Genomic DNA, 141,925 nt, shown 5'->3' on the forward strand with positions numbered 1-141,925 from the left:
ACGTGATTTCAGAGTCCATGTTAAATACACATTGGGGATGGCATTCCAGTAGACAGAGGCTGAAGCAACAGTAACAGGTCTAGGTTATGATGAATGGTAGATAGATAGATAGATAAATACTTTATTAATCCCGTGGGGAAATTCTGGGATCTTGCAGCTCTCACATAGTTACAATAATTACAAACAATAAATACAGACATTACAAACAATACAATTCAGCTATGTACATGGTGTAAAGTGCATAATAATTAAAGTTTCATGGCAGCTTGGACGAATGACCTCCTATGTCGCTCAGTCCTTGATCTTATCGTGTTGAGCCGCCCGCTACGGAGGCTGCTTGACTGTCCTGCCAGGACATGGTGGAGGGGGTGATTAACATTGCCCATGATGGCCAAGAGCTTGCCCCGCATCCGTCTCTCTACCACAGTCCCCAGTGAGTCCAGGTTCTGCCCCACCACTGAGCTCGCCTTTCTGATTAGTTTGTCCAGCCGCCCAGTGTCCCTCTTAGATGTGTTGCCTCCCCAGCAGACTGACGCAAAAAAGAGCACGCTCGCCATAACAGATTGATAAAACATGCACAGCATCTCTTTACATATATCAAAGGTAGGGTGACCAGATTTGAGTTGGTGAAAAAGAGGACACTTCAGCGGTGACGGTCGGGGGGGGGGGGGGGGGGGGGGCATGCTATTATCAAGGGCCCTAGTGCGCGCTATTTACTAGTTAAGAGGCGCGCGCACACACACACCATTAGGCGTATATATATATATATATATATATATAAAAGTTAAACTTTCCTAATTATGTATAATGTTGTTGTAATTATGTATAATCCATTGTGTCATCTCTCCTTTTGCTAAAGATAAAGCAACAACAAACTCTAATAGCTGGCCTCCCTCTCATTAATATTAATGTCTTAATATTAATGTATCTACCAATACATAGGCCTATTACCAGAAATGTGTTGGATTCTACAGTCGAATTAGTTACTAAGGCTATTGTATTGGGAAAGTAGACATGTGAAAAAGAAAGCTATCAACAATAGCACTCTGACACACTAACGTAAACAAACGGTCAAAGTGCTGAAAGGTTCTTTAAAAACACTTAAGAAAGGCACGATTTGTTGCGGCGGCACAGCAGCTTTACCAACATCTGAAAAACACATATACAATGAAACAGGTGCTCGGCGGCGACCTATCATTCAGGGCCTGTTTTGGAGCAGATTGCCTAGCAGTCCGTAGTCTCCCAATTTGCCAAGATGCAGGTTGTGAATATCATTCCCTAAAATCCACCTTCGGTAAGGTGTGCAGTGCACTGCTCTGCTATTGTTTCTGACATATGTGACAGTGGTAACAGCCGAGTGATCTTTTTCCAAATTGAAACTCAATAAGACCTACCTACCTGGCCGCATGGAGCAGGAGAGGCTGGCTATCCTTTCCATTGAAAAAGCATATCATGCCTCACCACCTTTATGTTTGAAAGGTGCTTGCCTGTGTACTTTGCCTCTAGGTCTTGACGTTTAGATTTTGCATCATTAGATCGTCTAGTCACATGATCAAATAGAGACTTGACATTGGACATCAAAATATTACCCACAAATCATTGCATATCTGTATATGACAACAATACCAATGAAAATAAGAAATTATTCATTTAATTGAATCGTTTTTTTTAAATAGTTTCCATAGTTTATGTAGGATAAGCATATAATTGTGTTATAGATTGCTACTGACTATTTCCTTTCTACAAAATAATGGCCACCATGACCGAGATAGGTTGGCCATTCCGAGGGTATATATAGCATATGGTAATTAGCCATTGCAGAGCTATTACCAGTCATTGGCCGCTGGTGTGTTTCCTCATTTCCTCAACTATCGGTCGCCTCGGTAACTATAATACACAGACTCATTCGACGAGGCAAAATCCCGGACAATTTAGGAATCCCTGCCGGACGCTTTTTATAGGTCTCAAAAAGAGGACATGTCCGGGAAAAAGAGGACGTCTGGTCACCCTATCAAAGGACCTGAGTTTCCTCAGGAAGAACGATCTGCTCTGTCCCTTTTTATATGTAGCGCCTGCATTAGCTGACCAGTTCAGCTTGTCGTCGAGATGCACCCCGAGGAACTTGTAGGTCTGCACCACCGCAATGTCCTTGCCCTGAATATTAATAGGCTGCAAATGTGGCTTAGACCTACGAAAGTCAATGACCAACTCCTTGGTCTTGCTGGTGTTTAGGAGTAGGCCATTCCTGTCACTCCAGTCGCCGAAGGCTCTCGCCAGTTCCCTGTACTCCCCCTCCTGCTCCTCCCTCACACACGCCACTATAGCCGTGTCGTCAGAGTATTTTTGGACGTGACAGATCTCAGAATTGTAGATGAAGTCAGATGTGTAGAGGGTGAACAGGAACGGAGCCAGCACAGTCCCCTGCGGAGCCCCAGTGCTACTCACAACTATGTCAGATGCACAGCTCCCCAGTCTGACAAACTGCGGCCGTCCTGTTAAATAGTCCGTGATCCAGGAAGTAAAGAAGGGATCCACCCCCATCCTTTCGAGCTTTTCTCCAAGTAGGAGAGGCTGGATGGTGTTAAAAGCGCTCGAAAAGTCAAAGAACAAAATCCTCACTTGACTTCCCGGCTCGTCCAGGTAGGAGTAGGCCCGGTGAAGCAAGTAGAGGACAGCATCATCCACTCCTACTCCCTCCCTGTACCCGAACTGCAGGGGGTCAAGTGCATGTTCAGTCAGAGGTCTCAGGTGACGAAGAACCAGCCGCTCAAGTGTCTTCATGACGTGAGATGTGAGGGCCACCGGTCTGTAGTCGTTGAGCACGGCCGGACGTCCAGTCTTGGGTACAGGCACGAGACATGACGTTTTCCACAGAACTTGGACCCTCCCTGACTGTAGGCTCAGGTTGAAGAGCTCTTGAAGGGGCTCGGCCAGTTGATCAGCACAGACCTTTAGCAGCCTCGGGCACACTTCATCCGGGCCAGCCGCCTTTCCTGCGTTCAATTTCTTCAGCTCCACCTTAACCTCGTCAGCTGTGAGGCACAGGGGGAGGATTGAAGGGAGAGGGGGCTCATCCGTGATGTTAGGGCTGTACCTGTAAGGAGGAGCTGGTGAAGGGAGAGGGCAGGCTGCTGCTCGAGGAGAAGTGGGGGGGGAGGACAGGAGAGCTGATGATGATGAGGCCGCTGAGTCAAACCTGTTGTAGAAGTGATTGAACTCATTGGCCTTGGCCACATCAGGGGCTGTAGCCAGACTGCCCTTCTGCTTGTAGCCCGTGATGGTCTTCATTCCCTTCCACACCTCTCTGGTGTTGTTGTGCTGCAGCTTCCTTTCCACCTTCATTTTATAATCCCTCTTGGCCTGCTTCAGGCTCCTCTTCAGTTCTCGTTGTACGAGCCTGCGCTTCTCCCTGTCACCCTCTGTGTATGCTGCCTTTTTCTGATTCAGGAGCTTCTTGATGTCACAAGTGATCCAGGGTTTGTTGTTTGGAAAACAGCGCACAGTCCTCGCTGGTACAATCATGTCCCTGCAGAATGTCATGTAGCCAGTGTAGCAATCAACCCTCCTGTCAACTTCCATGACTCCCCTATTTCCCTCTGTGTCTTGCAGTACATCCCAGTCTGTGCATTCATAGCAGGCCCGCAGAGCTTCTTTGGCCTCTGGTGTCCACTTCCTGAATGTACGGGTGGTGACAGGCTGCCTCACAACACAGGGTTTATAGGAGGTATTGACAATTTCAATTTATTCTGAGGGCACATACCATTTTTTTCTGTTTCACCCTCTCTGTCTCATTTATCTCCATTGATTTTAACATCCACACAGATAATAACATGGACCATATTGCCAAAGAACCTGACACTTTTGATCTCTCACAGCACATGAAAGAGCTTGTGCACATGCCTATGCATCGAGGCCGCACTTTGGATATGGTTATTTCTAAAGGTCTTGAAATCCCAAGGACTTGGCCTATTCTGATCATCACTGTATCTTGTTTGACTTTCTGAATACTCTGTTCAAATAAGTTCTGTTTCTATTAAGAAAAGGTACATAAATGACAGTACTAGTGCATAAGTGGAGAAAAACTAAACTTCAAATCCATGTGACCTCTTTAAACAAAGCCTTTGTAGTTTTCATGTCAATGGCAAATCTTATTGAAAGCCTAGGGGCCTACATGTCCTCTCTACATCCAAATTAGTGAGTAGGATTACCCACCTTTTTTCAGATGTACAGTACTGTGCAAAAGTTTTAGGCAGGTGTGAAAAAATGCTATGAACTAAGAATGCTTTGAAAAATGTAAACAATAAATGTTTATTTTTTATCCATTTACATGGTAAGACTGAGCACAGCAACAAGACACAACGTAGTTATACTGCATCAGCAGGGTCTCTCCCAGACAAAGATTTCAAAGCAGACAGGGGTTTCAAAATGTGCAGTTCCAGCTCTTTTGAAGAAGACGTTGAGGATCGTAGACGCAGTGGTCAGCCAAGGAAACTTAATGCAGCTGATGAAAAACACATCAAGCTTATTTACCTTCGAAATCGGAAGATTTCAAGCAGTGGCATCAGCTCAGAACTGGCAGAAACCAGTGGTACCCAGGTACAGACATTTACTGTCCGGGGAAGTCTGGCCAGAAGTGGTCTTCATGGAAGAGTTGCAGCCAAAAAGCTCTACCCCGACAAGGAAACAAGGCCAAGTGACTGAACTAAGCACGTAAACATAGAAACTAGGGTGCAGAAACATGGCAGAAGGTGCTCTGGACTGATGAGTCAAAATTAGAAATATTTGGCTGTAGAAGAAGGCAGTTTGTTTGCTGGAGGCTGGAGAGAGGTACAATAATGAGAGTCTGCAGGCAACAGTGAAGCATGGTAGAGGTTCCTTTCCAGTTTGGGGCTGCATTTCTGCAAGTGGAGTTGGAGATTTGGTCAGGATGAATGGTGTCCTCAATGCTGAGAAATACAGGCAGATACTAATCCATCATGCAATACCATCAGGGAGGCGTATGATTGGCACCAAATGTATTCTGCAGCAGGAACATAACCCCAAACATACAGCCAATGTCATTAACAACTATCTTCAGCTTAAAGAAGAACAGAAAGTCCTGCAAGTGATGGTATGACCCCCACAGAGCCCTAATCTCTACATCATCGAGTCTGTCTGGGTTTACATGAAGAGACAGAAGAATTTTAGGAAGCCTACATCCACAGAAGATCTGTGGTTAGTTCTCCAAGATGTTTGGAACAATTTACCTGCCGAGTTCCTTCAAAAACTGCGCAAGTGTATCTGGAAGAATTTATGCTATTTTGAAGGCAAAGCATGGTCACACCAAATATTGATTTAATTAAGAATTTTCTTCTGTTCCTTCACTGCATTTTGTTAATTTATGAAGAATTGAGGAAAATAAACTGTTAACACTTCCATTTTTGAAAGCATTCTTAGTTTACAGCATTTTTTCACACCTGCCTAAAACTTTTGCACAGTACTGTATATGGGCCATTCTACCGAATTGGTGCAAAGTCAGGTCGGAAATATTTGGATTTTTTTTATGTTTTATTCCCAAAACTTTGTCCGTATGTATATTGTACCATATCTAAAGTACACTTATCTAGTAAAAGAACAGTCAATTTTTATATTGTATTTTCAGAATGTGTTGGAATGTTTTTCCTCTTCCAAAAATTGTCACTACCGAAACATCACATTTACTATAGTAAAAAAGTATTATTATTGACCTGTTCAGATTGTGTTTCCTTCCCTTCTCTGAAGAGTATTTTTACAAATATTTCTTGAAGGTTTTCACAATGAAATCCATAAAAATGAATTTTTTACCAAATTTTCAAGTTCAATTTATACAATTCATCAAAATCTAAGTGCAATATTTCTTTGTAAAATGCTAAATACTGATCATATTGATTCCAGAGTTGTTCATTGATGAAATTGAACATACATTAATCCAATCAGTATCATAACATTTTAGTTGATTACTCAATATACTTAATTTTTTACAAAACATCCTGTGTTTCGGTAGTGCTGCACTGTTTCGGTAGTGACATCCAGTGTTTCGGTAGTGACTGCACTGTTGGATGGATGTTCATTTCTCTCCCAAAATCTTCCAAAAGGTGCTCTGGGCCGCCCTTTAGTCCACACAACACATTTATTTAAAAATTATGGGATTGAACTACTTACCAATTCATTTTGTCACTACCGAAATCATCTGGTCACTACCATATGTTTCGGTAGTGACTGTTTCGGTAGTGACAAATCTAGCTAACTTTAAGCATAAATAAAGAATTCTAACAAGCACACGGCATGCAAACACATCTTTGAAGAGGTGAACACACATACAAACATAAGATTTTCCATGAAACCCCAAAAGGTTTACTTAATTGAAGAAAACATGCGTTTCGGTAGTGACAATTCTTAAGGTTACACGTCGATTTTCAGACTTTGGAACACATTTATATAAAAACTATGGGATTTAGCTACTTACCATTCAACCATGAGGGTCAGAGATGCAGTGTCACTGCATGGTCAAAAATGCAGAGTCGTGGCTAAAACACAGGCTCAGCCAACGGACTAAAACTCTTGTGTTTCGGTAGTGACATGAAAACTAGGGACATGATTTTTTGAGTATAGAAAATTGATTTAAAAATTAAACCCACAATAAATCTAAATATTCCAAGTTCTGTTTCAACCCAATCATACAGATCTTTGAAATTAAATCATTGGAAAAAATCTAAAAAAATTGAAAAGTGTTATTTAAAGGCATTGAAATTTAGATGTCAGGGTTGGGGACAGCTACTTCCCAATAGAAAGTACCCTATAAATGATGATTTTGTATATATTTAGCTTATCACTATCTCATGTAATGCATTGGGTTTATATAGACCATAACATTTTCTAATTAAATATCTATGCCTAAATACCTAATTGTTTTGTAAATAGTTTTTATTGTTGAGGGACTGCATATTACACGAATTCGGTAGAATGGCCCATATACTTTCCATTTTAGTCAAAGATTATTTACCAAAAGCACATTCTAAATGCCCTGAAATTTTGAGAATCGAGGATTTTAGGGTGTTTTATCAATGGTAATCAAAATGCCCCAAAATGGGCTGCACTTGTTCCTATTCATATCCATTATAAAACGGACTACCCAGACATGCGTAGCCTACTTGTCGCACCCTCACATGAACAAGGGATATGGAATCAGATCAATGCCATAAATATTTTGTAATCTGTAATATAGATTTTGTATCTGTGACCATCTACACTTTCAAAACCTATCTACAGATACGGATTTCAAATACGAAATGTATCTACACTTTCAAAAACTATCTTCACTTTCAAAATCTATTTACAGATACGGATTTCAAATACGAAATGTATCTACACTTTCAAAAACTATCTACACTTTCAAAAACTATCTTCACTTTCAAAATCTATCTGCAGATATGGATTTCAGTTACGGATTTCAGTTACGCATTACGGATACGGATTTCAAGTATGAGTTACGGATTTCTGTTACGAATTACAAAATCTTTTTGGCACTGTCTTTACTTCCTTTCTAAAGAGCCAATCAGCACATTGTATCCTCTACTGATCAGCGCTAGCTTGCTGGGAAAGTTGAGTGAAACGGTGTATGCATCAGTCATGGATCAGAGACCGAGAAATTGCACAAGTAAGAAGTCCTATATTTGGAGTTGTTAATAAAGTCATTGTAAAACGCACAATCATAGTCAGTGGTTTTCACTCCACACTTCGTTCCACCTGTTTCAAAGATCCTTGTCGTTGTATGGAAGATATTAGGATCTGCTTTGGTAGCCAACGAAAGCTAACGTTAGCATTTTCGTGACCGATATCCTATTCACATTTAATTAAGTTAACCATGAACAGTATTCATATGACCCATTATCTCAATGAGAACATTTGGCAGACAGACTGCTATTGTCTTGTTTTCCAGACACATGCAAAGTGATGATGGGGGTATACCGTTAGTGCATATGCATCCTCAACAACTGGATAATGACCAGGGCCTAGTTTCCCGAACGCTAAAAAGGACTTGAAATCGGTCGTAAGAGGGATATTGCAGAGCGGTTTCCCGACGCCGCACTTACGGCAATGATGAGTCTATGATGTCGCCAAAATCCACGTAGGCCGTTAAGATAAGTCGTTATCGGGAAACGAGGCCCAGCCTGATTTCAAAACCACCTTGCAATGTCATTTTCGTTTCTTTTCATGGCACTTTGGGGTAGGCTATTTGTAACCATTTTCTGAAGTCCTTGAAAACGCTTTATAATTGTGTATTTTTTGTGGAAGCGAGTTTTCTAGCGTCTCAGTGGAAGAGATATATGAGGCAGCAAGCTGGAGTCTTAGTTACAATGCGTTCTGCAGCCAAGCGATCTCTGAATCGCCAGAGCCTAAGATTAACTTAATAGTACAGGTGTTCATCAGCTCTTTGGGCCAGACATTTAAGGCATGCTTGTTTAACTTCCCCCACGGCGTTCGTACACCGAATTGTATTCAAACCGTGAGGGGGAGACCCCAGATCTCTCCCTAGGCAGAGCGGATGCAGATTTAGGTTATAACTATTGAATAATGAGCGGGCCAGCAGTTGCCAGCAAGCTAGCGCTGATTGGCTAGTCAGTACAGGATATAATGTGTTGATTGGTGCTTTAGAAAATCTGACAAAAGCGCTGATTGGCTCTTTTGAAAGGCTGTAAAAACAGTGCCAAAAAGATTTTGTAATTCGTAACAGAAATCCGTAATGCGTAACTGAAATCCGTATCTGCAGATAGATTTTGAAAGTGAAGATAGTTTTTGAAAGTGTAGATACATTTCGTATTTGAAATCTGTATCTGTAAATACATTTTGAAAGTGAAGATAGTTTTTGAAAGTGTAGATACATTTCGTATTTGAAATCCGTATCTGTAGATAGGTTTTGAAAGTGTAGATGGTTTCACTGATACTAAATCTATATTACAGATACAAAATCTATATTACAGATTACAAAATATTTATGGCATTGATCTGATTCCATAAAGGGAAGGGCTAAAAATGTACGCCGAACCGATGCAAGGGTACTTCTTGAAGGTACTTTTAGCCCCAGTGTTAATCCACTCTGCGCAAAACTGATATTAGTAGTCATTTTACGTAAGTACTATATACTTTGTTGGTGTAACATTATAAAGTCGTCAAAAATGACATGTTCTCCAGTGAAAAGGTTTATGTCATCTTTTTGTGCGCTGTAAAACCACCCACTCAACACTGCAATTTTGCTGTGGCATCACTTTTGAAAACATGCTCAATCCAGTTTTCAAATAAATAAACTCTAAAACAAAAAAAACTGCAGACATTTTTTTAAAAGTTTACTTTTTGTTTTTCAGATGAAGGATTCCTAGATGACAGGCGCCCATGTCAGATAGGTGGAGGGTTGACTATAATTACTCAGATCATTAACTAACAGGCATTAAGCTTAACCCATTACTCCTGTGCTCTATGGTGTGGCAGCAGTCCAATAAATGGTGAGGTTTAAAATGTGTTATGAAAAATATTTTTTTAAATGTTCAAGGATTTGGCTCTGGGCTCTGTAAAGCGCCTTGAGACAATTGCAGTTATTTTTGGCACTATGTACTCACATTGAATTTAATTGAAATCAAGGCCTTCATTTAATTGAATTCAAGGCCTTCAGAATTTAATTCTGTCGTTTCAGTTCTTGTATGTTTCAGTTCTTGCGTGAGGGATTTTACACTCAGTCTTGAAAAGTTATTTGTCCTTTGAAAGATATTTAAGGTCCTTTACAGCCAATGCCATGTAAGTCTCAACACCGCAATTAGCATTTGATGAGCAGATGAAAAGATTTCATAACAATACTAGCGCCAAACTGTCTGAAGTCTGTCCACTTCCTTTTGGGTGGGTGGATGCCTTGTTCATCCCACTGACCCCTCTTTCTCATCCCAGATCCATGACCTTTGAACCCTGACAAAGGGAAGAGTAGTGTCCCACTGTGGCAACTCTGGCTAAAGGTGGAAGGTGGGACCTGTCTCTATATTTGACTGTGCAATGATTTTAAGTGCATAACGAGATCAGGCTTGAAGCCTCCTGCGGCAGAATGTGCATTGCCGATTTGCCCGCCTACCAAAGCAGACCGTATAATCACCTTAGAGGAATCTTATTCTGTACATGATCTTATGGGTCAATGTGTACAACACCCAGAGATGGGCAAAAATACATCAAAATGTATTTTGATACAAAATACAAAATACCCTTCAAATAAATGTATCAAAATAAAATACAGAATACTGTTGCCAGAAAACGTAACAAAATTCAATACATGTATTTTGTATTTTTAAAATACAGGAAATACTTCTTCTGAATTTTCAGTTTTCTCTCAATTTGGTATAGCAGAACATTCAGGTTTGGGCTATTCAGTAGCGTAACGTAGTTATCACGGGCCCAGGTGCAGGCTATTATGACGGGCCCTTGTCAGTGTTGTAAGGCAGTGGTTCCCAAACATTTGATTCCCGTATCCTTTTTTTCATGTTTGTAACCGCCGCCACCACGCCCCTGCCCCAGCACACATATTCCGCGTATTTTTTTGCTGATCAGATGGTCTAGTGGTAGAATCCAACAGAAAAAAAATCTCCTTCTGCCTAAACACTGAAGAAAGTATTTTGAGTATTTTAAATACAAAATTACTCCACTCTAAAGTATTTTGTTACAAATTACATTCGATTTTTTATCGGCCCTATCAAATACAAATTACAAAATACTCAAAAGTAAATTAAATAGTATTTCAAATACAAGTAATTGAAATACTGCCCATCTCTGACAACACCTACGTATAAACAGCAACCCTATAGTTATAGCGGATAGGCAGGGTGAAAGTCCAACATCATTTGAATAAAACCCCATTTGAAACCCAAGTTTGTAATTTGACAATGAGCCACTTGCTTGATCTAACATAGCTAGAGAAATTTACAAAGCAGAGACACTCCCATCTCCCTGTTGACAAAAAGTGCTCATTTGTTTAAAGCTACTTGCGCTTACAGACACCTCCCCTAAATAGACAGTTCGAATAAACAGATTGACTTAGACCTGCACCACCTGTGTCCTCAAACCTGAACCCTGGGAATGAAACCCCTAAGCAGATAAGAGGTAGTAGTACATGCTCACATCAGATCAGTTCAAAGCCTGTTGCCCTCCTCGCACACGTAATCCAGTGTTGACAGCATTGAACACGTTCATTTTTATGAGAACGATGAACTGAATGCAACTTCATGAGAAATAATGAATTTAAACGGTGAACACATTCATATTATCTGGGTCAGGTGCCACTGAGGTCTAGCTAAAACGTTACGGAATGTTTTCCTTCAACTGAGGAAAGACGCAAATGCTTGCACCATGACATTGCTCAGTACCTTAAAAAGGCCATAGCAATTATTTGTTAAGTTGCAATGTTTTGGTTAATTGCCATATTTGGTAATTGCGTTGGTCATGTGACATTGTTTTGATTTCTCTTTACGGCGTATTTAGATGGAGTGGCTGTTGGGGGTAACGAGTTACAAAGTAACGGACGTAAGTAACAACGTTACTATTATTGGTAACGGAGTACAATAACGCATTACTCTCAAAATATTGGTAACGTCACTACTTTACTAGACCTCAGTAACGAGCTTTCCTGCGTTACCCAAGCCATTTTTTGCCAGTCCGAAAAGTTCTGTTTTAGTGGCGCGTGCATGCTTCCTTCCTGTGTGCTTGTTTTGGCACCGTTGCCACAGAGACCGATTTGAGTTATTTGAGTGACGTGGCTGCTGGTGGTTCGGAGAAGGAGAGAAGCGGGGAAATGGATGAGACGGAGACAGGAGGGTTCAGCCAGTAGCGATATTCTCATTACTTTAACTTTGTTGCTCGAAAGGACAAAAATCTGCGTGTTAAATGCACTACTGTATGTGTCCAATTGAACATAAACAGTCATACAGATACATTAACAAGGATAGCAAAACCGATGTATAAGCATAGAATCAGAACAGCAGAAAGGCAGGACGTCAGATCACAGTGACAGGCTGTTTTTTCTCATTAAATGTGAAGGTTGAGATATTTATAACATTTAATTCAGTCTTACTGGTTGTCCTTTTGTAATACCAACAGACACTTCGTGGAGTAAAGCCTATGTACTGTTCTCACTACGTGTTTAGCATTACATCGCAATGATCGCATACGTTTCTGGATAACAGCTGTTGCCATTTCCACGAGACGAACATTTGAATGATGTCAAAGTAAAAGTCCAATACTATACTGTGTTCGTTTCTATAACAACAATACAAGCAATATACATTTGCAGACCTGAATAAGCAGAGGGCAGAACAGCCAAGGGTGCAAATAATTGTGGAGGGCACTGTATTGGGAAATTCACAGTTTATGTTGAGTGACTTTGAGTATGAGCTTTTATTTATGATGTTTGTCGAGCTTTGCGGTAAATTTGGACATTTGCTTAAAAAAATGGAAAGTAAAGTAACTAGTAGTGAAGTTACTTTTCAAATGCAGTAACTAGTAAAGTAATCTAGTTACAATTTTCAGAAGTAACTAGTAACTTGTAACTAGTTACTTTTTCTGAGTAACTACCCCAACACAGTAACTTCGGGGATATTTTCACATTATTGAACGTTGCATTTTGTTGAAGTTGTGTGCGTCAATGTATACGTGAGTTTGACTTTAGACTACCTTGTCATTATGTGTTTGTTATAGTTGAGCTTACTCATAATTGTTCCGAGCACTGTCACTTAATTAATCTAGCATGATTAATTAATCTAGCACCGTACGTGAACTCGCTCAGCATAAACTGCTAATGTACAAATACAAGTGTTACAGATTTACCTTTACAGGTTTACATTTGCTAACTTTTGAGGGGTCTTTCGTTTAGTGTACATGCCCTTGTTGATCTTTGATTTAGCCAGTGCATGGCATTGCTTAAAGGCACCCAGTGCAACTTTCGAGGCTTGAAAATAAACATTCAATTTCTAGTCTTTTTTACACGTAGTAAGTTTCAATAACTCCATACCATTACATATCGACACCAGCGATTGTTGTTGTTTACGATTTTCTATCAGTTCTCACCACACAACGACGTCTCATCTTTGCTCCTTGAATGTCGATATGTAATGGTATGGAGTTATTGAAACTTACTACGTGTAAAAAAGACTAGAAATTGAACGTTTATTTTTCGAGTCTCAAGCCTATAAAGTTGCACTGGGTGCCTTTAAGAGGTTGAATTCTTACCGTTAGTTCACTGTATAATGAAAATGAACTGAACTATCAACAAGTTCAGAATTCAAGTGGTGAACCATGAACGTGAACGATTCATATTTACTTGTATGAACTGAACTTTGAACTAGTTTACGAGAGGTGTGAACATGCACAACACTGCCGTAGTCGCACCCGCCCCCAACATTGTCAAAGTCAAAGTCAAAGTGTTTATTGTTGCATGCACCAAATTGCTTCAGCACAGCAAAATTCTTAAGACTTGGCCAGCATCATCATCTACGCAGTAGACGTCATACAGATAACAAGTAACATTTACCAAAAAACAACATATAACTCTATAACACTATAACAAGAAAACATATAACATTAACATACAACAATTAAAAGTAGAAGAAGGGCTAGCAGCAGTTTAAAGTGTGAAGAAGTGAGGGATATTAAAATTAAGTAAAATAAAAATGTAATTGTGCAAATATACTATGTAGGAAGTGTATTTAGAGTGTTTTAGAAGACATGCCAAACTTCTTGAGTCTCCTCAAGAAGTATAGCCGCTTCTGTGCAGTTTTGACTGCTGAGCCTGCCTGCGTGGACCAGGTTAGGTCGACCTTGATGTACACACTGAGGAATTTGAAGTTGGAGACTCTCCACTTCAGCTCCCTCGATGTTTAGCCTCCTGAAATCCATGATCATCTCCTTTGTTTTGCAGACGTTGAGAGACAGGTTGTTATCTTGGCACCAAGCTACCAGGCCCATTACCTCATCTCTATAGGCGGTTTCATCGTTGTTAGAGATGAGACCCAGGATGGTAGTGTCGTCTGCAAACTTCAGAATGATGTTACAACTGTGTGTTGCCACACAGTCCTGCGTGTACAGGGAGTACAGGAGGGGACTGAATACGCAGCCCTGGGGGACCCCGGTACTCAAGGTCAGTGAGGACGAGGTGTGGTTGCCCATTCTCACCACCTGGGGTCTGCTCGTCAGGAAGTCCAGGATCCAGTTGCACAGGGGTGTTTTAAGACCCAGGCTCCTGAGCTTCGGGATGAGCTTGGCAGGCACAATAGTGTTGAATGCTGAGCTGTAATCCACAAAGAGCATCCTCACATACTATGTGTTGCCCTTTTCCAGGTGGGAGAGGGTGGTGTGTGTTGTTAGGGCAATGGCATCATCTGTTGATGGGTTTGGGCGGTATGCAGACTAAAAGGGGTCCAGGGTGTTTGGAAGGGTAGAGCAGATGTGGGTTCTGACCAGCTGCTCGAAGCGCTTCATAATGGTGGAGGTCAGTGCTACAGGGCGGTAGACATTCAAGCAGGTGACTGATGTTTTCTTTGGTATGGGGATGTTTTCTTTGGTATGGGCCTGCTTGAAGCAGGTGGTGACTTCAGACAGAAGCAGTGAGAGGTTGAATATGGAGGTGGTCAGCGCACCCCCTGAGGACGCGGCCTGGGACTCCATCGGGCCCGGATGACTTCCGAGGGTTGACCCTTTGGAGCTCTCGCCTCACGTCAGCTCCGGTCAGGGACAGAGTGCAGTCGTCCTGGTCCTCGGCCAGTCTTGTGGAAGGAAGGGGGTTGGTTGCCTCAAACCTTCCGTAAAAGGTGTTGAGGTCATCAGGGAGAGAGGCGGCAGGCTGATCATCACTGCTATTTCTCTCTTTATAGCCAGTGATGTGTCGCAGGCCACCCCACAGGCGTCAGGGGTCAGAGCTGAGGTAGGTGGACTCCAGCTTGTCCCTGTATTCTCTCTGCCAATCTGTTGTATCAAAGCAGTCCTGTAGAGTGCTAATGGATTCAGCACTCCAGCGTTGAACTGCCCTAGAAACCGGTTATTCCTGTTACCTAGTACCTGAACAAAAGAAAACCAAATCCATGGGCACCAACACAACTATGGCACAGTAAGACATTAGTACTCTTAAGACCAATCACTTAGAAAAGTAATTGAAATCCTAGTTTTATAATACAACTCATAGGACACAGCCTAAAATGTAGATGTCCAACAGAACAATTGAATGACAAAGCTTTATTTCAATAAACAGATTAATTAAATTATGCCATTTCATCTGTGATCTATGCACAAACACAACTCAAAACCATCACACAAATGTGAGTGCAGCATGGATTGATCAAGAATAGTGAGAGCGACACGAATACATACATTTACATTTAGTCATTTAGCAGACGCTTTTGTCCAAAGCGATGTACTAGGGAGAGAACAGTCAAGCTAAGAGCAATAAAATCTGGTGTAATGGAAAGAAAAAGAAGTGTGGGACTGTCACTGCTTATTTTTTTTTATTTTGTTACTTTTTTCAGGAGATATCATGGAAAACGCATACTTTGATAATGGCGGAAAATAAAAAGGCCGCCGCGACCGACATGAGGGTTTTTTGCGCTGGCTAACGTTCTTAATTGGAAGAGCAGTACCCATAGAGTAATTGTGCCAATTTTGGTGCTTGTATCCACATTTGAATAATTCTTCATAAAAAAATGCTGTTATCTGCCCCACTAGCAAGTTAAGCCAAGGTGCCAGTTAGGAAGGGAGGTGCTCTCTGAAGAGTTGGGTCTTCAAGAGCTTCTTGAAGGTAGAGAGGGACGCCCCTGCTCTGGTAGTGCTAGGCCGTTCGTTCCACCAACGTGGAACTACAACTGAGAATAGTCTGGATTGCCAGAATAAAGATAGACAGAAGTGTTGATCCACATCTCTTCAAGAGTTCACAGTGAGCTAATGATGCCCGTACACCTCTCAAATAGCCTGTTAGGACACAGAGGACCATAACACTCAGATCTATTAGCTTTACACCTGGTTGCACTGCCCCCCACAGGGAGAAAAGGGATGCATTTCATCATGGTAGTCTTGTTTCCTCAGCATCTACAGTGTGCCAAGGGATGAGTGGCACACACCTGCCACCTTGTGGCAAACAGAAGCAAAAGTATACTAGAGTGATGCTCATTGTGCAGTAAAATATATACATATAGCTTAGTTTCCCTGATTGTATTGTTACTTGGACATGATGCACTACGATTTATATTCATTACTATGTCAGAATAATGGTTAGTGTAAGTAATACAATAAAGAAACATTGATGTTTTTATACTAAACCATGTTTGATTACAGAACAATAAACTAAGGTACCGGACATAGGTCAGTATCGGTCTCTAGGCAGTTTCTGCAGTGGACCACTGTATGTATTGTTTACCAAACTAGAATTTCTGCTAGTTTTAAACTCTTTGTCATTATGCTTTAATATCAACTTATTTTGTAGGACCAGAGAGTTTTCACATACTGTGCTCAAATGTACTCATGGCAAGGAGAGGATCTAAAGTCCCCGAATTCCCCCCATTCATTAATACTGGGAATCAAAACATTTAATTTGACCTGTGATATACTTGTTCAGTATTGGTGAAGAATAAAAACAGCAAACATCAGTAAACAAAAAACAAAAAGTCTGAACATGACAGGTCTACTCCCAGGTATTTTTCCCGATGTTCTTTGGTTGGGTTATATCATTCCATAAGAGACTGTTCAGGGCGCTTCTACTCCACACGGCTTCCTCAGATGAGTGGGGATGAGGATGAGTCTCCATGAATGTAAAAGCACTCAGCAGCACCAGTCATTTGAGTTCATGACCAGCCCAAAGGCACAGTGTGCTTTTAGACATGTCTGCATTGAGTCCACAGCCGTTTTATATAACTATCAATAAGATGTAACTCGATGTGACTCGTCTAGTTCTCGGTTCTTTTTCATCATAATAAGGAATCTCAGTGTCCCTTCATCTTGCAGTCACTCTCTTTCTCGCTCCCTTGCCCTGCCCTTCTCTTTCCTTATCTCCCTCTTTTAAAAACATGTAATTTCAGATATGACATGGCAACATCATTTTAAAGTATTTACATCTTCCACCATTTACATCTTATATCTTTCACTGCTCAGCTTAATTTCGTGTAACACTCAATGAGGCGAAGGCTAGCAAAAGCATCGTCCACATCTCACTTCACTGGATATTACACGCACTAAGCATTAAGTGTCATATGGATTCACATTATATAGTAGCAGTCTTAAGAGCGCTAAAAGGATGACATCATTCTCAATGTGGAGACCCCACACATAATGCTTCAGCCAATGAGGTGCAGGCATATTGAATGCTCGGGCCAATCAGAGGGCTTGCTGGGCTGAGCACTGAGTCCCTCTGTGTGCTGCCACTGTGCAGAGCGCCAGGCAGCTGTGTGTGTGGGGGGGCTGGGGGACTGATGGGAACTAAATAAAGGAGGAGCTTATGAGGCTGGGAGAGAGCTTGTGTGCCACAGAGAGATGCTGTTGCCAGGGAACAGGGAAAATGATGAATTGCCCATCATTCTCACTATATCTGTGAGCAAAACAGAGAGAGAGATAGACAGAAAGACAGACAGACCAACAGACCATTACAAATGTGACGGCTTATGTTGGCTGACGAAGGAAATAAAAACATAAGGTTAGGGGTTTAAATAATTTTAACCGTGAGGGAGAAAGAGAGAGGGAAAAGGGGTTGAGAAGGAGAGGGGTAAAAAGAGAGGGAGTGGGTAGGAAGTGAACCCCGCGTATACCTCAGGTGGGGATTGCATAATCACAGCTCAGCTCAGCACAGCGTAGTGTTCACCACACTAGTGTTCACCCAGCCTCTCTGGGATTACTGTCTCCTCCATCACCATAGCAGCTCAGAGGATCAACACGCACGACGGACTCCCCCCACCACCTCCACCCACTGCCCCTTCTTTAGAGATGGAAGACCGCAGGCGGACGGGTAAGCAGTCTAGGAAACATCAGATTGGGCAGCGCATCGTCGTGGCCACAGGCTGAGGATGGGCATCCGTGGTGAGGAGGGAGCTGAACCAGGCATACAGACCTGAGCAGACCTGGTCCTGTTTAAACTCCAGCCAGCCAGCCATTCACCAACCTACCGGTTCCAGCCAGCCACCCAGCGACCTACTGGTTCCAGCCAGAGGGCTGCCCTTTTTTTTCTCAGCTCAGGCGGGCAACCAGGCACAGAGGGTTCTTCCTGTTACCAGCTGCTCCAGAGACGCAGAAAGAGACGTAGAGCTTGAAGCTGAGGTTAGTATTGTCATTGTATTTAAGCGACTGGATGTATGGGCTATGCAGGAAAAGATCACACAAACTCAACATCACTGAATGAGAGAGTGAGAGAGAGAGAGAAGGAGGGAAGGACATGAAAAAGCAAGGGGACAAACGGAGGTAAGAAAGAGGGAAGTGGATGCTTGCTTCTCATTTTTTTTGGTGCGAGTTAATCCCACTAATTGGGTGTGATGTAATGTTTTTGTTTTTCTGTCAATAAATGACTGAAAAGTGCGGCGCAGATCCCAGGCTGATTAACATGGGGATGAAGCCCTAGCACACTAGAACTCTCTCTGTGCCCTGCGTGCCCTCTCTGTGCAGATTGCAATTTCACACCTCATTCAGGGTTAAATAGCACAGCCAGATGTCTGGTTCTATCCCATCAGATATGGATCTCCCATTTTCTCATGCCCACTGGCTTCCCTCTCTCTCTCTCTCTCTCTCTCTCTCTCTGTATCAATACTACATGGCTTCTTCAGTCTCTTCCCTTGCATGCCCACCAATGTTGCCAGTGAGGGTCACACCTCTGCGCTCAGTCTCGCAGTCGAAGAAAATACTATAATGTCCCTGCTGTTGTTCTTTTCATTCCTCACCAACTGGCTTGCTTTAAGGTTAGGGAGTATGTGTGTGTATGTGTTATAATGTCTGAGAGAGACAGAAAGGGTGTGTGTTTATGTATGTGGGGGGCAAGCCATCTGCATGGCGGTGAGCATGTGCCACTGCTTACTGCTACGCAGTGTGAGACTTAGATGAGCAGCTGCCCTGAAGACCTCTGACATCTGCGCAGGCAACCACAGCTCCACTAATCTACTGATGTCATGCTAACCTCACCATATATAGAACATAGCATTCATGCTTCACATACTGACATATGCGTGACTTGACTCAATACATCTCAGGGATTTTCTAGGCACTTGTATTATCAGAATGACCATAGAATATAACAGACAAGAAAAGTCCCATTTCATGATGTGCTGTTACTGTGCTACTTAAAGGTTGAATGCATTCATAATTTCTCTGTGTATTGTTCAGTGAGACTGGAATGTTATGACAGGAAACACAATCAAAACTATTGTCCCTGCTGTATTTTAAAATGATTGTCATTGTTGTTGTTGTTGTTGTTGTTAGGCACTATTTCTGGCTGTGACTTTTATCTCAGTTGAGGCACATGGCTTGTTTTTGTGTTTCCCCACTCCACGTGTCAGACAGGGAGCTCCCCAAGGCTGTGCATTTGGTTGCTTTTCCACATGGCCAAACTCACGCAGCAATCACACACGGCAGAGCCAGCCAAGCCTAGTGGCCACTCAGCCGCAGGGATTGATCCATTGTCTGAAGCACCCCTGCCAGCAAGGCCGGGTCTCACTGGAGCTGAGTGCTCACTGCTCTTCTCCTAATGCATTTAGTTTCACGTCTATGCAGAACATGAGAATAGGACTGTAGCTGTCAGATATACCACAGCAAATTAAGCATTGGTGCAAAGCACTGTTTTGAATTGACTTGAATTGAATTGAATTTGTGTCTGGTTGAATAAATCATTCTGTGCAGCGCTCACAGCAAATCTGATACCGCATTTTATATTGACTCTGTATTTTAGATACAAAATAGTCCATATTAGTTAACAACATCTCAGTCTGTGTCTTCAGATCCTTGCTTTGATGCCATTAGTGCTGTTAATGACCATCTCTCTCTTTCTCTCTCTCCCTCCCTCTCCCTCAGCCCTGGCCTCCTCTGGGGAGGATGGGCACTGCAGAGGCCACCCTACGCATGGAGAACATGGAGGTCAAGGATGAGTGGCAGGACGAGGACTTCCCCCGGTAGGCCAATGAGACGCCCCATCCCCGTACTGTGTGGAAATGTGTGTGTGTGTGTGTGTGGATATAAGGGAGGAAACTTATACAGCACTCTTATACTATATGCACTCTAGTGGGTGTGTAAGTTGTGCACAAAACTCTACGCTCACAATTATTCAGCCATGGTGCTTTGTTTCCAAGCCACCAATTAGAGACATGTTCTGTTTATATTATACTCCATGCTTGAGGCAGACGGGTTCTAGATGGTGCCACTGGTTTGTTGCTCCTGTGGCACGTGATGTGTTGTCTGTTTCAGTAGTAGCACATTTTACAACACCTCTGAGGAAGAGACTGATATGTAAAACCTTCACAGGATGGACTGAGATGAAAGAGAGGAGTGGGTCATAAAAAAGGTGGTGATAAAAAGGACCATGTGGGAGGCAAAGCAATCTCTTAGGAAATAGGAGAACAAGTCCTCAAAGTTTGTTTAAACCAGAAAACACCAACAAACAGTCAACTTTGATTCTTGGAGTAGGTGCCATTCGGCAATTGGCAAGGGTGATGATACACAGGCAGACGCAAGAACAAAAGAGACCCTACCACCATAAACACCATTAATGATAACAGATGGTGCGCCCAGTGGACTTAAGACATAAAATGAATTAGGATCATGTCTGAATGCAGTTGTATACTCAAAGTGATTATGAGGTGTTTGAACAGGGTGTGAACAGCGATTTGGGCTCTCTCCAGGTTGCATAGTACCAGGAGCCAAAACAGCATCAATAAAATGAATGCAGTCTGAGAGGAAGGTATTAAACTGTTTACATAATACTGAATTGGGAGTCAAATGAGTCTGTTTGTTCAGTGAACTTAGAGTTCCTGACACTGTCTGACCATCATTCAGAATGAAGGGAGTTCAAATAACACAGATTATTATGGCCAAAGGGAATCACAGGAGAATTACAATCCAATGAACTCACACCCATTTGTAATCAAGAATACCGTAGAGCCAAAAGAGGTGCCTTTAATTCAACGCCAGATAATTAAGCCAGGGACACCTGCCCATCGCACACAAGTGAGCTTTTCTCTGGTGCTCATTTCTGGCAGAGGCACATTTTGGAGCAAGGCGCACTGCAACTTAAGAAAACACATGCAAACAGATAAAACGTAAGCCAATTAAAAAAACATAATAAAACTGGCAACACATGCATGTGCAGAATTTAGAGAAACACATCTGGGTTAGGAAAAAGGCTATGCTATGTTATCTGCCTGTAGCAGTAATAGTTAGCCCACTTTTAGTTACTTTCATTTAGTTTTTAGTTTTTTTAATCAGTTAGCAAATTCTCCATAGGCAAAGTTATATAACCAGTGTTGATATCCTCCAATTGGGGATAAGTTACTTTAAGTTACTTAGGCTGACTGATTAAAAAATATTTCAAAATCAGAGGCTATGTTTTATTAGTCATGTGAAAAAAACCTTGCGATAGTTTAAATTGCGTGTCCCCTTTTTAATGTTTACAATTAAGGTTAAAGCCAGCATAGCGTGTTTCACAATCCAGATGTGTTCATCACTTTTAAACATTTCAGTCATAGTTTGTTGTAATTGCAGCACGTTTCTGAAATGTGTTGTATTATACTAAATTGTACAAAATGTTGCACATGTGTTGTTAAATCATTTAGATTTTTCTTAATTTGCTTGTTTTGTGTCTTTGCATGTATTTTCTTAAGTTGCAGTGCGTTGAGCTTTCAGGACCACCGTAAAAGCCCGTAAGAAGGTTTTCAAGAGCAGGAAGAAGAGAAATAAATGATTGTATATAGATGCAATATTTCATCTCACACGTGTAGCAGCATACATATTCAGTCCCCCCCACAGCAGTAATTTTCTGCTGTTCTTGTGAATTGCTTTGGTAATGCAGTGTAGGCTATACTCTGCCATGCCAATGAAGCGAAAGAGGCAGAAGCATGGGAGGATTAGAAAATTTGCCCTTCTCAATCCGTGCTGAATTGTAGCGTAATTGGGGACTGTGATAAGCTGCTCGTTAGAAGATCACTCTCCCGTGTCTGGACTCCTGCTTGGCATGCGTTCCTGCTGCGCCGCACAGCCAGCGCACATGTAGGTCAGGATTAATCAGCTATGCAGGTGATCTCTACAGACACACATGCACCCCTGAGGGAGCCACTTGAGGCTCCAACAACAGAAATAACAGGTCTGAACAGTGTCTGTCATTTGGGGGAGGCGGACTTATCACAAGGGTTTCTCTTGAAAAAGCTGGAGTTTAATGTTTTGAAACAGGTCCAGTTCAACTCCTTTAATCCTCCTCCTCAGATCCAACTGTCGGGTTATCACAGAATCCTTTCCACTCTTACTTCCCAGGCTGAGAGCCTGTAGTCAGTGGTGGATGTGATGTGTGTGTTTTGGAAGAAGGCTGATATTTAAAATGTCACTGTGCTTTACGCCCCTCTTGTCTCTCCTGAAACATGCTGACAGGCTCTGTTGTGAGAAAGGCCCTTGGGTGTATGCGTAATTACTGTTGTCTTCAGCATGCTCTAGACTAGCTATTGTTCCTTCAGTGGCAGAGAAGCATGAACCAGATTCAAACACTGTGCCCTCATCTCCTCAATAATAGTTTTCACATCTGCTTGCTCTCTCTCTTTCTCTCTATCTCTCTCTATTTCTCAAGCATGTATATCGTTTTCGATTATAACCAGTGTAAACTCCTTAGCTAACCAGAGCTCTCTCTCTGAGATGTTTGCTTTGTGGCTATGTTGACATTGAGCTTGCTCTTAGGGACCAGGCTGACATTGTCTGAGAACCATTGTGCTTTAAAAATAAAATGTACCTGTAATTAAATTAAACGTGTAATTTAGTTTGCTTATGGGTCCAGAAGAACTGTCTGACTTTAATCTACAGTACTGTGCAAAAGTTTTAGGCAGGTGTGAAAAAATGCTGTAAACTAAGAATGCTTTCAAGAATGGAGTTTGTTTTCATCAATTCTTCATAAATTAACAAAATGCAGTGAAGGAACAGAAGAAAATTCTAAATTAAATCAATATTTGGTGTAACCACCCTTTGCCTTCAAAATAGCATCAATTCTTCCAGATACACTGGCGCACAGTTTTTGAAGGAACTCGGCTGGCAAATTGTTCCAAACATCTTGGAGAACTAACCACAGATCTTCTGTGGATGTAGGCTTCCTAAAATTCTTCTGTCTCTTCATGTAAATCCAGACAGACTCGATGATGTAGAGATCAGGGCTCTGTGGGGGTCATACCATCACTTGCAGGACTTTCTGTTCTTCTTTAAGCTGAAGATAGTTGTTAATGACATTGGCTGTATGTTTGGGGTTATGTTCCTGCTGCAGAATACATTTGGTGCCAATCATACGCCTCCCTGATGGTATTGCATGATGGATTAGTATCTGCCTGTATTTCTCAGCATTGAAGACACCATTCATCCTGACCAAATCTCCAACTCCACTTGCAGAAATGCAGCCCCAAACTGGAAAGGAACCTCTACCATGCTTCACTGTTGCCTGCAGACTCTCATTATTGTACCTCTCTCCAGCCCTTCGGCGAACAAACTGCCTTCTTCTACAGCCAAATATTTCTAATTTTGACTCATCAGTCCAGAGCACCTTCTGCCATGTTTCTGCACCCCAGTTTCTATGTTTTCGTGTTTAGTTCAGTCACTTGGCCTAGTTTCCTTGTCGGAGTAGAGCTTTTTGGCTGCAACTCTTCCATGAAGACCACTTCTGGCCAGACTTCCCCAGACAGTAAATGTCTGTACCTGGGTACCACTGGTTTCTGCCAGTTCTGAGCTGATGCCCTGCTTGAAATCTTCCGATTTCGAAGGTAAATAAGCTTGATGTGTTTTTCATCAGCTGCATTAAGTTTCCTTGGCTGACCACTGCGTCTACGATCCTCAACATCTTCTTCAAAAGAGCTTGAACTGCACATTTTGAAACCCCTGTCTGCTTTGAAATCTTTGTCTGGGAGAGACCCTGCTGATGCAGTATAACTACGTTGTGTCTTGTTGCTGTGCTCAGTCTTACCATGTAAATGGATAAAAAATAAACATTTATTGTTTACATTTTTCAAAGCATTCTTAGTTCATAGCATTTCTTCACACCTGCCTAAAACTTTTGCACAGTACTGTATATTAAAAGGCAGGTCCAACTCAGAACACCACTGCACAGCCTCTCAGTATTGCAGTACAGTGTCATCCTCACAGGTCAGAGTGTGTGTCCTTGACCTTGTGCTATGGTTGCCAAGCTGATTGTTGTTGTGGTCTGTCTTCTTTCTAGCTGTAGATAAGATGGTGGTTGTTGTTGTAATATTCCTGTCCTTTGCAGTGGCTGCAGTGATTGTGGTTGTTTCTGCTATCTTCTCTCTACCCTCTCTGTGATGGTAGCAGGGTTTTTGTCATCTCTCTCTTCCCTTTGCCCTTCCCTATAGGCCTCTGCCTGAGGATGGAGAGTCATGTGGCCTGACGGACAACACAACCTGTAAGTATGACGTGGCCCTCAGACAGCCACGAGGCATGGTGACTCACAACTAAAACTTTGTTCAAATATGTATTTTTAATTTAGACATTGTGAGTGTAAACATCGATGGTCTCTGGTTTTGTTACCGGATGGTAAGTTGTGTAACAAAAGTTCTGTCATCACTGAAAAACATAATAATGTAGAAAAATACCTTGTGTACAGTGTATCCCTCGATTGTTGTTGCTTTTCAGCTCCTCCCGGCCCTCTACATGTAGGAGAAGAAATGGTGTCCTCCTCTCGCAGGAAACGACGGACTCTGGTCGCCCCAGACATGAATCTGTCTCTGGACCAGAGCGAAGGTTCCATCCTGTCCGACGACTTCCTGGAGACACCTGATGACCTGGACATCAACGTGGACGACCTTGACACTCCAGACGAGACCGACTCTTTGGAGTTCATCACCAACGGCACCGAGCTGGAATGGGAAGGTAAGCTCAGGGTGCCTCAGGGTATGGTTACTGGGACAAATTCCTGTTACTTGTGTTACCACACAAGGACATAAACAGGATTGTGTAAGTGTTTCATTGGTAAGTTTCATTACACTTCTATAAGGATATTTGATTAAATAAGCCGTGTAAATGGAAATGTAATTTTTACATTTGTGATACACAATGAAGAGGAATTAACAGTGTTTACATTTGATGTCCAAATTAAACCATATAGTGACTATATGGTGCGTGTATTTCATGGCATAATAACTGTAATAACAAATTCAATATTTAGGGTTAGCTAACTCTCCTCTGACAGATGACACCCCTGTTGCCTCGGCGAAGGGTCCCCCGGGCAATGGTGCGGGGCAGAGGGGAGAAGAGAGCGATGGGGCCAGCCGCCTGTGGAGGACGGTGATCATCGGAGAGCAGGAGCAACGCATCGACATGCAGGCTATCCGGCCATACCTGCGCGTTGTCACCCACGGAGGTCAGTCTGTGAGGGGAAGGCTGAGAAAGCCATGATGGATGAAGGGGCACATAGAATGCTGCATTATCGGTGTGGCAGTGGTGCAGTTTTTAGGGTGAGCTTTTCATAAGGCTCTCAGATCAGTGCTGAATTGCAGCTGCACCTCATGAATGATCAGCCTTCTGCATTCGCTATAGAGTGACTGCACTAAACATTTTTACCTGCACAAGGAGAACCCTCACCTGATTCACCACACACTGGCTTCAAATTGACCATCATCATCAGCATCCCATATGTCCACTTCACAGCAGACCTTGGCCCTTGGCTGGCCCCCGACCTGCCCGTGACCTGGTCCTAAACTAGGTCTGCCCTGGAATGGCCCTGGCCCTGGCCCTCCAAACTAAGCTTTCAGAAACATGTCACTCACATGTCAAGTAGTCCTATTTAGCTACTGCATCCATCTTAAGAGAACAGATGGCTATTCCTTTAACTTTTCCTGTCCAGTGTGGAACCCTAAGCTCTCAGTGTGTGCATCATCTTATTTGTCCTCCCACTCAGGTTACTATGGTGAAGGCCTGAATGCCATCGTCGTGTTCGCAGCCTGCCATCTCCCTGACAGCAGCTGTACGGATTATCACTACATCATGGAGAATCTCTTCCTGTAAGGCACCCTGTCAAAACCAGTACAGTATTCATACCTAGAGGTGTGCCTGAGGCCCGGCTGATAGAGTGAGATGTATTTACCATGCTGCAAATGCATTAGTTAGTATACAACATAGTTAAGCCTGTGTTTCCATCCTTTGCTGATGTGCAGCGAAGGGATAATTTATTGCATGGGTTTTGACCTTTAGTGGTGTACTTTTCAGGTATGTGATCAGCAGCCTGGAACTGCTGGTGGCGGAGGACTACATGATCATTTGCCTGAACGGAGCCACTCCCCGCAGGAAGATGCCTGGCATCAATTGGCTGAAGAGGTGTTATCAGATGATTGACAGGAGGTACAGTGGAGGCTGTCTGTGGAACAGCTGCTGTTCATGGACACATCACTGATGTCTTTGGCTAAGTTCATATTTTTTAAATGCTAGTTGTTGTATGTCAGTGACTGTTGTAGGCCTGCATGTCAGAGGGTATTTAATTAGCTCCTTGTGTGTTGCCCTCAGGTTACGGAAGAATCTGAAATGTCTGATTATTGCTCACCCTTCCTGGTTCATTCGGACAGTGCTGGCCATCTCAAGGCCTTTCCTCAGGTCTGCTTATCAATTTTACCTTCTTTCTTTCTTTGGTGGACACTGACAACAGAAAGATATATTGCCCCAAAAACATACAAGGAAATCCATTATTTTTTGCAGCATTGCATACAAATGTATTAATTGCTGATTGTTTCATTTATGTGATATTATTACTCATGTATCAGTAAAACCGCTTGGTACTCTCATGTCGTCTGCGTGTCTCTCATGAGCCACGGCCAACAGCTCATTGTTGTTGTCATCGTTTCTGCAGCGTGAAGTTCATGGAAAAGATCCGTTACGTCCAGAGCCTGGAGGAGCTTGCGCAGATAGTGCCCATGGACCACGTGCAGATCCCGGAGTGTGTGCTGCAGTGAGTACATACGGCCATCAGGGGGCACTGTATTGACAAACAAATCATAACCGTGTGTCTGTAAGCAGTGTTTGGTTGTAAGCCCACATCACATTCTGCTCCAAGTCTATGTTCCAGGTTGGCAGCGGGCCTCTCGTCTTGCAAAACCCAGACGCTTAAATCCATAATTAATCATTGTAATGACACACTGGTGGACACTGGGGCAGTTGTGGCCTAAAATATTCCCTGAACCAGCAGGAAAGAAATGTGTTCCCCACCCTCAACATCCACAGCTGAAGTGCCCTTGAGCAGAGCACTAACCTACAACTGTCCCCTGAGGGCTGTGGCTGCCTACTGCTCATAGTGTGTGTGTGTGTGTGTGTGTGTGTGTGTGTGTGTGTGTGTGTGTGTGTGTGTGTGTGTGTGTGTGTGTGTGTGTGTGTGTGTGTGTGTGTGTGTGTGTGTGTGTGTGTGTGTGTGTGTGTGTGTGTGTGTGTGTGTGTCTATGTGTCCATTCATTGTGCATTGCTCTTAGTGTGTCTGTTCCCTGCTCATGTTGGGTTAAATGCAAATTTCTTTGTGTGTGTTAAAATTCTTGGCCAAGTAATCTGATAATAATAATTTAGAGCATATATGTTTATCTATAGTAGTACTACAATACTCAGCAACATTATATTTATAATTATCTGTTTGATGGCCTCCGGCTAAGAAGGACATGTGAGGAGGGGGGCACTGGGTTGCCTTCAGCTGACTTATAGGGGAAATTGAGATAGAAAAGAGTTAGGCGAGGACAGTATGTCAGGAACATCGGGTTGAGTGTCGGGCAAGCCTTGGACACATGATAAGGTCAGACACTACATCTGGTTTTATGACTTTTTTAATTGCTTTCAGGTATGATGAGGAGAGAATGAAGGCCCAGAGAGAAAGGTAATAAGATGGTTTTACCAATAACACATTTTTAGTTGATATCCTTTAGTAGCAAAGGTTTTTTTTATTTCTTCTGCAACTACATGCAAGCAGCATTCAGTGTTCCAGCCTTGTCAACCCTTACGCCCTTATGGCACCTGATCCTGTACCAGATGTGGCCATGACCTGGCACAGACCTACTGACCAAATTCAGGCTAGATCATTTACTATACCCTGGACACTGAAAATATTCTCCAGTATTCTATTCTACTGTACGGTTTTGTGGTGGGCAAAAGTGTTATATGTTGTATCTAAGCATATTATAAAAGTAATGTCCAAAGCAAATCCATTAGGAGAGGAAACAGAAACATTACATTTAATGAAATGTTATACAGCAGTTATACAGTTATACATAACAATTTACCTCTTTTTTTTTTTTTTCCTAAGTTGCAGTCTAGAGCGGGAGCGTCAGCAGCCAGAGGCGTCCGCCTCTAAAGAGAGGTGAGCACACTGTGCTGTCCTGTTTGGTTGTACACACACATACGCTCTGTCGTGTTAGCTGAGAAGCCCATATGCATTGCACCTGCTGTGTTTGTTTATATTTATATATTTACTCTTTCCAGTCCACTCTCGATGGCAGAGGAGGCAGCGCCCTGACATCTCAGGGAAGGTGAGCAGAGGGATCAGTGTGGGGCAGGTGACGAGGTTGGCATCGCCATCCTGGTGGTGCGGTAACAGTAGATGCCCGATCGACAGTTTTACGGCCACCCCTGGAGCGGTTTGCCATATTGGGAATGTTCCTGCCTGAATTGAGCGAGGGCTGGGAAGCTCACCTCCCTCATGACCCGGAATATTTTATCTTTTTTTTAGAGCTCTCTCTCTCTCTCTCTCTCTCTCTCTCTCCCTCACCCCTCTCTTTCTCAGCCCTGTTACATAAACTTACATCTGCTGGGCTATTTAGCACTGAGAGGTTGTACCCCCCCCCCCCCCCCCACACACACACACAAACCCCACCATCAACACCACCTCCTGCTCCACTGCTGATCAATTCTATTTTTATGGGACCTGGTGATGCACTAGCACCCTCTCTGTCACACACACAGACGCACACACACACAGCAGGATGGGGAGATTTATTTTAGAATGCCATACCATGCTGTCACGCACTGTTCTGAGTAGGACGCTGGGTCATACATCACGGGGGTGTCACTTAGCCCTTGTGCTCATGGGACATGCACAACGTGTAGAATGTTCCCTTCCTGGGGGGGCCCATTCCCACTTTTCTTTTATCTCAAATCCACGTCAGAGATGGCCGAAATGACAGGTATTTCTCAGGTGGTGTCCATGTGCGCTTAGGAATAATCTGTTAAATTATAAGGTTAAGGAGGTTAAAAATGTCAGTCCATTTACATCCAGTAGCATGTATCTGCTTCTAAAAAAGTATCTTTAAAACTTGATGTACATACAAATTGTACGTAGTATATACATATGTATATATAGAATGAATAATGTGATGGTATAAAATTAACTCTATTGGGATGTTCAGTATGTCAGTTCTCAGCACTCTCCGCTCTTTCTTTTAAAGCTTGACTGGCTGCCCTGCTCAAATGTAAGTTTTGTACTGGGTAAAAGTTCAGCCTCTTTCTCAGCATATACTCAGCATGTCGTCCCTGGCTGGAAATAAACATTACGATATCTGAGAATTCAATAACCTGGTAACATTACATTTTAAATTATGCCACAATATTATAATACAATATGGGCATTTTGCTACTGAACACTCTTAGATACCCCCTTCCCTGTATAATTTACCCCTTGGCCCTTTGATATCACATTTAGCTAGAGTCATGGTAATAGTGGAGGTCCATGTTCCAGACATGTTCCTACCCAACAGAAATAGTCCTGCAAGTAAGGGCCACTTGGCCCTGGCTCTGGCCAATACAAGCTTCTTGACTAGCTTTACTGTATGGAGAGAGAAGGAAAGAAATGGAGAGCCATCTTGGATTGCACGTGTGGCTCGATATCAGTGCCAATGGAAATAAGAGCTCCTGTAATGAGTGGACAGCACCTCATGATTTGAATCATATTAATGAACACTACTGTTTTACTCATTGATAGAAACACACATTGAATGGTTGCTTTGTTAATCTGATCCTTTTTCTATGTCTTTTCTTGACAGAGGGGTACGTACAATGGAATGAAGAGGGACACATAAATCTATCATCATTCTTCTCTTCACTGCCAAAAGACCCACGTGGCCTCTCCCATACCAGCGCTTTCCTGTGTCACACTGACCTAGCAAGACACTGACACTGACTATGGCATTTTCCGTAGCACACGGTCTTCAGGAGCAGATCCAGATCAATCTCCAGTGGAGGACGATGACTTTCAAAATGTCCTTCTTCTTCTTCAAACTTCTCCTCTTCTCAATGTCTTCAAGTTCTCTGAGCAGCTCCCAGCAGTGAATGTGAAATGCACACACATCAAGAGCACAAGGAAGGCACACAACCACAGATTGCCAAGACACAACTTCCCAGACTGTAGAACTGAACATCCTGTTCCAAACCGAGTGGGAGACTCCAGAGTTCAGTTCATTTTTGTGCGTCTGTTTTAGATCTTGCCCGATTATGTTCCCAACGGGTTGGGTTAAGTCTTTTCTATGAGACAGCTGTGATCAATGTTAAAGTCGATGTAAAATAGAGTGTACAGTGCTTAACATGTCCATAACACAACATTCGTGGTGAAAACTGAAGGAATGAAAATCAATTCTGTTAATTGTCATGTTGCTGCATGACTCTGAGGCCAGTGATATCTTATACACTGCAGAATCCAATGACTGATCCATTTCATGAGGAGAGAGTGACCAGAGGGCCTGTGCAGGCAGCATCAAGGGAATTTTACATACCCAAACTGACAAGTGTCTGTAATGATGCGGTTCATTTATAAGCTAACTAAACTTGTTCTGTGGTTGAATAATGACAAAATATGTATTCTGGCTTAGGGAGGGTGTGGGGCGAGGTGAGTGCTCTGTGACATGCCGTTCTGTACAGTGTATGTAAACTTTAAGACCTTTGCCATGCTGTGAAAATTAACTTCTTAATTATTTTCTATTATTTTAACAAATGTTTAGACCACGTGAAGTGGCCTTTTAAATCCATTAAATGAAAATAAGAGACATAAAAATTGACGTTGTCTGGTCTATTACATTCTGTCTGCTTCTATGAGGATCATTACTGTAATTGATATTGAGAACTTGAGATTGAGAGGCATTTGGGTCAAAATAGAGCAAAAAAAACAACAGCAATATATAAATCAGCACTTACATACCCTCCAATAGTTCTAAGGAACAGTGTATACACAATTTCCCCGGGATTCTCTGAGTGTGGCTTCTTTTCCTGTCTTTGTAAACAGAGACCACCCCACCCACCCCCCCCCCCCCCCCCCCACACACACACACACACACACACATACACACACCACATATACAAACACATAGAGATACACACATCGCAAACAGAAACACACATACAGACACACACATAAAAAATTCTGCCCCAAAGGAAAGATATGTGATGATATTGTAACACATGCTGATCATACTTCTCTTGATTATAAGACAGAGGAAAATGGTCTTCCAAAAGATGGCAATGTAGAGGTGAAAGTGATATCCCCTTACCCCATAAGGAAATTAAATATATCAAGGTTAACAAGATTAAGTTGCAGTAGCCATAAAAGTAATTTAAACACATTTAATGTCACCTATCTTTTCCCCCTCCCTGGGCTGTGGGCCAAATCAGATCATATTGTGCTGGCTGCAGATGTCTACAACATGCAAAGGACATTTTTTTTAAGTCAATTCACAGGACACATGGGCACCTTCACTTACACAGACAGGTGAGAACCACAAGACTTGCTCTTCTTATCAGGTTCCAAAGTTTATCTCCTAAAATCTCACCATGACTGATTATAAATAGCGGGCGGATAAGGATATTGTGAAAAGCGGTGTGTATAAAGGCAAAATAATCTCTCTGAGTCAGAGCAACAAAGCTACCGAAAGAGCTTTGAATATAGTCATCTCGTGTGCATGGTCAACAGCCTAGGGCTTTGGAGGGAAAACACACACACATACATGTGCACAGACATACATAGGCACACATAGACAGACCCTCATATACACACTCACACAACGTTAACAATTATTCAGTTTTGCCTGGGGACATAATGTTGAAACTTATAATTTCAGCTTCTGACTGCCTGTTGACCTGACTGATATGGTCACAGGTTCCGGAAGGCAGGCTAGTATTCCTACCGGTTGCATCAGGCGGACGTGTGACGCTGTGAGGAGCCACGCTCACACACGCTCACTGTGCTAAATATAGCATTGTTCCTCTCATCTAGGGAGAAGCTTGACATATGGAAATTCTTGTTCAGCTTCTAGGAAAATGTTCACTTGCTGAGGCCACATCAACAGTGAGAGAAAGTTTAATGAAGGAGCCGAATCTCAGCCTGGGAAGTAGTCAAATTATTCAGGTTCTTTGGTCGGAATTCCTCCCTTGTTGCCAAAGTAATGGCTAACAAAAGTCCTTTGCTGAAATTCCAAGCTTTCACATGGCCAACTATGAGATGCAGTCAGCTGGTTATATACTGTCGTGCCTGTATCACAGAAACCAGATGCAAAACTGAATATTGGCTTCATGTGATAATTCCGAATTATCCCTGTGAAACATTATTATTGCGAACTAAATTGGTCCCTGCCAAATCTGAAGAAAACTTAGTAACATTGTACTGTGATCGTATAGCTTGAAACTGATCACATAATATATGTAATTAAATGTTAGTTATTTATGTATGTGTGTGTGTGTGTGTGTGTGTGTGTGTGTGTGTGTGTGTGTGTGTGTGTGTGTGTGTGTGTGTGTGTGTGTGTGTGTGTGTGTGTGTGTGTGTGTGTAATGGTGTATGTGTGCATTTATGTGTGTATAACCATTTACATTTGAATATTCCCACATATATGCATGGATTGTGCATGGACTGAAAAGGTATAGCATTTGCATATTATGTGTGCAGTCGTGCATTAGGCATCTAGACTTCCAAACCCAAGGGATAGCTTTCAACGCTTTCATAACTCTACTCATTACTGGAGGAGATAGGTATAATGATTACATTGTAATCAAACGTAGCAATGTGATATGATAATGATATAGCAGAATGTTGTAATAATGTATCTTTAAAGGAGAGCTTTAAATCTTTAAATGTATTGGTAGGTTTCATGTTAATAGCATACTCCTTCATGGTCAGTTCATGTTGTGATAATGAGCTGGCAACAATGTTTTCTAAAATTGTTTAAATTAAATAATAATTTAAACTTCTTAAGTTATAGCAAGCTCACAATAAATGTCAAAGATTCAGAGATTCTATGGAATGGTTATCTGTTACATAATTTGAGAACCTCAACCATGGTATTGGAGCTGTCTATGATTGACGGTCTAGTACCCATCTGTATTTGATGAAGGACAAAATGCAACAGGTGCAAAGTTTGAACGTGGTCGTCATGCAAATTCAGCACAGACTTTGCAATCGTTGATTGGCCTAGAGTAGTAGGCTGGATTTTCTGATTGGCTGCATGGCACCAGACCCATTGGAGTGCGAAGTTCGTGACTCGTTAGCTCTCCGTGACGCAAGGACACATAGGATATATATTGAAGAGGGAACCCTATTCTATCAATGAAGTAGTAAGGAAAGGGAGATTCTGGAGGAATAGAAAGGAAGGAGAAAAGCATTCCTAAGCCTTCTGAAGTGTTAGCGTGTGTTAGGCTCTCTAAGACCTCGTCGGCTTTATCCGCATATTTTATAGACCAAGACAAATCATAATTTCAAAATGAAATACATAATTGGGATCGGAGGGTAAGTACAACGTACTGCACTTTACAGTTATGACATTTAATCGTTATTTTGGTCTTTAAATAATTGTATTATTTCTTTAATTAACAAAGTGTTTACATTTTCTAGCGTGACCAACGGTGGCAAAACCACGTTGACGAATGGATTGCTGAAAACATTGCCTAATTGCTGTGTAATACATCAAGACGACTTTTTCAAGGTAAAGACTGTTTTTTTTTCCTCTGAAATGTATAGTTCCTGTATGAAGGTATATTAGTCAAAGGATTAAGTTCAAGGTTTGTTCATTAAATGTGGAAGACATTTTTTTATTATTCTGCTTCAGATCTTCACTTAGGCTTCTTTCATATGTTTTTCCTAATTGGTTGAAAAGAAAAGTATTTGAAGGGGGATACTTCATTAAAGAAACATCCTTACTTAACAACAACTTTGAGACATGTGAAGGACTCTATTCATGTTTATAGTGATTCTGTATTTGGCATGCAGTAACTAAACCAATATGCTGATTAATTCCTGGACAGCCAAACACAAATGTAAACATAAACTTTATTGGAAGTCCAGACTCAACATTGGACAAATCCAGAGTCAAGTTCCAACAGAAACCTTTTTTTTTGTACTCTCAATCCTCTCAATGATATGTTTTGTTATATTCTCTAATTATTTTATTGGTGTCAATGCTTCAAATAAATACCCTCAAGAGCTCAACAGTCACCTTGTGTTGACAATGTCAGCTATGACACCACTGATATCAACTCAAGCCAGTCAAGAATACAGCTCTATATAACAGCATACATGCTGTTAAGGAGGCCTTGGCTCCTTTTGAGCCAATGGCCTTGCCAGGTGTTTGGTGGTGATGGCTATCCATGTCCAGGTGTGATCAGCACTGTCTGATACACGATGCAGCAATGTTTTATTGGTCACTGTAATTTCAGACCCAAGATCATATAGAGGTCGGGGAAGACGGCTTTAGGCAATGGGATGGTAAGATTGGATTTCCCTGTAGAGAAAAAACAGTAACGTACAGCATTTTTCTCTTAAATTTGACATAACTATGTCATTACCTAATATTCTTTGAAAACAAAACAAGAGAAAAACAAACAAACAAAACCAAAAAAAGATGTATATTCCATCTCTTTGAGGTCCATGCATCTAAAGCATGCCTGTTTTCGCTCTCTTTTCTCTTCAGTCATCACATCCTTGGACATGGAGGCAATGGTTAACACAGTAAAGGGCTGGCTGGAGAACCCGGTGAAGTTTGCCCGCTCTCACGGTGTGACGGTGTCACCTTTTGCCGAGGACCCAGAGAGGGACACGCACATACTCATAGTCGAGGGATTCCTAATCTACAACTACATGTAGGTCCATTTTACAACTCTGGATTCCCAGTCACCACCTAGTCCACATTCATGGCACTCTAGTAACTCCCCATGTATACTTTTCTCTATATTATGATGGTAACTGTGTAATTGTACTCTATCACAGGCCTTTGGTTGAAATCTATGATAAGTCCTACTACATCACCATTCCATACGAGGAGTGCAAGAGGAGAAGAAGGTGAGGTGTCACTTTAGTTTACAGTAGACACATTTGTTAACATACAGTACATTTACACACAACAAGTCTTGTCCTGATCTGGTGCAAATCTGCATCTGGTCAGAGACGGAAATGTTCCATAGTCAGCCACTCTCTCAGCAAAGCAATGAGGTGGAACTTTGTGTGTACAGAGCATTTTCTGTTTGTATGTTTACAAACACATTTTATCTCTCATCTTGCTGTAGTTCAAGGACGTACACAGTCCCCGACCCACCTGGTCTGTTTGACGGCCATGTTTGGCCCATGTACTTGAGACACAGAAAAGAGATGGAGAACAACTGTAATGCTATTGGTAAGAAAGCAAATTACCATTTTTGTAGCTGTTCATTGATCATTGATATTAATTGTGAATACTATTACTACTGATAATAACAATAATATAATAATAATAAATCACATTCATTTGTTCCCTCTAGTATATATGGATGGCTTGAAATCAAAAGATGAGATCTACAGCTTGGTGTTTGGAGACATTCAAAATACCTTGTTGAATAGCTAATAGGTAAATGCCACATCTTGACATAACAATCTTACCTTTATCCACATTTTTACCTATCAAGATTTCTAAGTTCTTGTTGTCTTTCTTTCTGTTTGCAGTGGGACCAGTGGGTCGAAGACTTTGTGTATAGAATTGTAAATATCTTACTTCAATTAACAAAACAAAATGTCTACATCTAATTGAAACCTCTGTACTGTACATTATACAATGAAATCTAACTTATTCACTGTAAACAAAGACAGAAGCTAGGGATTTTGTATTGTTACATATTGTGAACCTTTTTTATTTGAATTACCTCAGGCTTTGCCAAGTGCTGTACTGCAGCTGGCACAAAGGCTGACTTTAGTTTTCACTCAAATGTTAACCTTTGCTTGAAGTATTACTGTCCTCATACAAAGAGACATTTGAATCGATTTGCTGTTCTGTTTTTATTTCAACAACACCACAACATGATAAGAAATCATACAGTTGAATCATGCAATGTTTAATCTTTAATTATTCACAACATGGGTGAAAAAGAGCAGTCATTTATCAAAAATAGAGAGACATCATCTAATTTAAACAGTCTAGCAAACTACTTCTGATAAAATATATTCCGTTCAATACTGGTATGCTGTGATGCAATGTATTGTCTTTCCTAAAATGAATAACTAGCCCCATAAATGAAATCGATTTCACTAGAATGTCAAGTGCTATAAAACATTTACCGAATGGACGGAAACACTCAAGTCATAAACTTTACCTCAATATAACTCTGTTTAACAAAGGCAGAAATTATTCACCAAAATGCTATTTATTCAACAGTCTCTTAGAAGTGTGCAACTACATTCAACTGACATATTGTTCATATTAAGACATTCTTGCTTGATTCAATAGTCCCTTAGTAGTATACACTTGTAAGTTATTAACATTAATACTCAAATGTTACTGTTTGACCTTTGTTTGCATTAGGCTGGTATTCTCAGCTTTGGTAAGAGGTTATAAAAGTTTGGGTTATTGTGTCAAGAGTCTCATAAGCTCTCTAGTAAGACATCAAAGCACAAGGTGTGTAAATGTGAAAAGCAAACTTTTCACAGTAATGTCATGCATACAGAAAGTAATGGTCACCACGGCTGTATCTTGTGATACATTGTTGGGAGGCACAGAATGCCCACTCTTGGCCGGCTGTTGGGTGTTGGGGAGTGGGTGGATTATATATAGGCCGGATGCCGACAGTGTCAAGAGGGTAAAGTGGGGGGTCTAAATAGAGGGGGATGTTTCTGATCTTGACGTGTCCTGACTAGTGCCCACTCTCACCATGGACTCGGAGGCCAATTGCCACCATTTACAAATGCCTCGCCAGGGGGAAAGGTGAGAGGCTGCCTGGCATGTGCCACGTCATAGCTGAGTGGCAGTGGAAAAGTCACCATATGTAATCATGTTTCTCCCATGTTGGGTCATAAGGAAGCCTGGATAGAGGAGACGTCTCTAACCATGTGCATTTTCTTAAAAATAGAGGTAATGTCCTAAGGGGTTGGTAAAGCTGGGATTGGCTACCTATAATAGTCTGGACCTCAGCATTCAGCTAATATCGCAATGCCAAATATACAGACCTTCAGTACATTATGGCAGTGTTCAAACTGCTATCAAATAAGTCATGCCAAACATATATAATACAAAAATGAAATGGATAAACACATCTTTATCATGCGTAATGAAGCAACATCTTCAAAGCCATTCTTCAAAAACGTTTGACCATTTTTAAGTGGCCAGTCATTCAACCACATGATCTCAGTAAATCACTGTACCTGAAAGGAATGTGACAGGGTCATCCACTGGGGCAGTTTATTTAATAATTGTGCTGTGTAGACGGCAGTGCTTACCCTCCTGAGTTCTATACAGCAAACCTCATGTGCAAAGCAACTTAATACAGATGCAGCTTGTCACTGACACTCATAACCCAGATAGTTTCACAGCCAGACAGTATGTTGCCATGGACAGGTGTAAATGTTTCAAATCTATTTAACATTTGTTGGATGGCAGCTGGGGTACTGGGGGCTTTCCATTCACAGTAGAGTTATGAAAGATCATGCTGCCAAATGAACTTATCTAAACTGATAAAATATAGTTTTTAATTATTATTCACCTTATTTTTGCCATATGCTATGTTGCATAGGTTTCATTTGTATTACACTTTTGATTAACAGATGCTGCTTTGACCAGTTGCAATGTGGCAGAATATGAAGACTCAGCATCAGCTCAATAGTCAGTCAATTGACTTTCTGGACCTTTCCAGACTTTTTCCCACACACAGCCGACAACCAACAAGTGTCTGTTGTCTACCATGATGATTAATTTGAGGTCATCTGAGGCTGTATCAATAGCTTTCTGTTTACTCTTTTAATAACGTGATAGGTGATTTGAAAGTGTCTTAAATTAAATGGGTGACAGATTCAGGCCATGCGTAATGCACCAATTAAACGCTCATTAAATATATAGGTCACATTTTAATGTTGGACACGTGGAAGGTCGACACGTGTGCTTCTGATATTAGCAAGGCAATCATACAATCTGACAATCTACTAAATGAATGTCAGAGCTGTGGTCGAAACTGCTGAATGACAGAGAGTTAATACAGAGCTAGTGACACATTAACAGGTTAGCCATTTTTTCGTGTTAGGGAAAATAGATTCGGCAACACCAAACTAAATTTGGTTAAAATTGTAGTCTGTCGCGGGTAGGCAAAAAGACATACGTCACAAATGGCAAATAGCCTACATTTTAGCCCAAGGCACTTCATGTAAAACATCTATGGTAACTTACAGCAGACGCGTGTCTTGTCAAACGTGTTTCCAAAAATCACGAGTGCAAGTCTCGGTGTGATCTCCATAGCCCCCTAAGGTTCTAATGGGCTATTCATTCACTGAAAGAAACCGACCCGTTCGTTCTTTTCCACCTGCTTGAGTTACATCTCCATACAGTTCCTTACGGCAGACTTTCAAAGAGTGTGGTGATCATTTTAACAGTGTTAATTTCTCACCTGGCAAATTGTTCCCCCATGATCAGTAGTTATGTGGTTGTAAGGTGACCTTCAGACCTCGGGACATATCATAAGGTTGGGTATTCCTTTGTAGGGCAAAGTGTACTTGGCTTCGGTAGTAACAAGAGAGAGGAAGGTATATTCCGGTTGTGGTTTCTTGTAGTAAAACCAATAAAGACGATCTTCGTTTTATCACACAAGAGGCAAAGATCAGTGCAGCCTGGGATACCTAGATTTATGAAATGAATATTCAGAGCGGTAGAAACATTAGTTTGATGTCGGGAGCAAAACAAGGGGAAGATTTTATTCATCAACCTTTTTCCGAAACATCCAGGAGTGTCAAGCAAATGTGATTTTTATTTCAAGCAATTTCCCAAAAAACCGACATAAAGCATTATACCTATTGTATGTTCAAACTTTGTGGCAACACTTTTGGTTGTGTTTTTACTGATGTATTTTTACTTCAGACACACAAGTAAATACTCATACTCAATGCAACATTCATACTTACTGTTGACTAAACTTTGTGTCTTAGTATCCTGCTCAGGGGTAATATCTTGTGCCAAACACGTCTCGGGGGTTTCTTCGTTTTTATAGAGACTAGTCAAAGGGGCGCGGCTATTGCTAATCTCCGAGAGACTCGAGTTTCTTGATAATAATAGTTGTCAGTGACTGTGGTCTTGCCCTATTTGGCTTGAATGTCCGTCCAGACATTTCTCAGACGCGACGCGCTGGACTTGACTGAGTGAGAAATGCTTAACCGAGCTCGCGGTCAGGTGCTCTGTATCCCGTGACACATTTGATCCACGTCGAAGCTGATTGCTGACCTCTTACATTCGCAAATAATCAATAAACTGTTGTATTAAAACAAGGAGCAGGCATTCGTTATTCTTGATTGGCTAAATTTGGCTCTGTTATGATGGCACAATGATTTTGGCTGGGGTGATAATTCTGATACATTAGTGTTAAATCAAGTGAGTGTGGGGGCTTGGGGTGGGACAGATAGAGATTTTGAATGAAAGCAGTTGTGTTGAACAGACAAAAAGATGAGGAAGTGAGGGTTGAGGGATTATGGATTGATCAAAATGCTGAATGTCTGACTGTGCTGAGAATCTAAACTCCTACACTGTAAATTGTTAAAATTCTGTCCAGGTCATGACTCAGCCTGAAAACATATCTCCCACCTGCAAACCACTAAGGTGCTTATTAAATCATACAGCACTGACATACAGTGGACAAACCCTCAGAGAGCCTTACGAAACTGAATCTATGGTTTGCAGAGGTATGAAAATGTACAGTTTCCTCCACATTTATCCACCATTTATTTCAATTATATATTTTACCCATTCCCAACATTTTGCTATTCATAATTAAATCAACGCATTGAAAAGTCTATATGTAAAAGCAAAATGGCTGGCCAGTGCCACCTTCTGGCTGAATAAAGGCATAATCCTAGTAGGCAGGAGGTACAGAATAAATCTTTTTAGGGGAAAGGAGCAGAGACAGGAGCAACATCAACATCAGTTTTTCGGTGTTCAAGTTTGAGACAGACATTAAGACTTACTTTTCCTAAATTTGGAAGGTCAGATGGCTGGGTTAAATAAGTTACTTTAACCTCGGGCAGTTCTGTTGTAGACAACAGAGGCAATGGCCAACGTGTATAGTGGCACAAAGTTTATAATATTTGCATGTCCATCCTCAGTCTGAGGTAACTAAAAACACACACGCGCGCGCACACACACACACACACACACACACACACACACACACACACACACACACACAAATGCTCGCCCACACATGCACACACGCACAAATACACATGTGCACACACACACACACACACACACACACACACACACACACACACACACACACACACACACACACACACACACACACACACACACACACACACACACACACACACACACACACACACACACAGAAAGCATTTGTTTACTGAAGGGATGCTGTAAACATGTTTGCCCATGACACCAACTAAGTGAGAAGCGCAACTGTATTTGTGGCAAATCTATGCTGACCTCTTGAACTTTGCTAAAGGTCAGTCACTACCTCTTAAAAACTATGCAAAGTATGTTACAACAGGAAACGGACTCTTTTAAAACTGTGTCTGGCGATCAGGCAAAGGGAAACCTCTCTCACTCAAAAGGAATTTTTCAAGAGTGAGAGAACAGGTCCCTCTACTGGATGCCCTGGCACAGCCTGCCTATATCAGTCTTCAGTCTAATTCAAAGCAAGCCCCCCCCCCCTGTTGCCAGCACAAGCAAACCTCTGCTTCCTTGAGGTTTGGCTCACGGCTCCCCCTCCAGGGTCAGGGTCCGAGCACCCAGTTGCTGGAGCATCTCAAAGGTTGTCAGACGAACCAGAAATGCTCGGTGGAAGACCGCAAAGGTAAACCTGAGGAGCTGTTCTCCTGTCATCTGGCTCTTCCATCAGCTCCACCTCTCGTGGCTCTTTAATGTTGGCCCACCACAAGATAGACAGTCAATCTGATGAACAAGAGGAACATTTTAGCATAGACAATAACAGTGTCCAATTGGAAGAGCATCCTCCACATTCCCCTTCAATAATGAAGGAAACATGCTGTACTCTGTCTGATCACACAAGGTGATGTGTCAGACGGTGAAACAGAGACTCTCTCAAGAGAATACTCCCCTCTTCCAGTCTGTTCCAGTTCACCCTGAGAGTCGCAGTGTGAGACATGCTTCTCATGTAACATCAATGTGTGCTTGGAAGAACCAGATCAGTTTGTGAGAGTTCTTGTTTTGATTGTTATCCCGACATCTCAGCAGACTGAGGGACCATCATTTCCATCGAGCTAAACAAACAGACACAGTTGACCAAATCCTCTTTTGAAAAACTAGACCAGCTGAGAAATAAACTCTTGGAAGCCTTACAGTCGGAGGGCTGGAAGAAGAAAGTAGTTCTTGTTTCCATTGTTAACACAAGGCATCTCATACATTTTAGGGAACTATTTATGAGTTACATTGAGGTCATACATTTTAGGGAACTATTTATGAGTTACATTAAGATCATATTTTATGTGTTTCACTACATAAATCTAAACTAAATCTGATCTGGGAATATCTGATTAAAGCATTTGACTTGAATAGCCCCATCAGCAGATCTGGCAAAATACCTGTCTGAACGCCTCCGATGACAATAATGGTTTAGCAGATAACTGCATGTGGTTGTTGTTTGTGGTGGTTTCTTCTTGATATCTTTTCATTCCTCTTTACATATTACAACCCACATCATCTCACAGCTGCAACAGCTTGTGTCCCCTCATGCAATTTTAGAATAGGCCTACTAAAAGTTGAAAAAACATCACAGACATTTTCCAAAACTGCAGGTAGTTTTCATCTTTATACTTCCTATAAGACAAAATGACATTCAGCAGTGTTTTACATTTCTGTACACAGCTTTGGATAACATTGTCTTCCTATTAAACAGTTAATCTGTTCAACACCCATGTTTGTGGTAGCTTTTACTGATCATTTAACCAATGCACGGTTTAAATGTAGTTGCTGAATAACTAAACCGTCAGGAAAACTTTTAAATGTCTTTCGTTTGGTAAGACTGCTCGGTAGTTTCTGTTATATAATTCAAAGAAAATGTTACGTTTTGTAACACCTTGTGTAAGGCTGAAATGACCAATGAGTTAAGCCTCGTTCTGTGCATGCGTAAGTAAACTGGCTCATTTTGATAAATTTACGCACGGAACGGCTCTCCCTCCTTTCACGTAGTCAGAGTACAGGGGGTTATGCTGCCTACGCAAGGAAGCAGACTGATAGAGTACGTCGCAATCTCTCCCTGACAGAAGGTTTTATTCTACAGAATGATCGTAATATAGTCTCATAGTTAATATTATTTTTCCTTTTATCAGTTCTCTCCAATATGGCAAAGTTCGCAACGTTGCTTTTGTACATTCTGCACGGTTTGGTTCATTGTATCGTTGCACAACAGCAGCAGCAGTCGCGGGATAGACCAGGTCAGTGGAGGCAGAGGATTCGGTGGCAGAACAATGGGCAGTTACATAGTTTATTTAGCACCGGTTCCGAGTACCAACCACCTGTGCAATCAAGGGCGCAGTCCAGGGTGTTCCTGAGCTCCCGAACCGATGCTTCGGCAGGGAGGGCACAGATAGCCACAGGAGCATCAAGCGCTGGGCGACAAACTAGAGAACAGGCGAACTATGAGTCCAGCCCAGGAGCTAATGTTCTGGGGAGAGAAAACAGGCAAAACATTGTTGCAGCGAACAGCCGTGTACCAGGAGCCAGAATTCAGACGGTGCCCTCTCAACGTCAGGCGCTCACGGGTCTTCCTGGAGCGCGCCGTTACCTGCCAGAATACACGTACAGGACCAATTTCAGCACCCATGGGGCACTGCCTGAATTTTCAGGCAGCGGGGTGCCCAGACGAGGAGGCAACCCCGCCATTGAAGACAACAGTGCGAGAGGGGCACCTCATTCAGCCGGTGTCCATAATCAGGACAATGCATTCCTGCCCGCAGAATCCGCGCCTGTTGCCTTGGAGGATCCAAACTCTTTCACAATCCCAGATTCTGGCCCCCAGAGATTACCAAATCAACCCACTGCTGTAGGCGGCCCGGGGACCAATGCGAACAGAGAGGATGTGCCCGTCGATGATACGGCTATCACCGATCAAATGGCTAATGATGACCCCCGGAACCCTCTGAAAAACCATAGAAATAATGTTTTCTACAATGCCTACCCTTCCAGATCAATCCCCCGAACGCGTCGTCCTCCTCCTGGGACGGGATACGGCACCAGATATTTCCACAACGGTAGGCCTGCGCTTGAACACCCAAACCCTTTCCAATATGATGTATATTGTATGCGTGATCAAGTCCAGAGACGATATGGTGTAACATATGGGAAGTTAATGTGTTATGTCCTTAGGTCTTCCGGACCTAGTTCCTGACCCGTACTCCATCCAGGCAGGTACATATATTCAACGTGTACAGATGTATGCGCTGCGCTGCGCCGCAGAGGAGAGCTGCTTGTCACGGTAAGAGTTATTCTTTAACTTTAAAGAACTTATTTTAAACCAACCACCTACATTTAACTAACGTTTTCTTTCTAACTAACGTTTACTTAGACTTCATCCAACATTTCCCGACACACTTCTAACCAAACGCGCTGACTTTTACGCATGAAAAGTCAAAATCATATATGTTTGTTCTTCTTTTTTGAGTCTCTGTACTCTCATGTATTAAATAGTTTGATGTGATGATTGTGGTGGTGGTGCTGATGATGACAATGGTGGTGCTGATGATGATGATTGTGATGTAAATGATGAAGATGGTGACCTTTAAGACTAAAAGTGTCTGTGATGCCCCTAACCAGGTCGGCATATAGACCGAGTGTAAGGGACATAGACTTCAGGGTGCTGCTGCGCTTCCCACAGCGAGTGAGAAACCAGGGAACAGCAGATTTCCTGCCAGTGAAGCCCAGACACCAGTGGGAATGGCACAGCTGCCATCAGTGAGTAATACCAGCTTCCTCTGTGGGTTTCCTCAAATCACCACTTTACCAACATTGAGGTAGTGCACACAGATGCTTAGCGGACGACATTAATACTGAGACTGATGTATGTAGTTGACCTTGAAAAGAGTGAGAATTAATAATAATAATAATAATGAAACAATCATATTTTCATCGTATAAAGTGAGCAATACTTGTGTTGACCTATGAGAAACAAACAAGTTAAAAAACTCACTTTGTCTTTCTATCTGAGTGTATGGGTGTCCGTTCTTTCTCTCTGTCTCTCTGAACCATTTCTCATTCGTTTTCTCCATCTCTCCCTCTCCCCACCCACCTTCCTCTCTCTCTCTCTCTCACACACACACACAAACACACACACACACACACACACACACACACACACACACACACACACACACACACACACACACACACACACATGCACACACACATGCACACACACACGCACACACACACACACACACACACACACACACACACACACACACACACACACACACACACACACACAATTGCACACTACCCAATTCAATCACTGTCTCTCTCTCACACACACACAATTGCACACTAACCCATTCTAAACACACACTCTCTCTCTCTCTCTCTCTCGCTCTCTCCAGACACTATCATAGCATGGATGCCTTCAGTAACTATGACCTATTGGACACGCAGGGCAGGAAAGTGGCGGAGGGACACAAAGCCAGCTTCTGTCTGGAAGATACGGGCTGTGAGACTGGCTTCCGCCGGCGGTTCGCCTGTACGACACACACACAGGTGACACACACACACACACACACACACAATCATACACAGATACAATAGCTGCTGTCTGAAAGATCTGTACACCCTCATCCAGGTAAAACGTAATGAGACAGAAGGAAAACGATCCTTTCATTCATCTTACAGTTTTTCATTTATCAGATGTGATCTGTGATCCAAAGCAACGTTCACAATGTATCTGTGTGCTCCCTGGAGATCAGAACCTCCTGGTGTGTTGCCACTTTGTTCTTCCGTTTGAGCTACAGGAAAATGAAACGCTGGAAAATGCTCTGAGAACCAAATGCCAAATGACTCAGGCTGTTTGTTCTGTCTGGCATAGGGCTTAAGTCCAGGCTGCTATGACACCTACGCTGCTAACATTGACTGCCAGTGGATTGATATCACTGACGTTCCACCAGGGAGCTACATTCTCAAGGTAACACAATCATCTGTGTTCTGTGTCCATTGTCAGAAAATGTAGAGGTTGATAGAGAAAATGTACACTTACATGATGGAACATTAGGCTTTGTATTTGTAGGGTGGTGAATGGCAGTGATATTTTTTTTAAAGAACATGAATGCTTTACATGTGCTCTGGGCATTTTTCCAATGTCTTTTTCTCCTGTATGTGGACTCAACTGTATATATCACACACATATTCTTTGTTTGTAGGTCACAGTCAACCCCAATTTTCTAGTGCAGGAGTTAGATTTTTCCAACAACGTGGTGAGGTGTGATATTATATATTCCGGCTCCCACGTACAGACACGGAACTGCCGAATCACCAGGTAAGACCAGCGCTGATATTACTGAACATGCTGACTATGAGGACAGCAGTCTCCTCCTCATCATGACTTATTTAACTTCTGTCCCTCTCGCAGGAACTAGACAGCCTGGAGAAGAAAGCTAATATCAGCTACTGGGAACCAAACAGTTCCTTAAGGCTTTGCTGGTGAGGTATATATATTGATTCAGTACCTGATTTGATTTTTTCCAAAGGACTTTGGAACTTGCTGCCAATTTTGAGGCACCACCATTTTTCTTAGTGTTTTCAATAGGAGTGCTCTCAACCTGAATTATAACTATGAACAAAACTTTTACCCTAAATATTTTTTTTTTACCATTGGTAACTGCAGTGCAGCATATATTCTGTCATTTTCCTGACAAAGAAAGAAATAAAATGATTGAATATGATTTGCTTTTGTAACAATGATGTCCTTAGATGAACGTGCAAATGTTATTTGTTAGCTTATAAGCTTGTTTGTTATTTGTTAATTGCCAGTAATTGCTTGAAAATGTATTTATTTCTCTTGATGCGTTTTTTGTAATACAGAACGAATACTTTTTTTAATTTATACACGAGATAATATAATGACAGTCTCAAATGTTTTTTTGCTATGAACAGAGTTAATATTAAGTCAGTTTAATATTTCCCTATTAACCACTTGCTGATAATAAACACATAAACACACACAATATGTTCCATTCATTACCATAGTCCCATATCAGGTAATTATATAAAACAAATGTAATAATGCATTTCGAGATTGTCTGTGTACTGTAATGTTCTGAGGCTCTGGATTCTCACTGGATAATTTGTTTCATGTTATATCTTGTTTTGCTTGCAGACAATAAACATTATATGAGGGTTACATCTCATTTTGTAACACTATATTTTTCCAGACTTTTCTACCGCTGTACCTCTCCAGTATCCACAGCTTTGCTGTGCTCTTAGAGGTGTCTGCTCAGTAGTGCTGAGTCGAGTGCGAATGGACACAGAGCAGGCGCAGTGCAGCCAAAGATGGGTCTTTCCTGGACTCTCTGATTTCCTGGGCACTCTGGGTTTGCAGTTGTCCTCGGATGTGGTGCTCACTTGTCTTGTAAAATCAGGGTCAGATCAGCTTGACTGCACCCAACTGCAACTGAGAGGAGAGATTGGAATCCTTTCATTGTTTAATAGCTCTGTTCTAATCATTACATAAGTGGGCACGTTAGAGAGTAATGTTAATCTGCCTTTTCTCAATTATCCAAGACAGGAGGCTCTAGAGGCTAGACAGTAATCTATCATTAGCTAGAAGACCTATACATTGCACCGGGCAACGAGAAAGCAATACAACTGACATTACAGAACAGTAAATGAGTGTTTAACAATATGATAAAGATATGGCAGTGAATTTGCAGCTAGTCATAAATACATCAGAAAAAAGCACTGAAGATTTGGAGCTGTAGTTGTGGTGAATTCGACACAAGCACACACACACACACGCACATGCAGATACAAACACATAAGCACAAACATACACATGCACACAGACTATACACACACATACAAACACACAAACACACACAGGAACAAACATACACAAACACACAGACATACACAAACACAAAGACTACAGAGAGAGAGAGAGAGACAAACACAATCATGGCTATAATCCCAAACATCCCATTCCATACATTCAGCATGTACTGAGCGTTTACGTCCTCTGGCCAGTGAGCTGGGCTAGGGGGAGGCTGTGAGGAGGAGCCACTGTCTGGGCTCCTGAAGCTTCCTTTCAGTCACGGCACATAAAGGCGCAGCGGCACAGCCGTCGTGTTTGCTGACACGGCCCTGTGAAGAGAAGAGCACTAGGGACTTTCAATGAGCCTCCCTGCACTGTGTGTGTGTATGTGTGTGTGTGTGTGTGAGTGTGTCTGCCTCGGAGCCGGCCAGCCGCGGGGGCACATGAATAAGCTCCTTCTCTTTCTCTTTCTCTCTCTCTCCCCCTCTCTCTTCTCTCTCTCTCTCTCTCTCTCTCTCTCACTCTGTCTTTCACAGTCCCTCTCCCTTTCTCTTTCCCTTTTTGGCCCTCTTTTCGCTCTTTCTCTCTCCCCTTCTCTCTCTCTCTCTCTCTGTCTCTCTCTGTGGTTCAGTTAGCAGGAAACACATCCGCCTGTTCAGGGACAGACAAACAGACAGAGAGAGATAGAATAAGAAAAAGAGAGGGCCTTTATGCACCTGTATAAATGGGCTACATTATTTCATTCACGGAATAAAAAACTGAAAAAAGGGGGACAATTCGTCATCTTCGCTAAATATTTGCCCGTACAACTTTACAGGTAGCTCATGAAGTTCTGACCCTGTATTTTTGGGCTTGACGTCAACCCAAACCCCCCTTTCAAAAACAGTGGATACAGAATAACATTATTGTTCCTCATGATTAACATGTTAAGTATTTGACTCTGCTGGCTGGCCAACCTACCCAAAGAGAAGAAAAGAAGTTGAAACTGAGACAGGCTTTCAAGGGGGTTGTGTGTGTGTGTGTGGCGAGGTAGGGGGTGGGGGTGGGGGGCGGGGTACAGCCAAGCAGTTGATGAGAGGTGAAAAGGAGTGTCAAATGTAAATCCAAACAGTTTGTACTGGACTCTGTAAAGGTGTGCCACTGCCAGAGTAGATTCAGCGTGTTGTTGAAAGTGTCTGGAAAATCCCCTTCCTCTCCTCTCCTCTCCACTCAGCTTCATTCTTGTCTGTCTCGGAATTTTGCTCTAATATTTACCCCGGGTGACGGTCCCAGCAGAAGGTCCTTCTCCCTCTGAGGTGTTTATGGGAAATTTGTCCCTCCGCAGCCAAAAGCTAATTCACTGTCTCCCCGGCAGGCAGGCAGGGTCAACAGACACAAAACTCCTACAAATGCCCAATGACATAACATGACTTTGGCCTGACCTGCCCAGGACAATTGTCTTAAAAGCAGAAAAGGGTGTGTGTGAGGGGGGGGATGCTTTTGGACTTTTTGGACAGTGCTGTCACACACACACACACACACACACACACACAGGCACGCACCAAACGTCACACGTTGGAGAGAGGTCACTGTTTGTTCAGCTGGGGAGAATGTAAATCAATCTGGCTTAGGGATCTGGCTTGTTACTGTCTTTGAAGAGTCACAAAGGGACAGAGAACACCCTACACCAGGCAGTGAATTACACTAATCCCTCTAGACAAATCATAACATCCATCACAGCCTCAGTCATTGTGATTACAGTAAGCCGCTAGCACACCAGTGTGATTGATGGAGACTGACCACAAGTGATGCATATGCTGTGGAAACTTAATCAGCATTTACATCATAACATCACTTACATTAACATTGGGTACATTGTCTAGTATTCAGGGAGTCTGAATCCTACTTTAGACTTCAGTCTATATGATTTATATGTCTGAATGCAGGACAAGAGTAACAGAGCTGTCATGTCTAGCCACAGTTGGACTGAGTCACTAAGGGTGATCGCTTTGACTCTTACAACTGGAGCTTTCACTTTCACGTGGCACGGGAGTCCTGGCAGCACAGAGCTCCAGTGCAAAGTGACCTGTTTGGACCATTCACCCAGTTTCTTTGGACTGTTTAGCTTCATGAGTCTGTGTGCGTGTGTGTGAGTGTGTGTATATGTGTATGCGTGTTTGTGCCATGAAGCAGTGAGGTTACAGGAGGCCTGTTGGAGAGAGCTTTCGTTTGCTTAAGAGACGCTCGCTGAGCGGCTAAAAACGCGCAGTGGAGCCAAGTGCTGCACTTGGCTGGTCGATTTAGGCAGCGACCGGAGAAATTCCACAGGCGTTGTGTCACAGAGCAGGAATTAAGAGAGGCACTGGGTTCAGCTATAGCCATAGACAGTAAAAGAGAACTAAAGCACACAGACAGTATGCCAGCCATCCCCTACCCCGACCCGACTGCAGACACATCTGCTAATATACAGTCCAGCTTAAACACTCACAGACACCCCATAGACTGTCATATAATGGCCAGCATAAACACTTTCAGACACCTCTGCTGGAAAATGGATTTGTAAAAAAAAACACCCCACAGACACCTCTGCTAACATACAGCACAGTATAAACAGTGCCCCCATGGGAGAAATCAAATCTACTGAATGTATATAAACAGCACAGTCTGTGTCTGTGCTCTTCCTGGAAATGGTCCATGCATTGCTTCATGGTTAGCGTTGCTGTGTAAGCTAACCTTGCTTACAGTAAAATGGGCATCAACTTTATGCCCTGAAATATGTAGGTCCGAGTGATTATAAACACAGTCACAGTGGCTATAAACCTTGAGAAACACATTACACTCTGAGCAGATAAAAAGTAATTACATGCAAGATTCTTTATTATCTTGCTATGTTTTGATCGCAATCTTCTTGCCTATTTCTCCCTGATTTCATATACTCCCTAGGAGAACACATTGTCCGCCTGTGGTGGGCTAGATGAAGAATCAACCACCTTATTTTAAATGTCCTCAGTGACAATGTACTCACGTTATCCATTGATTAAGGTTTTTGCTGTGTACGCCTAGTACACACGGTCACACATTGATAACTTAGTAATGTAACTGTATCTGCATAATGATTTACATATGCTTGATCAAGCTCTCTGTAGATTACTTGAAGTTCATTGTACAGATAACTGTCAGTCTTATTAAAGGATGCCTCATGCAAACGACCCTTTCTTCTAAATCTTAAACCCGTTTCCATTTTCCAATTGCATTGCCAGTGAAAGAACAAGAACTGACTTGTTATCAATTCAACTACTACATCTTGTAATGATTGCTTAAAGTTCTCTGTAGACTGCTTGAAGTTCATCATACAGATAAGTCTTCATGCAACCAGCCTTTTTTTCCCTCATCCTGAATTGCATTTGTTATGTCAGTGAAAGAACAAGAACTGACTGATCATCATTTCAGCTACTGACGTCCTATGCTTCCTCCAGTCCATAAACCCTGTGCCTTGCACAAGGCAGACAAATATGCGTGCCTCACTCTCACTCTCTTCCCAGTGTCGTAAATCGTGCCGTGCAGCACCCTGGATGGTATGCGTGGCCGCCCGCTCTGATGTGGCCACTGACGCGCTGTGGCCCTCTGTCGGGGGATGGCGAGGTTTGGCGGGGCGCTGGGCGGCCATCACAGACCCAGCCCGGGGAGGATGTTTACCTGCCTTCCCCTGTCACTCGCATGACAGAGTGAAAATATTTAGTGCAAGTGAGAATGACATCAGCTGGAGAAAACAAATATGCCATTGCCTTCTCCTTCTGTGGCACAAAGACACAACTGGATCACTGGGGCCATGGCTGTGTGTCATAGAAGCTATTTGTGTCAAGGGACCACAGCACATCCATCAGCTCAATTGGAGTTATGTGAGTGTGTGCAAGTGTTTGTGTGCATGCCCGCCCTTGTGGTTTGTGGGTGTTTATTTTGTTTATTTGGGGTAAATTCCTGGTGACAACACCGGGTGAATCCCAGTGAGTATTTTTCCGGCTAAAGTCAACGGCACATTAAAACACATAAACAACTTGTTCAGCCCTGTGCTTTGGTTTTATGGTGGTATGGGGAGGGGTGGGGGGGGGGGGGGGGAGGTGAGGGGGAGGGAAAAATAGGCTGTCTAGGTCTCTTTGTGGAATGATCCTTGAAGCCCCATGTTCAGGGAGGCTTCAGCATAGGCTGGCTGTGTAACTCTTAACACACCCTTGTCATTCAACAAGGGAGCGGTCAGGGGTGGGATGTTGGCAGGGCAGGGGGGTTTGGAGGGGCAGTCAATAATTGGAGCTCTGTACTTTTCCCCTCCACCCCTCCTTCATCCTTCATTCTCTCCCCTCCCTCCCTCCATCACAAACAGCACAGCAGTCTACCCACATCCTCTCTTCTAGGATTATAGACACGCACCTATTCTTAGCCAAAATGTGGAAAGGTAATGGCATGGAACAAGGGAGGGAAGAGAGGGAAGAGAGGGAGAGAGAGAGAGAGCGAGAAAGATAGTAGAAAAAGAGGTAGAATCCTGCTCTTTCTGTGCATTGGAAGGACGACACACACACTCACACACGCACAGAGAGCAGGGTAGGGTGGGAGGGACGTTGTACGTGTTAAAATAAAAGTGTCCTGTTGTTTTTGGTTCTGTTTCTGTCTGACATACCATTACCACCCGTTCTTGCCTTTACTAAGGGTGGGGCAGGCAAACGCAGAGCAATCTGTCGGTCTAGACTCAAGAAAACATATAGAGAGGGATGAGAGAGAGATGGACAAAAAGAGAGAAAGAAAGAGACAGAAAGAAAGTGTGAGTGAAAATGCCTTTGGAAATTCCGAAGCAAATAGCCACCATTCTATGAAATACATTTTCATATTACTTTATTTAATATTGTATTAACAGTTTGCACCTAATCATATTATTTTATATTATTTCGTGCAAAAAAAAATATCTGTCAAACCTGTATCCGGCACAGGCTCATTATCTTATTCCCCACAGTGCAGAGTCCCTTGAAACCAGATGCTTTCATCCAAGAGACGGTGCGATGTTGTACAGACATGTACATTTTGATCAATCTGTGTGCCCTCTGGCTCTAAACCCTACATCAGTTGAGCAGCAGAAACACCCATCCAGTGCCAACATTGACGTTTACATTTAGTCATTTGCAGTGGCGGTCCGTCAGGACCTTCAAGGCCTTCTCTGCTGGCCTAAACATCATCAGAAAATAAATGTAATAAAATAAATTTAATTTTAATATTTTCTTTTCATAAATATGTATTAAATGATTCCCCATAGTCCATTATCTTCATTTCATGCTTCCAGCGTTGTTCATTTATGTTAGAGCTTTCATCCAATCATATTTCCGCTATCATGTGTTGCCACGCTCCTTGAAATCTTCCCAGAGAACAGAAATCTTCCCTGAGGCCTTCAGAATTCACATTGAAGGCCCGTGTACATCTGATTGGCTATCACAACTTGCTGTTTCAGTTCATTTAAGTTGAATGAACTGAAACAGACAGTTGTGACAACCAATCAGATTTCGAGTTGGCGACACTGGGCCTTCTAGAAGGCCCGGAAAATGTCTTTCCTCGCGTTGAACGTGACACGTAAACGTCCTTTGATTGGATACTGAGGCAGACCGGTGCAGTGCTTCAGTGCTCAGTTTAGCTGGCTATGCGAAAACGACGTACATGCTTATGCTAGTTGTTTCAATTGGTAAGACTAAATATAATTACATTAACCAACTCATATAAACTAGTTTACACCAACTTGATAATTCCAGTTTTTGATACAATTACAACGCCATTTTCAAGACGGAACTTTCAAGAAAAACTGGATATCGTGAGGATGGGAAGTTTAATGAAACTGCTTTGCAGGTGGGACAATGCGATGTTACTTGTTAAACTTGTTAAACCTCACATTGAGTCACATAGGCTACTTTTGGTGGACTTAATAAAACTTTGTAGACTAATCCCTGAAAATCGCCTTTTATTTTTAAGTTGTGACAGTAATATCCAAGCGATCATATAACTTAGAGTTTACTACTCTTAATGTATTGTTAATACGGGTGTATTGATTTGAAATGCTCCGGAAATATTAATAAAGTCTGTTGTACTCGACTATGTTAAGGTGATGCAATGCTCACTTATACTGCCTTTCTGTATAAAATATACTGGTTCGAGATCCATGGCGTCATAATGATGGTATTAGGAGGTGGATTCACTCAGTTTAACATCGTGTAGGACATCGCTGAAGGCCTAGTCGTGAAATGCACGGACCGCCACTGGTCATTTGGGAGACAAGGCGACGTGTGTATACACAGTGTTCATGCATTTTAGCACACCTGACAGTTCAGACTGACTTACAGAACAGGTAGGGTGTGCTTTCTTATCGGTATGTGTGTTCCCTGGCTATCAAAACCTTTACCTTGGCATCATTAGCATCTTTGTCCTCCAGGAAGAAAGCTCGGAACACTACGGTTACAGAAGAGCCCTTAGTGTCTGTAACCACAACAGCACTGTGAACCATACCGTCTGCCATAACTAAATCCAGTGTTTTTTTTTCATCTGGCAGCTTACTGTAACATATGAGTCACTCTTTGGCTAATGCTTTTCAGACGTGCTCGACCGGAGGGCCAGCCAGAGTTCCAGTTCGGTGAAGTCATTAACCTGATAAATATAACTAAATAGAGTTCTGCTGTGCAGACACACCTGTCAATTAAAGTATTTGTTTAAGTTTAAATACCGACAGTAGACTTAAATCTGAAATCTTAAATCTAGACTGAGTGTGTTGGCTCATAACTTGGACATTACGTCTTCATAAAGGTCAGAGGTCGGCTTCAGTGCCCTGGACTGGACCTTGGCTAAGATGCTGAGCAGTTGCTTATAACCTGCTATAAACTGATCCCCACCTCGTTTTTCAGTCCCTGAACATGGCCTGGAGCAGTGTGACCAAGGTCTTCAGGCTACTGCCTATAGGCTAGCTGGTAATACTTAGTTGGAATTTGCAAGCTAAGTTTGCAAGTTTTATTAACTGTAAGGAGGAGGTTCTGCAACACAAGACTTCATCACTGTAGGGGCCTGTCCCTCTATCAAAGTGCTATGCACGTGTAGAACAGTTGGGAGACTTCATTCATCAGCCTACCATGACTATATCATAACTTGAGTTATAGTTTAGTCCCAGAGCCATGTATTTTTCTCAGAGCATGTAATTTCTCAAAAGCTCATAATTAACATCTTATACTGCCCCATCATCATAATCACCTGAAGGATATTTCCAAATGGGAAATACAAGTATCATGTGGTTAAGACAGCTTACCTTAGGTATTCCACTTACAGTGTAAAACCACCCCACAACCTGGATCAGCACCAGACCCTGAGTTCCCCCAGACCGTTATATGGCCACTGGAATCAAACTACTGCTGGGCCATGGAGAGAGACAGAGAGAGAGAGAGAGAGAGAGAGAGAGCGAGAGAGATAGAGAGAGAGAGAGAGAGAGAGAGGGCGACTGGGTGGAGAGGTGCATGATGGGACGTGATGGAATTTGTGTGTGTGTATGCAATTTGTGCATGTGTATGTGTGTGGGATTTGCATGTGTGTGTGTGGTGGGGGGAGCGGGCTAGGGGGCTGCTGAGAGAGCAGTGGGGAATATCTCAGACAAGACTTAAATAAACAGAGACGCAGACACTGCCAGAGGCATGATGGGTCACAGCAGGGCAGGGGGCGGGGGGGGGGGGGGTTCTGGGATACATATGAACAAACGTGACTGTATGGGAGGGAGAGAGACACATACCACCTTGACACCAAACTCTATCTGTGAACTCACTTGCCATTCAGTACAGTCAAGTGTTCTCATTTGACTGCATTAAATGACAAGTGAATGTATAGACAAATTAGACGGTTTAATAACAGCAATAATGCACTAATTTAGTGAATGTTATATTTATACATTTTTGCGAAGCTGACAAAGGAGTTTAATTGAAATCACGAAGAGCGGTTGATTTGATTTGATCTGTTGTGGTAGCTTCAGAAATGTATCAAGGCGGACTACATCCTGTCCTCATCTTGAAGCTATTAGGAGACTAGCTTCCAAGAAAACACCATCCTTTTTTCCCTTGAAAGAATTCTTTGTCTTTATACTTTATGATTTTTTAGTGTATACTGGATCTGAGAGTAACTGATTCAAAGTTGATTCATTTATTTGTTCTCAGCATCAAATGACTCTACTCAGACAACTTAATCTTATCCTAACTGTTCCACATTTCTTCTCTCGCTTTCTCCCCCAAAAACAATAAAAGTCTTCAGACAATCATTTGTCCAGGATTACTACATTTGGCTCTGGTGGATACAACACTGCCCTCTTGTGGTGGCTATGCAGAAATGAATGAGACATTGAAATAACAGGAAGACCAGTTACAACTCCTTTATCGCAGGATTAGGTGCTTTGGCCAGGGTTCCAACACATAATTTGTGCAATAGCTTTCATATGAAAACACTACTCCAAAAGTGGGAGGGGTAAAGCCAATCCTCACAGTTTACAAATTCCCTCAAAGTATGAGAATGAGGCGTGTACTCACACCAGATAGGGTGACAATAGCCAGGAAGACACTGGCCAAGCATAGCAGAGCTTATTTAAAAATATTAGAGCAGCAAAAATACAGACATTTTTTTACCATTTACCAAGGATTACTTTGTGCCTAACAGAGTTTTTTTTCTCAGTAAGATCTCAGATGTATCTTTGGTAATATTTGCATGTCCATCCTCAGTCTGAGGTAACTAAAAACACACACACACACACACACACACACACACACACATACACACACACACATACACACACACACACACATATGCTCGCCCACAAATGGACACACGAACAAATACAAATGTGCACACACACACACACACAAACACACACACACACTCACATACACGTACACGTACACGTACACGTACACGTACACGTACACGTACACGTACACGTACACGTACACGTACACGTACACGTACACGTACACGTACACGTACACGTACACGTACACACATACAAAACAGGACAAACGCCTGTGTTCAGTAAGTGTACCCTTGAGGAAGGTAGTTCAGCTTGACTGAATGAATGCTGGGGAGAGCTGGAGTTTGCCAGAGCGTGACAGGATGATCCGTAGCTTTCCTTTCCTTTGGAAATGCCTCCCCCTTCAGGCAGTTATTCTCCTCCCAGCAGCCAACACTCCCTCTGTCTCTGTCTCTCTTCACGTCTCCCACTCTCTGCCCCTCTTTGGCTTCAGTACCTGTTACAAAACAGACATTTTCCAGCAATGACTTTGTGAGCATTACTCTGCCTTTGAAGCAGCATTCACATTAGTAATTGTGATTACAGCTGTAATATATTCTTCAATAATATTCATTGATCCCTGTGTTACTAACACTAGTAATATATGCTTTTCAAGTGTAACAGGGTTAAAAGGAACATTGTGAAGATCACAAATAATCACAAATGCATGCATTTATGATATGACACTGATGACTTCCCCCTCCATCACTGGAATCACAGGAAACTCCCTGTTAATGAACAGGACAGGTCCTATGGTGCGCTGTTACAGTCAAACTTCATATTTCAGATCCAGAGAGGGAATTGGATATTCACTTACATTTACACTTACATACTCTTGTAAGTACATCTTTACTCTCCTGTCAAATGTTTTTACAAAAAATCTGTATAATCAGTGAAAAATAAACCAACACATCTGCATTTGGGTTGTATGAGGCTGTTTGTTCAGAGGGCAAAACTTAAATCTTGCAGATATCTCTCAGAGAGGGAGAGACTGGAGATTTTATTGGTGCACCTGGGTTGGCTACAGAGGACTCATCTTAAGTGAGGCTGACAAAAGGCTCAGCAGTCATATCCTGTGGTTCTTGGGCAGATAGCACTAGCTTTATCATGTGCGTTTAGACAGAAGATGTTCAGATTAGCTACAGCAGCTGAGTTGGAATGCATTCGGCCCTGACCTGAATCCTATCTGAAGCGCTATGCAGGGGAAGAATGGCACTCTTGGATGAACCCTTGACCCCACACACACCGCGGCACACACACACACACTGCCCTCTTACCCCTAATGCACTGCTAACCTTGCGGTAGGCTTCAGATTGCAAAAACAGAGACAGCATACTAGGGGGGATGGGGCATTATTTCCCAAAAGGGGACTTTTATGTTATGCACAGGGAGATGAAGAGCTTTTGGCAGTTTGGGGAAAGAATCCACAGACTAAGGGGGGAGGTCGAATGACCCCGTCCACCCCCTCACGTGGCTACGCCCCTTAATAACACACTATAAACACACTCAACCTTATATTCTGAGCACACTGACGAACAATAACATTCGGAATATATACGGAACAGCCCAAACTGCAAGGAGGCAACAATGTTCAAATATCTGAACAATGCTCATTCCAAAATCCAAAAATGTCACAGGCACCCTAACGCGCCCCTCTAAATTCTCTGAACGCCTTCCTCCGACTCCCTCCCTCCCTTCTTCCTTCCTTCCTTCCTTCCTTCCTTCCTTCTTTTCTTTCATCTGTCTCTAGCTTTGCCCAGCCCTGTGACAGACATGGGTGTCATTGTGTGGGAACTCTTAATGAATCTGGCTGGCGCCTGCCAAACGAGTGGACACATGCATAATAATTAAGGCGTCAACGTGGATGCCAGCCACCACACGAACAGACCTCGGCCGCCATCATGGCCATCTTTGCCATCTTTGCCATCACAGCAATCACAGCACCCTTCCCATCTCTAACACAGGAGATTAATGTGTAAACATGGCCAACATCCAAACACTCTTTGGCTGTAAGGCTGATAAAGGCTTTTTTTTTTGCACACTTGTTAGTGTAGTTAGAATCATTCTGGAATCACCCCTAATGGTTGTCCTTCCATCTCTATCGGTCTCTCTCTCACTGTGGTTTCTATTCTCGAAACAGGCTGATGCCGTTTGTCTTACTCTGCTCTTGAAATAATCAGCGCGAGTGCTTGTGTTTTTAAGCGACCATTACAAATACAATATGAGCTGGCCTTGTTCAGTCTGGCATTCCGCCTAGTAGTTTATAATTAAAACCATACTGAGCACTTGGCCCCGGGAAGAAAAATAGACCGCACTTTCAAATAGTCTCCACCAGAGGGCCATTCAGCCAACTCTCTCAATATGAACCTCCACTACAAAAGGAAGAGGTGGCTATTGTTACAACAGTTGTGCTGTGACGATGGTTCTTGCTGTTTGTTTTGTTTTTGTTCACAAATCAAGTTATCACGTCAGTTGTTGTCATTCAGCAAAACATATCTATAATGAGATAATAATCACAGATGGGCACAGTTAAAATATAAACACGCCAAGCTCCTAACATCTTGCGGGTGACTAAGAGAGTGAGTCATGGGACTTGTTCTTGAGAATGCTCCTATACAGGGCAAGTGCTGCTAAAGGAGGCCCTGTGTTAGAGCACAATACCTTTGGACGGAGCACAGTCTCACATTTTCTTATTTCCTGAAACATGATTCATCCCCACCCCTCTTCACAATTTCCCAGAATTAGCAGCGAGCAGCAATGTTGTGTTTTGGTGTTTCAAAACAGGACCTGTTATTGTAACATATGTGGTTGTTCCCTCCCTTTCAACCCAAACAAATACCCTAACACCCACACAAACCTCGATCAAATCTAACCACCCTGATCGGCCCTTACGCATACCACTGCCAAAACAACTCCATTACAGTGATACACACGTTTGTGAATTTGCCTTCAGGAGTTTTATAATCTAACCAGCGTTCTGTTATGCAAACCAAATGAGACTTTGGCATAGGGCGAATGGGTATTTACATGGGCGCCTGTCACTGAATGATAAGATACATAAACCCTGCTGCAAGTGTTTGCATCAGCACACAGACATTTAATTACACTTCACTAGTGCGGCCATAATGACACATTAGAGACAGAATCATGGTGTGATGCAAAGGCCAACTATAGAGTCAGACTCCACTCATGAGCAGGATAAAGGATCAGACCGGAGCATGACTCCAGGATCAAGTTCTGGTCAAGTTTAAGTCCATATCAAAGTCTCCTTCTATCAGGTGTGACACAACCTACAGCGCAGCTACTTCACGGTTAATTTATCTCATAAGATGCACAGGACACGTGTGATCACACTGAGGGCTTCCCATCCTCCCCTCCGGCAGGACTTCTCAATAGGAGGCATTGTAGAGGTATCCAGTCCCTCCTGCTAGATATCCAGTCTCCCACACGCTCTCATTCCAGCCCTAATCTGATTAGAGCTCATCAGAGGCTCCTGATCTCCGGCTTCAGCCAAATCTGCAGCTCTTCCCAGGGAGCAGACAAGCACTCTGGCAAGGGAGTGGGCCCAGGCCTGGTGCTGGTCCTGTGGATTCCCCGATCAGGGCCATATGTGTCCCAGAGGCAGGCTCTCTCTCTGGAGCTGGGGAGAGGGGAAACCCCAGGGTCTCTGCTCCACATGACTAACTAACTCACCACGAGTTGACTGGCACATCAATGCAGAGCACATCTGACAAATTAAGTGTGACTGAAAAAGTCCTGAAATAAAATGTTTTGAATATCTCCACTGAGAAGGTCCATACCAGGTTGGACAAAACAACTTTTTTGAACTTCTTTAAGGTAATGACTTGAGTGTTTTTTTCTCAACTGGAAAGTACAATTGTACAAGTGAAACCACTTCAAAGTCATTTCCATGTGTCACAACATGTATTTAAAAAGGTAATTAAAAGTAAGATTGCAACATTCCCCTTTTTTCAGTGTAGCGGTACGTAAGAGGATTTGAAGAGGCCTGAGAGTAATCTGAATACAATATCCTATTCTTCTAGCACAATAGCTTAATTTAAATTCTATTCTTTTAAAGTAAAAGTCTGTGATTCTTATCCAATACGCTTTTAGCCAAATTCAGCTCAGAGCACACAAAAGAACACTGATGTACTGTACATACATGGTCCTGTCTCTGTTAATAGGAAATAAACATCATGGCTCGCACTGAGCCATAGACAATTCCATCCAATTAACACATTGCCTTTAACAAGCCACTCTCCCTCCCCTCCACTTACCCTGAGTTACCCAGACAGGGGACCTTCAGGGTCGTTCCTCTCTAGGTAAGCCGCACGCAGCCATGTCCATGGCAACAAGGTGGGAGACTTGGTCTCCATTCGGAGTGTTCCATTCACCGAGCCCCACCCACCCCTCACCTCACACGACCGTAGAGAGCTGCCCACCCTTCCCCTGGTGGGCAGCTGTCCGCACGACACTCACGGACGCATCGAAGTCCTTATGGAGGAGCTCCAGCTGCCCGTTGTGGTTGGGGTAGGATTGAGGCTTGTGGTTCTTGACCGACGTAGTGCTGCCATTGGCGGGGAGTGAGCTGGGCAGAGACGCAAGCTCTAACCTTCGTCTCTGGGCGTCTTTGACCCGGTCCCGAGGCGGGCGAGGAGCCACGCAGTTGCCGTTCATTTTGCTCCTGTTCTTCGTGGCCTCATGGCCCGAGATTAGGGCCTTGACCCGGTGTGAGTCGACGGTGGGGTTATGCCCTCGCCATGTGATGGAGGGGTGACAGGTGGAGAGTTTGGGGGTGGGGCTACCATTGATGTCCTGTGGCTGTTGCTGTTGCTGTGGTTCCTCGAGGGGGGGAGTGTGGGCTGGCATGTGGACGAGTGCCTTCACCTCGTGGCAGAGAGCCTGTTGTTGAAGCAGAGGTTCATGGGAAGTCCGACTGCTCGACTCGTCTCCGCCAAGGTCAATGTTAGAGGTCATTACGTCAATCTGCTGCACAACCTGAAGAGAAAGGAAAAGAGAGATGCAAACATGTCTTTATGTTTTGTGTTTTTCAGAGTGTGTGTTCATTAACAAAGCGCTGTTTCTGTGTTTGGCATATTGTATAACACTTCTTTCCTGAAGATGAAAGTTGCAGTTTCAAGGGGATTACATCACTGCTCCCACTGAGAGCTGGCCAGGGGCGAAAATAAGCTTGCAGTCAATGCAAATCCAATCTCTGACTGTTGGTAGTTTTTCCTATTTCATCACGAAAACAATTGATGATGTGGGCCTTGGAAAAAAAACCCTGCTTGATCATCCTCTGGTTTAATGCCAAAACAGAGGATTAGGCTAATCCTGGGTCCATAATCACACTCATTTACCAGTATACAGTATTTACTGTGTTTAGAAGCTTAGCATGTGGATACAAAGGTACATAGGCATGTCATTACCAACAAGAATTGGAATCAAATTTCATGAAACAGCATTTACTTTTGTTAAGTTATGGCAATGCTGCAAGTTTTTGAATGGGAAAATCTATGTACTCAAACACTGTTACTTTTCATTCATGTATCAAGTCCACCACCTCCTTCTCACCTCCTTCATCTCCAGGTGAACCTGCTTCAGGCCTCCAAGAACCTCCTCCAGGTCACCCATCACCCTCCTGATCTGTTCTCTCACGGAACCCTGACTCTTCTGTTGATTCACTGCTCCAGACTTACTTTCCTTCTCCTCCTGTCCCACCGACTCAGGTTCCCTCTTCCGCAGTCCGTGCACACTCTTGGGCCGACAGAAACCGGACTTCTCAGAGCCTCGTAACTTTGCCAGGGGAACCTCTGTGGGGAAGAACGTTCTTTGGCCCATTGTTGGCCCATTACAAGGGCCATGCTCAGGGCTCGTCTGCCTGCTAAGTCTTTGGTGCACGTAAGTACGTTCATGGCCATATGAGAGCACAGGACTGAGCGCTTGTTGGTACTGGCCGTTGTATCCACAAACAGGGTCTACAGCTATGAGGTCGGGCCTATGTCTGTCCCTCCAATAGTGGGCTCGCACACACTCCCAGCAGGGTTCCTTCATGCCACTGTGGACGACCTCCCTGCGTCTTGGATGACCCATAAACTCTGGCGGATGATGGTGTGGCGCATGGCTGGCACTGAGAGGTCGTCTCTCCGGCGAGTAGCAGCACGGAGGTGATGGCAGCGGTGGCAGCGGAGGTGTCCTTTCCCGCTCTGACCGGGCATCCCTACTGCACGCACAGTGCTCCCAGCAGGGCTCCACTGCCGGCCAGTTCCATCTCGGAGGGGAGACGTAACATGGATTCCACTCTTGCGGAAAGCGTGGTGTGCATTCCTCCAACACAGCGCAGTGGTTCGGCCCTAGGTAAAAATCCACCCTCCTTTGCATGTTCCTGGGCATAACATGGCCGCTGCCACCACCGCCGCCGTTTCTCTCTATTTCTTCCTCCCCACTTCCCCTTCTCATCAGCGAGGGGAATGGCCGTCTGGCTCGGGGCCCCTCCAGCACTGCACCTCCCTCCTCATCCTCCGGAAAGGCCCGTGAGCGGGGCCCGTAGCGGCCCTCAGGCACAGGGGCACCATTGGTGGGTGAGGGCCCATCGTGAGCGCAGAGGTGACAGTAGTGCTGTGTAGCAGCAGCAGGGTGGTGGAGCACGCAGCCTGGTCCTGATCCCAGCACTGCGGTGTTGGCGTCGGAGGTGCAGGAGGAGTGCATGCCAGGGGGAGTCCACTTTGACTCACAAAACAAGCAGCAGTAAGAGCAGCAGCAGGAGGAAGGAGAAGGAATGGGGAGAGTGGGAGCGGGAGTAGCAGCAGCGGCAGCTTCCTCCTCTCTCCAGCTCCCCTCGCTCCTGGCCCATTCACACGGCCTGTTTTTCTCATCCGCCACTCTGCTTTTACTTCCCCCCTCTTTCTGCTTGTTTTCCCTCTCTCTCTCTCTCTCCCTCTTTCTCTTTCCCAATGTCTCCCTCCCGCTAACCTCCTGTTAACATTCACCTCCCCCCTCTTCCTTTCTTCTGTTTCCTTTTTCTATTCTTTCCTTTTGTTTTCTTTTTTCCACCCTTCTTTTCTCCCGCTCCCTGCTGCCTTCCTTGCAGGACTTTCCTGACTTCTCTCTCTCTCTCTCTCTCTCTCTCTCGCTCTCTCTGCCAGTTGCCTGCTCTCCTACTATGGACCTCCCTCCACCTCTTCTGCACTCCCCCCTCTCTTTTTCTCTCCCTCTCCCCACCTCTCACTCGTTCTTTTTCTGTCGTTCATTCTATGCCTAAGAGTTATTTTTCCTGTATCCTCCTTTTGCCTCTCTCCTCCCCCCTTCCTCTACCTCTCTCTCACCTTCTCTCTCTGCCTGTCGCTCTTTTCCTTCTTCTGTTGCTCTCACCCTTCTTTTCACAGCTTTCCTCCACACTCAACAGAGGAATTCTCTCTCTTTCTCACCGAGCTGTTTCCCTCTGAGAAAGTCGCTGTTCTTTTCCTCGGGAGAGTACGTCCAAGGAGTGTGTAGGATCGCGGTGAGTGGCTGCGTACCCATGTGAGTCCTGCTCTGTCTAGCTCTTTCTCCACTGGCTCACAGCTCTCGTTTCCCCTTCGCGAAAGCTCTGGCACTCTTCAATTAAACACTGCCCAGGAATCTACAGCCGAGACAGAGGACGAGGAGGTGGGGTTTCAGACAGGACCTAACATGAGCGAGGGGGCGAGCAAGGGAGTGAGCGAGTAGAGAGCCAGAGGAACTGGGAGAGAGGAGGAAGAGAAAGAGGGGCGGGAAGGGGGGCGAGGCAAACCCCTCATGGAAAGGAGGGGAAGGGTGGAGTGGGAGGGTTAGAGGAGTGGGTTTCAAAATAACTTCTCTCGCTTCAACTGCCCGTGAGTAAGTGTGCTTGAGAGACTTCAGAGTGTGTCTGGGTGATACTGCACTGTTTTGATGGGCAGTGCATGTGTGTGTGTAAGCCTAGGGTTAGAGTCTCTCCCTCTCTATGTATCTCACTGTCATACACACACAGACACTCTCACTCTTTCTTTCTCACTCCCTCTCTTCATCTCTGTTTTTCTCTCTCTACCTCTCTCTCCCTATTTCTTTTCACCTCCCTCTCTCTTGCTTCCTCTCCCCATCTTATCCTCCCTGGTATAGCTGATATATTACAGCCAGCTGAGTGCCAAAGCACAGAGCCAAAACCTGAACCAGAATGCATACAGTAAGTGCTCTGTCTATCGCGCTCAAGAACACTCCCATATAGCTCAAATGAAAAACGATGGCAATCTGTTGTTTTAAATCCTGCCCAAGCCTTGCTAAGGAACATAATAGCCACTTAGGAAATCAACGCGTATGTAATTTTTTTCCTCCCCACATTATAAACTTGAGGCGGAGGTATTTACACTCATTGGGAGTGCGTGTTGTGTGTGTGTGTGTGTGTGTGTGTGTGTGTGTGTGTGTGTGTGTGTGTGTGTGTGTGTGTGTGTGTGTGTGTGTCTGTGTGCGTGTGCGTGTGCGTGTGCGTGTGCGTGTGCGTGTGCGTGTGCGTGTGCGTGTGCGTGTGCGTGTGTGTGTGTGTGTGTGTGTGTGATGCTTACAGTCTTAGAGAATGAGCTGAAGCTGCTGTAGACTCCAAGAAACTCTTAAAATCAAGGAAGCTCAGTTCTTGAGAGCCTGTCGAATCTGCTCACGCATGACACTGAGTGAAAAGGACAGGGAGTAGGTATCTCTGAATGGGCATATAGCCAGAGCTACTGCCAAGCACTTTTTGGTTCCACACATACTTACTCACACACTCGTTCACTCTCTCTTATGAATGCATACACACACATTCACACACAGAGACCCACACACACACACACACACACACACACATACAAAGCAGCCCACACACATACTCATACTCATACACAGACCCACACACACAAAGACACAATCATAACCCACGCGCATACACAAACCTTCGCATACACACACACACCGAAGTAACCACAAAGGCCCACCCACACATATACATACATGCATGCTCACACACATACACAAAACCACAATTACACTCACGCATGCACACACAAGCGCACACAACTCATAGGAGAAACCTACTCATACACACACACACACACACACACACACACACACACACACACACACATACACACTATCTGTATATTCAGACCTTACATACAATAGCTGTTTAAATGTAAAGGGCAGGCACTGACAGACTGACTTGCTGAGTTTTCACAATTATACACAAGTTGCAATGAATGCACAAGTGTGTGTGTGTGTGTGTGTAGAGGTTTGCATGCATGTGTTGTACAGATGACAGTGTGTCTGCACTCTCCCAAAGAAATTCTGAAAAGATCTCCCTAGGGGCCCGTTTGCGTCAGTCCTCTCTCTCTCGCTCTCTCTCTCTCTCTCTCTCTCTCTCTCTCCTCCACTTTCCCTCTCTCTCTCTCTCTCTCTCTCTCTCTCTTCCTCTCTCTGTCCCTCTGTCCCTCTTTCTCCCTCTCCCTCTCTCTCCCTCTCTCTCTAGGTTTAGCATGGATGATCCGCAGTCAGTTCACTCTTTTTTTTGTATATTAATTGAATGTGAATCACATTTAAATTCAGGTACCGCCACAAACGGACACAGAGATGTGGATGCAGGTTCAGCCTCCTCATGCTGTCTTTCTTATTAGAGTAATTACTACCGACTGGACAACAGTCACACAGTCCAGTGTTTTTCTTGGACATTCCCTCAGTTGAACCCAGTGTCCTTCGTCTATGGCAAGACACAAAGAAGCCACTACCCCTAAAGGGAAGTCATAGGATCTTACACAGTCTTGGACTCTCTTTATGGACAAAATTAGCCTCTCTTGGTTCAGGCTATTTTCAGCTAATGGGGATCTCTCTCTCTCTCTTTCTCTCTTTTCCATCTAACTCTCTCGCTTTCTTATTCTCTCTCTCTCTTTTTCTCCTGCATAGATGACATGTTGTTTTAGGGTATGGACGGGGGGTTTAGAATCTTTGATTAGATCATGTTTCTATGGGGACGTTTATGTTTGTGCAAATAAAAGATTTGTGATAGTATTCACGCATTTGCCAGTGAAGGCCATGGTCTATCGAAGGATCATCCACTCTCTGGTCTGACTTCCTTTTAAAGCACAACCTGCAATCAGTCTCTTTTTGTGTGTATCCCAAACTATTATCATGAAATAAAAATATAACATGAATTTTAATATGAATATTTTTAATATTATTTAATATTTTAATATAATATTATTAATATTACCTAATATATATTCTATATCAGAATGATGTTTGCTCATCATGAAGTTGTTTTGATTTTGATTACCATTTTGTTCCTTACTGCAGTGGCCAATGCATAAATATTCTTTCATTAACATTTCATAGTTTCTGATTGCATGGGATTACATGGCCATTTCCCCCTGCATTAAGCTATTTCGGACCGGATGGTTGGCTGTGTGGACATAAGAGTAATGCGTTAAAAACCCACAGACACATATGTTGATGAGAATAGTCGTAATGACGGGGAGCATACGCTGACGTGTCGAGCTGCCATGGTGAGCAGAATTGGAAGGTTGTTGCCATGGCTGACAGTGAAAAAGGAAGAGAAAAAAAGAAAGAAAAAAATTAAGGAAAAACACTATTTTGCTCTCGCTTCACAGAGCCTCTATCATCCTGCCTCTCCTAAAGATAGAGAAGGCAAGAAATGAATAACGAGAGGGAAAGGGAGTGTGTGTGTGTGTGTGTGTGTGTGTGTGTGTGTGTCTGTGTGTGTGTGTGTGTGTGTGTCTGTGTGTGTGTGTGTGTGTGTGTGTGTGTGTGTGTGTGTGTATGAGAGAGCGAGAGAAAGAGAAAGAGAAAGAGAAAGAGAGAGAGAGAGAGAGAGAAAATAAGAGTGTGCGGGAGACAGAAGGAGAGATTCCACCTTCTACTTGATAAAAAGAGAGGGCTTTTTTCATTGCTGCCTTGTCATTATTGTGACATACGACAGGAGCATACAAGGACACTGCAGTGCAATAAGAAAAGATAATATTTCAGTTGTGTGGGGCATGGTCCCTTAGCTTCCTATTTTACATTGAAAGAGCCAACAGAATACAGTTAAATAGCAGCATACACATTAATAATGACAGATAATAGTATAATTTATTATTTCTTTGTTCACGTTCATGATTAACATGGCAAAGAGGACCCAAGTCCTCCAAATAATTAGATAATTGCAATAGTACTTATATGGAATAACACATTTATGAGGCTTTTATAATAATAGAATACAATGATATGGTCCAGTTTTAATCAAAAGTGTCATTTGCAAATTAGCATGCATCATGTTGTATTTATGGGGAACATTAAACAGCCATCGATATGGTTGGTCATTACCAGGCAAACACCCAATCTACACCTCATTGATAAAATGAATAAATTAAGTAATGGGAAAAAACTTCTTTCTCTCAGGGGAATTACTAGCCTCTGAAAATAGACCATATGGTTCTGACCTGGAAAAAAAGATTAAAAAAAAAAAAAGATTTAAAGGCACCCAGTGCAACTTTATGTAAACATTCATTGAAAAATAAACATTCAATTTCTAGTCTTTTTAACACGTAGTAAGTTTCAATAACTCCATACCATTACATATCGACATTCAAGGAGCAAAGATGAGACGTCGTTGTGTGGTGAGAACTGATAGAAAATCGTAAACAACAACAATCGCCGGTGGGGAGAAGCCATTTTTCCATTGACTGGAAGCCTGCTTTATTTATTGTAGGTTACAAAAAATAAAGAAAATGGCGGCGATTGTTGTTGTTATAGATTTTCTATCAGTTCTCACCACACAACGACGTCTCATCTTTACTGCTTGAATGTCGGTATGTAATGGTATGGAGTTATTGAAACTTACTACGTGTAAAAAAGACTAGAAATTGAATGTTTCTTTTTAAGCCTCGAAAGTTGCACTGGGTGCCTTTAAAAACCCACAGACAGTAAGCTTGTGACCTTCGTCACAGATTGTCAATGCAGCAAGAGGCTCTGGCACCACAGACAGGCCCGAGGAAGACTGTTCTGGTATTCACCCTGGGGTGGGTTTCTGTTTACATTGGGGTGGAATTTGATTTTCACTCATCACTTGATCTTGCATTGTAGTCATTCAGCTGAAAGAAGAAAGTAATTCTAGCACCAAATGGGTCTGTCATTCCCAAATACACCCCTTTCAATTTGACTGAGAGTTAATATTTTTCATCCACAATTTGTTTTATGTTAAATTAATAAAGCCGTGCAATTCAGAACACAGCCCTAAAGACTATCCTTCTTGATTGGCTATCAGGGAGAACATCTTTGTAAATATGGCAGCCCAAATTGTCGCCATGACTTGTTGAGTGCACTGCCCACACACACATCGAGATCTTTGAAGACTGTCCGCCGGGACCATCTCTTAGGAGTCTGAAAGAGTACTTAAGCCTACATCCCATCTGGCTGGTAACTGGAGTAAACATTTGCTTCCTTCCCATAATGACACGGTCTGGGTGATTCTCCGCGCCTCCGTGATTTACTGTAGCTGTTGTGTAGACAATCCATTGTAGCCAACCTCTGCAAACGCTAGCACTTGTGCTGGCCCTGCATCTGCCACGTTAACTTTATACAGTACTAATGGGGCAACTGGGGACTATTTTATTTACATTTGACGACATAAATCTCTACGGAATCTCTAGTAGCCTACACCATTAGCCTAAAATCAACTATGCGTATTGTTGTTGCATTTATACTTGACGATAGTAGCCTATCCATGCACATGTGCTCGCTGTTATAAAAGCCAGGTTGAAGTACTTCGAATAGCCCTGGCCTCTTCTGATATTTAAGCTACTGCATGTAAGAAGAGTCTAGGTATGAGTCATCATCAGACAGCAGTCGCCATGGATTCTTTAACTGGATGCAAATTATCCAGGTTAACAGCAGGCTATGTAAATTATGATAATAATGGCTGGAACTGTGTCAGCTCTGAGAGGCATAATGACAAACATGTTTTAATAGACTACATGCATTTTGATAAAGGCAGTAATGTGTTTTAGCTTTGAAGTAGAATTATTATTATTGTAGGAGATTTGGGGAGTGTGGCCATGAAAGACGGAATTGTTGTTCAGGGTTTTAAACAGAGGGTGACGCTCTACTCAACTTTAACATAGTCACCTTTTTACCTTTTGCAAAAAACAAAAACCTTCAGTGTGGTCTATGACTCCCTCTATTGGAGAGTTACATGTAAGACATGTGGCAGTATGCATACTTTAATTTGCCCAAATGTTGAATATACAGTGATTGGAAACAGCAATGCATCAACACAGATACTGGAATCTAACACCACTCCTCTGAAGCCAGTCCTTCACGGTAGAGGAAAATAGAGAGTCAGAAGTTACAAATATTATTAAAGCTTATTAATCAAGAAATTGTGTGCCAAATCTAATTTAGACCTTAAGTGAATTAAGTAGGCCCATGTAGTATGTAAAGCCTACACGCTGTTGATACTAGAATTTCTGCGAAAACCAAAACAATTAATCTGATGACAGCCAATCCTGGTCAATGTCACTTTGCCTTTTGCATTTCCAAAACTAGTAACTGTACTTAACTTTTCTACAACTCTGCAGGGCATCCCTATTTATATCCATATGATGCACTAAAATTGATATTCATTCTTATTCATATGACAATCGTGGGCATCTCCAGCGTGTAGAAGTCAATTGCCACGTTTGTCCAACCTAAAAGCTAATTTGACATGCGCTGCTACAGGACATCACAACACTTACAATATGAACATATACCACAACTAGGACAAATAATTACATAATTATATCAGATGACAATAATTACCTATGGTTACCTTAATAATAATAATAATAATAACTAGAAAATGCATTTCCTGAAGGAAATACCAGTGCATGAAATGCAAAGGTTAAGAAAGGAAGAAGAAAAGAAAGAAGAGTGAAAGAAGGAAAGAAGAAAGGAAAGAAGAGTGTAAGAAGGAAAGAAGAGTGAAGAAAGGAAAGAAAAGTGGAAGAAGGAAAGAAGAGTGGATGAAGGAAAAAAGAAAGGCAAGAAGAGTGGAAGAAGGAAAGACAAAAGGAAAGAAGAGTGAAGAAAGGAGAGAAGAGTGGAAGAGGGAAAGAAGAAAGGAAAGAAGAGTGAAAGAAGGAAAGAAGAAAAGAAAGAAGAGTGAAGAAAGGAAAGAAGAGTGGAAGAAGGAAAGAAGAAAAGAAAGAAGAGTGAAATAATGAAAGAAGAAAGGAAAGAAGAGTGAAGGAAGGAAAGAAGAGTGGAAGAAGGAAATAAGGAAAGAAAGAAGAGTGAAAGAAGGAAAGAAGAAAGGAAAGAAGAGTGTAAGAAGGAAAGAAGAGTGAAGAAAGGAAAGAAAAGTGGAAGAAGGAAAGAAGAGTGGATGAAGGAAAAAAGAAAGGCAAGAAGAGTGGAAGAAGGAAAGAAAAATGGAAGAAGAAAATAAGAAAGGAAAGAAGAGTGGAAGAAGGAAAGAAGAGTGAACAAGAGTGGCTCTGGATGAAGAGATAAAGAGAGAGTGAAAATATTGAAAAAAGGAGATAAAAATGGAGTGAAGAAGAGAGATTGAGTGTGAGAGAAAGTTGACAGAGAGAAAGATGGAGAGATGGAGAGAAAAAAAAATAGAGAATGGATGGTGTCTTAATGTTCCTAGTTACAGTTAAATTGAGAGGGACAGAGAGAGAAGAGGTTCTTTGGATTTGGCACAGGTGTCAGTGAAGCATACTAAGGCAGAAGGCAGTAACTTCTATGTTAAAGCTCAGTGGTATGATAACAATGGAATAATGACCCTATTAATTAATCAGTAGTAATACTATTTCATTTATCACAATTACCAATACAATGATTATCACACACACACACACACACACACACACACACACACACACACACACACCATTGAATTATCACATTAAGCACATAAAACAATGAACTTGAATTGTCACATGAAACACATAAAACATCTATGTCAGTCCATTGGGGTGTGTGTGTGTGTGTGTGTGTGTGTGTGTGTGCGTGTGTGTGTGTGTGAGAGAGAGAGAGAGAGAGAGAGAGAGAACGATAGAGAATGAGGCCCATTTTCCCCCTCCACATGCCCCCGCTCGCCAAGCGAAGTTACCCGATTTAGATGCACCTTTTTCGGACTAGCCACAGGCACTGGGTGGGGGAATAGCCCGATAGCTTAGCATATCTGCCATGCAATTCTAATGGTAATGCTACCTAGCTTGGTATGCTAACTGTCGGTAGCCTATACATCGTGAAATCAACCAAAATACTGATGTCACTGGCTTTAATTTGATAATGGCATGTTAGCAGTACATTTAATATCAGTACATTTGTTTAATTACTGCTGATATTTTACAAATACGTCAAAAACTCATTTTTGACCAAACTTGAAGTTACGGTCTTTTGCCTTAGCACGGCAGAGTAAAGCACAGGTGCAAGCCAGTTTAAAGACCCTATTATGATGTCATAATGGCCCAATGTAAGTCAATGGGAGAAATTTATATTCGTTTTTCTTTAAAATCTTAAAAAGTCTAAAGTTTAGAAAAGTGAAAAATACATAGCATAAGTGTCGTTTACAAGACCTACGCGACAAAGTTTGAATGAAGTTTCTACGTTAAGTGGTTCGGGCTGAATTAATCGCAGAAAAAGGTAACAAGAATAAGAAGAAGAAGAAGAAGAAGAAGAAGAAGAAGAAGAAGAAGCCTAGGAATAACAATACAGGGCATTTCATGCACTGTAATAATATTTGTATTATGGGGGGGGGGGGGGGGGGTGTTTGTTAGTAGTAGTAGTAGCAGCAGCAGCAGTAGTAGTAATAGTAGAAGTAAAAGCAGTAGTAATAGTAGAAGTAGCAGTACTGTTGTTATTATACATACACCATTTTAATGAGCTATAAATACAAAAACAGAAAAGACAAAACTGTCAGGTTCTGAATTTGTCTGGAGATTAATATTCATGCAGGATGTATAGGTCACTCGTTAAGAAAAAAGAGGGAGCAGAAGTAAGATATGTCAGGGGTAAAGAGCAGTACAGTACAAATGCCCCTCAGGTATCTGCTGTTAATAGGTTAGTAGTTGGATGGACACCTGCCAGGTGGGACTGTAGTGCTGGTTATTATCGGGGATACAGGTGCAGAGCCATGGAGAGCCCATGATCCAAGTATTTATGATCAGTCATACAGAAGTTTTTTTATCTGTTCTCTTTTTGTTTCGATTGTTTGTTTGTTTGTTTGAACACATTTTATAATTTGTCTTGCTCCTACTGTGTCATGCAACTGTGTCTGGGAATAGTGGAACAGGATCCATATGGCTCTGGTCTGCTCAGCTTTTGAGAGTTAGTGTTCAACATTCGTTTTTAATCAATTATTATGTGGCTATTAAAAAGCATAACTACATAAAATTTGCAATTGTCCACCTGGTTTTAATGGTCTTTGCTGTAAATAAAAGACCTGATTCTAAATAGATTCCTCATAAAATACATATTTTTACAGTGGGATGGGAAAACAAATTGGAAGCAATTTAAGAACTGTAAGACGGCTTCATTTGGTCTGTTTGAGCAAAGAACCAACATGTACATCTGCTAAGATGTCTTTCCTTCAATGATTCAACATTAACGTATGTAGTAGTACTTTCTTTGAAAGTTTCCAACTGATAATGACTAATTGGGCAATAAATAGGATGTGTGGATAAGTCAAAATCTTTATTTGGACTCAGAAGTTTAGACCATCCCTGATTATTGCTGAGACAGACATGCTTTGACGCTAGGGGGCATTATTGTGCATTTATGCCTTGAATAGAGAGGTTGAAAACGGTGCTCTTCAATTCCAGTCCCTTCTCTAGGAAAGATGGGTTTCCTAAGAGTTGTAGCCTACTCAAGTTCTGATATTAGTTTAGCTGGTTCTGTCTCTCTTTTCTGTGTGTAATTGAACCGAGACTAAGTCACAAATCTATCTGTCATTTAAGTGATATAGGGTCTTGTACAGCAAAACGAGTTAGTTAAGTTTTGAGTCCCAGGCCAAGTTTCCACCATTCATTTAAGCAGGCATAGTCAGACACTGAGATGTTCAGGATGTTTAATGGACCTATAGTACACAATATCTCATTGGAAATGTACACATTTCGTATAATGTTCGTATATTCATCAACGTGAATGAATAACACTTGAGACAGAACACAGAAGCCACATCAGAACATCAACGAAATAAGACAGTGTGAATATTTGAATAGGCCTATATATATATATATATATAAAATACACATTTGTCATTGGTTAAGTTCTCGAAGACAAGTAAGGCATTACACTGGGACGACATGCATGGCATCCTTGTGTTTTGAGTTGCACTCAGTGAGTTTGTCTTTTCATGCAAAATGTAGCTGCTCATAGTTTATTCACGTCATAGGATTCAAAGACATAAAAGATTACTGTTATTGGACTGGTGACTTCTCCCTCCTAACATAGAAGATAAGATATATCTATAAGAGAATATCTGTATGCTACAAAAGCTCTGAAAACATACATTTCCCATCATGTAGGCTACATAAGCACCACGAATGAAATGTTCACTCTTGAAATCCCTGACCATCGCTTAACGTGAAGTCCTGTAAGCTGTAACGAGGAAACAAAGGCATCTAACGTCATTCAAAGAGTTTTGGTTAGATGAGAACTCCAAAGTGTCTTGGTAAGTGAATGCGTGGGCTTGCCCTCTTCGCCCTCAATACGCTTGAACTTGATTTGGAAGTAGCTGACAGCCATTGTTCACATGGTTCATGACCCTCTGTTTTAGCTGGGCAACTTGCTCCCTGAGTAAACCCGCCGTCGACGCCAGCTCAGTGTTCTGGTTTTTCAGGGATTTCACCTTGTCCTCCAGCCTAGATATCCTCTCCAGCTTCCTCTTACGACACTTTGAAGCGGCTATTCTGTTACGGAGCCTTTTCCTCTCGGCTTTGATGCGCTCCTGAGTGTCCATGTCGATGGGCGAAAGAGGCGGACTGTCGCCAAAGCTATGAATGTCCGGCACAGTCTGGGGTTCGTCCTTGAGTGACTGGAGTCTTGTCTGCGCTTGTTGCTGCGCGCTAAGGGGATGCGAGGGCGGTGGAGGAAAGGGAATGGTGTCCGTGGAATAATTCACTGTAGTGCCCAGCGGGCTACTTCCATAGGTGTTTAGGTTCGTGTACACCGGCAGGTCGGTCTGTAGGGCTATGGTTGTGCCGGCACTGAGTCGGCTTACGGGAGGCAAGCACGGTCCACCGTTTAATTGGTTCTGCTTGTGAAGGTCTTCCAGAGCTTTCACGAAGCCCTCGGCAAATTCCTGTTCATCGCTCACAGGTGTCTTAGGGTAGACAAACTGAGAGGTCGGTGTCGTCGTGACCATACCGTTAGATTGTATAATCAGCCGCTCCAACTCCGGCGACGCCAGTTTCAGCAGATCCGGAGAATTCAGAATGCCTTCGGTATCAGGCAGATCCTGCTTCAGGTTGGCATTGCCTTGATCTTCGGAGTTGATATCCTTCTTCATCATGCTGTCTTGAAAGTAAATGCTTGAAATTCCTCTTGTATTATTTAGCACATCATCAGGATAGAGGGTTGTTTCCATCCTATCCCCTCACATGGAATGTGTGGACCTTCATGCAGAAGTGGTTGATCTTCATTTACCAGTCACGAAGCAGATGGTTCCTTTAGGTGAATCTTTTATCATATAACCTGTAGAATGGTAGGCTACAAGAACCCGTTTTCCGTTGCCGTCTAAGCAATCTCACTCAAAAAATATGACATATGTACACAGAAAATATTCTTCTATATCCTTATACGATATGTCTAGCACGGGCAACGATTTCAGCAATGGGCGTTAATAAGCATCTGGAAGTTTTCTATTCCTAAAAATTCCATTATGTCATTTCAAAGCGCCCAGATTGGCCAAAAATGACGTTTTCTTCCGGTTTAATTTGAATAAGGGGCCGTACTAGCTTTTATCGCCATGGAGAAGTTGGGTAAACTGCAAACAGTGCGGTGCATTGTGGTTTGATGTAATAGAAACGTAGGATGAAATGCGAGTGAGGGTGGGTGAGAACAACCCATTTCTTGGCAGGAAGCGCTTTCGAAAACACACGTTAAGGCGTTTCAGTTAATCTATGTTCTCGAAGCCATTTTTAGAAGCATCCGTCTTTTCTGGAGATCATATAATAATTGTGGTGTAGTCGAAGCTTTTATATTCAGTTCAGTAACATTGTACTGCTGCCATTATCACAAATGATTGGCCTCAGTAGGCATATCAAATATTGTCTTCATTTACATTAGGTAGCCTTCTTAGAGGGCAAATGTATGTCTACAAACTGACATCACTGTGATAAGTTAGCACACAAATGGGCATCTTGAGCATCATTTATTGTTACACCAGGTTTTTATTGCTATTAGCTTGACTGTTCTCTCCCTTATACGTCGCTTTGGACGAAAGTGTACCTGCTAAATGACTAAATGTAAATATGTGATCCTATAAGACAACTTGTTAATTTATCTATCCATAGTTAATCCATTAAGTAATTAACCAAAAATTACATTAGAATGATGATTGGTTTAATGCTACCTTTCCTCCTGTTAAAACAGTTGCTTAAGGGGCAACACTGTGATTGTATCCTTGCCTCAGGAACATCAGTGGCTGAGACTGTCCTCCTGTTACTATAAATAAACAAGGAAGCATAAGAAAAAGCATATCGCCTTGGGAAGCTATGACGTCTGTACAGCGACTGCATCACAGAATAGAGTGGGCATCATTCATCGCCATAGCAACACTGACATGGGAGTCTGACGCAGATGCAGGTGAATGGAGCCATAAAACACAGAGAGAGGAGGGGTGAAAAGGAGGATTAGAAGAGCTGCAAAGCACAGAGCCGTCTATGGAGAAAATGTGTGGGTGGTTCAGGATGCAATTTTTTCCGCCATCTCTGGGCAGAAATAGTATTCAGAGACTGTGTCTGTGAGTGTGCCTAGGAGAGGAGAGACAGAGAGCACAGCAAAAAGGGTGCAAATGATCGGTTCAAATTATTTTAATTAATTAGAAACATCTTTGCCTTATTACCAGTTCCTTTTCATCATATACTATTCTTAAGAGACTGATTAAACCAATTAACAGCAGGTTAGTTAGTTTAGTGATATATGTTGGCCTTCTGTCTTGCGCTGTGTTATGGGGATTGCCCTGACATTACATTCACAATGGGTGAGTCATAATGATATGGGAGGTAGCTGGCCTACAAGAGCAGGAAAAGGCATTTGTGGACATCACAGCAACAAAAAGTGCTATTTCCCAAACACAGGCACGGACAGCACCCCCTGGAATACCAGCAATCAAGCAGGTTTAAACTGGATGTATTTGTGAGCTGTCTCACCTATTGGATGAAATAAAACAAACCTGGTCTGGATGACATGTTAAAACATTCTTAGGAATAGTGGTACCTGCAAGCTACTTAAGTCGTGTTGTTTTCCTTAAAAACCTGGATTGTGTTCAATAGACAGTTCTGGTTCCTTAATGTCAGTAAGAAGCATGCACATGCATGCATGCATGCATGCTCTATTTGTACAGTCCTCAAACCCTAATATACCACACCAAAAATGCCTGCAAACATCTATTTTGTGAAGGCTACTATCCGTTCCTGTTTAAAGTGAAGAGATTTACCTCTGTTAACTCAAAATGCATAACCTAAGATCATGAATTTATATTGACAGAACGCATAATGGTGAGTGATTTTATCAGCCTTTTAGGTTTTGTTTCTACCTTCATTTTTGACAGTGGGTTCCCAACTATCAGCTATGTTTTCACATCATATTGGCACTCATGTAGGCTTAATGAGAGGTTTTCAAAAAGTGAAGACCAAAACAAAATATTGCTTATGTTTTCAGTTGACAGGGTTTCAAGAACGGTACAGACATGCCATTTCGATAGGTGGCGATAATGTTCAGTCATGTGTTCAAGTCCGGGCGTAATCAGAAGAAGAACGCCGATGGATGAGACGGACGAATCTCGTACAGAACACAATACAAAGTTGTTGTTGTCGGAGGGAGTGAGAACCGGAGAACGAAATTGTTCTGCAAGTCGCTAGTCTACATATTATGGATACAAAGAAAACTGTTATTGTGACAGGTAGAGTTTACATTTCACTGCTAATCTTACTTTAAGTTATATGTCTAGGTTGTATCTTTGTGGAGGGGAATTAATGAATCACTTGGCTAGAGGAAGTAGTCGATCGATTAATCGGTGGATGTTTACGTAAATAATCGTCCACTCTAGCATGTCATGATACGATTTAGTACATTACTTCGCTGAACCTATGTGGATTCTCTTATTTTCTATTTACTAACACTGAAAAAGTTCGAATATGTTAATGGCCCACAAGTTACTTTTGTTATGTCGCGAAGGTGACAGCACAGTATAATTCTTCGCTAGAATTGTGTGGTGAAGTTACCTGTTTAGTAACTCAGCCTCGCGGCGGACCCTGGGTTAATCTTTAGACTAAGCTTTTGCTGATTGCGCATCTTGTTAACACTACAGACTCTAAAGGGCATCGGAAGACTTTGAGGCTGTCATATAAAAAAGTATCTGAAAGACTTGCATTGTTGTGTTGCTGGAAAATATCTGTTGATAACTATTTGTTTTGCAGGATTCCAACCTTTTGGAGAACATAAAGTGAATGCAAGCTGGAGTGCGGTTCAGGTTAGAGAGCCACAGACACCTCGCGTTTCAAAATAAACATACACATGCTAAACATAAAAAACGAATTTCCCCAAAAAATCTAACAAACTTCACAGCCTTATAGCAAACAATAATTAGTTATTAAGTTATTTATTTATAAACAGTTGCACATTCCCTTAAAGAAGGTATACATGTCTCTGGTTTTGAAAATGATTTCACTGTAGACCACATTTCTGCACTTGTCACTGCTGTGTATAGGAATTAGAGAACCTTGGTTTGGGTGAGGACATTAACCTACTGGTGAAGGAGATCCCTGTGGAGTACAAGGCTGTCAGCAAACTCCTTCCATCACTATGGAAACAGTATCAGCCTGAGGTAGGAGGCTATACACCATATGACACAATCCTTTCCGTCTTTGATCTATACTGTGAAATAGAATATGCGCCTGGCACATTTATTATTAATTCAAGGAAGTGTTCCACTCCAATGTTTCCCCTTTTTTCTTGTTTTGTTGAAAAGCTGGTGGTCCACGTTGGTGTCTCGGGAATGGCCACCTCCGTTACCCTAGAACAGTGTGGGCACAATTACGGATACACCCGCCCGGACAACTGCCACTTCTGTCCAAATTCTCAATGCTGCATTAACGAAGGCCCTGATTGCATTATGTCAGTCATAGACATGGATTCTTTGTGCAAGAAAGTTAACTCCTCAAGTCAAGGTGTTGCTTTTTCTGTGTCAAAGGATGCTGGCAGGTACAGCCTGAAAACTACTTACAGTCATGTCATGTTTTATATCTAGCCTTGCTTGACAGTTTTTCCTTAGAAAGAACGGTCTTGTTTAGGCCACTTAATCTGCATTGTTTCGTTTTGATGAATAGTGCCTTTTCTAAATTGAAAATGGAATAAAATACAGACTACACAGTTAACTGATTTTCACTCTCACAGATTCACATCTAATAGTAAATCCCTTTCCAATCTCTTTCACTATGGCAGATACTTATGTGACTACACCTACTACACCTCACTGTACCTTGGCAACCGCAGGTGTGCTTTTGTACACGTGCCTCCCTTGGGGAAGCGCCACAGCGCGGAGGACCTGGGCCGAGCCCTTCAGGCAGTCGTCCTGGAGATGCTCCAGTCACTGGAGGACCAAATGGACCAGGACCACTGTCAGGACGGACACTGACCCAAGACTGCCAGCCTAAAGCTTCACAGAGTTTTAAGACTTCAAAAGACCGTAAAGAGTTCTTTGTAAACACAATGAGGTGCTTCTCTCTACTTATATATTCCAAAACAGCACAATCCCCATTGGCCAAGGTCACCAGCCGTGCCTGTCTTTTGAGTTTGCATGGCTCGGGACAAGCAAGTTATGACATTTAATCTGTTGACACAGGCTACTTTGACCTTTGTTTATGCTAGAGATGTCATCTAGAGAGTTGTCACATAGTCTCTCTTGACTAAGAAATGATTGCACTTTAAGGATCGGTTTATTTAAAGGCTCGAACATGTCGTTGCTATGCTACAGATGTACATTTTTGTCTGTTGGCCTTGTGGATTGTAGGTGCAGACTCCAATCGCATTCATTTTGTGGTGTTACTTAATGCCAAAAGATTTGCGATTTGAGCCTCATAGTAGTTCCGTTTTTATATTTTGTACAGTAAAGCGTCTCATTTTATATTTCTTTGTCACCTAGATACGGTCATTGTCATCTAGCATCATAGATCTTGGTGTTGTAGTAAGATTTTGAATAAGGACAGACTGTGTGACCACGTTATATGGTGACGACTGGTGTTGTCCATTCCACAGCTGTTGTTGTCATGGAAGCACTTCTGTATAGTGATCACACTGAATAGACCTTTTAGCCACACTTAAAAGTCTTGCTTGCCAATGACAATAAGGTTTTATTGAGATTCCATTACTGTTCTGGGGAATTACAATGAAGCGGTTATGCAACTAAATGTTTTGGAAAAGCATATTTTGTGTATGTATTTGTGTGTTCAAAATCATTCAATGGTTATCATTCAAAGGTTACTGTGATTTTCTTTTGTTGATGTAGTTATGGTAAGCAAAACAAACTTTGACTGGTATATGTAATTTAAGTAACATGTATGCCTCTACACTGTCTCAAAAATAAATATTCTTGATTATAAATCAACTTTCTCAAATAAATATCTTGATCCTCAAGATTTGTTATTTATTTATTGACATGGAGCCAATTATATGCTAGTACTCCTATACAGAAATATAGTTTAAGTCTTAATGATTATACCTATAGCTTAAATTAATGCGTTGCTGAGTTAATTGAATCTATGATTTTTTTTTTTAATCGCAGGTAGCCTACTGACACTTGCAGCTGTTTTTTTTTTTTTTTTTGTAAACGTCACTGTGAACATGTGTACCACGTGTTTGTAAATGTGGTGCTTGATGTTACGTCACCATTTCGAGTGGGAGTTGAAGCTTTCGAGCTGTATGGTTTCATTTCTTAAATATAGATCGATTTTTCGACAAAGGTCACGTTACAGTGCGAAATAGAAGGCCTTTTACGTTGCGTTGGATTGTAATTGCCTTGGTTTTTGGGTTAGTAATCGCGGTTTGAGAAGAAATGAGCGTTGAGGCGTATGGGCCGAGCTCGCAGACTCTAACCTTCCTGGACACCGAGGAAGCGGAGTTGCTTGGAGCAGATACCCAGGGTTCGGAGTTTGAGTTCACCGATTTCACCCTGCCAAGTCAGACTCAGACACAAGGGCAGACTCAGAGCCAGTTGGACAATCAGGTTTGTTCCATCATTTTATTTTAAACGTTAGTTTCATACTCTACTTCTAACATCAAATCAAGTTAGCCACACCAAACATTCATCAGCTAAAGTAGCTAGTTAGCTGCCTGGATAGCTTGCTAGCTAGCAACTGTAATTGCCTGCCGTGCTGCGCATCGAAAATGGGCATCCGTGTTGCCAGATAGCTAACAAGGATAGCTAGTTTATTAAGCTAAATGGTTAGCTGTGTTCCTCAAGTCGCCGAGTAGGTAGATAAAGAAGTACATGCACGCTGATAACCTGACAATAATGGCATGCTATGAAATGGTATGGACAGTATTGTCATCCAGCGTGGTCGTAATGGAGGAAGCTGAAATGCGTTGTTATGTTACACTTTCCCGCTAAATGAGTGAGAAGTCACTGTAATGTCTACGTCGCTGCCCAACTGTATCAACGCGCTTGTTGCAAGGAGATAACAGTGGATAGCTAGCGAACATCAGCGTCTGATAAGAACACGTAGATGGGCTGTAAATCTTCAGTAATGTGAGTCGTGCATTAACAGTTTCAGTGCCTGCTGGCTGACTTGGCTAGCGAGGTCCACCTTGCTAGCAGTAGCTGTCATGGTTTCTGTCTCCATATTGTTTTCTGCATGCCAATTTTCACACTGTGATAACATCCGGTCTCGTCATTGGCTTAGCCAGTTAGCCTAAAACTTTTGACTTGTTGACGATGTCAAATATTTGTAGGTAAATGGTCCTGATGGCGTTTTGCAAAATGGTGACGACTCTGTTGTGAAAACAAGTCAACTTCTTGCCGAACTTAATTTTGAAGAGGATGAGGAGGACACATACTACACGAAAGACCTCCCGGTGCATGCATGCAGGTAGGTAATGCGAGTTCTATCTGGAACGGTTTTAGGTAACGGATTGTGTCCGCTCTGCGTTTTGCTCCGTGGTGATTAACATGTAAATGTTGTTGCCCACCCGAAGCTACTGTGGCATCCATGACCCAGCCTGCGTGGTGTACTGTAACACAAGTAAGAAGTGGTTCTGCAATGGACGTGGTAACACATCCGGCAGGTAGGCTGACCCGGTGTTGTTTGAAATAATCCAGACAACTGTTCTTACCTCCATTGATGAGGAAATTGGAGTGTGAATTAATTGTTGTTTACCTTTTTTTTTTCAGTCATATTGTGAACCATCTGGTGAGAGCTAAGTGTAAGGAAGTCACTCTGCACAAGGATGGGCCCCTGGGTGAGACTGTGCTGGAGTGTTACAATTGTGGATGCCGCAACGTCTTCCTTCTTGGCTTCATCCCAGCCAAGGCAGACTCTGTGGTGGTACTGCTGTGCAGGTAGGGAAAAGGACCAGGGCAGATAGAGATAGTGGCATTGAAAACGAATACCTTTGTCTGTCAACTCAAGAGGAGGACGTTTAAAGCTTGTGATGAGATGCTTGCAAATCCCGAGCTGATGCATGTCCATGGAAAGCAGATTGATAAGTGGTGTGAGGCTGGGGTTAGATATGATAGGCATGGGACATTCATTCTAATACAGATCTGTGAAGAGCAGAGTGATGATGGGATTAGATATGGCAGCCACAGGGTTAACTCATGTTTGGATGGAGTTTGTGATGAGTCTAACAAATGGGGCAGTGGCTCATAAAAGGCAAACACCGCCCGTATTGCTACATTTATTTTAGAAAACAAATATAACTTGAGTATTTTGAAACTAAGTCAAGCGTAGACTTATAGATAGACTTACTACATCTCCAATCCTACACTGTGTCAGTGATGGTTAACTAAAAAACTAAAAAAGTTCTGCATGTAGCCTATACCTGTACACATCTTATGCAGGAAGTTTTGGCTGAAAAGGCTGGTCCGTGTATTGTCTAAGTAAGGTGGTTACATGCAAGTGATTAGTTAGCCTATGGACTTTTAATGTTGATGTTTATGAAATCCAACTTCATAACGATTTATGGAAATACTGTGTTTTTAGCTTTATGTAATTGCTTGTTACTGAAACAATAACTTCTTCCGAATGTTCCCTCCATTTAAATTTCTGTCCGTTCCAGCAAATCATATGTAAACAAAGTAAAGAAAGTCATTATACATTTGAATGTGGTTTTCCTTTTATTATGTTGTTATTATTTTTGTATTTCATTTTTAATATTTGTTTGCGTCCATAGGCAGCCCTGTGCAAGCCAGAGCAGCCTGAAGGACATCAACTGGGACAGCTCCCAGTGGCAGCCGCTCATCCAGGACCGCTGCTTCCTGTCCTGGCTAGTGAAGATCCCCTCCGAGCAGGAGCAGCTCAGGGCGCGTCAGATCACCGCCCAGCAGATTAATAAATTGGAGGAGCTCTGGAAGGTACCTGTGCGCCAGTATAAGCGTGTCAAAGAGCCCTGATGCTCATGGCTTGCGTGGTTGTTGTAGGTGTATTATGTATTCTGATGGCCTTGTGATATTATCCCTGTGCACTCTTTCCATCTCCTGGGTTTGTGTTGTAATTTTTTGTTGAAAACACTGTCTGGGGAGAAAGAATTATATACAGAATTGACCTGCAGCCAGACAGTCAAGCACTCTGTGTTTTAAAAGCAGTTATTAAAGTTTGCATTTTGTAGTATATACAATGTGCGGCTCTTCACTTTATACATGGTTTTGATTCCAGGAAAACCCCACAGCCACGCTGGAGGACCTTGAGAAGCCAGGGGTGGACGAGGAGCCGCAGCACGTGCTCCTGCGCTACGAGGACGCCTACCAGTACCAGAACATCTTTGGCCCGCTGGTCAAACTGGAGGCCGATTATGACAAGAAGCTTAAAGAGTCCCAGGTCAGCTCACACTGCCCCCTCAGTTATATATTTGATATATTGTTGGGTATGATGGACACTGATATAGAAGGAATAATAGTGTGTGTTGCTTGATACTGGATGTTGTTAGTGAAAATGAGACTGCATGGTAACTGTGCATGAACATACAGGGGACTTGAATAAAGTTTAACGGACAGCATGTTTCCTCCAATTCTTCTAACTGAATAAGTCCTTAAAATCCTTCCTGTTTATTATATTTAAAAATAACTTTATGCAAAAATGATAAAGTTTATAATTTTCTTAACGTTAAATGTCTTGTTATTCACCCATCTCTTGGCTTTCTGTCCCTCCCTACAGACCCAGGATAATATAACAGTCAGGTGGGACTTGGGGTTGAATAAAAAGAGGATTGCTTACTTCAGCCTTCCCAAGACGGACTCAGGTGGTAATACTTTTTTTGTAACGTCCTCTTCCACCTCCTCCTGTTCACCAGTGGCTCATACCCATTCCATCTCCGGCCTGCTTCTCCATTCGTGTGCACGTGCACGTGTGCACTAGTGCCCATGTCATGTCTGTCAGTGTTTGCAAGTGCTGTGTGGCGTGACAGTGGTACTGTAGCAATTAACCGAATTTAGTACTTAGACTGTGTCGCTTACGATTGCTTACGGTTACAAAATTATTGATCAAAGGATGCATCCAGCTGTGTTAATTCTTCTCTTCTTTTGTTTTCATTTCATGTCTTCACTTTCTCTTCCCCCCCCATTCTCTGCCTCCATCTTTCCCTTTGTTCGCTCCCTCTGTCTCTCTCTTCATTCTCTGTATCCCATCCATTCTATCTATCAACATCTCTTCATTCTGTCCCTTCATTCTATCCCTCTCTGTGCCTTTTCCTCCTCATATTTTCTGTTTTTTTTCTACACCTTTCTTCTCTCTCCTCTTAGACATGCGACTGATGCAGGGTGATGAGATTTGCCTGCGCTATAAAGGAGACCTGGCTCCGCTGTGGAAGGGAATTGGGCACGTCATCAAGGTCCCAGACAGTATCCTTATCCTACCCGGGTTAACTCATGGCCCAATATTATTGCGTTCTTTTTCCAATGATGTCCATATATCACTACACAGGTGAGGAAGAAAAGGTATACCATTTTAAAAATACAAGTTAGGTCAAGTGCACTCCTAATTCCAGCCACTGACTGTGAAAGGCCCTATTTGATGGAATGTCTTCATCACCTCCAGTTATAATTATGTTACATCACCATTATCACTCTTTCAAGAACCTTGAACTGTCCTGTGTTTGAAATCTATTTGGTGTCCATAATTTGTCGAGAGCAGATAAAGCACAATATATATATATATACAGTACTGTGCAAAAGTTTTAGGCAGGTGTGAAAAAATGCTATGAACTAAGAATGCTTTGAAAAATGTAAACAATAAATGTTTATTTTGTATCCATTTACATGGTAAGACTGAGCACAGCAACAAGACACAACGTAGTTATACTGCATCAGCAGGGTCTCTCCCAAACAAAGATTTCAAAGCAGACAGGGGTTTCAAAATGTGCAGTTCAAGCTCTTTTGAAGAAGACGTTGAGGATCGTAGACGGAGTGGTCAGCCAAGGAAACTTAATGCAGCTGATGAAAAACACATCAAGCTTATTTACCTTCGAAATCGGAAGATTTCAAGCAGTGGCATCAGCTCAGAACTGGCAGAAACCAGTGGTACCCAGGTACAGATATTTACTGTCCGGGGAAGTCTGGCCAGAAGTGGTCTTCATGGAAGAGTTGCAGCCAAAAAGCTCAACCCCGACAAGGAAACAAGGCCAAGTGACTGAACTAAGCACGAAAACATAGAAACTGGGGTGCAGAAACATGGCAGAAGGTGCTCTGGACTGATGAGTCAAAATTAGAAATATTTGGCTGTAGAAGAAGGCAGTTTGTTCGCCGAAGGGCTGGAGAGAGGTACAATAATGAGAGTCTGCAGGCAACAGTGAAGCATGGTAGAGGTTCCTTTCCAGTTTGGGGCTGCATTTCTGCAAGTGGAGTTGGAGATTTGATCAGGATGAATGGTGTCCTCAATGCTGAGAAATACAGGCAGATACTAATCCATCATGCAATACCATCAGGGAGGCGTATGGTTGGCACCAAATGTATTCTGCAGCAGGAACATAACCCCAAACATACAGCCAATGTCATTAAAAACTATCTTCAGCTTAAAGAAGAACAGAAAGTCCTGCAAGTGATGGTATGACCCCCACAGAGCCCTGATCTCTACATCATCGAGTCTGTCTGGGTTTACATGAAGAGACAGAAGAATTTTAGGAAGCCTACATCCACAGAAGATCTGTGGTTAGTTCTCCGAGATGTTTGGAACAATTTACCAGCAGAGTTCCTTCAAAAACTGTGCGCAAGTGTATCTGGAAGAATTGATGCTATTTTGAAGGCAAAGGGTGGTCACACCAAATATTGATATAATTTAGAATTTTCTTCTGTTCCTTCACTGCATTTTGTTAATTTATGAAGAATTGATGAAAATAAACGGTTAACACTTCCATTTTTGAAAGCATTCTTAGTTTACAGCATTTTTTCACACCTGCCTAAAACTTTTGCACAGTACTGTATATTTAAAAAAAAAAGTTGTCCCAGCCCTATTATTCAGCCACACATTGCTGCCACATGCCTCAGGTGTTAGGGACAACTTGGGTTCTTGGCTGCCTGTTCTATTGGATTCCTTGACAGAGACTGTACAGATTATGGAGATGAGATTGCCATTGAGCTGAGGAGCAGTGCTGGAGCACCTGTAGAAATTCCACACAACTTCCAGGTTGATTTTGTCTGGAAGTCCACCTCCTTTGACAGGTAATTTCTCAGTTTCTAAATTTACAAGCATGACCAAATGTGTGTACTGCTATTAAATTGCGTAAATAGACAAATACCGCTTTCAGTTGGTCTCTATAGCAAGAGGTCACACTGCCATTCTCAATTCACATACCTAGTGGTCCTTTGGACACTTGATGTAGGGTATGACATTTAGTTAGTTATTAGGTTTGTCTGTAATCAGTAATTGGTTATTAAGGTGAGTCTGTATTCAGTAATTAGTTATTAATCTAGTAATTGGTTAATCATGGTGAGTCTGTTATCAGTGATGAGATACTAATTAAGGTATGTATATAATCCTGATGCACTTATTAAACAACATCCACTGCTATTGTGTATGCAGTTTTCAATTTGTGTAAAGAGGTCGCTCTGCATATCTCAACACTAAAAGTCATGAACTCTGTGATGTGCTCTTACATGAGTAAGTGTTTTTGCCTGTGGTCTAATCCTGAACTTCCTAACCTCAAGGATGCAGAGTGCCCTGAAGACCTTTGCTGTGGACGAGACATCCGTGTCGGGCTACATCTACCACAAGCTGCTAGGCCACGAGGTGGAGGACGTCATCATCAAGTGCCAGCTGCCCAAGCGCTTCACTGCCCAGGGTCTGCCTGACCTCAACCACTCTCAGGTGAGTTGAGCTGCATCTTTGTGCCACAGCATACTAGAAATACATGGAGGACTTCTTTGAGAGCTTGCTTTGGGAATTGTAGTCCATAGTTCAATGGTCATAGATATAGACATAATCTTTCCTTGGATTCTCAATAGCCACTCCATACCATGTGATGAGAGGTGTGCTCAGGATACATGGTGTAGTTCTTTGCAAGAGTGTCATGAAGTCCTAATTCTATTCTCATAGCTGTCTTCAGTGCACAACTAAATGTTTGATGTCTAACACTTGATATCAGTAACCAGAAATATGCATGCTGGTATCCTTAAGAATAAAAATAGTAAACAGTGATGCTAAAACATCAGTTTGAAAGGCCCAATTCTGACTAGACTCCTCATGGTCGCGTTTAGGATTAAAGGTTTGCAGCGGGTCTGCGCAGTTAAATCTTAAGTGAATCGGGGCATTGGTTAGGTACAATGATTGACAGCTAGGTGATTTTTGTGTCACAGGTCTACGCTGTGAAGACGGTTCTGCAGCGCCCTCTCAGCCTTATCCAGGGCCCGCCCGGCACCGGCAAAACTGTCACCTCAGCAACCATCGTGTACCATTTGGCCAGACAGGGCAACGGGTAAGACGTGTCGACACAGCATTTTCAGTTCACCATCCTGAAGACCTCGCTGCACAGGTCTGCAGGCCGCTTTTTGTGTGTGTGTGTGTGTGTGTGTGGTAACACCCTTGTGTGTGTGCACGCATATGTATGTCTCTGTGTACATGCATATTTGTGTATGTGTTTGCGCTCATGTGTTTGCTCGTGTGTGTGTGTGTGTGTGTATATGTGTGAATGCTCTGTACCCGTAGGCCTGTGCTGGTGTGTGCACCAAGTAACATTGCGGTGGACCAGCTGACGGAGAAGATCCACATGTCGGGGCTGAAGGTGGTGCGTCTGTGTGCCAAGAGCAGGGAGGCCATCGACTCACCCGTCTCCTTCCTGGCTCTGCACAACCAGATCCGCAACATGGACAGGTAACCCACGCAGACTTTCTAGGGAACAATAATAATAATGAGACTTTACCACACAGAGCTGCATCTAAATGGAGCATGAACCATATCATAACCTAAACACCCACTGTGCCGCCCTTAGTCACACATCTAAGTTCCAGGTTATTTTATACAGATGTTCTTTAATACGCCTACAAACACAGACGCTAGTACACCTTAGAACTGTACAGAAATGAATGAAAGACATAAGGCAATTAATCATGTGTTCATAAACACAAGAACAATCTTAAATGTCATTAAAATAATAACCAAACAAAACATTACATACCACTTTTGCCTGCTTGTGGACTAAGAGGGATTTAAAGCTTGTAGTTCTTCATAGAGCTTAAGAGAGAATATTACCGCTTTTATTGTCTTTACCAAGTTAGCTCAATCTTAGCTAAACTCTTGCGGGCATCCAACTGTCAACAGGAAGTGACGGGTTATATGCATTATGGGAAATTGAGTCAAACATTTGAACAGCTGAAGTAACTCAAAATATCACATAGTGAAGACACATTAAAAACTTTTGTGACTGCAATTACACCCACCATTGAATAATAGGAATACAGGATAAGGAGTGGCGAGGAAAAAACAGACAAGTATTAAAAAGGACAACATATCTCATACACATAGTTGACAATATCAGCATGAGAAATGGAGATGCCTCTCCGTTAGCGCTGCTGTGTCTTTGAGAGAATGTAAATTGTTGTGTGTGTGTGTGTGTGATGTTTGTAGCATGCCTGAGCTCCAGAAGTTGCAGCAGCTGAAGGATGAGACTGGAGAGTTGTCTTCCTCCGACGAGAAGCGCTACCGGGCCCTGAAACGCACCGCTGAGAGGGAGCTCCTCATGGTAAAGCCCAACCACACACACACACACTCTTGCTTATTGTCCAAAACTTGCGGTTTCTTATGTGTGCACCACCTAGAGTGATGCCCCTCTGATAACAAGTGCTGTGCGGAGCATAATCTCTATGATGATTCTGCTCCTGACCAGAATGCAGATGTGATCTGCTGCACGTGTGTGGGAGCAGGGGACCCGCGGCTGGCTAAGATGCAGTTTCGCTCCATCCTCATCGACGAGAGCACCCAGGCCACGGAGCCCGAGTGCATGGTGCCTGTAGTGCTGGGGGCCAAACAGGTAAAGCAGACAGGGGCCTGACCTCTGCTCGCATACAGTTGTATGCAAATGTTAGGACATCCCTAGGCATCTAGGCACTTTGCTATTTTTTTAAGTGAAAAAGGAGTGCATCAGATGGTTTTCTGATGTTAATGTTTTCATCTAATTTATCTTAACAAAAAAACAGCAACAGTAATTTTACCATGTGCCCAGATGTTCAGGCCTGTGTGTGTTTCTTGTGCAGCTGATCCTGGTGGGAGACCACTGTCAGCTGGGTCCGGTGGTGATGTGTAAGAAGGCGGCTAAGGCGGGCCTGTCCCAGTCTCTGTTTGAGCGGCTGGTGGTTCTGGGCATCCGTCCCATCCGCCTGCAGGTGCAGTACCGCATGCATCCCGCCCTCAGTGCCTTCCCCTCCAACATCTTCTACGAGGGCTCACTGCAGAACGGAGTCACCGCTGGTACGGCCTCTGTCCATCTATCTAGCCGTCTCTCTTTCCATATATTCTCTGTCTCTCTCTCTCTCTCTCTCTCTCTCTCTGTCTCTCTCTGAAGGTATGACATTTATTTGCAGTATTTTTATGGTCCTGAAGTTAGTTGTCGAATGTGTCTGTGAGAAGAGGGCTACCCTTTGCAGCTCATTATGGCATTTCCTGTAAGGGGCTACTGACCCTAATAGCACCAGTCGGATTTCAAGTCACACCTTTAAAATGCTGTCAATATTGAATCGTTTGCACCACATTAAATCTACCCTCTTGTTCATAAACGTCAAGGCTGTGCATATTATGAGTATCCAAAGAGTCACTCTGCCTGAATCTGTGAACACACACATTTTTACACCTCTGTGTTCGTGTGTGTGTGTGTGTGTGTGTGTGTGTGTTTGCGCAGCGGACCGCATGAAGAAGGGCTTTGACTTCCAGTGGCCACAGCCGGATAAGCCCATGTTTTTCTACGTGACGCAGGGCCAGGAGGAGATCGCCAGCTCAGGAACCTCCTATTTGAACAGGTGCCGTACGCCGGCTCACCTAGCCCGAAGGCTCTGTAGTACCCTCACTATAGAGTCACAGTGCCAGGTCTTCAGTATGCCTGGGTTTGGCACTGCTAGTGTTTAGAGCCATGAGGGGTTGAGCAAAGTGAAAGGATGATTTCCTTTCCTTATTAAGAGGGTAGCCAAGATTTCCACGTTGATGGTTGATGTAGTGAATGATGTTTACTGTGAGACGTTTAAGGTCTTCTTGGATGGTGTTCTGAACTTGAACCCTCCTTTTTTTTAAATATTTTTTTACTTTGTGCAGGACGGAGGCGTCAAATGTGGAGAAGATCACCACCAGACTGCTTAAGGCAGGTGCCAAGCCTGACCAGATTGGCATCATCACCCCTTACGAAGGCCAGCGCTCATACCTGGTGCAGTACATGCAGTTCAGTGGCTCTCTCCACACCAAACTCTACCAGGTATACACCTCACACTCCTCACTGTACTCTACTGGATATACACCTCACACTCCACACACCTTTTATTCCTTGGTAAAGTTCTTTTCATACTGATGCTACATCAGCCTCCTAGCTGCTACTATAGGCAGTTTTAACTCCCTGGCTGTTAAAAATCACTGATATTACTACATAGCAGTGAGGAGTTATGCTAATAAGGGATGAGCTCTGAATGAATGGAATACCCATCAGCTTTGGAGTATTCCACTGAGCTGTGTTATAAACCTTTTGAAGGGGTGTCGTGTGCAGAAAAACAGAGTGAGACTTTAACCATTTGTAATATTGGTACAGATAGTGCTGTAGTAACGTCCAAAGAATCTGAATGAATTTGTGGACGTTGCACAGGACAGTGGTTAAGTGGCCCGTACCGTTTGTCTGCTATCTATAGGAAGTGGAGATTGCCAGTGTTGACGCCTTCCAGGGCAGAGAGAAGGACTTCATCATCCTGTCCTGTGTGCGAGCCAACGAGCACCAGGGCATCGGTTTCCTCAACGACCCGCGCCGACTCAATGTGGCCCTCACCAGGGCCAGGTTAGTCTCGCCACCAGCTGGGTCCATGTGGAGAAAACATGTCCTTTTATAATCATACACCGCGATAGAATGGTACTTTGAGTCAAATGTTTCAAATAATTGGCAAGAGCAGCTCGACAGTGACATTGGGTTAGAGGTTGGAAGAAACGCCACTGGTCACATGCGCAACAATTCTCACATGATTCTTGCGTACCTCAAGTTCCACATTTTAAGAAGCCCGTTAATCTAAAAGAGCTGTGGGTAGCCATTGGTCACACCTGTACACCTTCAACTGCGCAGGTACGGCGTGATCATTGTGGGGAACCCGAAGGCCCTGTCCAAGCAGCCGCTGTGGAACCACCTGCTGAACTATTACAAGGAGCAGAAGGTGCTGGTGGAGGGGCCCCTGAACAACCTGAGAGAGAGCCTCATGCAGTTCAGCAAGCCCCGCAAGCTGGTCAATACCATCAACCCCGTGAGTATCTTCTCACCAGTCACCAGCAACCCACTCAGTAGCCAGCTCCCTGTAGGGGAGTTTTTTATAGTAGTGACTAGAGCTGTGTTTTCCGATTTTTAATCGATTCGCATATTAATGACCGATTATCGATTCGTACGTCCAAAGATCGTTTTTTTTTTTTTTTCAAGCATAATAATAATGCACTGGTTAGTGTCCCAGTAGAAATCCACTGTTGCAGATATAGTCACCTCAATGATGTCCTCCATTTATTGTCCTGAATTATCTTTCTTGAAGGTAGATTGACCCTTAACCTTTTCATCAGTCTTCCAGCCATCAGTAACTACCAATACTTGTAAGATTTGCTGTTTAATATTGATATAATAATACTAGTTTTAATATGTTGCTTCTCTACACAATCATGAAGTGAAGGAAACGGTTCAAATACATTTTTCATTTTTAATAACATTAACCCCCGGATCGAATCGAAATCGGATCGGATCGGAAATCAGATCGAAATCGGATCGAAATCGGATCGAATCTGAGAAAATCGGAAAAAAATCGATTCTGAAACTTCAAAATCGGAATCGAATCGATTCTTGAAATTTGAATCGAAACCCAGCTCTAGTAGTGACACCGGTAACCGAGTAACAACACTGGGTAGACCAGGTTTCCAGTGATCAGATGGCTGACTGGCTGGCTGACTCAGATTGGCTGACTCTGATTTTGGCTTTGTAAAATGCCTCCTATTGACAGTATTGACACTCCTGTATGCTTACATGGCCTCTACACTTGTGTTCTAGTGTCAACAGAACAGACAGACAGTCAGACAGTTACTTCTGTGCTGGCAACATGAATTCATCTCATATAAAAGAAGGTGTTAGGACACTCTGGTGTTTGTGACTGGGGGATTCTTCTGCATGCTGTGGTGTCTATAACCATTTGGTGTGTTTCACAGGGCGCCCGTTTCATGACCACAGCCATGTATGACGCCAGAGAGGCTATGATCCCAGGCTCTGTGTACGACAGGAGCAACGCTGGTGAGTGTCTTAGCACAGGAATGAGTGTGGGCATGGCCTTACAGCTATAATAGCCTCTGGGTTGATGTCCAGGACAAAATGGAGCTGTTAAAGTTTGGGATATTAATGGTTAATTCTGTCCAGCAGACTTGAAAGTAAGGTTTATTTTGGGAAAGAGAGAATTGTGGACGAAATGGGATGTGTTTATTGGAGAAAATGTAGCCGAATATGTCATTTGTGTCCCAGTGCTGTTTAACTGAAGAGACATTGGATCATTGCAGTTTTCAGTTAACCAGTGTAGTTTAAAACCGCATGTTGCTGCTTTAGTCATGACTGAGTTATTATATGTAGGTCGAATTACTACTGTGTGATAAAAATAACACTGGTCTCTAGTACTAATGGCCTGTGGAAACTAGTCTACAGCACACATGAAATGAAATGGAAGGTGATTTGTGTGCCGTTATGCCCTTGCAGGACGCCCATCAAACATGTACTTCCAGACCCATGACCAGATTGGCATGATTGGCACAGGGCCAAACCCCATAGCTGCCATGAACATCCCCATCCCCTTCAACCTGGTCATGCCCCCCATGCCTCCCTCCGGATACCTGGGACAAGTCAACGGACCATCAGCAGGTACAGCCACTTCAGTCCCAATTTAACATCCACAATTCAAGATTAATTTGCTAAATTTGGCGAGCAGAACAGTAGTGTAGTGTGGGTAAATGGTGTGTAAAGATGTGCACATGTGTGTGAACAGAGGAAATGTTCGAGAGAGCCAGGTGGGAAGGCATAGGTAGCTTATTATATAACAGGCACATCTAGGCAGGTGTGACCAATTAACCAATAATCCCTTCCGTAGCGATGCCTATACACATGGAGTGGCACCTGTTCTGCTCTCCTTGCTCATGTAGTCCTTTGTAAGAGGAGACGAAGCCCAAGGTTTGCATTACTCACTGAGTGGCTGAGGGAATTATATAGTTCTGTATGAGCTTTGTTCATGGTCCTTCTGTGTTTCCTCAAAAGCAATATCAGGTTTTAGTTACCAAGTCAATGAAGGCCTAAGATAACCAAATATAACCACTGAACTGACTGCAGGCTGTTCTCTTTGTTAGTGGTGATGTTTTTTACCGGGAATATCAGGCTTTAGTGAATGAAAGTGTATGCTTAGAGGATGACTCATTCAGTACAGTACATACCAGTGGCGGCTGGTGGTTTTTAAAGTGAGGGAGGAAGGACTGTGCGCCTGGTTGCCATTGGCCTGCTTATTCCGTTGGTGGCATAAGTATGTGAGATACAAGTTGTTTCAGGGTGTTTTTGTCGCCTACAGTACTACAAAATAGCAGGCAGGGATACAATTGATACAAAGCCACCAGTGTGGCACCATTGTACTTAAAAAGCTGGTGGGCTGCATGTCTTTGGACTAGACAAGGCCAGAAGGAAAGGATGCAAAGCCAATAAGTCAAATCAGGCCTACTCTTGATTTGAAAAACTAAATTCTAAATTTTGGGCCTACCATTTGGCCTATTTTCCCCCTTAATTACTAAAGCTATTAAGGTTATTATTTGACTAATCTTATTTTCAGCTGAGATAGTTTAAAACAAATTAAGACACAAGACCAAAAGTGATGCCATTTAAAATGCATCATGCTCTGAATCATTCACTAACATCCTTTCCACAATATTAAACAACAAGTAACAAAGCCAACAAGTAAGAGAACATTATTTCAGAACTATTAACATTAACATCAGATTATGCCAGATTATTACAGCTATCACTCAAAGTAGCCTAGTATGAGGCCAATGCCCAAATTACAAGTAGGCTAATTACAATAGATACGAAACACATCGCGTTCTGAAACATTCATTAACAATTTCCATTCAGAATTTCAGCTGAACGTGAACAGTCAGACTAACAATAGGCGTATGAACGATTTAAACAAAACAGTGCAGCCGATTGTTTTTTTATGGTACCAGTGAGCTATAAGTATTTCGCCTACCAGTTAGCATTATACGGCAGCGGTTTTACCATTGGGTTTAGTGACTTGGATTTTTGGATCAGGTTTCCCTGTTGTTTTGATACTAACCTTCTCTCTGTAGCTCAATGAATGAAACGGTTTGTTCAATAAAAAATGAACAATATCTTCGTTCTCCATTGCACATCCTCTTTATTTGCAATCTTTTTTAAGGGTGACATGTTATCGATATCCCTCTGCAGAATGGTTGAAGAGGGAAACTTCTTCGGTATTAATGTCGAATCCCCTCCCTCCAACGCCAAATCCGTTATTTATCGGTTAAGCGATGTTGGCGCAGACTCAGACGCTAGGGAGGTCTTTCCTCCCCTGGGCAATGTAAGTCAATGAGCCCCAAGAACCGCCAGTATCAGAGACAGATTACATTGATCTCAATGGGAGCCAAAGGGAGGACGTCCTCCGTGCAGTAATTTCTTGTTACGATAGGGGGTGCTAATGTTATTTTAATTCAGGGAAACAAATTATAATATGCATAGTATTAAATACTGATATCAAACTGCATTTTTAAAGGAGTTTAGTCAGTTCAATTTCAAAAATACATTCTCAAAAGTTTGGGGAGGTTCTTCCTCCGTTTCCTCAATGGAAGAACCTCCTCTGGTACATACACATAAATGCTTTAATACCAAAAGAAAATCTATTAAAGTTTCACCCTGCTTTAGTCGCCTAGTGAATGAAAATGCAAGCTTTAAACGCATGTGCTGCATCTCCTCTTCCAGGCCGTGGGGCTCCCAAGGGGAAAATGGGTGGGCGTGGTGGGCGCCAGCGCAGCCGGGGGATGGGTAACCACGGCGGCGGTCAGGCCACCATGTCGGGCAGCCAGGCGAGCCAGGACTTGGTGTCCCAGCCATTCTCCCAGGGTCCCCTGACGCAGGGCTACATCACCATGAGCCAGCCCTCTCAGATGAGCCAGCCAGGCCTGTCCCAGCCTGAGCTCTCACAGGTGAATAACACACACACACACACACACACACACACACACACACACACACACACACACAGTGTGGTTAACATCTCCAGTTCACTTAAATGAAGTTCCACTTTCAGCAGCTTGACATACTGTTCACTTCATATAAAAGTCATTAATCAAACAGTTCAATTTGTTTTCTACACATCACTTATTGTTCTTGCACACAAAGTTAGAAAAGAACAGTTTGACAATTGACAGTTGTCTATAGTAGTCTGCTGTTTTGGTGAGTTTGTTTGTTTTTGTTGTTGATCATTGTTCCTGGAAAAAGGCTGTGATGACCTAAGATCTCTCTTACATTTAGCGAGAAGCAAAGTCTCTCACAAACATCTCTTGGGGCACTCAAACTTACCAACTGTTTTGGTTCTCCCAAAAATAGGATAGTTACTTAGGTGATGAGTTTAAGTCTCAGATCGACGTGGCTTTGTCCCAGGACTCCACCTACCAAGGTGAAAGGGCATACCAACATGGCGGAGTGACTGGTCTGTCGCAGTACTAGAGTGTAAGAACCTTTTTCTATTATATACCAGCCAACACACACAGCTCCTCTCTTACATACATATTAATATATAAAACATCTGTATTACTTATTTATGATCATAACCATACTTACGTATATGTAATACATGTATGTGTGTGTTTTTGGCCCATAAAAGTCATATGTCATTAGAGAATTATGTTTTATCTAAACTGCAGTCCTGTCGTGTGTAATATGCAGTCCTGACGTGTGTAATATGCAGTCCTGACGTGTGTAATATGCAGTCCTGTCGTGTGTTATATGCACTGTCTTGAGCAGTTATGTGTTCTGTTTCTGCAGGTTGTTGGAGAGGGAGCTAGGCTTATGCTGAGCTTAGTCCCTCAGCATTTTAAATCTGGGTAATAATAACTAAAGACCAACCACGGATGCCCGTTTTCCACTGTTATAACTGACGCACCATGGTGTGAAAGCAACAGGAGAGAGAAACCAACCAATCACCTGAGTGAAAAAAGAGAGAAATCAAAAAGAAAGGGATAGCTGGACAGGAAGAGAAAGGAGAGAGAGGAACAAAGAGGAGGAGAACCAGGCAGAGAGGGAAGGGAAAAAGAGAGAGAGCGAGGGTGTAAAAGGGAGAAGCAGCTGCTTGCACGCGACCGCCGATTGGACGAAGAGGGGGACCCGTAGGACTCGGGGACGTGCTGTGGGAGACAGACAGAGGGACAGAGGGACTGAGGGGACACATCTAGGATCCACCTGGGGGATAACAAGATTGTACTAAAGAGAGAGAGAGAGAGAGAGAGAGAGCGGGAAAGAGAAAGGGAAAGAGAAAGAGAGAGTGGGAAAGAGAAAGAGAGAGTGGGAAACCGACGAGGAAAGAGATGGGACCCACTCTCTTCACCTCTTTTTGGACAGGAAGCCCACCCCTGTCTCGTCCTCTTCCCCACCGCCACAACAAATCCCACTCATCCGCCAACCCCACCTTGACCCCTGACCCTTGCCCCTCTCGACCCCCCCAAAAAATCTGCGAGGAGTGAGTGGCGGTCCACCAGCCTCCCTGCCTGAGCTGAGAGACCGAGAAGACTCAAGCTCTCGCACAGTATCGCGAAAGTTCACACTTTCGCTTGCTATGAGCTGAGATAGATAGACAGACAGAGAGAAAGAAAGAAAGAAAGAGATGGAGGAAGAAAGAAAGAGACACAAGAGTGAGGGCAAAACTGCCTGAAGCAACCCATCTGGGGAAACTTTTCTTCTAACGCCTCAAAGTTGATCCGAAGTGCTTCCAGGTTCTCATGAAGTCCAGCACACGTTTGAGGGGATGGCGTTTGGTTTGAGGGTGCTGAAGTGATCGAGTGTTCGAATCTCATCTCAAACAGTTCTGTGCTGCGCCGCGTCACTGAAGGACGATTCAACTTTGAGGGGAGTTTTCCACACGGAGTCTGTTGTCGCAAAAGCGGAAAGCTTAGCGTGTCGCCAGCTTTCCAAACAAGTATTTCTTTTTTAGGTGATTCACTAAGGAAAAGGGGTAGTCTGATAGTGGCTATAGGGGTTTTTGTTGTTTTGTTCTTTCTTTTCTTTGTCTCGAGATTTAAGGGGCAAAGTAATGCGAGACAGATTAGATTATTTTTTTTTTAAGATTGATCATTTTCTTTCACCAAAATGCTGAGGCACGGAGAACCCACTGGCTCGCTTATTTTTCTTTTTGTCGGATCTCCAAAGCAGCCTTGACTTCACGCCACCTTTCCCACGCCTATGCCCACACAGTGCTCGTCGAAATGCCAGCATCGTTCACTTGCAGCATCTTTTTCAAGATCTTTCCAAAAGGTAGAGTTTTAACACACCTGAGAAAGGTACAGAATCTGCGCCACCAGGCAGACGGTGTGACTTTTCTGTAAGTGTATGTGAAATAACACGCATGACAGTTGTGTGGACCGTGGAATGGCGGACACTGATGTTTTCGATGTAAACTTCTTGCGAAGTGCAGTCAATATGCTCTGGTTAAGGCAATCATGAGTTGTTTGTGTTACTGTGACATGCATTTGAAGGTAATATTTTGAATCGCTGGTCTTCTGTTTGAAGCAAACAAACAAACAAACAAACAAACATTCAAGCACCACTTTGTAATTTGACATTCTTGAAAAGATTATTTAAATCAAAGACTAATCAGTGCTTGTGACATTTTTCTTCTTCTAAGTAAACATTTTTGGCAACAGTTGCGATTGATATTTGTGACATGAGGAGAGACTAGAAGGGACTTTTGTTTAAAACGTTTGGATTTGTTTAGTCGCTGTTTTTGCTTTTCTGTTTTACTTTATAAGTCGCAGTGCTTATAGTGAGTGAGTTTGGCCAGTAGCTTTAGTATCTCCCAGTTGATCCTCCTCATTTTTTATTTTTTTTTAATTTTTGCTGTGATTTTGTAGTAGTAGAATTGACTGCTGTTCAGAATTCTTGGTGTTATTCATTTTGGCTATCAGTATCATACACAGACTTGTTCACTGTAATTAATAAATTGTCATCGCCTTACATCATGAACTTATGGAACAGTCTACAAGACTTGTTTTGCATCACCTTACAGTTTTAGTGGTCTTGTCTGTATCTAGAAAATGGCATCCATTATTTTAGGATGAATAATCTATCCCATCTTTTCCCAGCCTATGGGCTGTGCCACATTCATTCTAGTCATTTGTTTTTGTGATAGTCATTCCAAATCGTCCAATAGCACTTTCAACTGTAGAACTCTCCATTGCTATGACCCACTGTTTAAGCAAGCAGGACTCACTTCCATTCAGTGTTTCTGATGGTGTTTCATACTTCTGTTAGCTTTATGTCTCCCAGTGACAATCATCACCATCTATTTGTGTTGAAGATGGCTCAACATTGCCAGATGTAGTTGTAGTAGTGACTATTGAATGTGTTACAGTTTGTGTTACAGAATGCATTACTATCCGCATTGAGATAGTAGGATTTGATTGGGGGGGGGGGGGGAGACGACAAACTAGGGTTTAACCTCAGTCGATGTTCATGATACCAAAATGATATATTGATAAATTGTATAGTTATATATTGTAATTGAGAGAATGTGAGAACAAAATCTTTATGAAGCACTGGGAATGTTTCTATGTTGTCTCTTTTCCCCCAAAGTTATCATTTGTAGCTTTTTTTATTTCCTCAGTGGACTTCATTACAGATCCTAAGCTTAATTAGCTACAATAATGATATAAAACGATCACGTGCCCATCATGAAACATGAACTTTTAATGAAATGTTCAGCCCAGTATAAATGTCAGTTATGAAACGAAGCAGGGGGTGGCATTAACATCTACAGCATAATTTTATCGTAAACAATTACTACTCAAACATACTCAGATGAGATGTTCTAATCCAAATATACCTGAAGTCTCTTAAAACCATCATACACAAAGCATATGTTTGACAAATCCATGGTAATAACAAGTAGACAAGTCTACTTATTAGAAGAAAAAGCATTATGTCGTTTTTTCCACCTTAAGTTCTCCATGTTGGTTATACTCAATTGAAAGGCAAAGCTGAGATTTCATTGCATTGCAGGATCTTGTCACTGATTCCCCTCAAGCTATATGTAAAGTGTTTAAATAAAGGCTTGATTTTGCTTATGTTGAATATCAAGTTGTCCGAGTTTATTTCTTTACTGGATTGTGAAGTGTATTTATCTTTTTATTCAAAGAGGGACAACTTTTGTTGTCTCGATGAACCATTAATGCGACACTAGGGGGCATGGGTTCTGGTGACTTCGTGTTGCTTAGCGGGCGAGTGGCGGCGGCATGGGTTAGCTGAACGTGGCGAAGCCAGCAGGGGGAGGTAGTGAGGCTTTTAAAGGCAGCTTGAGTGAAGATCGGCACAACAGTGTGCCACTGTGCCTTGATTCGTCGGAGGCGTCAAATCAAACGAAAATCAAAAGTAACAACTGCTCCAGTATTTAACTCTACCAACGCATCACAGCAAGTTCATTGGACTCTTTGACAGCATTGCAGTGTCAGGAATACCTCGCCAGTCGACAAACGTGCACTGCCCCGCAAGGTTACCGAAGTGCAGTGAAAGAAAGAAAAGAAACCAAGGAGAGAGAAGTGCTCAAGATGAATCTACATCAACCATTTTTACACGGCACAGTTCTGCATCTACTTACATGAAATAATTCATGTGGTGTTAGTGGAAAGTGGGGCTTCGGCTGTATCTTTAGGGTAAATTCCCGTTTTCGTTGTTGTGTAAAGCGAAATATTGCCCTTTGCAGAGAGATTCCTAGGCGATAATTGGAAAGCATCCGTATCCGGACAAGAAGAATTTTATGTCTAATACACCAGTCACCTGAGTTAATACTTTGAACAAACATAAGATCCTGTTGATATTCACAACGAAATGTGGTAAGTTGTCTTCACGTTAACACATCACTGCTCAATTATGATGGAATAGCCTTCAATAAGTCTGCTGCCTAACATTTGACGCAATGTTCATTTGTCCATAGTCTAATAGGTTACATTTTGGCATAAAGGCTGGGCAGCAGTGAGATTTGTCTTCCTTTAATCTAACAAGCCTTTTGTATGATTTCTTCAATTTGCCGTTACAGGTAGTAGCATGTCGTATAAGAGTTAGGTTACTGTAAGTTAGTTCTCACTTTTTATGCACGCGTTCTTGTTGAGTGAAGGATACCGATTAGGCTATAATTATAATTAAGGACATTTTTTACTCTATGCTATCTTGCTGCATGCCCTGTTATTTCAGTGAAATGCATCAAAAATAATGTACGATTCGTTTATCATGTTTTCAGGTTAGGTTTTATAAGGCTTAAGACTACAGGCTACAGTTATAACTCATACTTTGAATGAGGACAACCAACAAGGCTAATTTAGGACCGTGGTGTTATTAGACCAAATTGATTCCAGGTCTAACGAGTCCTGTGTTCGTGTCTTCAACAAAAGACGAATATGCATGTGTGTGTCTGTGTGTTTATATATGTGCATTATCATAAACTGTAATTTCGGTCTTTTCTGGTGAAGTGTAACCTCCATTGACTCCCCCTTCCCTTTTGCTCCAGAAAAGGTCCCACTCCGATCCTGTAAGCATGTTTCCACTACACAGAGAAAGGTAGGCTGCGAGGACATTCTTCTTTTTTATGCTTATGGACTTTTCTCCTTTCTTCTGTTTTTTCTCGATGTATGTTCTGGGGTTAAAAACAGAAAACTGGTTTGATAATAGCCTTGGTCATTTCTGTTTCTGTTGTTGAGGTTTTCATTTTTGCCATTCATTGCGATTCTGGAAACAAGTACTCACTTAAAAGATATGCAGTGCCTTGAGGCACCACAAAAGAACAAATACAGCAATTAAGTCAATATGGCTTTGATGGTTCTGACAAGACTCCAGCATAATTGTTCTATTGCAAAATAATGGACTATTTCAAGTTTGACAAGCTCTACCAAGTTTGAGGTTTGCTTCTTGTAAACGGTTTGCTGTGGAGAGATGACCTTGAGTCTCAGTTTAAATAAATAAAATAAAAAACATTTGTGCAATGCTTTGGTCTCAAACAGAAGATTTGCCTCCAAAACTCTACCTGCCATGCCAGTATCAAGAACCAGGATGATTTGTCCCTCTTCTTCCTTCTTGTTGCACTGACAGACAAAGGCGTTTCTCAACAAGGTTTTTCTTTCCAAGTGGTCCTTTTTTTTTTTTTTTTTTTTTTTACATGTCACAATGCTGTATTACCATTTGTGGGCTAAGCCTCCATCCTGGTGCCCAGATAGTCAGTCACTCCAGGTTGGATCTGGTCCTGATTTGGGTCGGTTCAGATCCTAAATTTGATCGGTCCCATCCCAGGGTCAACTGCTCTCAGGACGCTGAATGAATGAGTTGCCCCAGATTGAGGACCTAAAATTCACCAGCCTCACTCTGAGCTGCTCAGCACCACCTCCTTGACGCTTTGTCATAGTTTAGAGATAAAGAGATAGAGAGAAAGAACCCTGGAAGTATGACTGGCCATTAGTTATTTGTCTGGTCATTAGGCCACCATAGTTTCAATTAGGGGTGTGCCAAATAATCGTCATGACGATGCATCGCGATTCTAATTTTCACGATCTACTGCATCGATTGTTGACGCCAAGTATCGATTATTAATTTAAAAAATTTTTTTTTTTTTTTTTTTAATTGCATGAATGGTTGGCGAACATCAAGCATTTCCGGCCGCGCGATACTGCGACAAGTCATTCATAAACAAAACATGCAGTGTATCCAGTAATAATAATATTTGTGTTAAGTAACCTCCAAAAGTCGTTTAAATAAATACAGCTATGTATGAACTGAGTTGCTTTGAGTTATCAATTGAACACACTATCCAGATCATACACAGCCAGTCAGCCACTGGTAATGGCTTCATTTTTTTCTAACAGTGTTCAGTGAAAATTCGCAATGCATCGCAATAATTCAAGTATCGCGATGCATCGTGATAGAATCGCATTGTGGCATGTGAATCGTGATACGAATCGAATCGTGACTTCTTTGGCAATACCCACCCCTAGTTTCAATGGGATAATGGACTGCAGAACGTCTGCTTATTTTCAATTGCCCTGCTCAGTTTACTAAAAGCAACTCTCTCTCTCTAAAGTTGGTGTAATGCAGCGCAGAGGTGAGCTGGCACATAATGTGTCTCATGTCTTAATAAGTGTTGGCAGCCCAGCGGTGGCACTCGCTGGCATAGTAAGCCATAGCACCCAATTATCCATCCAATCATCACGTGAGCATCGCTAACAATAAAAGTGTATTAATCACTGGAAGAGTGCATCTGTCACAGACAGACATTGATCCCGATACGATGGTTACATTTTTAATGACCTGCTGAGACTAATCTTTAATGTTTGTATTTGTCTGTACTACAGTGGTCGGTATTTTCTGAAGGTTATTTTGCTTGCCAGGTGGCAAATGATTTACCTGAAGGTTTATGTGATTGTGTTTGACAGTGACCGATAAATGCTTTATGACCTGCTTGCGTATGATCTTAAGGGCAGAGGAAGATGGACCTGTTAGAGTCAGTCATGTAATTAACAAACACATTCACCATACAGTGATTACCAATTACCCATGCTTTCCAAGCATATCTATGCTTTAGCCCAGCATTGCCTTTCTGCCCAGCCTGCCAGAACTGTACAGCTGTTAAGTGATTGGTATTACACGTAATTAAAAAAAATATCCCAGAGCTGAGAGAGTCGTAATGTTAACTGCCATAATTAAAGTCCTGGTGATTATTCTAGAAGTTTCAGTCAAACGTTGTGAGTGGTTCATATAACTTGGATGTAGACAACATAAACTGCTACTGAGTGGGTTATTGTGCATGGCCTCAATAGTCCATTGAGCTGTGGAGTTTTCCGAACCTGGCTGGGAGGTGTTGATATGAAGGGCATTTGTCAGGAGGTGAGGTGGAGGGTGGAGGGATCAGACCACCATGTTCACACTCATCACCTCTCATCATCTGTCCAATTAGCTAATTTGTTTGAGGCCTACTCTATAGTTATAGTATCTGTTATTGTTATTAATTGGTACCTAATATTGTTTCTTGATATTTTTTTCAGTGGGCTAATATAACTACCATTTTCATATATTTTGTATGTTTTGTAAGTCGCTTTGGACAAAAGTGTCTGCTAAATACCATAACCATAACCATAGATCCCCAGAAGAAGGCTGTCTACCTGGCTCCTGGGCCGTACTTGGCCAGTGAAATTGACTTTGAAGCAAACTGGGTCAGAGGTGTTTCAAAAATAAATTGAAGCATTTGTACAGTGTCTTAAAAGAGTGTCTAGGTGTTCCTATCAGGATTTGGGAGGAGGTGGTCTGGTCTGGTTTATCATTTGTTTGAAGTTAGAAGACTGGTCACTACAGTGGTCAGCACATCAAAGCACAACAAACAGGCCTGTGGGCATGGATGCCCCTGTCTAAGCCCCTGCCAATCAGCTAATACCAAGGGATAGAGGGCGAAAGACTGTGAGCAGATCTACGTAAACACGAAACACACACAGACACTTCAGGGGGCCCACAATATCAGCACCTCACACACAGACTCACACACTCACACACACACACAGACACTTCTGAGGGCCCACAATTTTTTGTTCCTCACACGCAGACTCACACGCTCACACTTACACACACAGACACTTCTGGGGGCCCACAATACCAGTACCTCACACACACACACACACATACACACTTTTTTTTGGCTCACAGTGCCTTTGGCTTCCTGAGCTGGGCATGGGGTTTAAAAGCCTGTGCCCAGCAGGAGTTCTCTGGGTCTCCGAGGTTGAAGCCTGCCCAGTTGGCATGCCTGTCATGTGGCCAGGGTGACTGGAGACGTCTGGCTCAGGTGGTCTTATGGCGCCGGGTGGCCTGGGCTGTGGAAGGTGATCCCAGCCACCACCATAACAACACCCCCACACCCTGGCCTGATCAGTGACTGCAGGAGCCATCCTCCGAAAGCCGATTAAGTGGCGGGGGCTCCAGAGACGAGCACGGAGGAGATTACGGAGCGATGAGAAGGAGAATTACACAGGCGCTTTAACTGCAGGCTGGCACACAGCACAGCATAGCATAGCACAGAGCAGTGCAGCACCGGGGGGCTCAGACGGAGGCCTGAGAGCCATGGTGCTTCAAGCCTGAAGGTGGAAATGGAGCAGATTGAGAAGACGGGGGGTGGGGATTTACAGGAAAGTGATGGGAGATGGGGCAGAGACATGGTTGAAAAAGTGTTATCGATTGATGAAAGGCTTTCTTTTTCAGTTTGGAATTCGAATGGGTATCAAAACTCCCAAGATGGTTGAGTTATTGCTGCCAAGCCAAAGAAATGGAGCAAAGCTGTTTTTGTTGTTCCTTTGATCTTATTTCTCCTAATATTATGAGACAGGATTCTCACAGCTTGCAGTCCTGTTTGTTCTTACTCAACACAAACAATATGTGTTTAATTGTTGGAACCTCATGTGTCAAAAATGGTGTGCCATCTTTGAAAGCTCAGAATAAATAGATTTCAGGGGCCTTGTTTTCTGCCGTGTTCTAGTTCTTGATAATCCCTCTTACTTCACCCTCTCTTCTTTGTAGTGGCTGATTCTGTTTGTGTGGTCTGACTGGGGGGGTTATCCCTTTATGTCTGCCAGTATTTCATGACGACCTCATATTCACTTTCCAGCTGCTTCAAGCACTCCCTCGTGTTGTGTCAGTCATTTCGATTTACACCAGTTTTTTCCACTTTTTCCCACCGGCGCCAGCCAGAGCACACAGTCCTGCGACCACAGTTCAAATATTTACCACCGTATCTAGGATACGAATACTCTGTGGTTACATGGGCAAAAACAGGAAGTGAATGTATGGCCAAAACTGAGTGCCCTCTTCTGGTTATTCCAGAAGGCTAAATTACTCCATTACACTATTAAACAGCACCTGGATTTTTGGGACCATCATGAACCATAAGATGTCACTTTTATGAGACATTTATTACAAAACCTCTTCTGATGTGGTGAGGCTAAGAAATGTTTTTCCTTAGCTCTATGTACAGCATACTGACTGAAAACAGTTTGGCTTTGTACTTGGCTCTTTTTTCTAAATGAAGTGTTCAGTGAGAAGTAGCCAGTTTCACGGTCTAACATCAAGTCAATGGAGGGAGATGGGGATCCAGGGGGCATAGTTTGCCTGAGGTAGCTGAGCTCCCCATGCTTAAATCATGTGAGGATTCGAGTTACCCTGTCATTACCATCCCAGGCTCAGGCAAGGCTCATGTAGCTAAAGGCCATGGGGCCCAGGCGGATATCAAGGGGACAGATTACATAACGCAGAAGACAGTCTCGTTCCACTTTTCATGTTTTGCTTTCTTGTCACCTTTTTTGTGTCCCTCTTTCTCCATTCTTCTTTATCTTGTTTTAATTTTTTTTATTTCTCTTTCAATTGCTTCCACATGTGTATCTATTTGTCTGAGTCATTGTTTGTCATCTCTTTCTCAGGGAGCAGCCAATCTTCAGCGCGAGAGCTCATGTGTTCCAGATTGATCCGGCCACCAAGCGCAACTGGATCCCTGCCAGCAAGCATGCCGTTACCGTCTCCTTTTTTTACGATGCCAATCGGAATGTGTACCGCATCATCAGTGTGGGCGGGACTAAGGTGAGTACACTGACCTTGCCTGACATCAGTGGCATCACCTGACAGATCACCCAAACTTGTGCCACCTCAAAAGCAGAAACTAATGTCTCCGGGGGTTTTGATGATTAAATCCCTCCATGAGAAAGCCAAAACTCACTGATTGGAAGTAACATAGTAACAAAGTGACATAGATCCAATGAGACCACTGTTAAAGTTGTTGTGTGGGGGGAGTTGTGACGTAAATCCAAGCAAAGCTTTGATCAATTCGTAAATGAGCAGGCTCTTTTGGGACTATGATTAAAGGGTGTGGCTAGACTATTTTTATGCTCTCCTGTAGTGCTCATTAGGGCTGTGTGGGAGAGAAAACGCTCCACTCATTAGTGCTGACCACAGCACAAGTCAGGAATGGAAAACATCCCTCTGAAGGCCTCTGTCCAGCCAAAGGTTTAAATGGTGAAACTGCATTTAATGTATGTGAGCTTTAGTGGGTTTTCAAGTGGACATTCTCAATGTTCAGTATCTGTGTCAAATGTTTCCCAGGTAACATGCTTTTATCTGCTAATATCCTTGAATCAAAACTAAGTGAATAAATTTGACCAACTGTGAAAGAAATAATCTAATGTTAGTGGATATGCTTATTGTTTTTGTGAAGTCAAAACCCTGTCAGTATTGGACACAAAGGATTAATGGAAGGGCAGGAGACAAGTGGAGAAATCGAACGAGCAAAACGAGTGATAAAGAGCATAGATTTAGCCTCTGTGTGAGTGTCCTTAAGCCTAAGCTTCATGTGGATTACCATCAGACAGGGGAGTCCATCTCAGATTCATCTACCACCTCTGGTCTGACCTAGATTCTGTAACCATGGTGACCTTGTGCTCAATAGACAACCCCCAACAAACACAGACAGCTTTCATGTGTGTGTACAATGTCTGTAGAAGGGTTCTGCTCCACAGTTGACTTAAGACACATCTGAAGTGTTATTGAAGGTGTTGTGAAAGACAACATGACCTCTCAGAAACATTCTTCTTTTTCCAGATGTGTGAACTGTATTTGTGGCAATGGGGTTGTCTGGTTAGTCATGTGACTGCTCCATTGGCTAGGGTAATCATTTGTTGCATGAGGGGGAAACAATCATCGTCTCCCTAAGCTGCTGTTGCCCTAGTGTGATTTTAAAATAAATAACATTTAGTTATGTATGTCTGAGGTGAAAGGGGACAATGACTGCTCTGATCCCAGATCTCCACTGATGTGTTGTTTTTGTGGATTTCATAGTACACTCTCTCATAGGAAAATGAATTATTGAAGCAAAGGTGACAAGTTAGTAGATGTTTTTAGATTTTCAATGATAAACCATGAGCTCCAACAGCTGGTTTGCAGAAACATCTACGATCTATATTTTTCCATATTCTTTCTTCTTCTTTGAAACATGTACCTAGTGTCGGGTCTCATTGTATCTTTCTCGCTTGTTCCACAGGCGATTATCAACAGCACAATCTCACCCAACATGAGCTTCACTAAAACCTCCCAGAAGTTCGGCCAATGGGCTGACAGCCGAGCCAACACCGTCTACGGCCTAGGCTTTGCCACCGAGCAGCAGCTTCATCAGGTAAGCTCACCCTGTTAGGAACTATAACTCTCACCCTCTTAGAGACCATAGTTCTCACCCTCTTAGAGACCATAGCTCTCACCCTCTTAGAGACCATAGTTCTCACCCTCTTAGAGACCATAGTTCTCACCCTCTTAGAGACCATAGTTCTCACCCTCTTAGAGACCATAGTTCTCCTCTACATTTAACCGTTTCTTGTTTCTTGACAAACCTCACAGAGGTCATGAATTGATGTTATCGTCTGGATGTTATTTAGTAGTGAGACAAAGCTCAGTCCAGTTTCAGTCATATTTCCTTATTAAATTATTAGGGGTGCCCTTGCCATTAGAAATAAATCAAGCAATATTGTCCTCTAAACTTCAGAATAAATTCCTGAAAAACTTGTTAGTCATCAGCTGATATCTTATTAAATGTATCTTAGTCAGAATGAGATATTCATATTTCACAGGGGGAAAAAAATATTTCCTTTTTAAATTACCAGGATATGACATGGTAAATCCAAGACTATAACTCTGATACAACCATGTAAAAGAGCAAACACGGAACATCAGAAACGAGCAGAGAACCCTTAGCTAAGAACCTTTTAGCATTCATTTGGCGACCCATCTGCTCCCCAGCTAGCTTACTGCCTGGACATTTAGGTATCTTACAACATGATGGATTGACCAGTAGAAAGATTAGTGGGATGAAGGCCCAGATCAACTCTACATTGTGTTCCGCGAGCGGCGGAAGGGTGAGGGGAGGGCACAGCTGGACTGGCTGAAGACTCCTTGGTTGGCCCCTTAAAGCTGCTGTCAGCAATGTTAGCAGCCCTATCTAACCTCCGCCAGGGCAATGACTGTAAAAAGCATGGAAAGCATAGCATCATGCCCTTCTGTTGAAATAAAGCCAGATTTTGTGCTTTTTGGAGCCAGAGCATACAGTAAATAATAAACAGAATATCGGCCCGGTCTACCCAGGACCGACCCGTATTTGGTTAAATGCTGTAGTTCCTTTTAGTTCCTTCAGTTTTAAATTAATGTACAATGTCCATGCTTTTTATAGTCCTTGCGCCAGCTAGCCACTAAAGGGGGGTCTACCCCTTTCCTTCAGTGGGCTGTGCGCATTCTAAATGAATGGCAGGTGAAAAAGTGTTTCCTGGAAGTTTCCAGATTGGTTAATTAATTTTACAATAAGCTAAAAGCTTTAGTTTATGATTACTAAACAACACAACGTTGGAGCTATTCAATATTACACTAGATAGACACTGGCAATTCTATACTATTAAGGAATGCGTTTGGGCGGAGTGCTCTGTATAATAGCCCTCAGCATCTTCCTTAGGAGTCAGTGCCTAGAAATACCTGTTATAGTTTATCTCACACTCATTTTGGTTCTCATAAGTGACCCATCAGTCAATGATGGGTTTTAACTCAAATCACACATTTATAGATCAGTCCACGGCTTTTTGCTGTCAGTTTTCAGAGCGCTTCAATGAGGTGAAGGACGGTGCCCGCTTGGCAAGAGAAAAGTCCCAGGAAAAGATGGAAATGAATAACCCTGGCCTGAGCATTGCTGCCCCTCAGGTAAGAATACCTGTGATGATGATGACCTATGACTGCTGTTAAAGTAGATAGGTATGGGATTCTTGTAGGAACATAGACAATTCTAGACAGGCAGCAGACAAGGCAGTATTCATGGCCTGTCAAACAATTCTTTATTTTTTTCCATCACCCCCTCAGTGTTTTCTGTTTACAAAACTCTCATTTTCTGCGCCAGACCAGTTCAATGTCAGCAGCATCGTTAAAAACAGATAGGTTTCTACACTTTTGAGGTATTTTTACATTTCAGGGATCACAAGAATTACTTTCTATGTGCAAACAAAGTGAGTGGTAAATCTGTTATCCCCGCAGTCCTCCCCTGGGGGTGCTGACGGGGCCACAGAGGAAAGGAGAGGGAGTGTAAGACGCAGGAAGTGAGAAAGATGAGCTGGGTCATTCGTCTCTCAGGGAAGCAAGCAGAGAACTAGGGCGCGGGTAAAATTATCTTGCACTGCGACCAAGAGTATGGCACTCTGCTTGGCACCTCCCTATGCTGGTGGAGGTTTGCAGATGATGTTTCCTTTTTTTATCAGGTCATCTTAGTGAGCACAGTATCCCATCAAATCTATGAAGGAGAAGGTGAAGAAGGGCTTTTTTCACCTCAGAGTTTCTCTTATATTTTATCGGTCCCCCTCTCCCCCTTTCTCATGCCATTCAACTCTGTTTGTTTAAGATGTCTGTCAGGAAGGAGAAAACAAAGACACTTGCTTTTAAGTGTACTCACATGACAGTATGGACACTCCTCATGTCTAACAAAAGAAACATATTTAGATTCCATGCAGTTAGTACAATTTTGTACGACATGGAAAATGTAGGGAACATAGTTGAGGTGCTTTTGATGGCAGTAAGGCTGACTTCTATGAATGTTTTTGTTGCCTTTATCCCCTTGCCACAATATGGAATTATGGGATTGCTCCAGTTCTCACAGGTAAGCCTTAGAGGTCATCTCAGTAATAATGATGGTAGGCTAAAGCCTTTTATAAAGCCTTTATAACAAGTTTGTGCTCAGCATGTATCACTATCAGATAAGCATGTTACAGAGCATGGATAGATACGTTTTCTTTCATGTAAAAACTCTGTTATTCTAGAATTCCTTGTCATTGTCAACAGTTGAAGCAAATGTCACAACAAGGCAAGGTTTTACTGTCAGCATATAGGATACTAGAGTCCAGAGCCGAATCTAAAAGGACGGGATGTGTTTTGGTGTCAGCCTTTCACACTGATGACTTCCTGAGTCCCGGAATATATATCAAAGAAAGCACTGTGGTCTATTATAGTGTAGTGTGATGGGATCTGAGAGAGAAGAAAAATGTGAGAACTGTTGCATTATCGCAGCGAGCAGACGCCTCCCAGGGTGAGGATTCTTCTCCTGCAACATTGGCGATAGTGGAGGGAAGCAGAGGGGATGGGGAAAGCAGGTCACTCCCCTCAGAGGACGGCCTGGTGGCAAGAGTGTGCCACATGACACAGAGAAAAGATGGGGGGGGGGGGAACGAATGTGATCTGGTGTGTTTCCCTTTTCCAGCATCATGAAATGTGACATGATGCAAGAGGGTATTGCCTTCGGTTGTCTGGTGATATTGTTCACACCAAACCAAACTTCAAACTTGAAACTTATTAATGCAGGTAGTGATTTTGTATACATGAGTAATGGTTTTAACCCCCGTTAGTAGTCATTTTATTATTAGAATATTTTTTTTAACTGTTGGTCATTTTTTAAGGACCCGGTGAAAAAACCAGGATATTATGAAAGCACACAATGTTTTGAAAGAGCAGGCCCCCCTGGACAGTTTTTAGTTTTTGAAGGGCAGCTCCCAGGAAATAACTGAGAGTGCTTAAAAACAAGTGAGTTCAGGCAACTAGCACATTTCTCACACTTCCTGCCCAATCCCACTTGCTGAGCTCTGCTTTATTTTCTTAGTCGGTAGGTGGGATCTAGTCTAGTAGATCTAACAATATGTTTATAATATGCTTCTGTAGCTTACATTTACATTTAGTCATTTAGCAGACGCTTTTGTCCAAAGCGACGTACAAGGGAGAGAACAGTCAAGCTTAGAGCAATAAAACCTGGTGTAACAATAAATATATTTTTTTTTTTAAGAAATAGAAAACGACATTAAAAGAAAAAGATGTGCGGGACTGTCACTGCTCAAGTGCAAGTTAAGCCAAGATGCCAGTTAGGAAAGGTCTTCAAGAGCTTTTTGAAGGTAGGGTAATGCGAGCAGCTACCGGCAGCCAGTGGAGCTCAATGAGTAGCGGGGTGACATGTGCCCTCTTTGGTTGGTTGAGCACCAGACGCTCCGGTGCATTCTGGATCATCTGTAGTGGTTTCACCATGCAAGCCGGCAGGCCCGTTAGGAGGGCATTGCAGTAGTCAAGGCGGGAACTCACCGAGGTTTGCACCAGCAGCTGGGTGACATACTGGGTTAGGTACAGCCTGATTTTGCAGATGTTGTATAGCGCAAAGCGGCACGACCTAGAGACAGAGGCGATGTGCGCTGTGAAGGTCAGTTGGTCATCAATAATGACCCCGAGGTTTCTTGCTGCTTTGGATGGAACTGTAGCTACAGTATCAGAGTCTAAAGTAGGCAAAGACCTGACATGTCATGATCATATGTAAATGCAGTTACATACATCATACCTAAACTCTGGTTGTAGGACAAATGCAAACAAGAGTAACAGTGTATGAGCTGGTGCTTATAACAAATTAGTTCTAGCGTCAGTGTGTATTGTGTGGTTCTCCAAGTTCATATGAACAGGTTAATGTTAATGTTCTTTGATAAGTTGTCTCGTGGCTGGTCTCGCAGGACTTGTGTGACGAGCTGCAGTCTCCTCCAGTGATGTGTGCCAACGGCCCTGAAGACAAACTGTTCCGCAGCCAGAGCGCTGACATCACACTCAACGCTGAGAAGGAGCGCATCAAGAAGATGCTGTCTGAAGGGTAACCAGCTCTCTACGACGACCTTGCATTGCTATCTTACTCTGTTTCACACAGCTTTTATAACTCATAACACACCTATTCCCTAAAACCTAATGAGATTGCAATGAAGGAAGCGTATTAATAAATATTTTCTTGACTTAATAGAATAATTTGATGAAAATCATAGAAGTTATAAGCAAGTCATATGAATCATGCTATACATTTGAATTACTTAGTTCCATAACAGGATAGTCCTTGATCGAATTGTGTGACTATTGCTACGGTCCATGTCAACGGTAAATTAACAGCCCACAGCATTGATGCCTTATAAGCAGTCGACCCAGGTTCAATGTAAGTTACTTCGGACAAAAATGTGTGCTAAAAAGCAAGCACCTTTACCTTTAATCAATTTAGGTTGTCACCAAGTTAATGACTACACATACAGCCTACTCTGACAAAGTTGCATCATGGAGGCACCTTGACAGAGGGCCATTGGGCCCCGTGAGGCATGCTCCAGAGGGTGTGCTAGCGACCGTATGTGCCTACGCTGAGCAGTGCCCTTTTGTCCACAATATTCACCACAGTGGGGGAGGCAACCATTGTTTAGAAACTTTCCACTCCCAAACACAAACCCTAATGCTACGGAATGGGAATAAACCATATGGAAAGAAATCTATGGAAAATGTGTCTGTGACAACAGTAGATATACAGGGAGAAAACATTCCTGACTGATAATACTCAAACTATTGGAACAGAATCTAATACACTATCTTACTACAGTACCAGTTCCATAGCCTTTTACAAATGTCAGGTTTAGAATGTTCTAGACTACAGTTCACCCTCAAAATTCACCCTACAAAATCTGCTTCTGTTGTCATGGTTACACACCACAAACCATGCCATTATTCGTCGCACATTCAGCCTTTTCAGTCCAGGAAGTGCCCATAGACAGGGAAATGAGGGGTCATTAGCAGGTCTGAGTCATACACATCAATGCTGTATGTGACCCTCATAAGAGGTGGTCACAGCCAGCAGCCCTGACCAGCAGACGTTCCTTTGTCTGCGATAAAAGGCTATCATCACAGGGATGCAGATTTTTTTTAGTTTTTCTTTTTGTAATTTTTTTTCTTTTCTTTTCCATCACCATAGTTGTCATGGTGAGCCACTTGACTGTTCCTTCCTCTGAGATTTGTGTAATGGCAGTTCATGCAAGAAGGTCTCTTGTACGTCTTGCACAGGCTCTTAGTGTAGTCACTCAGCCACACAAAATTGTTATGTTTTTAGATCAGGAGAATTTCTTATAGCAGAATATATAGAACACAGTTCGTAAAGCGAGAAACACACTGAACTGGCGAACATGTAAGAAGACACACAAAAGAATAATAACACATACATTTCAAATATGGGGAAATATCTGGGCATATAGGGTGAATATAGTGGGATCAAATGAAAATGAGGACTTTGTATGGATGCCAAAAGTAAAAACTCAGAAAGGTCAAATACATGATTGATGTGGAAATATAATATCTCCTCCTTGTCATGTGAGCTTATTCTATGAAACTAAAGCTTGGTTTCTGTTACCTGTCTGAACAGAATATATTCACTTTGAAGTGATACTGAAAATGCTAATAACTAATGTTATTAGAAAGTAATAGTCAATTTAAGTGAGCTACCTAGTGTGTTTTAAATCAGACAAAGGGCAAAATTCACTGAATGTCAAAAGATACATTTAGTTGATCAAAGTGCGCTTAAGTTTGAATCAGCAGATTTTAATTTGGATCAGTGTTGAATGATCAGTGTTGGTTTTATGGATTTACTCAGGTCAATCTGTGAGATGAACCTGGAGACCGAGCTGTTCACCCTGCAGGACAGCAATGCTAAGCTGGTGGCAGCGTTGCATGAAGCTAATGCTAATGTGGAACAATGGAAGAAGCAGCTCGTCGCCTACCAGGACGAGACAGAGAGACTGCGAGACCAGGTGAGAGGATGTACTCAGAGCCATTTTAGCTTGATTATCAGAAGAGTGCCCGGATAGATCGGATGTTGCAGTGGATCGGTGCGTCTCCATCCAAACAGACAACGGCTTCATTCCCTCATTTATCAGCCTGATTGAGGGGAGGCCTTTATCTGATAGGCTGGTCTCTCCCGCATCCTTAAGGGTGAACTGATAATGCACTGGCTGGCTCCCTCTGGAGTGAATTGCCTCTTCCCCCCCACCCCACCCCACCCCACCCCACCCCACCCACCAGCCTCTCTAAAGAACTGGGGCAGGAAGGGAGTACCTCATCCCCATTTAAAATGGTGGGAAATTCAGCTAAGTCAAAGTGTGACTGACACATCAGCAGTGAGTTATGATGGATTGTAGAGAGTCCTCCTACACTGACACAAACCTTTCAGCCTCAGTGTTTGTAAAGACATGCACCAATACACTGCTTTGCATTACTTGAATTATGAAACATTTTAAACACACATTACACATTTCAGAATAGTTAAGCCCACCTCCAAGCTGTACTGTTCACCAGTAGACACCAAACAGTAACAACCTTTTAAAAACGCTGTTGCTTTGAAACCGCTGTCTAATGTGATAAATGAACCCTGCTGTTGTAAAAAAAGAATTAAGAATAATTCACGCCTTTGAAGGCCGGGCCTGCTGTTCTGCCAAAATGAGATAGAGTGTGATGAGGAGAAGGATGACTAACCTTAGATCCTTTCAATTCTCTGAAACCTCTGAAGGTTATCTTAAGGTCCCAAATGGATAATTAAGTGTTCCTGACGGCCATGCCAAACTGTTTGGCTCTGGGGAACTGCTTTTTTTCCCCAGTGGAGCAGGTGGCATCTGCCGCCCAAATTACTAATTTTTTTCTTTCCAATTAGGCCATGAGTCAGATGCGCTCCTATTAATCGGCACGCTGGCGGTGTCAGGGCTCAGGGTGGGCAACATACACACACCTCGTAATTATCATCCCCATCTCTCACAAGGGTCAGAAGTGGGATCCCCCTCTAAGCTTCCCTCTTCCTCCGCTTGGAGCTCTTGCAGTTCGATCTCACTCCACGACTGCTGAGCTCTTTTCACAAACTATTTCGTCGCCATTATGAAATGAATTACAAGCGTGTAATTAGGCTGGCTGAATGGAATGAAGGGGGGGGGGGGGGGGGCTACAGTGATGTTCTGATGGAGGTTTAGTAGGTATTGAAGAGGTCAGATTTCCCAGGTGCAGAAGGGAGTTATTTTGTGGCAGGGGTGGGGGGGGGGGGGGGGGGGGGGTAATGGCCAAGCGCTGCTTTGTTATGTAGTACTGATCTTTACAGTCACTTCATATGGGTTTACCAAAACATCTGATTCCAAGTGAAGGCTGGCTGAAATTCTATTTTTGTGGGGCCCACTGGATGCACTGGTTTTCAAACGTTTCTGAGACTCTGAGACATACCGGTCCCCTCAACTATACACCATTCTCTGTTGAAAAATTTTCTTGGGGTAACTTCAGTGTCTCTGAAAGAACCTGGTCGTGGAAGGACACCCCTGTTCACACTCAACAGTTTTCTTCCTCTCTCTCAGTGGAATGAATAAGGCGACCAGGTGGTTGAAAATGGTTCACGTCTCAGGGGAACCGAAAAAGAGAGAGAGAGAGAGTATGCAAGCATGAGAGAAAGAGAAAAAGAGAGAGTGAGAGGTGGTGTTGAGGAGGGGGGATGGGCAGGGCGGTTTGTAGGACAGCAATATCCTACTTTCAATGCCCTAGTTAGGAGAAATGAAGAATCACCAGAGGGACCTGGCAGCTCCTCATTCTGGGGGTATTTTTTTGTATGCTACACAGTTAAAAATAATTCATCCCTCTCACTCTCCAGGCTCTCTGTCAGGCAGACCTGAAAAAGGTGATCTTGTCCATTTGTTAACACTGTGGGTACTCACAATGAACCAGTCAGGTGTTAGTCCCCCTTCACTTGATAACGAAGATCCATGTTGGTTTACTGCATATGCTGGAGCAGGACTGTTGTTCGCTGGACAGAAAGAGCACGTCTGAAAATATACCACTTGTTTACAAACTGACATGACGCTACATAAAACATGCAATAGATTAAATGCTGACAATTGACAGTTGTAATATCTGAAATGTGTAGGCTAGTGACGAAGAATAACACTTCATCTAGTCAGTGGCATAAGTTGTGGTGTCATATTTGCTGAGACCATCGTAAGCATTATTTGAAAACCTAAACGTTTTTTTTAAATATATGTTGGATCAAAGTCTTGCTTTCATGTGTGCTGCTGTTACGTGCCCATAATTTATACCTATCTTTCCTATACTAGAAGTGCATGGAAAGCACTATCTAACGGTGGTATCAATGAGCATACATGCTGCCCAAAGGGACATGGCCCAGTTCTCTAATCGGCAAGTTTCAGTTTGCATCAGAGCTGGTATGGTGGCCCTCCACAACGTACACTATAAGAGTGAGGCACTGCCAGCCTTTTTGTTTACCACGTCTATTGATTTGTTTTTTTTGGGGGGGCCTTCCCACTATTTTGTCTGCTGCGTGTATTGATTTGAATATCTTTAAGGGCCCTGTCTGCCATTCTGTTTAGCATGTGTATTGCTTTGTTTACTTGTAGGGACCCTTTTCCACCATTTTGTTTACTGCATAGATTGATTTGTTTATGGTTAGGTGGCAGACCTGGAAGCCCATGGGGGTCACGGGCCTAGTGATATGCTGAAGGATGAGTTGACTCAGTCGCTGGAAGAGTTGGAGGCTTTGCTGAAAGCCAAAGATGAGGTAGGGAACCAGAGAACATGAAGGCACCGGCCTTTTACTTACCCACATCATGTATTGCAGATGGACACTGAAGTATGCATTTACCTTTTCCTACATGTAAATACATGTGAAAGATGACTAACATTTCAGCTCAAATCATGCTCGAGACATTCCAAGTGACAAGCTGTCATAAGACACTGAACCCAAAGAGTTGTGGAGGAACTTTCAAGTTTGGGCCTTGCATCGAGTTTGATACCTTGTGAGGGCATACTCATCAAAGTAATGTTGATCGCAATTAAAACCATTTCTCCATTTGTTCATTCAGGAAATCTGTATACTGCAGGCCAAGAAATCAGATTTCCATGAAATGGAACAGGAGAGAGAAGAGGCCATACACAGAATACAGGTAACTTCTGGGCTCTTAGCCACCCAGTCATCTCCTTGCTTGTTGTAGGTTGTGAAATAACATATGAAGAAAGCAGAGACAGTTAGTACTGTAATCAGTTGTATACAGGTGAATATATTATTATAGAACCAAATATCTGATTGTTTTTGACTGACTTATGGTGCATCAACAGTGAGATGTTCTAGTTATATTGTAACTGACAGGGAATCCCTGGAAATACCTGTGTGTTTCTTTCGCACTGCTTGAAAGCCAAAAAAAATTTTAATATGGAGATATACTGGATCATTTTGTGACATGGTCATAAAATTTCACTGTTAATGACAGGAGTTGCCTCCACATGAGATGCCACACAGCAAACTGGTCTTAAGTCACACACAGGAATCAAAAGGATTTCTTTGCTATCCAAATATTTTTTGTCTAGTGAGCATGCACTAAATGGAGTAACAAGAAAACAAAAAATAGGAAAGTTAAGAGTTTAAAATCCTGCCCTGAGTAGGCAACACATGACCACTGAAGAGATTGTATCTCTGTCCAGTTTGACATGACTTGAAAATGATTTAATCACATATTAAACCTACGTGCACACATTGCAAGTACAGAGACGCCTCACAGTAAGCCATTCACCCAATCGCTCTCTCTCTCTGTCACTCCATGTCTGTCTGTATCTCTCCCGCTGTCTGTCTCTCTCTCTCGCTCTCCAAAGGAACTTGAAATGCGCAACGTGGAGCTGGAACGCAGAGTGCAGGGTGCCGAACAGTCCTTGGCCAACTCTTTGCAGGAGAGGGACCGCATCGAGAGCGAGGTGCACAGGGTGGTTGAAATCCTGGATGTCAAGATATTTGATCTGAATGATCTGAGACAGAGCCTGGTCAAACTTATTGACAAGTAGAGCCAGGAACAAGAGCTTGTTTGGTGCAGCTTTGGACTAACTTGACAAAACAGGGTAAATGATGAGCAGTTACATAAGCAAGGAACAGAAAGAGAGTACAGTATATTATGGAGGCAAAGTACCTGAGCCGCACTATGGACAAAAGGGCTCCTGTAAGAAAACAGCCTGTTGCTGTGATTGTGCTTTGTGCTTTTCAACACATGATGGGCCTGATATATTACTAGATTACTAAACAGTATTTCTAAGCTTTACATGCACTGGTTCAATTTAGCTAAGAAAAAAAACCCTAGCAATAAATTACTCTTAATCATTAAAAAAAAAAAAAAACAATAAAGAAAATGCGGTAATGGTAGGGTAACTGTGGGCACTTTTGGCTCTCACTAGCCAACTGCATTGCTGGAGCTACTACACAACAGCTGTTTGGTACCTGTCTACTCTGTCCTTATTATTTGTGTTTTCAAGAGGAATTTTCTATTTTTGATACATTGTGGTGATGTGTGAATGGTAAAAGCACACTGATTTAAGACAATATCTCTAATAAGATATGAACTGATAGCGTGATCATTTTGGGTCACATCAAACTGAGCTACGTTGATAAATGTACATACTATACCAGAGCACTATGGATGGCAAAATAGTACATATATATATATACCGGTATGTTCAAGCATGCCTGGTACATTAAAGGAGTTAACTTGGCAGCAGCATTTGTAGATGAATGAAAAGAGAATACAAACTGCATGAAATTCTGTGAAGGCAAAGAATCACAAACTATACTGTACAATAACCAATTCAAGATGTGGTCAAATCAAACTATTTCCATTTAGTAAGATGCTGTTGCAAACAGCTAATGCTGAAGCACAGTTAGGAACAAATAAATCACTGTAGCGTTTCATCACAGCAGTCTCAGAAACTAAGATGAACATGCCAAAGACCTGCTGTCCAGAGTGAAAATTTTAAAACACTAATTAGAGGCATGGTAGTGAAAATGTAGGACATTTTAACTGAATATGTGCATTCTGACTGCTTCAAAAATATATGCACCCCTAGGAATTAGCCAATAAGAGTATTTCATCGTAGGATATATCACAGATTTAGACAGCATATTCCAGTCCATATACGATAAGTTTGTGGCCTCTCTTATGAGGGAGTATTAGTAAGATCACTAAGGTATCTAAGCTTGTCTGTTTTGTTCTGTGATCTTGAAGCTTGATATTGTCACGTTGTGTGGTGGCTATCATCCATTTGCAGGCTTTCTCACTGGTGTAAACTAAAAAAATGCGTTTTAGAAAAGAGCACAGCCCTCTGACTAAGACGGGCTACGAAGCAGAATAAAGACAACATTGAGTGCTTACTTAGAGAAATACCTGATCATCCAATTGGCGGCACAGAAAAAGACAAGATCTGCGGAGAGGTGAAGCATTTTGAGATTACACAAGTAGCCCAAATGGTCTTTTGTGAGGAACAGATACAGGGCATGAAATATTGTTGTCTTGTCTTGAGTCCAAACACTGTAAATGGAAAGAGTCGGTGCGGCATTTTATGTCTCAGGCATATGTCCTTGTACATTTTTGTCTTACCTTAAAGAACGTGTGTTGTTTGTAAAAGTTGTCTTGGGCCTTATATGAAAGATTTAAGTACATACTTGAGGTGTAGAGGTGTTTTGTTTACTTCACTTAGTAAATGTTTCATACATTTGCAAATAATACCTTGGTCAGTTTTAATAGACCAATATTTCAAAAGTTGCTGAATCATACAAACGGTTCGTATTTTAAACGACTTAACCAAGGTGTTTGTAATATTTCTGCATAATTTACCTTTAAAAGCTGGCTAGTTTGACAAATGAAGTTCATGCTGAATATATTTCCGTTTCATATGGGGAAAGTTGTAGATTTTATTACATTTTAAATGCAGTGCTAAGACATGCAGAATATGCAATTGAATTGCTAATTTGGCTGTGTCTGACCTTGAGAAGCCTTTCATGTTTCTGTAGGAACAGAAATTATTCTGACATTACTACAGTTTGTGCATCAACAATTTATTGGAATAAAGTGACACATCTGAATGCATTTGAAAAGAACCTGTGTTTTCTTTTTAGGACATTGAATGCCATGAATGGTTACACATTTTCTAGATACTGATTTTTACTATATCGTTGCGGAACTTCTCACCCCAATCAATAGCATTTACCTGTTTGTTGTAATAACATCCATTTTCTGCCATACCATTATCACACATAGCCTCCCTGAAGACGGAAGACAGCTGGCAGGGATCCAGTTGGTTGTAATGGGTACCATTTAGGCAGTCAACTGAGAAGGTGCCAACTGTTGCAATATTTGTCAGAACTGGAAGGGTTTACATTAACATTTGTTCCATCTCCTGGCCCCACATTAACATACAATAGTTTGTTTATGTTCTCTAGATGCTGTAATGTATAAATGCTAAAATGATTCTGGCAGGGATCCTCTTTTTATCCTCTTCTACGTACTACTTGTTTGCCTTTTCACCCTCTGCTGGTCATGTGGGACACTACGAGTAGGAGTGACAATGGTAGAATTGAATGGCCACATTAAAACATCTCAAAAATATTGTGGGATTCGAACCAATGCCTGAACGCAGTGCATTAGACTTCATGAAAGTAATTTGAATGTGCCAATCACAAACCATCATTGCACAAGTGTGATTTATCTATCTGGCAAAAAATCTATCTGGTTTTTGGGAAGAGTGGCTCATTACTCCTACAAATACTCCTACAAATCTGTGATATGAGTTAATGCAGTTAAACTATCTTGGATATTCAATTCAAGTCAATTTTATTTATATAGCGCCATAACAATACAATTGTCTCAAGGCGCTTTACAGAGTCCAGAGTCTGGACCCCCTTAGTGCAAGCACAATGGAAGCAGGGGCAAGGAAAAAGACCCTAGTCAGGAAGGAACCTTAAGCAGATCCACGGCACATAAGGGGGGACCCATCTGCTTTAGGTCGGTCAGGTGGAGATAGGAAGGGGGGATGGGGGAGGGTTGTGTGGCAGAAGGGAAAGGGAAACAACAAGTGTTGTACACAGCATGCATTTGGTAGATGTACATAACACACATAGATGTACATGGTATATACAGTACATGATACATACAAGACCGGTTTAGTGGGTATACACTGTGCTCATAGGGTTATTGTTACAGGGGTAAGGAGAGAAGGAACAGAGAAACATGTCGGTGGTGGCAATAATATATATTGTACTTAATGTACACTCCTTCACGGTACAATATACGCTGTCTGTAGCCCAGTTTTATTGATTTGGGGGGTTTTGCATGTGTTTAGATATGTTTAGTTATGCTGGCATTTAGCATTTAGTTAGGTTTGGTACATGTGCACATTTTAAAGTCATAAGCTTTGAAAGAGTGGCAGGGTGCACAACAGTGCCCAATTGGCTGGTGACAGTCGCAACTCTTACCGTATGCTGTACCCGGGATCTGTCACACTCCTTCACGGTACAACATATGCTGTCTGTAGCCCAGTTTTATAGTTTTTTTGTTTTGTTTTTTAATGTGTTCAGATATGTCTAGTTATGCTTGCTGGCTGGCTGGCCCAGCAGGTGATGGGTTTGTTGATGCTTGTGGCTATAAGGAAGGAATGTCTTAAGTCTCGACAACTAATTCCTTTAGGTAGTTTGAGAGCCAGGTCGTTTAGGGCTTTGTATGTTAGCAGGAGTACTTTTAAATCAATTCTACATATCCTCAAAGTAAACACATACTGTATCATGTCAGGCTTTAAAACTGGTTAAACCCGGTGAAAAACTCCGGCCTCTGGGAAGAGGTAGGCCTAGTGTAATTTGTCCGACTTTTAATTGAATGCTCTGTGAGCAGTAAACAAATGCCAGCCATGATGTAAATGTGCAACAATGACCTTGTTACTGCTTTTCACATGTTGTAGTCTTATTAGACTAAGACAGAAGAAGAAATGCTGCACACCACAAGCCACAACAACGGAATGCAGAAAAATTCAAATTCATCAAAGTAAACATACAAGGTGCGATAAACTGAACCGAACATGAACGGTGGCACATTTGGGTGCTCCATCATCACAATGCGCAACATGTTTGCCGTTCGCTACCACCCAAACTTGCTGGATTTGGCTCCCTGTGACTTCTTCCTCTTCTCCAAGATGAAGTTCAAGCTGAGGGTTCGCCGTTTTGACACATTGGAGGAGGTCTAAAGCCCATCGCAGATGATCCTGGATACAGTTAAAGAACTGGTACATCAACTGAACTAAATAACCTTTAAATATGTATCATGTGTTACGCATGTTTTGACTACTTCGATTTCAGTATACGGTAATGTTGGACTGTCATGACATCTAAGGGTGCAAAAGCCTTCATTTTTTTACAGACTCAGAATCAAATAGGCATCGACCCAGGATGGGAGTGAGGTTTGGAGGGTAACTTCAGCTGTGCAGTGAGTAAACCTCACTCTCTGACACCTTAAGATATGTCTTAATGACAGACACTACCACCCAGGGGTGTTTGTATCCTTGCTAGCACAGGTATTATGAGTCGAAAAGGGTTATCTGTCAGAAGTGGGATTCGAACCCACGCCTCCAGGGGAGACTGCGACCTGAACGCAGCGCCTTAGACCGCTCGGCCATCCTGACTGAAGACGCTCTTACATTTTGCATATCCCACCATGTCTTGTGTAAATTGAAAGACTGACTGCTATACATTTTATTATCCATACACCCGCCGCTTGTCTATACAACACGAGTTACACACAGAGATGACACTCAAAGCTCCCACTTAAAACACCCATTTGTGTCTGACCTAACCCATGGGTGTCCTGTTTCTGTATGTAACCCCTGTTGTGAAGACAAGCGGTTATGGGAGCATAGATATTAAAAGGCACTCTTTCAATGCCCGCAAGGCATCATGGGAAATGCGAGAACAATGCGCATGTACAGTCAGGATGGCCGAGCGGTCTAAGGCGCTGCGTTCAGGTCGCAGTCTCCCCTGGAGGCGTGGGTTCGAATCCCACTTCTGACAGAGAACCCTTTTCGACTAGCAATACCTCTGCTAGCAAGGATACTAAGGCCCATAAGGGCCGAATTATGCTCTGTTTTAGACGTAACGCGTAAGCACGTAATTTACACAAGGAACTTGTTTTAGACAAGTTTTGATTTAAGGTTCGTTTTAGACGCAGAGCCGTGTTGCAAGGCTTGTGAGCCGTGTTGCAAAGGAAATTGACGCCAGAACTGTAGATTTATTTTGAGTTAAGTAAGCCTATTTATTGCATCAGGACAAAGGAAAAAACTTACCGGAGCATGAAAGTGTAGTGGGCGAAAGGCTTGATGTTATGAATACATGTGTTACACAAAATACAAATGTTGGCAATTCAGTACCAGTGGCGAAAAAGACAGCACATGACGCAAAAGTTTGTTTATTGACATCTTTTAATGACTGCGACAGGCTTTAAAACGATGTGTTTATGAGTTACATTATTCAAAGATGAGGTGGTAAACGGCTAGAGAATCTCATCATGTTGTCACTTGCTTGTAACTACAATGGTGCTGGCCACAAGGTAACGGCAGGATACTGTTAACTTTTGTATATGAGCAGACCGGGTTCATTCTATCAAACTCGCTGGTGTAATTGATGGATTCACGTCAATATGAACTCAATGAAAGATATCACCATGACTCACAAGTGGCGGAAAATGAATATGAAAGTACCTATTTGTTCGTGAACATTCTCTCCAAACAATCGCGGGTGCGAGTGGGATATTCGCGGTAATTTGAGCGTCCTGTAAGTGTTTAAAGAGGATTTGTAAAGGAGTTCATGTCTTCGGACCTCTTCTGTTATGTTTGTTCCTAATCCATAAGAAACGGCTTGTGAGACGATCTGCAGGGTATTCATGATTTAAAAAAATGTCTGGGTCTAAAAAAGACTGTATGCTATTAACCTGGAAACGTGAGACTCTGTGAAAGGCTGTAGTAGCCGGCCAATCACAGCCTTTGCGAGCTGTGTAGGGCCGTAGTGTTTTAGTCGCATAGTCAGGAATTTTGGGCGACGCACTTAAGCACATAAGGGGGGATATTTTACCGCGCAAGGGGGGGTTATGTATCTTACGTGCTTACGCGTTACGTCTAAAACAGAGCATAATTCGGCCTTTAGTGGGAGTGTCAGTCGTTAACACACAACGTAGGTTGTCAGGGAGTAAGGTTTACTCACTGCACAGCTGATGTTACCCTCCAAACCTCACCTTAAGGTTGAAGGTCTTTGGAATTGTAGAAGTTGGCAGCATTCTCTCTTCTGCATTAAATACACCAGCACATACCCCCAAAAGCATCCATTTACAAATTATCAAAAGTAAATTTAACTAGATGTACCTGACTAATGAGAATGCAGTCAACTTCTACAATTTTAAATTCCAAAGACCTTCAACCTTGACTAGCTATTGATACGGTAATTTTAGTTATTATGTTTATTATAAATCAGAGTATGAGACTGATTGAGGGAGTGATTAAGAACTGTTCTTTTATTCTGACCACTACAGACAAGTATTTGACCTGTGAGATGAGCACATTAACAGACGTTACTAGTCAAAATGGGGTTTTCTGTCAGAAGTGGGATTCAAAACCAAGCCTCCAGGGGAGACAGCGACCTAAACTCAGCTAAACAGGCTTTCACCTGTTCGGTTCTGGGATCCTGGGTACATAAACTGCAAGAAATAACCTATATGTAGACTATCATGTGTTACGCATGTTTGGACATGCTGGAGATTGGCCACATCGATTTCAGTAAAAAGGTAACGTTGGACTGTCATGACATCTAAGGGTGCAAAAGCTTTCATTTTTTTAAAGACTCAAAATCAAATAGGCATAGACCCAGGATGGGAGTGAGGTTTGGAGGGTAACTTCAGCTGTGCAGTGAGTAAACCTCACTCTCTGACACCTTAAGATATGTCTTAATGACAGACACTACCATCCAGGGGTTTTAGTATCCTTGCTAGCAGAGGTATTACTAGTCGAAAAGGGTTATCTGTCAGAAGTGGGATTCGGACCCACGCCTCCAGGGGAGACTGCGACCTGAACGCAGCGCCTTAGACCGCTCGGCCATCCTGACTGAAGATGCTCTTACATTTTGCATATCCCACCGTGTCTTGTGTGAATTGAAAGACTGACTGCTATACATTTTATTATCCATACACCCGCCGCTTGGCACATAGCATTGCATGTTTAAACTGTGATAGAAACTACGTTAGCTTACTGCTAATGTATAGGGGAAATTCCATAGAGGCCGCGCTAGCGAATAGCATATTCATCAAAGTAAACAGTTCAAACAAACTTTGGTTCATTACAAGTGGTTTCGGTTCATTACGATGGGTTATAGACATCCAGTCAGGATGTAGTCAACCGACAAGCAGACCAATCACAGCCTTGCAGGCTGGGAGGCTTGTGTAAATGTTGTGTACATTTTGGTCTAGAAAGTCTAGAAAAATCGGCCGACGCACGCAAGACGTGAAAAGACGCGCTTGGGGCTTGCAAGGGGCCTGCAAGGGCCTCTTGCGCCTGCGCTTGCGCCTCTGAGCATAAATTAGGCTTGACGTCAAACTTAGGCTACTTCTCAGAGCTCTCACCGTAAACCACTTTCCCTTGGGGATGTTCTACGTTTAGCAGGCGTCTCCCACTCGGAGGTCGGAACTTTTCCACTTCTCAGTTTTGTGAACGCACCATTAAAATAGCAAATACAATGGAAGAGATCACTAACAATGTAATAAGTCACGCACAAATGAATTACAATGCACAACAATTTAAAACTCGAACTCAACACAACCTCAAACATTTACAGATTGGAAGAGATACGGCAGAGCACGAAGTTACCCAGTTTAGTGCCTCATTATAGCGACGGTTAGTAAATGGTCAATTTACCAACCTATTCAATGCTTACTGTCTGTAACTTACCTCCAAAGTAATCAAGTCGGATGTACGCTGTAAAGCAAAATTTGCTCTCTGTTTTGCACCTCGGAGAAAGAGAGCCACGTCAGGATCTGAGGTGCGTGCCACATCATCCTCGTATCAACCCTAGCATCCATGACCGCTGCATGCAGACACACGACAGCCACTGGTCAGAACAAAGAAACACATATTACCTGGCACCATACGACACAGGCACACTTTACTCAGGTACATCAAGTTAAATAACACATTGTGTGTTTTACTTTTGTTAGGCCTAATAAACTATTTTGATAGTATGTACTGGTCTATTTAATGTTGCACAAGAGAGAATGCTGCCAACCTCTACAATTCCGAATTCCAAAGACCTTCAACCTTGACTAGTTTTAAGGGCTGAACGATTTGGGAAAATAATCTAATCGCGATTTTTCCCCAAAACATTGCGATTGCGATTCGATATGCGATTTTTTTTCATTTTATCCTCTTTTTTTCCCAACAAAACGTACTGAATGATTTAAATATGACCAACACAATATTAGATACATTTAGTGTAAATATTCTTTCACACATTTTACATTTTTATTTAACTGCTCATTACAGAAACAAATCGGTGGCTTTGCCAGTCAAATATAAACACAAGGCATGCACTTTTTAAAGTGGCCTTATGCAGTAATTGTATTTTAGGGTTAGGATAAGCAGTTTTACCTTAAAATAACAGCTTTGAAAAAATTGGGGCGCTACAATGACTTTTAATATGGAGAATCGCCTCTGTGCCATTGCCATACCAGGGTCCGTAGGCAAATGACTGTGTTATGTAGGTGTGCCTGAAGCCGCCCGGTTTTTACTGTCTACCGAACTAGTAAGTAGCTTGTTTGCCGTCTTGTGTTGCACTTGCTTGATGTTTGACTGTGTTAGGACAGTTGTTGACTAACTTGTTGGTCATAGTGTCAAAGTAAGCACATTTCAAGAGATTTCGCTAGACTTGTAAGCGATAAGAAATTGATCCGTTATGCTTGTTTTTTTTTTTTTTACACCACGTTGTAATTGCGGACGTTGCGTTAGAAAATCGCGTTTTACCATATCACGATTTAATCGCAATTGCGATGAATCGTTCAGCCCTACTAGCTATTGATATGGCGATTTGCGTTTAATGTTAATTATAAGACCGTGATGAGACTGATTTAAGGGGTCATTGGGAACCGTTCATTTATAGGACAATTCAGCGTGACGTCACTACAACAAATATCTTACTTCCGGGTGGCAAACTTCGCCCCTGCCCATAGTAAACCTTAACAAACCAACAGGATTTTCCATGTAATTTAACCAAGGTACGAACACGTTTAATCATAATTATGGATGATTACAACTAGGGGTGTAAATCACACCCATCATGGCGATTCGATTCAGTATCGATTTCCTGACCCAACGATTCGATTATTTTCGATACTCATGAATACACCACGATACGATTCGATTAGATTAATTTGTTCTTTTTTTTACCTTACAGGCTAGACAATGTTTCAGATTTGAAATAAATCAATGAAAGCTGTTATATCGTTATGCATTTTATTTGAGAAACAACAGCCAATAACAGAAGTAGAAAAGTTGTACTCCACCTAGGCCTATGACAACCTCATTCACTGAAAAATAATAATGCCCCTGTTATAGATTCTGAAAGGCCTTGCATCAAAAAGTACTGTACAAAGTACAAAGTGTTAAGTAACAAAAATAGGCCTATACCACATTCACTATAGAATAACAATACTCAACAAAATCAGTGCAAAAGTGCACTAGCAGCAAACGGTAACAAAAAATAGGCCTGTAGTTAATTCAATTTAAAATGACAATGCTCCACAAAATCAGTGCAATGAGTGCAAATGTGCACTAGTAGCAGCAAATGGTAACAAAAAATACCCCTGTAGGCCTACTTCATTCACTATAAAATAAAAATACTCATCAAAGTGCACTAGCAACAAAAAGTAAAAAAAAAAATTTTTTTTTTTTTTTAAATCGATACTCTTGCGGACGTGTCGATGCATCGTATCGTCGGCTGTTGGATCGATGCATCGATGCAAAACGATTATTTTTTACACCCCTAATTACAACGGTAATATTGCAACGACCAAGTCATTGAAGAACATTAAAGTATCAAACTTGTAGTGACTGAGATCGCTACAATATCAAACTTAACATGAATGATTTTCAGGACTGTTTGTAGCTTTCCAGCTATTTATCTTGACACAAGAATTGGTCCATACAGAAATAAATAAAGTACCTATCTATCGATCTTATTGAAAGTATTGAAAACGTTGTTATTGTATTGTACATAAGCAGTTTAGCAGATGTGGTTGGACTGGAATTGGCTATCTCAGGTTCCAGGTGTTGTAATGGGGCAAAATCAGTGTGGTCAGAATCAGGGTTTGGATTATGAAAAAAGATTAAGTTACAGTATCATAGCCAAGCCAGATCACATCACTGTGTGTGCTTTGTTTATTTATAACAACGGGACTAACACTCTCACGCTAGCAAGCTAGCACGATATGCTACCCAACAGAAACCCAACAAAAACGTTTTATTTCCTATTATCCTATTTTTATAAACTTGCTCAAGCTTTTGAGACATATTCTGCAGGTAACATTGTGGCGAGTTGATGGCGTTGATTGACTAACTTTAGACACAAGTTAGCTCAGCTTCCAGTATGCGCAGGCAGAATGGGAAAATAAGCATTGATATGAGTTGCCCGCTTGTGTTTTTACTCTCAAGAAAAGGATTATTAACGATTGAAATCTAGAATTTGCTGAAATAGTGCTATAAATATAGAAATAATAATCCTTTAAATTCCTGGGTACATTTGGCATTACAACCCCCAAACACAACACGATTTCGCCATAACATTCGCGAAATGAACTACTTTGGCTGTTGAGAGGATGACAGTTTGCCACCCGGAAGTACCTTGGCAACCTTTGTTTACAAACATTCTGATATGGTCTATTCTGACCACTACGGACAAATATTTAACCTATGAGATGAGCACAAGCGTTACTAGTTGAAAAGGGTTACCTGTCAGAAGTGGGATTCGAACCCACGCCTCCAGGGGAGACTGCGACCTGAACGCAGCGCCTTACGGTGGGTGTCCACGATAACTATGTCTTGCGTTTAGTCGGCATGCGACTAGTTGCCTGGGGGGCGTGGTCAGAAAATTCAGTGTGGCTGTAGCAAACGGTAGCAAATGTTCAAGTATATGAAACTTATTAGCAACTCGCTAGCTAGCCACTATTTGCTCCAATGGGTTTTCGGTTAAAGTTTTCGCGACAAGCTAACAGTAATAGTTCAGAGTTCAGTTAAGATGTTGCGCTGATTACTTTATTTTGTAATTTGTGAATGTATTCTATCCAAACCATATATATCAGCCAGTTCAATCACGAAAACATGGTATTGTAACATATTTAGCAGCTAGCTAGCTTCAATGGCTTTTCAATGGGTTTTTAGCGGCAAGCTAACTAATAGTTGAGAGCTTAATTAGAGCTTAATTTAAGACCTACAATATTCTGTTTGACCTCACAGCATTCGTGTAGCATATAAACAACAAACCGAGTCAATTAGACAATAAAAAGTCGTGTAGATAACCTTTATTCACATAAAATATGTCCCGGTAACTGTGCCGTGAGTCCGCCATCTTTGTTCGATATTTTTGGTTACTCCCGCCCCTATGAGCTACGCTGACTTCCAAATCACCCACACGCCGAACTGATTGGCTCTCAGCAGGCAGCAAGTCGCCTTCATTTGCATAGAGTTAAAAAATCCCCAACTTTCTGCAGCCAGGAGAGCCGACTTTTTCCTCAGCCGTTGTCGGCAGGCAACAAGACGCTTCCATTCTATCCCAATGAGAGCGACACAATTTGTCGCTCCGTGGACATCCACCGTTAGACCGCTCGGCCATCCTGACTGATACTCATTCCTCTCATATTTCCCATGATACATTGCGCGCATGGAGACTAACTTCCGGTACAAGAATCTTATCGTGAATTCAGGCAGCTGGGAATTTTACCTTTTCTAACGTCCCACTTTAAAGTTGAGAGCGTTTACATACTGCCAAAAAACAAACAACGGTTGTGATAGTTAAGTAGGCTAGCCAGCTACAGGTCAACATTACGTTAGTAGTTACACATACGTAAACTGCTAGGTATGTCGTTTAACGTCACAATAACATGCACAGAGCAAGTTAAAAATGTTCACTACAAACGTTTCCATGTCAAAAGAAGTCAGACGTTAGTTCTTGGAGCTCTTAAAACTCCACTTACCCAGGGGATGTTCCGCGTTTAGCAGGGGTTCAGGTGTGATCTCCCATTCGGAGGTCGGAACTTCCGAGTTGCTCGTGAACACACCATTAAGCTAGCAAATACAGTGGAATAGACTTCTGTCATGTCTTCGTAGCTTACTATTTAATAAATCACATACGAATGAATTACAATGCACAACGTTTTAAAACTAATGCTGCGCGACACAACCTCGAGCATTTAAAGATTGTAAGACATACTGCGCAGCACCAAGTAACGTAGCATAATACCTCATTATAGCGACGTCTAGTAAATGGACAATTTACCAACTTATTCAATGCTTACCGTCGGTAACTGACCTCCAAAGAAGTTAAGTCGAATGTACACTGTTAAGCTAAATTTGCTCTCTGTTTTGCACCTCAGAGAAAGAGAGCCAAGTCATGGTCTGAGGTGCGTGCCACATCATCCTCGTATCAACTCTAGCATCCATGACCGTTGCAGGCACACACACGGCTGCCAGTTCAAACGGCGCATGGATTTGTAGCGTGGAAGGATATTAGGGCTTTACAAGTGATGCTTCCAATTTAAGGTCACAATACCTCGTGTTCAATTAGAAGATATCTAGTTAGAGTTGAACTCTGTTAAAATAAGTTACTCTCTCACAAGACAAGCAAACCTTCAAATCTGATTATATCCTTTAAAATGAACATATCAGTTTTAAAGGTGCAAAATATAGCCTAATTTGTCTGGTCCTAAATACAAATGCCCCCAGGCCTGTTATTGTTTTTTTTTTTTAACTGTTACCCCATTGTACCAGCGAGGACTGTGCGCTGTTTTCCAAACAAAAAACCCTGGATCACTTGTGACATCAAGAGGCTCCTGAATCAGAAAAAGGCAGCATACAGAGAGGGTGACAGGGAGAAGCGCAGGCTCGTACAACGAGAACTGAAGAGGAGCCTGAAGCAGGCCAAGAAGCAGTGGCGTGCACAGACATTTTGGGGGGCAGGTGCTCAGGGGGGAAGGGAAGGGCACTTTTTAGCGCACGCGGAATACCTTATTATAAAAAAGTTACACACACATGTAGCATATTGCCTAACTAAGGCACACAACAGTTAGTGATTCTGACTTTGACGCCGACCTTCCATCGTGTGGCTTTCCTTTCATCCAGGAGAGCAGAGAGCTGCTTCCCTGTGCTGCCTGCTTTAGCTCTTTTATTCGTTATTTTTTCAGCCTCTCTTTTCTTGGCATTGTGCTGCAATTAGTAAATCAAAATCAATATACAATCAACAAAGAGACCAAAAAGTACGAGAAGAAGGAGTTAGCTGCTAACTGTTGTCATTGAATAGGCCTACAGATGGGCATTTTTCACATGGGGAACTTCCCGTTTTTTTCTGCCACAAATAAATGTGTTAATTTATGTTGCCTGACAAAACCTATACAACAGAAAACGTTCGTCCTAACACATTAAGCATATTTGCAATTGCAAACTCTACCAAAATAATTTGTAGCCTAATAAGCCTATGGTCGTCCTTGCGTTATCTGTCATTGGGCTATACAGCATAAAACTTTATCAGGTGACCAGTCGGCTAAAAATGCTTAGTTGTTTGTTGCTGTATGAGACATTTTACTGCACAACAAAATTATTAGGCTACACGTTGGGCTTAGAGGGCAAACTATACGATTTTACTTGATCTGTATGTTACCTGCCTGGCGGGAACACGGGAGGAGATGCCTGTCTGCGACCGAGCCTGCTATGCTGGAAACGCGTTTACTGAAGCGCATGTGGTGCCCTGCGCGTGCCAGCGCGAGTGCACGTGACAAAGGAAGAGAATATAGAGTCTGCTCTGTGCAAGGGGGACGTGGCTCATATTTGGGCATTGTTTCAGTCGTTTTTAATCGCTTAGATTTTTAAAAGATCATTTCAAAACCGGCCTCAGTAAAAATGAAAAAAAAAGTTGCAGCACAACAACACCAGAGAGGTGTGGATGGGGAATGAAGACCATCACGGGCTACAAGCAGAAGGGCAGTCTGGCTACAGCCCCTGATGTGGCCAAGGCCAATGAGTTTTATCACTTGTACAACAGGTTTGACTCAGCGGCCTCATCATCATCAGCTCTCCTGTCCCCCCCCCCACTTCTCCTCCAGCAGCAGCCTGCCCTCTCCCTTCACTAGCTCCTCCTCACAGGTACAGCCCTAACATCACGGATGAGCCCCCTCCCCCTCCAATCCTCCCCCTGTGCCTCACAGCTGACGAGGTTAAGGTGGAGCTGAAGAAATTGAACGCAGGAAAGGCGGCTGGCCCGGATGAAGTATGCCCGAGGCTGCTAAAGGTCTGTGCTGATCAACTGGCCGAGCCCCTTCAAGAGCTCTTCAACCTGAGCCTACAGTCAGGGAGGGTCCCGGTTCTGTGGAAAACGTCATGTCTCGTGCCGGTACCCAAGACTGGACGCCCGGCCGTGCTCAACCACTACAGACCGGTGGCCCTCACATCTCACGTCATGAAGACACTTGAGCGGCTGGTTCTTCGTCACCTGAGACCTCTGACTGAACATGCACTTGACCCCCTGCAGTTCGGGTACAGGGAGAGAGTAGGAGTGGATGATGCTGTCCTCTACTTGCTTCACCGGGCCTACTCCTATCTGGACGAGCCGGGAAGTCAAGTGAGGATTTTGTTCTTTGACTTTTTAAGCACTTTTAACACCATCCAGCCTCTCCTACTTGGAGAAAAGCTCGAAAGGATGGGGGTGGATCCCTTCTTTACTTCCTGGATTACGGACTATTTAACAGGACGGCCGCAGTTTGTCAGACTGGGGAGCTGTGCATCTGACATAGTTGTGAGTAGCACTGGGGCTCCACAGGGGACTGTGCTGGCTCCGTTCCTGTTCACCCTCTACACATCTGACTTCATCTACAATTCTGAGACCTGTCACGTCCAAAAATACTCTGAAGACACGGCTATAGTGGCGTGTGTGAGGGAGGAGCAGGAGGGGGAGTACAGGGACCTGGCTAGAGCCTTTGGCAACTGGAGTGACAGGAATGGCCTACTCCTAAACACCAGCAAGACCAAGGAGTTGGTCATTGACTTTCGCGGGTTACAAACACTTGTAAAGAGACACAGATTTTCTTGAGATACGAAACAGAAAATAATGTACTAACGTGGTAACTGTTATTTTATTTTGACCACTACGGACCAATATTTAACCTGTGAGATGAGCACATTAATCTTTGAATAGTTGTTACTAGTCAAAAATGGTTATCTTCCAGAAGTGGGATTCGAACCCCCGCCTCCAGGGGAGACTGCGACCTGAGCCCCCAAAGGGATGGCTGGCCAGATGTTGGAGAATCTTGGAGGCTTCTGCCAGTCACGTTTGTGAAGCCTCCAAACATTTCTCCAACATTCAGTGGCCAATCATCATGGCAAATTCTTCCCGGCTCTCCAACATTTGACCATTCACAGAGCCAAAATGTTTGTCTGGTAATTCCCCGCCCCCTTCACTGCATTTCATTTGCTCAGTTAGTCTGGCGAACTAAGATATGGCGGTCCACTCCAGTCACGTAATTGGACACTCCTTTAACCAATCAGACCAACGATACAGGTGAATTAGGCTTTTACCAAAGCCGGTCGGTAATAAAGCAAACACATCTTTTTTCTGTATGAATTGTTCCAGGGCAAGTTTCTGTTCAGTTTTCAAAGAAAACTTGCCTTTGAAATCATCCAAGACAGCCGCGAGAGCAGTATCGAAGTTTTGCTGTGCTTTGGAGGCCTCCATTTCGAATGTTTTCAAACTTTGTTTGCTGTCGCTTTTGTTACGTAGTCATGGTTAGTTTAAATCCGCCAATGGCGCGCCAGGTCATAGCCAGGTAGCCAATAGCCAGTTTGTGATTGGCTCCAAGGTTCCTTGCAGTTCCCCACAAACCTGGCATATGAAATTTGCACGACTGATACTGGAGGCAAAATCAAATTGGCCGGAAGTAGAGGGGCGGGACTTCCAAGACAACCAAAATGTGGGATGGTGAGGTGAAATAGCTGGACCTGAGGGAGCATAAAAAAGACGCTAAAGCTACAAGTAATCGTTGGAATCTACCTGGGCAAATTGTCGACATGGTGAGTATTTACACATTTAATACATTGCTGTATGAGACACCTTTAAGTACTGAAGTAATTCACCTTTTGTGTTTAACTAGCTTTCGACATTACAAAAGCTCTCTGTTATCTGACTGGAATTTCACTCCTTCACATCAGCGTTTGGTTTGCTAATGTTATCTCTTAGAGCCGTACGATATAACTTGAAAGGTACACTATGGAGTTTCTTGAGCTGTCAGGTGGGGGCTACGTTCTGCTGGACTTTTCAGTTACTTATTTGCTGTCTTGCTTTGTCTTGTGTTGCACTTGCTTGATGTTTGACTGTGTTAGGAAAGCTGTTGACTTGCTAGTTTGTCATAAACAAAGTAAGCAAATTTCAACAGGTTTCCCTAAGTCGCTGACATTTCAACATGTTTCAACAAAAAGAATACATATTTGTAATGGAAATAAGTAGGGCTGTAACGATATTGGATCGAACTGAGAAATCGCGACACTCTGGGCCACGAACCTGCATCGCGATGCGAGGAGGCAGAAACGCGACATGCCCTCAGCGGTCACATGATACAAAAAGTTTGGTTCGTTAGTAAGCCTACACGTGTGCTGTGCGCAATGGCTACCTCAGATGACATTTGAATCGGCCATTTGAATTGTTGGCGCGTGGTTGCCGGATTGTTTGTCGCTGGAGGACTGCTCTGCACGGAGAATAGAAGTGTGTGCGTTAATTGCTCCGTAGCTGTCTCTCCCTCTCCGGAGTTTTGGTTGCGGGTGGTCTAACGCTCCCTCAGAAGAAAGACGTACACTGCGTCGTGTTTTGACCGCTGTTTTCCCGTACTTAAATTGTTTTGAGTTAATAGTCTGTGAGAGAGCCACCAGTACTTTATGTTACTTTCTTTGGATCTTTCTGTATTTTGTTTGTATGAATGTGTGTGTGTGCTTTCGTTACTTAACGGCCATCTTGTGATATACGGGGTTACTGTGTAACCTTAACGTTCAGTTTGTAGTGGTTCCCAAGTGTGCGCATTGTGTGGAAGTGCATACCATAATCCGTGGTGTAGTAGTGTGGCGGCTATTCACTAATGTGTGTAGTGTTCTGAAACATTGTAACACGTTTGATTGCTCTGGTTCGTGTGCGTGAGTTGGGTTATTCCAGATCTTATAGCTCTTTTTGGTGGGTGTGTTACTGTTGCCAGTAGCCTGTATATCGCGGGTAATCGTGGGTAACTATGATTGCAGTGTATGAGGGTGTGCGTGTGTGAGAACTGTTTTTGTCATGTCATTAAATACCAGTGACCAGATATTTATTAAACTACAGAAATAAAACGTTTTATTTTGCTAAACTCTTGCCTCCTCGATATTTATTCATTTGATTAGCCTGGGCCCTGTCACATTTGGCCATACACTGCCATCATAGTTTAAGTTAATTAAGTTATTTGGTTATTTATGTGTTGTTTCCCTCATATTTTTAGGCTATGTTCAAGCCTACTTTTTCAGAAGTTTGTTGAATGTTTTTTTTTGGTTATAAATTGTTTCTTCATTTTTTTATAGCTCATACTTATTCTAATGTGAAAATAATAATAATAATAATAATAATATCGTGGGGTGTATCGAACCGTGGGTCAAGAATCGTGATACGAATCGAATCGTGAGGTAGGTGTATCTTTACAGCCCTAGAAATAAGGTTAATTTATGACCTGTGTTTTAAACGCTCACACAATAGCCTATGTGGCTTATGCCACCACTGTGTTTTTCATAGGGTTTTTACTATTACAAGAAAGATGGTCTGCTCTTCATGTTCCAGCATTTATGTTATTTTCATGCATTAAAAACAATGTGCATGCCTCTGTCACCAAAGGCAACATCTTTAAAGTTACACAAGGCGAAGGTAGACTCAGAGTGGATTGAAACACACATACCCAGTTTAAACACGTGTATTTGGAGATGCTGTTGCTGCTTCCCTCTTTAGATAAGATTAAGGAAACAAATGTAATGTGTGTGTGTGTGTGTGTGTGTGTCTGTGCGTATCTATGTATATGTGTGTGTGTCTAACCCCCGTCTCAGGGAGGAGTCTTTGCTGGTGATGGTCATAAGTAAAGCATCAGCCCAGCAGAGGGCAGGGAGAGCCGGAAGAACAAAGCCAGGAAAGTGCTTCAGACTCTACACAGAAAAGGCCTACAAGACAGAGATTCAAGTAGAACACACACATTACATTTAGTCATTTAGCAGACGCTTTTGTCCAAAGCGACGTACAAGGGAGAGAACAGTCAAGCTACGAGCATTAGAACCCTGGTGTAACAATAAATACTACTTTATATAAAATTAAAAAAAAACGAAATAGAAAAAGTTCAGGCATGTAACCGCTGTAAATGCAAGTTAAGCACTAGTCGAAGTTTAAAAAGGGAGATGCTCTCTGAAGAGTTGGGTCTTCAAAAGCTTCTTGAAGGTAGTAGAGAGGGATGCCCCTGCTCTGGTAGTGCTATGCAGTTCGTTCCACCAACGTGGAACTAAAAATGAGAATAGTCTGGATTGCCGTACTCGCACAGAGCGGAGAGCCAAACGACGCTCACTAGACGAGCGCATCATCCTGGGAGTAACATTTGCCCTTACAAGAGCATAGGTGGGAGCAGAACCAGCAATCACTCTGTAGGCAAGCATAAGTGACTTGAACTTAATGGGAGCAGCTACAGGCAGCCAGTGGAGCTCAATGAGTAGCGGGGTGATGCGCACACTCACACACACACACTCAACACCCCTCAACTCTCTACACAGAGAAGGCCTACAAGACAGAGTTGCAGGTATAACACACACGCGAGCACAGACACACGCAGGCACGCACACACAGACGCAGGCAGGCAGGCAGACACGCACGCACAGACACATGCTGGCACGCACACACACAAGCAGGCACGCGAGCAAGCACAGACACACAAACCCCTCAACTCTCGACATTTGAGAAGGCCTACAAGACAGAGATTTAGATAGAACAAACTGACACTCACACACACACTGCTCAACACTCTCCAACTGCCAGGCGTTTTAAGGGTGCAAAACGCTATATTTTTCAAAATCACATAGGCATAGACCCAGAACGTGAGTGAGGTTTGGGGGGTACCGTAAGCCAGCCAGTGAGTAAACCTCACTCCCGAACACCGTAAGATATATATTACCAACAGACGCTACCACCCAGGGGTTTAGTATCCTTGCTAGCCGAGGTATTACTAGTCGAAAAGGATTGTCTGTCAGAAGTGGGATTCGAACCCACGCCTCCAGGGGAGACTGCGACCTGAACGCAGCGCCTTAGACCGCTCGGCCATCCTGACTGATGATACCCATCCTTCTTGTATCTCGCATGATACCTTGTGTGCGTTGGAAGCGTAACTTCCGGTATAAGATTCTCAACGTGCATTCAGCCACTGATCTCAAAATAAAGACTGGATAGCGCATCTGATGGTTTCAAAGTGAGGCCACATGCAAATCGTGGCGGCCATTTTGTTGGGACCACTTTCCTGCTTGAGACCAATGATGACGGGCGATGAATATTACATATAAGATATTTAATGAATTTGCATATTAAGCCTTATAGTAATTTCAAGTTTTCATAAACCTTGTTATTCAGCTTGTGTTTGCTTGAATACAAATATTGAAACTTGTTCCTCTATCGTATTTTATTAGTGTTGATGATTAGAACCTGGCCCATTGGTAGTTTTCAATAACTTTATTTCAATAACTGTATTTATAAACACAAGTTTAATGGATATTTGCAAGCCTGAACATGAAAATTCACACTGTGGGAATGTATTTGTTCAACTCTAGGGCTATAGGTCAAACCATGTAATATGTCATATAGGGCTAGCTTAATATTTCGAATCATACTAATAAGTCAAATCAGAAACCACTTTTATTTGGCTTTATATTCAAATATTATATTCTTGTCTTTTATTTTTGGAAATATATTTTGCTCAGGCTAGGTAAATCTATTGAGCATCACGCTGATTTTAAAATTAGCTTGATGATAACTCATAGGCCTAATAAATAGCCTACAGGGATCATTTACTTACGAGTGGAAAGTATGTGGAGTCTCTTTTTCTGGGATTATTCGTCTTCGCTGCCCTCACTTGCAATTTTGTTGTCATTCTGCAGTATTTTAGCTTTTTTCGCTTGTTGCAGGCGAGCGCACAAGACTGTGTCCCATTTTTTTCCCCATTGCTGCATACCGGTAGTTTGTTTCAAAGTGGTTTCAACAACATGGCACCGGTCAAATTGCGCGAGCTTCAAATCCTCGTGGACCCAAACCAATAGGATGCTCTATCCAGTCTTTAGATTGAGATCAGTGGCATTCAGCCAGCTGGGAATTTAGAAAGTTTCCTTTTTCTAACGTCCCACTGACTTCAAAGTTGAGAGCGTTCACATACTGACAACAAACAGACAACGGTATTGACAGTTAAGTGGGCTAGCTAGCCTAACATAACGTTAGTTACACAAAAGTAAACTGCTAAGTAGGCTATATCGTTTAACACCACAATCACCTGCGTTAATGAGTAGCCTGCCACGTAAAAACACCATAAAGTGACTTATTTGTGCGCAGAGCAAGTACATTTTAGCCGGCGTTCAGGTGTGGTCTCCCACTCGGTGGTGGTCGGAACTTTCCTACTTCCCAGTTTTTCGTGAACGCACCATTAAGATAGCGAATACAATGGAATAGACTTATGTCAAGTCTTTGTAACGTAATAAGTCACATACGAATATATTACAATGCACAACGCTTTAAAACTCGACACAACATCGAACATTTACATATTTGGAAGAGATACGGCAGAGCACAAAGTAACGTAGCTTAGTGCCTCATTATAGCGACGGTTAGAAAATGGTCAATTTACCAACTTATTCAATGCCTACTGTCAGTAACTTACCTCCAAAGTAATGAAGTCGGATATACACTGTTAAGGAGTAGTTGCTCTCTGTTTTGCACCTCAAAGAAAGAGAGCCAAGAGTCTGAGGTGAGTGCCACATCATCCACGTATCAACCCTAGCATCCATGACCGATGCACACACACAACTCAGACAACTGCCAGAAACGGCGGCGCATGCATTTGTAGCGTGGAAGGATATTAGGCCGGGTTAAGTGACACTTCCAACTAAACTCGTCAAAACTAGTTTGGAAATGTGTGTTTGGTCATTATTTCTCTGTTGTTACAATGATATTTGGCAAATTTTACTCGGCTTTGCTGCTCATCCCACAAATGCATGATCCTTACAAGCTGTAGGCTACATCATTGTAAAGGTGAGTAACATTTGTAACAACAGAGAAATAATCGACCAAACACAAATTTTCCTAACTCTAGAGTTTATTTGTCACATTACCTCGTGTTCACTTTGAACTCTGTTAAAAACAAGTCACTCTCTCACAAGACAAGCAACCCTTCAAATCTGCCTTTATCTTTTAAAATGGACCTATCAGTTTTAAAGGTGAAAAATATAGCCTTGTTTTTCAGGTCCTAAATACAAATGCCCACGGGCCTGATAACTGTTATCTTATTCTGACCACTATGTACCAATATATGGGCCATTCTACCAAATTCGTGTAATATGCAGTCCCTCAACAATAAAAAACTATTTACAAAACAATTAGGTATTTAGGCATAGATATTTAATTAGAAAATGTTATGGTCTATATTCCAATGCATTACATGAGATAGTGATAAGCTAAATATATACAAAATCATCATGTATAAGCAGGGGTTAAATTGGGATTTTCTATGTAGGGGGGCTCTGATCCGGAGGGGCAAATTTCACAAATCTTTCGAGGATTATGCAGTAAATAAGTTGCCAAATTAAACAAAAAACACATCACCGTTAAGGTTAACTTTGTGAAAAGTAACCTACTAACAAATACTTTCCATTTTCCACCACTTGTTTGTCATGTCATCCATTCATATGGATGTGAATCAATCAATATTAATACAATTATTAGTATTTGTTAGTAGGTTACTTTTCTAAAAAAATATTCACAGGGTCAATGCTAAAATACACTACTCACCCAAAAGCCAGATATCACTAACTTTTTGTGAGTAGTGTATGTTCAAGGACCAATGCATAGCCAGGAGGAAGATTCAGATGATGAGCAACCATCCACAAGCAGTGAAGCAAGCAGCCAACAACTCTTAAAGCTTAATATGTACTCTGTAGATTTTGAGTGTGTTTGATGAGGACACATTAAGAGCTGATTCATTGATACAAATAAGTTTGAAATTCATCCAGCTAGGAATGAGAAATGTGACTACTTGCTAAATCATTTAGAATTAGCAGCATTGTTCTTTTTAACTAGCGCTTGCGAGTTGACACACCAGTAACAGGCTATCCCTGCATGTCAAAGGTTAATTTTTCCTGCTTAATGAAAATGCAAGCCCATATCTAATGATATTAGCCTATTGGTGATGATCGACCTCTTTCAAAATTCCGTGCACCTTTAATTTTGTTTCTCTTACCTCGCCATTCACCTGTCTACTACGATATGTCTGATGATGACCGATTGACGTTGTGTTGTCTGATCGCGGAGGAGGAGCTGCTGCGCAAGTTTCGTGCGCGATATGCCTACTTCTCAAACTTGCACCAGATGTCTAGGCCAGCCTTTCCCTACCATTATTTAGATTTGTGTTTTAAAACAACATAGATTTGCAATGGAAAAGTTGTAAATGAGTAGGACAACATTGCTTGTGAATGGACTAGGCAGAATGCCAAAATCGGCTGGAGCTGCTGCGCAGCAGATCTGCTTTGCAGAACTCCAGACCCGGCAGCTTATGTGCCGGGGCTCCGCCCCGGACAGCCCCGGCCCAATTTAACCACTGTGTATAAGGTACTTTCTATTGGGAAGTAGCTGTCCCCAACCCTGACATCTAAATTTCAATGCCTTTAAATAACACTTTTCAATTTTTTTAGATTTTTTTCAATGATTTAATTTCAAAGATCTTTATGATTGGGTTGAAACAGAACTTGGAATATTTAGATTTATTGTGGGTTTAATTTTTAAATCAATTTACTATAGGC

The 141,925-nt window shown here is 42.5% G+C and overlaps 8 protein-coding genes across 8 annotated transcripts; 6 read left to right on the forward strand and 2 right to left on the reverse strand.

Annotated features, from left to right (window-relative positions):
- Positions 1-20,088: 20,088 nt before the first annotated feature.
- Positions 20,089-31,232, forward strand: atcayb (ATCAY kinesin light chain interacting caytaxin b; the record flags this gene model as incomplete). Its single annotated transcript, XM_080836218.1, has 11 exons — positions 20,089-20,165; positions 24,848-25,113; positions 25,433-25,603; positions 26,141-26,243; positions 26,449-26,580; positions 26,743-26,829; positions 27,083-27,181; positions 28,052-28,087; positions 28,514-28,567; positions 28,690-28,736; positions 30,246-31,232. The coding sequence occupies 10 exons, from the start codon at positions 20,089-20,091 to the stop codon at positions 28,721-28,723; spliced, it is 1,059 nt and encodes a 352-aa protein (XP_080692344.1). The 3' UTR covers positions 28,724-28,736; positions 30,246-31,232.
- Positions 31,233-33,789: 2,557 nt separating this feature from the next.
- On the forward strand, positions 33,790-36,466 carry nmrk2 (nicotinamide riboside kinase 2). The gene is made up of 8 exons (XM_080837434.1): positions 33,790-33,967; positions 34,073-34,163; positions 34,894-34,942; positions 35,148-35,316; positions 35,444-35,515; positions 35,740-35,846; positions 35,971-36,056; positions 36,152-36,466. Exons 1-7 carry the CDS (start codon positions 33,942-33,944, stop codon positions 36,051-36,053), a joined length of 597 nt encoding a protein of 198 aa, XP_080693560.1. The 5' UTR covers positions 33,790-33,941; the 3' UTR covers positions 36,054-36,056; positions 36,152-36,466.
- Positions 36,467-42,993: 6,527 nt separating this feature from the next.
- Positions 42,994-46,297, forward strand: loxl5b (lysyl oxidase-like 5b; the record flags this gene model as incomplete). Its single annotated transcript, XM_080836219.1, has 7 exons — positions 42,994-43,903; positions 44,019-44,127; positions 44,466-44,603; positions 45,245-45,398; positions 45,724-45,819; positions 46,055-46,170; positions 46,264-46,297. The coding sequence occupies 7 exons, from the start codon at positions 42,994-42,996 to the stop codon at positions 46,268-46,270; spliced, it is 1,530 nt and encodes a 509-aa protein (XP_080692345.1). The 3' UTR covers positions 46,271-46,297.
- A 14,595-nt stretch (positions 46,298-60,892) lies between these two features.
- Positions 60,893-63,448, reverse strand: LOC308363409 (uncharacterized protein; the record flags this gene model as incomplete). Its single annotated transcript, XM_080836220.1, has 2 exons — positions 62,051-63,448; positions 60,893-61,474 (listed from the first exon to the last, which is right to left on the reverse strand). Exons 1-2 carry the CDS (start codon positions 63,182-63,184, stop codon positions 60,893-60,895), a joined length of 1,716 nt encoding a protein of 571 aa, XP_080692346.1. The 5' UTR covers positions 63,185-63,448.
- A 10,383-nt stretch (positions 63,449-73,831) lies between these two features.
- On the reverse strand, positions 73,832-75,261 carry jund (JunD proto-oncogene, AP-1 transcription factor subunit). Its single transcript, XM_080838146.1, has one exon. It carries the CDS (start codon positions 75,072-75,074, stop codon positions 74,193-74,195), a length of 882 nt encoding a protein of 293 aa, XP_080694272.1. The 5' UTR covers positions 75,075-75,261; the 3' UTR covers positions 73,832-74,192.
- Positions 75,262-77,484: 2,223 nt separating this feature from the next.
- pgpep1 (pyroglutamyl-peptidase I) lies at positions 77,485-80,152 on the forward strand. The gene is made up of 5 exons (XM_080837886.1): positions 77,485-77,612; positions 78,130-78,182; positions 78,420-78,536; positions 78,681-78,913; positions 79,154-80,152. The coding sequence occupies exons 1-5, from the start codon at positions 77,582-77,584 to the stop codon at positions 79,344-79,346; spliced, it is 627 nt and encodes a 208-aa protein (XP_080694012.1). The 5' UTR covers positions 77,485-77,581; the 3' UTR covers positions 79,347-80,152.
- A 464-nt stretch (positions 80,153-80,616) lies between these two features.
- On the forward strand, positions 80,617-99,909 carry upf1 (UPF1 RNA helicase and ATPase). Its single transcript, XM_080837706.1, has 24 exons — positions 80,617-80,933; positions 81,659-81,795; positions 81,902-81,991; positions 82,098-82,265; positions 83,099-83,279; positions 83,581-83,742; positions 84,079-84,166; positions 84,663-84,761; positions 86,468-86,576; positions 87,063-87,222; positions 87,711-87,829; positions 88,060-88,224; positions 88,978-89,092; positions 89,237-89,380; positions 89,604-89,817; positions 90,245-90,362; positions 90,652-90,808; positions 91,233-91,375; positions 91,655-91,829; positions 92,767-92,848; positions 93,302-93,463; positions 95,576-95,799; positions 96,203-96,325; positions 96,641-99,909. The coding sequence occupies exons 1-23, from the start codon at positions 80,763-80,765 to the stop codon at positions 96,320-96,322; spliced, it is 3,303 nt and encodes a 1,100-aa protein (XP_080693832.1). The 5' UTR covers positions 80,617-80,762; the 3' UTR covers positions 96,323-96,325; positions 96,641-99,909.
- Positions 99,910-100,200: 291 nt separating this feature from the next.
- LOC308363839 (homer protein homolog 3) lies at positions 100,201-120,636 on the forward strand. Its single transcript, XM_080836719.1, has 10 exons — positions 100,201-100,695; positions 101,367-101,416; positions 106,300-106,456; positions 107,910-108,041; positions 109,496-109,603; positions 112,426-112,559; positions 114,360-114,516; positions 117,198-117,305; positions 117,610-117,690; positions 118,394-120,636. Exons 2-10 carry the CDS (start codon positions 101,394-101,396, stop codon positions 118,577-118,579), a joined length of 1,086 nt encoding a protein of 361 aa, XP_080692845.1. The 5' UTR covers positions 100,201-100,695; positions 101,367-101,393; the 3' UTR covers positions 118,580-120,636.
- The last annotated feature ends 21,289 nt before the right edge of the window (positions 120,637-141,925 follow it).

This window comes from Sprattus sprattus (genome assembly GCF_963457725.1).
Source record: "Sprattus sprattus genome assembly, chromosome: 4".
Classification (NCBI taxonomy): Eukaryota; Metazoa; Chordata; class Actinopteri; order Clupeiformes; family Clupeidae; genus Sprattus; species Sprattus sprattus.

Bases quoted from the DNA above. Each gene is read 5' to 3' on its own strand.
- upf1 (XM_080837706.1), top strand. From the start codon at position 80,763: ATGAGCGTTGAGGCGTATGGGCCGAGCTCGCAGACTCTAACCTTCCTG. The intron at 81,796-81,901 runs GTAGGTAATGCG...GCCCACCCGAAG, and splicing joins CTCCCGGTGCATGCATGCAG to CTACTGTGGCATCCATGACC. The intron at 82,266-83,098 runs GTAGGGAAAAGG...TTGCGTCCATAG, and splicing joins GTGGTGGTACTGCTGTGCAG to GCAGCCCTGTGCAAGCCAGA.
- nmrk2 (XM_080837434.1), top strand. From the start codon at position 33,942: ATGAAATACATAATTGGGATCGGAGG. The intron at 33,968-34,072 runs GTAAGTACAACG...TACATTTTCTAG, and splicing joins TACATAATTGGGATCGGAGG to CGTGACCAACGGTGGCAAAA. The intron at 34,943-35,147 runs GTAAGATTGGAT...TTTTCTCTTCAG, and splicing joins CGGCTTTAGGCAATGGGATG to TCATCACATCCTTGGACATG.
- LOC308363839 (XM_080836719.1), top strand. From the start codon at position 101,394: ATGTTTCCACTACACAGAGAAAG. The intron at 112,560-114,359 runs GTAACCAGCTCT...GGATTTACTCAG, and splicing joins AAGAAGATGCTGTCTGAAGG to GTCAATCTGTGAGATGAACC. The intron at 117,691-118,393 runs GTAACTTCTGGG...CGCTCTCCAAAG, and splicing joins AGGCCATACACAGAATACAG to GAACTTGAAATGCGCAACGT.
- jund (XM_080838146.1), bottom strand. From the start codon at position 75,074: ATGGAAACAACCCTCTATCCTGATGATGTGCTAAATAATACAAGAGGA.
- pgpep1 (XM_080837886.1), top strand. From the start codon at position 77,582: ATGGATACAAAGAAAACTGTTATTGTGACAG. The intron at 78,183-78,419 runs GTTAGAGAGCCA...TGCTGTGTATAG, and splicing joins CAAGCTGGAGTGCGGTTCAG to GAATTAGAGAACCTTGGTTT. The intron at 78,537-78,680 runs GTAGGAGGCTAT...TTTGTTGAAAAG, and splicing joins GGAAACAGTATCAGCCTGAG to CTGGTGGTCCACGTTGGTGT.